Source organism: Ursus maritimus, unplaced genomic scaffold (assembly GCF_017311325.1).
Source record: "Ursus maritimus isolate PB19 unplaced genomic scaffold, ASM1731132v1 scaffold_2, whole genome shotgun sequence".
In the NCBI taxonomy this organism is placed as follows: domain Eukaryota; kingdom Metazoa; phylum Chordata; class Mammalia; order Carnivora; family Ursidae; genus Ursus; species Ursus maritimus.
This window is the reverse complement of record NW_024424452.1, coordinates 48,492,494-48,636,672: the sequence shown is the minus strand read 5'-3', so window position 1 is coordinate 48,636,672 and position 144,179 is coordinate 48,492,494. Positions and strand designations below refer to the sequence as shown.

Genomic DNA, 144,179 nt, shown 5'->3' with positions numbered 1-144,179 from the left:
AGTTTCCCAGCAGAGTGATGTGTCACTGGGATTAAAGGATGAAAGGAACTGAGGGCCAGGCAACGGGGTGCAACTGGAGGTGTTACGGGACACACCTGGGGACACTCGAGCTCTGGCTGGAAAGTTTCCATCCACAGCTCTTCAGACAGCTGACACCTGGGAGGCGAACATTGCCTACATCCTTGAGTCTACTGAAGGCCGAGGAGTAGTTTGAAAGGAAGAGATAAAACACCTTGATCTCATTCACCTCTACCTGCCTCTCCCTTTCTTTTTCAACAATAAGATCCATAGTGTATGCTGAGAAGGGGCTTGACAGAGAAATTTTTCTTTGAAGAGGGAAAAACCTGTGTGAGGCCGCTAGGTAAGAAATGGTGGGGTCCATCAGAGGGACTGAGAGCAGCTCAGTAAGAGGCAGGGGAGATGTGGCTAGAGAGGCAGGCAGAGGCAAAGCCTGCATAGCCTTCTGTCCAAGTAAGGAATTTGCCCCAAATCCTAAGAACAAAGGGGTCATGGTTAAGCAGGGACGTGATGTCACTCACATTTGTACTTTTGAAAGAGCTCTCTGACAGGAGAGATCACATCAGGAAGCCCTCGTCCAGCTGAGCATCATGGTCACCCCGGCTGGGGGGTGGTGAATGGAAAGATGTTGACAATTTCGGGAAATGTTTAGGACAGGGAATGCAAAGAACTTAAGGATTCTTAGAGCACTTATTGAATTCTTGCTGTATGCCAGGCAGGAACTATCTCATTTACTTCCCTCAACAGTCCTCCTGGATTGTTTCTATTATTATCATCTCCAGTTTTCAAGAAGAAACTGAGACATCAAGTGGAACCAATTGCCCAAGGCCACCCAACTTGTAAACGGCAGAGCTGAGACTCAGCCTGGGCCGAATCTTGATCATCGCACCATAGTATTTGGGTGTTTGGCTCGGGCAACAGGGAGAATGGTGGTGCCATTGACTGAGGTAGAAAACAGGAGGACTCATGAGTCTGGGTGGGAAGGAAGTTTGGAGTTCAGTTTACCACATGCTTGTGGAACATCCAAATGAAAATGAGCAGTAGGTGTTCTGGAGCTCAGGAAATAGGTTTGGTAGGGGGCAGGGCAAATAGATTCGAGAGTTATCAGCAAGAAAGCAGCAATCACACTTCATAGGCTTCCTCTGTGAGAATGATGCTGAGTTGGGGAGCAGATTGAATGTGTTCAAAGTGCAGAGGAAGTGGGAAGATGTCAGTCGTAATGAGCCCAGCTGGTCATGCCCACTAGCGACTCAAAGGGCATGATGTCAGGGCCCAGGGTTCTGAAACCTCAGCCCTCCCAGGCAGCCTTTTGATACCTGCATCATGCCTCTGCCACAGGAGCTGCTTTTTAAATACTGATTAACTCCTCCTTAAAAAAGTCACGTTTCCACGCTGCCTGCCAAAACGGTAACAGACAGATAATGTACTGTGTCATTAACACATCCCTGTCTATTTAAAAACCTCCAGAGAAGCAAGCAGATGAGCCTTGGAGTTAGCTCAGCGGTGGGGATTATTGCTTGGCTAATTATAAACAGCATTCTCAGAACTCCAGAAGACACTGAGGGGGGCACAGACCCTGTCTGCCCCAAGAAGCCAGGAGTAATTATTGAATTGTATCAACTCAACACTGAGGACACAGGAAGAGAAGAGAGGAAATGACACTTTGGCACAATTGTGGACCTAGAAGTAGAACCTCATCCGTGAGACAGTGTTCCAGCTAGCCCCCAGTGGTTCTCACCTCCTAGGATTGGTGCCCTTGTGTGGCTCCCTCCCTCAGGGAATCGGGGCTAGCCCTGCATGGCCAATAGAACACAACAGAAGGGTATGATTTTCAAAGCTAGATGATAAATAACAGTGTAGATTCCACTTCTCTTGGCTTGCTCACTCAGATACCATGTTGTAAGGACACTCGAGCGGCCCATGTAGTCTGGAATTGAGACCACCAGCCAACAGCCAGTCATGTAAGTTAGACACCTCCATGTTGAATAGCCCAGCCTCAGTCAAGCCTTCAGATGATGCAGCCCCAGCTGACACCTGAGTGGAAACTGACGTGACCTCAGAGCCACCCAGGGAAGTGGCTGCCAAGTTCCTGCCTGACAGTATCTGTTAGCAGTAATCAATGATTACTGTTGTCCCAAGCCACTGAGATTTGGTGTAATTTGTTACATGAACTAATACAGCAGATAAAAGACTGGGTTCAGGATAGGGAAAGGAAGGTTAGTAACTGAGCCCCTACTACTATACCTCAGACTACTTCACCTCAGGGACTCACATATATTATCTCATTTAATCCCCACAATACCTCTATGAGGTAGATGTCAGCTCCATTTTACAGATCAGAAAACCAAGGCACCAAATCTGCAAGACTGCAAAACCTGCCTAGTCCCACAGCTAGGGAACGCAGAGCCAAGGTTTGAACTGTGACCTGTCTGCTTCAAAAAGTTCCAGCTTTCTCTCACAATGTTCTACCTCCCTGGAAATAAGCAGCCTCAGACTCTGGTTCTAGCTCCGCCACTAAATAGCTCAGTAATTTGGGGAAATTGTTCATGCTCTCTAGGTTCATTTTCTTTCCTGTAAAGTAGGAAATTAGAGTCTTTAGCCCCTAAGGTTCCAGTTAGCACTAATATTCTTTGACCCTGTGGCCCCATCTCACTGTGTCTACCTTCCTTCTCGGGCAGGTTGTTCTCAAAGACTTCCCTTTGGCTCTAGTTGCTCTCCATCTCCTCATAAGGAATTGGCCTCAATTGTAGCAAGAGGGTCTTAGGTTAGCCTTAAGAAATCCTTGGAAGTTCTGGGAAACTTCAGTTACCAAGAGAACATAAGAAACTTTCTTCCCTAGAGGCTTTTCAAAATAATGTTAATACCTATCTGTCTAGGAGCTCTTAGGCTAGCTGAACAAATTAGAAAGAAATGAAGCTAAGTCTGAAAGAAACCAGGTGATGAGCTTTTGGTAATTTCTGTCTTGCACACACTAAGTATCTCAAGGAGAATTTGTGGAATGAATAAATGAATAATGGGCCTTTTCTTTTGTGTGAAGTGGAAATGAGCTGTGTGACCATGGTCAGGTTATTTAACCATGCTGAGCCTGAATTTCCTTATCTATAAATAGTAATTAGCCCAGAAGGATTATAATAATTATAAAACACAATAATGCTTATCAAGCCTTTAGCAGAAAGTCTAGAAGAGAGGATGTACCCACAAAAAGAAGAATCACTACATTGATTCAACAGAAGGACACTTCATCAGTATCCTTGATGGCTGGAATGCAGGTTCCTTCTGTTTCTATGAATGCTTCAAAAGCACTGGCATCTGTGGAAGGTGAATTTTGTAAGGAGAAGGCCATATGGTAGATTCAAAAATCCCTTCCACTGCCCTCCAGCTGCTTAATATTTGCCTTGGCAGCACCTCCCCACTGGGGCTCTCCAGTTTCAACCTTCACTGCTGCCACGTCCACCACCAGAATCTACCTGCGGCCCCACCAACCAGCGCATTGCAATACCATCACTCCTAGCCCAAGGCCGGAAAAATTATCTGCTTTTTCCAGCCCTATTAGGAAACTGACTTCTGACTGGTGGCCCCTTTACGACTTTCCCTTCACAGAAGGACTTACAGACCCCCAACTGTATAGTGTAGCAGCCACCTGCATACCTCTCCCAGGGAACCTCAAGAAGATACTGCTCAGCCCCCACCTTCCTGCCTGTCTCCAGATCAAACCCCCTATACCACCCACTCAGAAAGCTGATTCCTGTGGCTCCATCCATACAAAGAATTTTCCAAGACTATTAGATCCAGTATGGGTCTCTAGAAGGCAGACCCATAAGTAGCACTAATTCCATTCTATCAGAGGATGTCATAAAGGTTTTCTTATCACTCATCCAGCACAGGAAAGTGAGTGTGGGGGAAGGAAAGGGCCCTGGAATTACTGTTATCAAGTGCATGTCATCCAAAAAGAGATCTGTCAGGCTTCAGCAGGGGCTGTTGATGAGCTAATTCAGTTAAAACCTCTCATTTTAGTAGGGGGAGGAGACCATAATTATATCTTGAAGCCCATAAGTAAAGGGTCATAATACTTAAATAAGTGAGGAGGGCTCCAGAACATTCAATAACAAAATCAGGTTAGGACCAGAGAGAAAATATGATCATTGAGTCAGAGATGACCCTTGGTTTTCATTAGTCCTCACTAAGGTTGTTGGTGGAGATGGTTTGTTTTCCATTCATTTCATCGGGGCTCTAAAGAGTATGCTATTTCTTTCAATATCCCCCTCCATCGAAAAATACCATGGACCTCACCTAAGTTCATAACACCAATGACAACAAGAAGACTCGCTTTCATTAGAAATCTCTTAGGGATGAGGAAACCAACTCAGAGCTGACATGAGCATGTATGGATTAAGTCAACCCTTTCAAATCTGTAATGCCTTTCATCATTTACAGAGTTTTGTCTTGTGCTCTCATTTAATTTGCCCTGACAGCAGCACTTAGTCCTGTGTTCCAGGTATAGAAAATAAACTTGGAGATACTTAGTTCAACTTCACTGAGGATCTACTCCCTATTAGGCCGTATGTCAGGTGTGGGTAGAGAGGGTCACACAGATGGCTTGCCCGTGGTCATACATCTAGCAAGAGGCAGGGCTAGGACCGCAGACTTGGTCTTGCACCTCTTGATCTGGGTCTGACTGTGATATTGAAGCCAGGCCAACAGAATCAGCCACTCTGACTGGGGGAAAGACATACGGTGTGTGTCCCATAACTAGGTACACATTTGTCTTCCTGTAACTCATATCCTCTATTTTGAAAGATCCATCTTAAACCATTTAAGTGGAATTAATTTTAAAATAAGAGATTCTCTCTCCCTCCCTCACCCTCTCTCTCTCTTTCTCTTAAGAAGGATGAGAAGCCTGGAAAGATGAATGGAAATGTTCTGAAAGTAAATGAAAAAGTCCCATCATGTGAGCATCAGGATTTTGCAGTGTTCTGCATAACAAAGCTATCTGCCTTCCCTTGTAAATGGTTTTTGATGCCTGGAATTTTCTGGTCCAGGGACCAATATTTCTCTAAAAAGAATAATTCAATACAACAGAAGCTATGTCTTGTCACCAGGCCTTTTGTTACATATATATGGAATTATCTCATAGGAGATACGGTTTGTCTTACTTATTATTTGTCTCACTTATTATACCACAAATTCCTCAAGGCAGCAGCTGTGCCTAGCAAACATGTGGAGCCAATCAATGTTCGTTCAACTTAGGTGATCTCTATAAGACATCTGTGTATTTTAGGACTTCAATTATAGAACACACTCGGGAAATGAGGTTTTCTACATGTAAGAGAATTTTCCAAGTAAATACTCTTAACTATAAAGAACACACTGATGGTTACCAGGGGCGGGGGGAGGGGGATGGGTTAAACAGGTGATGGGGATTAAGGAGGGCACTTGCAATGAGCACCGGGTGTTGTATGGAAGTGATCAATCACTAAATTCTATACCTGATACTAATATTGCACTGTATGTTAACTAGCTGGAATTTAAATAAAAACTTGGAGGGGGGAAAAAAAGGAAATACTCCTTTATACACCAAAACTTTGCACAGGAAATTTTTCCTTAATGTCCTCAGGTGGAATTACCATCCCTTCCTCTCTGCTCCTACTCATTTTATTTTTACCCTATTATTACATTCGATTACAGTGATGGGTTTACACTGGAGACACCGCAAACCCAGATCTAACTTATATGCTGACAAGGATGCCCCTTCTGTGTAAGGTCTCCTGCTCTAAACTGTGAGTGCCCCATGTCTTTGTGTCTGCTCCCTTATCATGAGGCCCGGCGTAGAGTACATGAGGGCAAAGAGTATGGAAGGAAGGAAGGAATAAATGAAGCAAGAACTAACTAAACTGCTAAAAGCATAAACAAACCTATAAAAACAGGGGGATGTTTAAATACACCTCTCTCAAAAATTGATAGAACAAGCAGGCAGAAATCAGTAAGGATATAGAAACTTTGAACAACATGTTTAACAAACCGAACCTAATTGACATATTTAGAACACTGCACCCAGCAACCACAAATTACACATTCTTTTCAGGCACACTCAGAACACTTAGAAAAATTAACCATATGCTGAGCCATAAAGCAAGTCTCAACACATTTCAAAGGATAGAAATCAAACCGAGTATCTTTAACCATAATGCAATAAAGCCAGACATCAATAACAGAAAGATTACAGGAAGTCTCCATATGTTTAGAAAGAAAGAACTATACCATCTAAATAACCAATGAAGAAATCACAATAAAAATCAGAATATAGTTTAAATAACAGTAAAAAAAAAATACTGCATATCAACACTTCTGGGATTCAACGAAACCACTGGTGTATTAGAAAAGATACCATACCAGGGATGCCTGGATGGCTCAGTAGGTTGAATGTTGGACTCTTGGTTTTGGCTCAGGTCATGATCTCATGGTTGTGAGATCGAGCCCCATGTCAAGTTCTGCACTAGCGGGGAGTCTGCTTGAAGATTCTCTCCCTCTACCCCTCCCCCCACTTGTGCCCCCCTCAAATTAATAAGTAAATCTTTATTTTAAAAAAGATACCATACCATATAATCATACCATAGAGTTGGCAACTTTCCCCCTCAAAAGGCCTCTCCGAGTCCAATCTCCTGAGCCACACCCCAGGCCTGCTGAATGGACTCCACCACTCTCCAGGGCTACATACACCATCTCCTGTCTTAACGGAGCCCTACACTCAGATGTGGAGCCCTCTCAAGCAACTTGCAGAGAAAACATGCATGGGAGATGCTATTTCCCAGTCCTTACAAGTCAAAAAATAAGTTTACCTTCACGTTTGACTATTAGTTTGTCGAGATACAGGAAGTTAGGTTTAAAATTCTTTTCCCCTCAGAACATTGAGGACATGTCTCCATAGACTACCAACATCCCAGGTCGCTGATGAGAAGGAGATGACAGGCTATTTCTTGTTTCCTTGTGGACCTTCTGTTTTTGTTTGCTTCTCTCCTCTTCGGAAGCTTTTAGGAGCTCCTTCAGTTTTAAGTTTCATGATAACAAGTCCAGGTTTGAGTCACTTTACATTGATGGCATTGGGAATGTGGCAGGCTCTTTCAATATGGAGGCATTACTCTTTGACTCCAGAAATTTGCGTCTATTATTTCTTCGACAATTTTCTCTCCTTGATTTTATCTGCTTTCTTTTTGTGGGACTCCTAGGAATCAGATGTTGAGCTTCCTGTATTGATTGATCTGCCTTTCAGTTCACTTAATTTCTCTAACAATTCCCATTTTTTGTTTTTAGGTGTGTGTTTGCCTGAGTTGAGGGAATATGTGCCTCGATGCTAGGCATTCAGTGTAGGGAGTAAGGGAGAGGCTGACTTTCTGTATGTAGCTGCAGTTACTTCCTCCCCTCACAGACCCACATAGCACGCCCCCCTCTGTTACGCCTGATGTCCTTCCAGTGCCTGTGGGCATCTAAGATTTCCCCTTCCTTGGAGCCCCTCCTTTCCTCTCTTTCACCTGGTACCCCTTTTCCACCTATTATCCATCTTCCAGGAAGTGCTGAAATCCCTCTCTTTATTGCAGAGAGATAATAACTTTTTTGTGATTTAATATTATTTTCAGGGGTCTTGGGGGAGAGGAGATAAAGTTTTGTATTCAGTCTCCTATCTTTACTTGGAAGCTCAGCTTCTATTCCCTTACCAGTTTGCCTACTATAGGGCAGTAAACAAACACCTACCACATGTTTTTTCCTTCCGTCTCTAACTTGAGTGCCTAGCACATGTGGCTAAACATCATTCCTTTAAGGTTTGCTGAATTGAATAGGATCGCCCCGTGCATATTATGCATGCTCAGGCACCCTCAGATAATTGCCAAGTCCTTCAGGAAACTTACAAAAATATGCCTATAATAACCTGAGTTTCCAAACTAAAGTCAGGATGAAATTTCTGACAGATTCCAGTGTGCTGATAAGGGCCACATAAGTGAATATTTTAAATCTGGATGATCCTAGAAATCTAGCACTTTGGCTTAACTGCTACTCCCCTGACTCTCCAGCACCTAATACAGTATGCTCTACTTACAAGAAACCTTGTTAAAGTAGCTTTTTTGGATGATACATGAAGTTAGAAGAAACGTCATTTGTGTCAATCCCGAGAATATCAGGCATTTTCCAAGTTGAAAGCAAGAATTTCTTCTTCTCTCAAAGTGAGTAACTGCTGAGTATTGTCCCAAAGGTTACTGCTTTTATTTTATTTGAGTTGATAAAACCTCAAGATTTTGATCAATGAATTGGGAGGTTTTCCGTCTTATCAATGATTTAGAAGCTGGCTGATAGCTGATGAAAGAGTTTAATTCACAGAGGATTGATTTTCTAAGTATTTACCAGGAAGCAGCCATTCGACTCCCAGAAAGAATTATAGCTCATTTTTCTCCCTTTGTCTAAGCTGGCCAGTAACCTGGAAGAACCAGTCCAGATTGAAAGGTCAGGCTGGCTGTGTGTACTCAATTCTGTGTGAAGAGAAAAGGTAAATCTTTGAAAGTCCTGAGATAATAGAGTCCCAGTGAAAATACAAGTAAAGTCATACGGGTCAGAATCTGAATCTCCTGGCTGCCAGTGTCTCTCCTGTATAGATGTTTCGTGGTACAGCAGAAAAAGCAAGAGCTTTGGAGTTGCACAGATTCACCCAGTTCTGCCACCAACTCTTTGAACCTGGGGAAGTGTCTTGACCTCTCTGAGCTTCACTTTCCTTACTTATAAGGCTCTTGGAGGAAATTAAATAAGAGAGTGAATGTTAAAGAATATATCCAGTGCCCCGTACATAGTAGTTGCTCAATAAATGCTAATTCCACCTTTCCCTTTATGTCCATGGAACCTCACTGTGAAGCCACTCCCGTCGATAGACTATATTCTCACAGATCAGCCCTCTCCTCAGGAGATCAAAACTGGTAACTCTTTGTGTAGATGTGACACTGCTTCTCCATTTCCAGGCACTCCTCCCATGACTTCCTCAAGTCCTTCTCCATTTTCTCCTTCTTTCTTTCCCTTTTCCTCACCAAGTCCCATGTCATGTGATAAGAAAGGAAATGGAATGCAGTCACAGTGCGGCATCAGAAGTGGGGAGTACAAAGGAAAGGGAGAGAAGAGAACGAACACATGGCCACCTGTCTCTTGACAGTTTCTTTTTCTCTCATTCAAGGCACTCTTGTCTCTGCCTTCTATTCCATCTGCCATGATAGGCTGGTGGTTTCCAAATCTGTCTCCATCTCAGACAACTCTTCTCTAGAACGCATAACTAACAGCCACTCAATGTCTCCACTTTTGTATCCATACACACTTTGTGCTCAATACTTTTAAACTGAACCCATCATTCCCCCATCTGCCTGCTTTGCCCACAGCCCACTTTACCTCCAGGACAGCCCATTTCAGGTAGTGGCACTGCTGTCCACCCAACTGACCAAACCAGAAGCCTCAAGAGAGAGACATGCTTGACATTTCTTCTCCATCCACTCCTGCTGGCACTGATCACCAAACTCTCCCTAGTTTGTCTCCTCCAGACTCCTATCATTCCCATGTTAAGTCTCCTGTATCTGCTCTCCAAATCTCACTTTCCCCTCATGATTTCTGTCTCTTTGTATTTTTGATCTTGTACTAAGATATTTCTTTCACTTGAACTTTTAGGTCATTAATATTGTTTTCAACAGTGATCATCCCTTCCTTAATTTTTAAATTCAAAAATTATAACTATCGTTTGTTTTGGTTCTCTTTTTTTCCCCGATTCCAGGAGGTCTTTCTTTTTTTTAATGTTATACGATTCTCCTTAAGTGCTTGTATTACTTTTAAATTAAGATCGATATCTATCTCCTCTACCAGTTTTATTCCAAAGGAGTTACCTCTCTGAATGTTCTACTCACTATTGCTCTGTGGCTGTTGCAAATCCTTGGGCTCCTTGCATTTTCCTTTGTGAGTTCTCAGCTTGTTCTTAGAACCCAGGTCATTGCCTATCAAGGATGGCAATGAATTTGGAAGCACTGGAAAGCACAGCAGCCCCTGACCCAGGTGACGAGTTGTCTCTCACCTGTTGAAACCTTTGGAGAAAGGTCTCTGCAATTCATCTCCTCAGCAATAAAGACCACATCTCTCAGGGATGGAAGAGCCCAGTCCTTGCTGCAGTTCTTCCTCAGCTCCTTAGAAGCAGGTATGCCAGCAGGTGCTCTTAGAACCACACCAGGCTGGCACTGATTTTCTATGGGCAGTGGATCTCCATAGATTAAGCTCCCTGTAATAACTCTACTTTTTGCCCTGTGGCTTTTCCTCTATCTCCCAACGTACTCCTGATGTGCCCAGAAATCTGAACGTTATTCCCAGAACACCACACCTCCAGCTGGTAGTTGGACTGGAGCTAAGACAGAAAGGCAGTAGGAGAATTGCTCCAGCCACCAACTTCCCAGAATTCCTTCTAATCATCTCCACTCCACTGTCATGGTTCTAGACCAAGAACCATCATCTCTTGCCTGAACTACTGCCTCCTAAATGTTACCACTCCTGCCTTGCCACAATCTATTCTCCCCGCTGCACCCAGACAGCTCTTTAACAAATAAACAAAAATCTGTTCATCTTATTCTCCCATCTAAAATCTTTCAATGACTTCCCAGGGTTCTTGGGATAGACACACACCTTTGACCTAACCTACCAGGCTCTGAATAATCTAGCCTTCTTTGAAGCCCATCTAGTCAGAGGCAAGGGAAGCAGCTGTATGGAGGGGTCCCTTTCCTAGAAAAAGGAATAATGGCTCCAGAATCAGAATATCTGGGTTTTGGTCCTATTTCCTCCATTAGCCAACAGAGTGTCATTGACCAAACCACTTCATCTCTCCAGTCTTCTGCTTCTTCATCTGAAAAACAGTGGTGAAGTCTACCCTGCCTACTTCACCAGGTTTTGTAAGCCTCTAATAAGAAAATATTTGCCAGGGTGCCTGGGTGGCTCAGTCAGTTAAGTGTCTGCCTCACAATTTTGGCTCGGGTCATGATCTCATGGGTCATAAGATCGAGCCCTGTGTCGGCTCCATGCTCAGCCAGGAGTTTGCTTGAGATTTTCTCCTTCTCTCTCTGCCCCTCCCCATGCTCATGCTCATGCTTGCTCGCTTGCTCTCTCTCTCAAATAAATAAATCTTAAAAAAAAAAAAAAAGAAAATGTTTGCCAATATATGTTTTGTAAATTACAAGGCAGTATAGAAATTGAGTTCCCATAATAGATTATGTGATTTTAGGGAAGCTATAACTTAAAACCTGACTTCTATCAGCTTGTCACTGGTGCCTCTAAGGGCCACCATGAGAGCTGCTCCCTTGGACTGACAGTATATGACTCCAGTAAACCACTATCAAAATGCACATGTTTCAGGAGAAGGAAGGGAAAAGGATAAACCATGGAGTTATTAGCAGTAACTGCTATGGAGTATACTCATGGAATTATTGCTCAGATTGGCCAAGTCTGTGAAGCTAGGAGACAGGAGAGGTAAGGTTTTATGAGTGAGAGAAGGGATAAAAAGGTTCCTTGTGACACCCAGGTAAAGGAAGATCCAGGTAAACACAGGATTGGCATTCCCCAGGTGAGAGCAGTGGCAGCAAGAAGGCCAGCACCCTTCATCCCGGAGCAGTGATTGTCTTCCTCTTAATTTTATTTTGAGAAGTGTTTCTTCCTTTCATATTATCTTTCGCCCCATAAGACAAAATATTTAACGTATGAAAGACAAAAATGAGGGAAAAAATTGCAATTCCTAGCTTCCCCTCAACCAAGAATGCTGTGTAAAATTTTACTCCCATATTTCATTTAATCTAAGACATCATCAATTGTAAGACATCATAATTTTATGTAATACTATGAAAGAAAAATTGTTTCCAGTTTAAACTATGACATGACATCGAATATAAGATTTATGCCAATTTCAGAGATGATATATGTGAAAAAAATGTACATCTTAAAATCATGAAGTATAACACCTATACATTGATTGGGTCAATATGTCTCAGCTGCTGCCATGGTCTGACATAATACCATCCATGCGCTAGAGTGGGGATTACAATGTGAAATTTTCCATACAGTCAGAGGAGAGAACAGTTAGTTGCTTCCAAAGACTTTTGATCATGATTATGGTGATGGTAATTTTAAGCTTCGGTTTCTCCTGAAGTAAAATGGAGCAAATGTACAAATCCTACATACAAATACAAAGGATTTTATAAAGTATACAAATGATTTTATTCCAAGCCATAAGAAACAAATTTAGTTCTAACCAGTATTTCCAAAATTGAGGCTCACAGCTCTCCTGTAGACCCAAATTGCCTTCCTAGGGTCCCTGAGAGCAATAAGCATCCCAGATCCAATATGAAATCCTGCAGAGGACCCACTCCCTTGAGACCTCCTCATCAGTCCACCAGTCACCCTGATGTAGGAACTCCCTCATTCCAAGGGACGCCATGTACTGTAGGGACATCTAGTTCATCTGGTCTTTGTTAAATAATGACCAGGAGTCCAGCACCAGGTAATATTATTGGAGGTGAAAAGGAAGTTGACCAGTCCCTGCCCTACTCTTCATGGAAATCCCAAAATAGAGAATAGGTTCTTAGCATATAGTGAGCTCAGGTATTCTCTGGAAAAAGCCAACAGGATCCCCAAAGTCAACATGGATAGTTGAAAGGTGCATCATTACTTAAGTGAGTTCACCTGCAATCCGGGCTCTGGCCTTGGCCCTCCCAGGGCCAGAAACATGGCTTGCCAGTACAGACAGAACAGACTCACTGTATAAAATCAGAATGTAAGTTCACTCACTTATAAGAGTAATTATAACAGCTCCATGGACTGGAATACGTCGGTCCCCATGACGAATGGGAGAGACCTATGTGAGAAACCACACCACAGTTGGAGCTATTATTGAGCCTGGAAGTAGAAAAAGGTGTTAGATGGATCGAATGTGCAATGGCAATAGGTTAAGGTCGCCTCTGAGGCACCTACTTCCATAGCAGGGTCTTACCTTATGGAAATTCTATAAAACCAGTGGCCACGACTTTTTCTTACATCTCCACATTAGACACAGCCTTGCTTAATGGGATCAGAATAAGCAAAATTCTATGGCTAAGGTATCTCCTCCTGTATGCTGCTTGGATGGGCACTGTTCAAAGATTTGCCTTTCATTATTATTCTTAGGCGGCCCACCCCCCTTCTTTCTTTAGATATGGTCCTTATTTCCATTAGGTCTTACTCTGGCCTGAGAGGAATTCTATCTCTCCAACTCATATCCATTTCACCATTCATTCAACAATCAATCACTAATTGAGCAACTACTATATGCCAGGGCTCAAGGCACTACGGTAGGCACTAGAGGCAGGAGAATGAGCAAGTGCAACAAGTGTTACAATGGAGGAAGCACAGAATGGTGCTGGAGGCACACAAGAGAACCTGGAACAGACTCTGGGATGGCGAGCTGCATGAGAAAGTTGATTAGAGGGTCACTTAGAGAAGGCTGAAGGATCTGTAAGGAAGTGACAATGGTATAACTGGGCAGAGAGAGAAGCTGAGCTTCAGGTGATCCTACAGGGAGCTCTGAAATTGAGAAGACCCTTCAGAGTGCTCCTGTATCTAAATAAACACCTCTTCACCCAACTTTACATTCTGGCGCCCTGACCCAGCACCTCAGGATTCAGTCCCAAGTGCAGTCTTCCAGCTCCTACTGGTACACGTCAGACAGACCCCACAGCAACTTCAGTGTAGAGTCAGTCCCTCTCCTCTTTAGTGGGCCCAGTATACCCTCTGTGAGGTTGTGCTGGGATTTGGCCCTTGTGATTGGTCTGGTTGCCAAGAGAGGAGCTGGAGGTAGATTCTGAGAGACACAAGCATCATCTTGGAAGACACCTGCCTCAATGGAAGCTTCCACGTGATCATCAGCATCCACCCAACAGGGGAGCGGGCCACTTCTGTGGCTCCAGGGGAATCTGTAAGCCGAAGATTCCCAACTGCATCTACCCAAATTTCCCCTTCTTGAGTCTCAGGGACCACTCTCTTCTCTATTAGGGCCCTGACTCTGGCACTACAGACCCGCCAGGGCTAGAATTCATCTTTCTCTGAAGATCTGTTCCTCCTCCAACTGAATCCTGAGCCTGATTCTCCATTCTTCCTGGCCCTTCTACAGAGATTAGGATTGTCTTAAATGCTGCCAAGGAGGCCTCTGGCTCTCACATTTTGCCTAGAATTGGTGATTAATCCCACTCTGAGCCTGCCATCATCTCTCTTCAATGAAACAATGGCATTCAGTGACTGACACCAGTTCCACAGTTCTCCTAGTTACTATTGCCCTCAAACCTCTCTGGTGCCCAAGATACTACATGAGCCAATGCAGCCCCTTCCATGAGTATCCTATCCTAGGCTTGACAACTGCACTGCTGCACACATCTGGGGCCCTCCTTCCTCCTCCTGCCATCAGTGTTGAGGTCCTCGTTGCCAGATGACTGGTTAGTGGGAGCTCCAAGATGGCATTTTAGTATCTTCTTTGAGGACTATGCCTGACACCAACTGTCTTAGCTTGGATTTCAGGGAAACAGACTAAGATGGACAGGTGTGTACAGAAAATTGAGTGGAGAGTTCTCGAAGGAGATACAGGTGTGAGAAAATGAGGAAGGCAGGGTTGGGAGAGGGAGAAGCTGGCCAGAGGTGAGGCTGGACTCAGGAGCCGAGACAGCCTTGCAGAGCAGGCCCGAACTGAGGCAAGGGAGCTAAGCTCCTGAATTCCCAAACCAGCTGGTCATTGGCTGTGTGCTGCCCCTGGGAAGGGGCACGACCTTGGGGAGGTGGTTCCCTGTGGCTCAAAGCAGATCTCAGTGACAGCTGCAGCAGTTTTTGCCATGCCCAGCATCTGGGGGTGAGTGTACTGACTCCAAAAAGGGGATCGGGGTAGAGCCCTACAGTGTCCACCTCCAGGGATATGGGACCCAGTCAAGAGAAGGAATGAAGGGAAGGGGGAGAAGGGAAGGAAAGTATCTCAGGCAGAAGGAGGAACATGTCCTAGATAGGGACAGCAAGTGGAAGGATGTTGGTTGAGATCTGGATGCAAAGTGCTGGCAGATGAGGCTGAAGGGGAAGGTAGGAGGAGGGGGAGGGGGATGCTGTTTATGCAGGACATGCTCATTCCACTGTTTAACCTTTCAGAGGGCATTCCTGTTTCTCCTGTTTCTCTTGTTTCTAAATTTTTGTAGCACTAAGTCACTTTGTCCCCAAGTATTGACACAGAGCCCCTTCAATTTAGGCTTATGGATAAAAACAAGAAAAGTTCAACACCTGGCAGTATAAATGGAATGCCTGGGACGGGTAGAATGCCCCAAGACACACCATGTAACACACTCTACCTGCTCTATGCTGTGTTCTTTGGGAAAGACTGCAATTATTTACCTGACTTAGTGCATCCAGAGCCAGAAAACTGAGGAGGGAATTTGCTCTGGCTTCCCTGGGACCACATAGGTCCCAAATGAGCATGCTCTATGAGGACAGACAAGGGCTGCAAAGCAAGAGAGAGTGATATGAAAGAAGGAGCTGGACAGGAAAATAGGCAGAGTCAAGGCCTGGTTCTGTGGGGCTCTGGGAAAATCCCTACATCTCTAAGGGCTCTAAAGAGTGGGAATAGATACAGTTCTATGAGTCCAACGATCCTTTGATTGTGTATTTCTGGCAAATATTTTACGGCACACTTAATGAAAGCAAGACATCATCCTTTGATGACCAAAACAGTCCCTGGTCTTCATTTCTTTTGGGTGAGGTTTGTGATAGACCAGGTGGCCTGTAGGGACTGTTAAGGGGTTTTCCCCTCTAAATAAAGGGATCAGTGAACCAGAGAAGCATGTAATTCTCCAGTCTAAGGTTCCTTTCTGGACAGCACACTGACTTTCCACTGTGGCATCTCATCCCTCAAAAAGAGTTAAATTCCCACACCTATCCTCACCTTCATATCTCACCTAGCAATCAGCGAGCAAATGGCCCTTTCTGATTCCACCTGACTTCTCCCTGGTACATTCTTCTCTACATTCTCCTCCCTGTGTCCCTGCCTTGTAGTGTATATGTTACCTGATTCACAAAAAATACCATTCTCAGCCCACGCAAACATGTGGCAGGGCTTTGTTTGAGCACTAGATAGAAAGGCAAATGCTACATCACAGATTTAACTTTGTAAAGCAAAGGTCAATCTAGTATTTATAAAAAAAGAAGAAGAAGAAATCTATTAATTCCCTGTCCTCAAATAGAGCAAATCTATGCCTTAAACAGTTTGGTTCTCAATAGTTGTTACTTTAAGATTGGCTTACTACACCAGGCGCACACATTATCGGACTACACATATTATTTATTTTACCAACGTATTTCATTAATGAGTTCAACTAACAATACACAAAAACATAACTTATCTACCTAGCAGGTGTGCACCTGCCCCAACTAGTCATTACCAATAGTAAATTTGCTTTACGAGAAGCCAATCACCTCTCAGATAATTTTGGACAATCAGCAGCAGCAGCAGATGGCATATCTATTGGTCAAGCCACCCAAGGGGCTCCCATGTAGAAGATGCTCCCTATGGTGTTTGTAAGCATCCTTCCACCCAACAACGAGCACATGAGGGACATCTGCTCTGTGCCCTGGCTGTGCGTGAGCAGGAGATGCAGTGAGAGGCTTGGCTTCTGGAATCTCTAAATCCAATTCCTGTCCCACTGCTATCTCCTGGGAGCTGCCTGAGCTCTGGCAAGGCTCTCCGCCCCTTTAAGTTTTAGTCTCCTTGCCTGAAGCATAGTACTGCCATGAGGACTGACCACAACAGTGAAGTGAATGTGCTGGGAAAAACTGAAAATCATCCTCGGGGGGGGGGTCGCTATTGCTGTTTTTGTGGTTGTTAGACATAAGACAACTTCTGCTTCTCCAGTTTTCTATTCTCAATTATGTCACAAGTTTTTCCATGAAAGACTAGAGACTCTCTTATTCATCTGATATCTTCAGTGCCTGGTCCATCTCTGACATTCCATAACTGTTGGGTGAATGAGTCTGTTCATTATTAGTGATTATTTGTTTTATTTCTAATTATTAAATAGGTTTTAAGTAAAAAAATTATAATTCATACAAATGATAATTATTAACAGATGGGCCATCGTTTGACATAAAGACAAATGAGATATTATATTGTACATACACGCATGCATCAATAAATACACACCAAGTCGGTGCTAAGTGCTAAGCCCTGTCCTTGGTGCTGAAGACAAGAACAAGACACATAGGTTCTTGTCCTAACAGCAGGGGCCTTATAGAAGGGGAAGACAAAGAGTAAATACACAGATATCAAGATAACTGGAAACAGTTGTCATGGAGGAAAGGTACAGTTACTTTAGAATGACTTCTCACAGGAGATGATATTCAATCTGGGATTGGAATTTTAAAAGAGAGCTTGGCCCCTGAAGTTCTAGAATCCATTTTCTAGACAGAAGGAACAGGTGCAAATGGCCTCAGGCAGAAGTGTGTTGTTAAGTTCAAGATACAAACAATAACCTTGTGTGGCTGGAGTGAAATGAAGGAGAGAAAGAATGATATGCGATGGTGTCAGAATCTGTACCATTTTGAGCTATCGGAAGGATTGAGAATATTAATTTAAGTGGCGTGAGAAATGAACAAAGACTTATAAGAAGGGAAGACATGATCCATGTCACATTTTTAGAGTTTCAGTCTGGCTAATATACAGAGAAGGATTTGTAGGAGAGATGAAGCTGTTTCAACAAAACACAATCTTAGTTTGGGTTCCCCCAGAAGCAATAGCTTGGTAGGACTGTGGGAAAGTGATACAGAGAAGGGAAGGCAAGCAACAAAGGGCTCATTATTAACCATTACCATGTGAGTAGCTGAAGCTTTATCTGTCTGAGAATCTCAGGAAATGCTTTAAAACACACCTCAGAATAGTCACACCTAAAATTGAGGTTGCTTTTATGGGGCAGTGGGTATTAACTCCCCAGCACTTCCAGCCTACAGCAGGTGGGCAGAGTGGCCTTTCAGGACTGGAGGAGGACAGCCCTCAGGCACTGGGATACCAAGTCTGAGGGAGAAGAGTGGATATCAACATTATCTGCTATACCAGGTCAAGTGTAACGATGGCTTGAAATAGGAGACAGTGCTGCAGATGGCAGGGAGTGGATCGATTTGAACTTGAGCTGACATAGCTTGCTGGCTGTGTGGGGAGTGATAGGGAGAGAGAAGTCAAGGATGGCTCTCGGAGTGGGAACCTAATAAGCAATTGGGTGGATACTGGAGCCACCTTATGAAATGGGAATGACGGGGGAAACCTCAGCTTTGAGGGCAAAGAATCAAGAAACTTGTTTTGAGATGCTTATTCAAAATCAAAATGGAACTGCCAAGTAGACAGTTAGAAACAGAGGTTGAGTTTCTGGAAAATGTCCCTGCACTCTGCCTCCCACCCCCACTGCAATAAGAGTAACATGCTTTATACCAACTTATACCCATTCTCTAGGTCGGTCTCCTAGAAAGATGTCATCTGAATTAATGATTCTGCCACCTTGGAAGTATTTGCAAAACACCTACCAGTGAAAATAGGCTGGCTGCAGAAACTTGAGATCCAGTACTTACTGGACAGCTATCACGTGCCAGGTCTCATATTCCACTGTGTCACATATGTTATTGCATTTAAGCTTCCCGTAACCCAGGATATAGGTTTTATTGTTGCCATTTTAGAGCTGGGAAAACTGACTCAGAGAGGTGAGTTGACTTATCCAATATCACACAGCTAAGGAGAGGGGAAGCACTGGGCTCCCAGGCTCTGGGTCCATGCTCATTCCCCCGGCACCATGTTGCCTGGCTCAAGACTCAAAAGCTAATCTGGCACTCCAGCCTGGGTCCCAGAGTTTGGCTGCTGAAGGATTTCAGCACCGCTTTTTAGTCTTTTGCTAGAGACCCCACCTAGAAGAAACCAAAAAGGAAGATACCAGATGATCACTTCCCAGGCTATGTCTGAGGAACAGTGATGACCAAATAAAGTCGTCAACCTGAAGAAAGACTACATAGTATATTCTTTTCTTGGAGAATCACAATGCACATTGGAATGTTAACAATGTGGATAACACTGTCATCTAACAAAACAAAACCCATCTATTTTTGTTTAATGTGGCATTTCCTAAATCTGCTCTGCCATTGTACTGATTTTATGACTGCCCATTAACATCTCCAGAATTAGTGTTCTGAGGAACAAATGTGAAAATCCCACGTGTGAATAAGTCAGGATACCTTAGTTTTCGTCCGGTCTCAAGTCAGTTCACCCCTCCCCACTCCACCCGTACCCCCATTGCTCTGTGACCTTGAATATTGTGCCCACACTCTCTGAAACTCAGCCTCCCCATTCTGACGATGGCATTCACAATTCCTCCATTTGACATTTGCTGAGCTGTGCCAGGCCATGTAATAGGACTGGCAAGTCAGCAGTGAATGAATGGGCTCTTGACCACTTGGCTCCTGGTGTTCACCTCAGAGAAGGAGGCCACCTGTTGCCCCGAGAGAATCTCCAGAGTTTTCTCTTTTATAAGAATGAACTCAAGACTTTTAACAAAGCAGATGAGAAAAGTGATCATTTTTCCACAATGAGTCCTAAGGCTGGCTGAGAAGTAGCCCTCAGAGCAGGGCTATTTACATAATTCGTCTGCCAGTGCAAAATAAAAACGCAGGGACCCTTATTCAAAAAGCAGGGGGGAGTGCAACTAAAGGTACTAGAATATAAAGCTTTCTCCTTTAAAAATATTGTATTACCTATAAACATTATAGGCAGAATAGTGATATGTGAATAACATAAATTTATAAATTACAAAATTAATATTTTGGCATCATAATTTTACATAACACATTAAAAAATACTTTATTATTTATTAATAAATATAAATTAAATATAAGTATAATAAATATAAATTAATAAACAATCTTAATGTAATACCTTGGTTGAGATTTTTCTGGCTTGCTTTACTAGAAATTCATTTATTAGGTTATCAAAATTTATACTTTTAGCAACTTCATTTTTGCTTTAGGTAGGACTATTCTGAATAGTATCTCTTGGCAAATGCAAGATTGCAAATAACTTTTGGTAATTTTTTATCTTGAGAAGGATCTTTCTGATGATGTAACTGTTACTGGAACTATTAAGAGTATTTTACAAGCTGTGACAACACTGGGATGCATTTCTGATAAATAATTTCAAAATAGAAATGTTAGTCCATCTAGAGCTGATAATTCTTGCAAAATAATTTTTCTAAAAAGATTTAACTTTTCATATAATTCAGTTTTGTGTAAGTCTGAATTTAACTTTAAATACAAATTTATACAATGGTATTTTAATGTTTCCTATGACATTTCTTGTAACTTATGGAAGATGTACAACAAACCAAAAGTGGCATCATAGTTTGTATATCATTCAAAATGTCTGCACATGCATTATATGGCTGGATCTCAATTACAAGGGAAAAATAATTTATCAAATGTCTTTTTCATTAATTGGTTCATCCAAAGCATCATATGAACATATGGTTCTAGGGGTGCCTGGGTGGCTCAGTCAGTTAAGCATCTGCCTTCGGCTCAGGTCGTGATCCTGGGGTCCTGGGACTGAGCCCTGGGATGTCTCAGTGGGGAGCCTGCTTCTCCCTCTACCCCTCCCCCATTCCCGCGCTCTCTCTCTCTCTCTCTCAGATAAATAAAATCTTTTTTTAAAAAAAGAAAATATGGTTCTTTTCCATTGAATGTGATGATCTTTAAATTTAATTTCTATTTCAAAGCCTGTGGATGTCTACTTTGCAATGCTGCAACAGCTTTCAAACCCAGAGGTTTTAAAGTCTTTGAAGAATTGTAATAGCTCTCTTGTACGCTTTATTGCAATGCCCATATGGACGCTTTTATTCTGTAATAATTTGCTCACAAAGTTTACTGCCTGTGCCTGCAGTTCCTTACCAGGCGCGCAGAGTTAATATCTGCGCAGAGGCCACCAGGACAGGCTCCCACTGCAGACTCCAGCACTGGCCAACGGGGAGCTCCTCCTGTCTCCCACAGTCACACACCACCACTGTGGCTGCAACAATCATCACCGCCCGTCTGGCCTCAGTGCCCTGGACTGCCCCAGGCATGCACAGGAGATGGTCAGGCCAACTGTTCAGCATGTGTGTTGCCCACTGCCTGCCATGTTTGGACGCTTGGCTTACACTTGCATGTATGCTGCTTGGCATATCGTCTCTGCTCACATATGTGCTCCTTTGTACCATCAGACTTTCTTACAAAACACAGGTTCAGTGATAAAATCATTACAAATTCCAAGACGGTAACAGCAGAGCATCACCAAGAGCCTGGCTCCTTCTGAGTGTAGACAGTGCAGGTCTCACACCCATATGGCCAGCCCCTCCCCCAACCTGAGAAAGACAGCAGCATTAACATTATTCTTCGAGTTTTCCAGAAACCCTCTGACATCCTTCAGTGTCAGTTTTGCAGCCCTACCATGTGAGTCCACCTTGAAGAACTCCATCGAGATAAAGAGCTTGGCCTGGGGCTCTTCCATCAGACCCTTCTCTTATGGACATCAAATCAAGGTCTGTGCCCTGCTCGATTCTTTATGACCAAAGCTTAGCCTACCTTCCTTTGACTTCCCAATTAATCTCCTACTCAATAAAACCCTGTCTTTACTTTCAAAAACCTTCACTGATTAAGTCCCTCTGATCCTAGGATTTCATCTCTCCTGCAGGTTTTGCCCACTTGGCTTTGCTGGGTTCCAACTTGGTTTTTCCAATGGCAGTAAGATTGGGTTTAAAAATAAAGCAAAGGAATCATAATTGTGATAAGAATTAGCCCAGGAGCAGTGACTAATGGAGGTGACTATGAATTAAGTGACTAAGCGTCAGTGGGCCAAGTAGCTATTATGAGATACATCTCAGCAGAGGTAAAGAGCAACATGCCCTGCTTCTCCGGCCCTTTTCCCACACTGGCTCTCTCTGCTCTCCATTTCTCTTGAAATTATGAATTTTAAATAAGAAAAGCCATCATCTTTCTCCTTACTGAGACAGCCCCTTGGAATGCACTATGAAATGATGGGAACCAACATTCGTAAGCACCCACTATATACCAAACACAGTGCCAGACACTTGTAAAATCTTACTTACTCTTCATGACAGTCCTATAAATTGTCTGACTTCCCTCCTAGAAAGGCAGAAGCCAGAGCATTCAGAAAGCCTGGCTCACATTGCCCTAGTGGCTTGGCTAATTGCGTCCAAGGAAACCTGCTGGGTTTTGGGCCTATTCTGTAAGGGTATCTGGCCTGAACCAAAGTGACAGGCTGATTGATATAAGGTAGCCAAATCCCACTAGGCTAACCAAGAAAAGACAGATATCTAGCCAAGAGAGTGAGTGGCCCAGGGGACCCTCTTCATGAGAACATTTGAAGAGGATGCCAACAAGTCAACGTCTGGAGGGTTCCCTAAGCTGGAGTTTGAGGCTGGATTCATGTGCCCACAGCTACTGATTTGGGCAGGCTGGCACTAGTCAAGGGAGCCATGACAGAGCATTCAACTCATAATGGTTAAGCAGGTTGCCCAAGGTCATACCAAGAGAGCTTAAATTCCAACCTGGAAGCTTCCACCATTAACTGGATATGATTTTGAAGCAAAGGGGTTTTTTTGCTAGCTTCCCCCACCCTCGTTCAGCTGAACTATAGGAGAACATAATCCTCCACCTCCATCTTGGCAAAGTGCTTCATACAACCAAACTAACCCAGGAGGCCTGGGATCCCTGATACCCTGAGTTAAGGAACAATTCAAGTTCAAGTTACCCAATTTGCAAACCGAATAAATAAAAATAGGCCACATTTATTTCTCTGGATGCCAACAGCGTCTTGTCAGCCTGGCTCTTGCAAATCAGTTTTGAGACTGCTGTCTCTGCTATGGACTTAAACTCTATTTTCCAACAAATGTTATTCTGAAACAAAACTAAGCAGTGATTCTTTTGTCTAGGCCATGTTTATTTTTCTCTAGGAACAATGACTACTATTAATTTAATGTGGAGAGGCCCTTGAGGAAAGTAGGAACTAGGAACAAACAAGATTTACCACGAATGAAAAATAAATCAGTTAATATTTCAAAAAACATTACGCTATTCCATATTTAATGGAGGACATTCCATATGCCAGGAAGTGATTGAGGGAAGTAGTTGATGAAGGAGAAAGACAAGTAAATGGAAGTCACAGCGAGACTGGTACAGAATTAAAGAATGACATGGTGGTTGGGGGGTGGGGGGAACACCTCTTCCAGCTCCTGTTGTTTCTGTCCATGTGTGGCTGTGACACTCCTGCCATCCCCCACCTCTCATTGCTCTTCTCCAGGAGGCCAGCTCTCATCCATGCTGCCTGTGGCTGACTGGACAGATCTGCCTAGTTGAGGAGTTTAATTGGTTCTCACACCAAGCTAAGTCTTCCAACTTAGCCTTTATCACTAATAAAGATGATGTTTAGCTCTTATCTGCTCACTCTTTTGTCTTCTATCTCACCATGTTCAGAATGTAGGTGGGGAAGAGAGGTGCTTCTCACGGGGTCCATGCTGCCTGTGGCTGAATGGATAGGTCTGTTCAGTTGAGGGGTTTAATTGGCTCTCACACCAAGCTAAGTCCTTCAACTTAGGCTTTATCACTAATAAAGATGATGTTTCAGCTCTCATCTGCTGACTCTCTTGTCTTATATCTCTCCATTCTGTTCAGAACGCAGGAGGGGAAGGGAAGTGCTCATCATGGAGCCTTCTCAGAGACCCCAGCACCATCAGTCCCTTTACCAAGACATTCTGGGAATGGGCATTCAACCTGCTTCCTCCTGGGGACATCATTCAAACCACACTCCTTCTTTTCATTTACAGGTTCATTCTGAGGAGCAGCACCCATCTCTGACCATGTGCTCTTCCCATCCACCATTCTAGTTCCCATCCCAAAGAGAGGTCTTGTGGTTACCTCAACTTACTTCGCCTTGTTTCAGTGAACTCATGCCAGATCCACAGGCACACTGTTTCGACTTCATGGTATGCTCTGGGATCTTGCCAAGTGCCAGTATCAAGTCTTGGGAACCTAACTTTTCCCTTTAGGAAAGAGAAGGAAGCCCACGGTTGTGTGGCCTCCTCATTCTCCATGATTCTTCAGAGTTCAGGGCAGCATTTCTATGGTCACATCAGCAATTTCTTGCAGCTCCCTTGGAAGTAATTCACATGGGTTTGAACTCATTTAAAGCTGCTTTGTACTATCACTTCGACCTGTCTTGATTTCAATTCCTTGACCTAGTCTTAGATTTCAATTCCTCTTAATCATGTTTGTTCTACCCTTTGCAGTTTTAAGGTCATCCTGCTTGATAGAGAAGACAGAAGCAAAACCAACTGCTTTCTCCATCATCTCTTTACACCATCCTATTGGCTCCAAGCCCTGGCCTAGCATTTAAGCCCTTGTTTTCAGTTTCTTGCTTCAGAGGTAGCTTCAATTTTGTTGTTGTTGTTGTTGTTGTTGTTGTTGTTGTTGTTTGTTGTTTTTGGTCCAGAACAACTTCTGCAAGCTGCATCTCATCCTGGGCTTTACCTACTCTGATATGGTTTTTGTATATTCATACTTCTGTTGTGTTTCCCGAGTTGTTTGGCAATTGTTCTTTTACGTAAGGCTTTTATATATCTGAACTCATGCAGGACCCCTCTGTGGGGTCGCTTTGCCCCCAAGTCTCCCCCAGGCTATACGTGCACTTTTGCTTCTTCATCAAGTTTCTGTATCTGAGATATTCTGCGATCTTTCTTTGTTAAAATGCTAGAATTTCCTTACTGATTCTCTGTGTCCTGCATATCACTAGATCTGTACAAGAGATCTTAGTTATTGTCCGTGTCAAACACCCCTATTTCTCCCTCCTTACAATAGCTATACACTTCCACTATCCTTCCTTCAGGGTCAGGACCCTTGTTCTCTACACTTAACAATTAATAGTCTGGTATTTTGCTCCTTATCCCTGAATTTTTAAAGCCACTTTGGTCAGGTGAACAATTCTCTTGCAAAACACATTCTTCCTCACCCTCCAAGCATCTTTGGCTGCTGAGTAAGTGGCAAGCAGGTGGGATGCTTAGGGCATGCACAATGGGTCTACCATGTGGACAACCCTTGCAAAATCTCCTCACCTCTCCAAAGACCTCAGGTTCATTGTCTGTATCATGCATAGCTACCTACTTCCTACTTCTTGTCATTTTGTGACAATTAAATCAGGAGAAATCTATAGCCATCTATACAAATGCTCCCATGCGTCCATCTGTCTTTCTCTGCCATTAGCCCCAAGCAGCAGGCCTGTCAGTTCTTGCTTCATCCTACTTCACAGATTTCTAAACCACACTCTTCTCTCTGACACTGTATCTACACAGCTAGAATCTCATACAGGTCTGGGCTTCTAGGCCTGCTTTGTCCTTACACTGAGGAAGAAGGAGACAAGCAGGAATAAGGGGCTGCCCCAGGGCCTGGATTTCTTCTCAGTGTTCCAAAGTCTGATGTCAACTGCTCTTACAGGAAGTCCCAGTGACCCTCCTCGTGGGAGAAAAGGGAAAGCCAGTCTTTCCTAGATGAACACCATCTAGGGAGACATGGGCTCTTCAGAGAGGAGGCACCTGACCTGATGCCAAAAGTCTCAGGTAGTATTCTCCACTCATACCCTAAAAAATACTATAATGATGTAGGGAGATTCCAAAGGCAAACACATCAGCTGCAGAGATGTCTGGGAGGATACAGAGTTTGCTCCTGGCTATAGTGTAAGAGAGAGACGTACCTTCCACTCTTCACATTTTTGTACTATTTGAATTCTAACTATGTTTCAGGGCAAGCACGTGTAGATCAGTGTTCTGCTATGACTGGCTGTGACCCTTGGCGGGGAGGTCCTTCCCAACCCAGTGCAGTGGTGGCTGGGATTAGGATGTCAGCTCATAAACTCTCCTGTGATAACTGAACTGATATTTCTGCAAAACCATTCGCTGAACACTTAGGTACTGTGCTTAGGGCCTTACGTATGATCTCAGCCACCCTTCATGACAACTGTGAGAAGTCACTAGTGGCACTCCAGGTTTACAGATGAAGACGCCTAGACTCGGTAAGGTTAAGTGTCAGCGTGTGGCAAGACAGGTCTGAACACAGATGTCTCCACTCCCAGAACTGATTCCGTTAGCCACTTCTCTATGCTATGCTGCCTCCTTCCCAGCCTGAGTCCTTACCCTCTACATACACATACACACACACACACACACACACCATCACCAGCCCTCCACCTCAAAGTGATTTTTGAGACTGCTTGCAGGTGACCAGGGAGTGGCTCAAACGCTGTAGACACTCTTTCATGGGCAGAGAACCAGCTGCCTCCTGCCCTGACTTATGTCTCTAGAACGTGAGAAGAGTTTGGTGAAGGTCTAACCAAAGGACTGTCTTTCAAGAGACTGGTTCCTGGACCTCCCTGCTACTCATCTGAGGACGGTCCTGGGGTTGAAGCCCTGTCTTGGTGTGGCCCCTTCTCAAGCTTCTTACCCTGTTTGGCTGCTTCCCAAACACATGCTGTGTGACTTTTCAGAGGTCACCTCCTCTGAACCAGCATTCCATCAGTTGTAAAATGAGAAGTGTCATACCGAGTGATCACTAAGAACTTTCCAGGACTCCACGACTCCTCTTTTCTAAACTTGAGCCTCCATTCAGAGGAAGTACGAGTGCTACCTGAGCACCGGATACTTTGGTGTCCTCTTCAGTAGCCACCTTGCAGGGCATCTGCCCATGTCACAACCCCTCTCTGAGAAGCAGGCCTGCAGCCATGTGGTACAATACAACACCTCTCCCAACGCCAGGTCCCTGCAGACTGACCCCTGGAAGCATTTCTTTAGTTCCTAACTCTCTCGGTGTCCAGTTAAACCACTTCCCTTTATAAGAACCTGCAGGTGTTTACCCTTTAAGAGTCTAAAAAACTAGCACAGTGGCTGTCTTTGTGGGCAAGGACCAAGGCTTGTACTACTTTAGTATCAGGGAGGCAGGACATCAAACTGGTCAAGGGAGAGGTCTCTGGAGTCAGCAAGACTTGCATTCACATCCCAGTACTGCCTCTTCCTAGCTGAATGGCCTCAAATACATTATTCAAAATCTCTGAGCTTCAGCTTCCTCATCAGTAAATTGGGCATAACATTCCTATTCCACAGAGTTGTGAAAATTAAATGAGAATATGCATGTAATTAATTAATTTAAGTGCTCAGAGCCTGGCATGCACATTTGCATATATACACAAACACTCTATAAACTGATAGCTATTATTCCTCACAGTGCCTTGCTGGGAGGAGAGCACAGTAGGTGTATAATTCTTGCTTCTTTGATCCATTGCTGTGCTTCAGGCTCCAGACCCAACAGAAAGAGCATGGTGAATGCCCCTCACCAATGACATTACTCTAGTGAGATTAGGCCAACATTGATGGATCTGGAATGGGAAGGTGGGGCTGGTGGAAAGGAAACAGGGAGGCTCTCACTAGTCATAGACACCTCTTAGTCCAAGGACAGACAGTGAGAAATCCTAAAATGGTCATCCCTTCAATCCCCCACCAAAAAGCAGAAATGATCAGTTCAGCAAGTTGACCAACAGGAGGCCCAACAGACACACTATTATACAAGTGAAACAGTGAGTAATCTCAGCATGTCCATCTTTTCCATTACTGGAGGCCTCAGGATCTCAGCTAGGCCAGCATTTCCCAGCATCATGGTCATTAGACAGAACTTGGGGATAAAAAGGGTACAATTAATTTGCATCAATTGAAAGGTCAGCTCAGTGAAACCCCATGTGCTGTCCTCTGCTCACACACACATCACATCAGGGGCCCACGTTTTGTTATTTTCCTCTAGCCTATGAGACAAGTCTTGGCCTTAAATCCAGTAAGAGTGAGGAATGGCTCTGCAGAGAAATATATTGTTTGAATCCAGCTGTTGAAATGTGGCAGTTTATGAATAGTTGATTTGCTCTAGAGAATACAGTGAAAATGACCAGGATGAAAGCCCAGGGCCCACCAGCTGTATGGAGTTCACCTTCCCTCTTCCAAGCTGTAAATGACTGTATTAGCCTATTTGAGCTGCTGTAACAAAACGCCACGAAACACCACAAACTGGGTGTTTATTTGTCACATGCGGTAGTCCCGATCATCTCTGACCATCACCTTCAAAGTCCTTCCTATTTCCTGAAGAGTAGCCCATGTTCCCCAATGACTGGCTCTACGGTCCTGTCCCACATGATCTAAGAAGGCTGACAATCTGCCTTCATGTTGTCACATTTCTTCTTTCCCTTTAGTTCAAACTGGCAGTGTCTTTGCTGGCATAATCCCAGCTCTATTCCTGGCTTCTGTTGAAATGGCTGATTAAGTCCATGAGTCACACCCATGATTTGTTTATCAAATGGTTGTTCAGCCACACTGCTCTCTTCACAAACTTTCTCACTTTCTGCAATATGGATAGGCTGAGAATTTTCCAAATCTCCAAATGTTGGTTCCCTTTTGCTGAAAAGTTCCTTCTTTAATTCACCTCTTTCCTTTCCCCTTTCACTCTCAGCATTCAGGAGGAACAAACCTACTTCCTGAGCACTTTGCATAGGAACCTCCTCAGTTAAATACCCAATTTCGTTGCTCCCCAGTTCTACCTTCCACAAAACACTAGAACATCATCTAGCCACTTCATAACAAGGATTGCTTTTCCTCTCATTTCCAGCAACATGTTCCTCTTTTCTGAAAGCTCACCAGAATCACCTTTAACATTTCTACAGCACACCTCTGGGGTGCCTGGGTGGCTCAGCTGGTTAGTGTCTGACTTTGGCTCAGGCCCTGATCTCAGGGTCCTGGGATCAAGCCTCACATCAGGCTCCACGCTCAGTGTGGAGTCTGCTTCTCCCTCTCTCTTTGCCTCTCCCTCTGCTTGTGTGCATTCTCTCTCTCTCTCTCTCTCAAACCAAAAAATAAAATCATTAAAAAAAACACATTTCTATAGCATGCCTCAAAAGTCTTCCAGCCTCTACCTGCTACCCATTCCAGAGCTGGTTCCACGTGTTTTGATGTTTGTTATAATAGCACCCCTCTTTTTGGTACCAAAATCTGTACTACTCAGCTAGGGTTGCTGTAACAAAATACCACAGACCAGGTGGTTTAAAGAGCAGACATTTACTTCTCATAGTTCTGGATACTGGAGGTCCAAGATCAAGATGCAGGCCATTTCAGTTCCTGATGAAAGCCCTCCTCCTGGCTTGTAGATGACCACCTTCTTGCTGTGTCCTCACATGGTGGAATGATATCTCCTACTCTCTTCCTCTTCTTATAAAGCTATTAATTCCATCATGAGGGCCCCATCCTTATGACCTTGTCTGATCTTAATTACCTCTCACAGGCCCCATCTCCCAATACCATCACATTGGGGGTTAGGGCTTCAGCATATGAATTTAGGGCTGGGGGACACAATTTAGTCTATAGCAATAATTTAACAGCTATTTTTCACTAAATCTTCATCTGGTCCTAGGACCCTCTCCCCTATATTATTTGACACCCATGAATATTCTTAAGGAAAAGCAAGAATAGCTGTGCCTCCCATTCTCCCCCATCCCTCTTTCTTTAATTCCTAAATTTTGGGTCAAATGATAACCACTAGCATTTGCTGAGGATTTACCAGGTGCCAGACACTGTTATAAATAACTTACAGGTATCATTTGTCCTCATAACAACCCTATGAGCTACGTATTATTAATAACTACATTTGACATGAGGAAACTGAGGCACGGAAAGTTAAGTGTCTTCAGCTAACTTCAGATTCTGCACTCTTAACCATTGCACCATATGTCTCTGAGCCTGTTAGATGCTGCCACAATTCTGTGCCTTTGTCCATGTTGTTCTCTCTGTCTAAACTTCTCTTCTTGCTCCTGTTGCCCATTTAGCAAGCTACTCCTGCACTACTGTGAGTGTAGTTCGTGTGTCTGTCCCTCCCCAACCTGGCCAGACTAAAGATCCATAGCCACAGGCCTAGGCAGTCTTCATCTTTGTAACTCCAAAACCAAGCACCTGGGGTTTAGCACCTTATTGTCATTCAAAAACTTGTTGAAATTAAATTTAAAGAGCAATATTTAGTAATAAACTGTTTGAATTCAGCAAACTTAGTAAACTGCTTGAGTTCAAGATCTGACCCTCATAGTGAAATAGCTGGCACCTAATTTTTCTGCTGTGAATTTGCCAAGGATGAAATAGGATCCTGGGTCCTATCAACTCCTGGGCAATATCTGTTCCTCCCCTTTGCCACCACTTTCCTCAGCTCTTGACTGAAGAACTGCAAGGTGCTCCTCCTGGGTCTCTGGCCTCATGTCTTACCCATTCCAGTTCATGCCCCTCAGCACCACCAGAATGGTCTGCATAAACAGATCCAATCATTTCATTTCCTACCATCCCTTCAACACCCCCATCTCCCCTTCTACTTCCACACACTCAAACCACCATACTCTGCTGTGAGGAGGTGCAGTCCACTCATGCAGGCTGCAGTGATGCATTCTGAAATATTTAAATTATGTCACATTTCAACATTGAATGCAGGGTTGAGGGAAGATGGTGAAGTCATCTTGTGGGCTCAGAGTGGAGAAATTTTAAACTCATTGGTTTTCCATGCTGATCAAGTTCTATTCAGCTGGAAACAAACAAATCAATCGCATCATTTTTCACTTAATTAGCCTTGAAGCTGCTGGCCTGGGCATTCTTCCTGCCAAGCCAGCATAGGCCATGCCTGCTTCATTCCCCTCCCCATTAGTCAGCAGAAGGTGTCACCCCTCTACAGTTAGCTCCCAGTCCTGCAGCCACTTCCCCACGACTCCTGTAGCTCTTTGCTCACATCTATACTGGGAAGGGTCTCTCAGTCTGCTTCATGGACTAGGTATCTGTCTCTCCACCAGGGTCTAAATTCTGAAGGGGCAAGGACAATGCTCACTCATGATATATCTCCAGGACCTGGAATAGAGCTGGTGCCCAATTAATTTTGAAGCAAAATTCCCAAGGGCCATGCTTAAGAATTAAATTTAAACATCTCGTTCCACTAGAAGAACTTGATAAGGGTCTTGCTGGTCAACAGTACAAGGTACTTTCTCTAGCTTTTCTCTTTAAGTAGATACACACACTCTCTGTCTCTAGCTACCCGAAGTTAAAGCCACACCTGGCATCTGACTGGTATCTTCTCCTCAATCCATGTGGAAAAACTCCTCCTTGGGTTGTTAAAAAATTAGTAACCAGCCTTAGGTCTTTCCAGTCTTAGGGGCAGTCAGAGAGTTAGAGGACAATTATAATAGGTGTCATGCAGAACATGAGTACTCTTTTTATGGGTGAGAGGTTTTTGGATGGTCCTAAGAAGAATGCAACCCAGAGCTCCTCCTTGATCCTAGTCTGCACATGAACCAATGATTGCCAACAATTAGTCTATTTGTGCTCCTAATCTAAGGCCAAGCCTCCATTTATATAGTAGATCCTATTCCCTGTCACTTACGGAAGGACATCACTCTAGCAACTTTCCTTATTCTCTCCTGTATCATTACATTTTTTTCTTTACTGGATCATTTTCATCATTATACAAAGCACTGTAATATTTCCAATATTTAAAGAAGAAAATCCTCCCTTGACCCTATGTCTCCTTCCAGCCATATTGTCATCACAAAGCAAGACTTGTAAGAGTTGTCTATACTCATGGTCTCTACTTCCTTTCATCCTCTTATTTTCGACCCATTCTGATTGAGCTAATACCCAATATTACATCAAAACTGCGCTAATCAAAACCACTAAAGACCTCCATGTTGTCAAAAGCAATGCCACTTCTCAGTGTTAGCTGACAAGACCCACCAGCAGCACTCAATATAGTTGATTACTCCCTCCTTCCTGAAACTTTTCTCACTTCACTTTTGGGATACCAATCTCTTGGCTTTCCTCCTCCATCACTAGTCACTTTTTCTTAGTGACCTCTCAGCCTCATTTGCTACTCCTCTTTACTTCGTACTCGTGCATGTTGCAGAGCCTCAAGGATCTGCCCTTAGACTCCTTGTCTGCCTTATCTACATGCATTCCCCAAATGATCCCATCCCGCCCCATGGTTTTAAATACGATGTAGTACTAATTTATGTATCTCTTGCTCTATATCTTCCTTAAGTTTCAGACTCATCTAAGCAGCAGACTACTAGACAATCTCCCCTTGAGTATCCAAATAGAGCATCCCAAACCTCATATGACTACTGGTAACTGACTTAAGCCTATTTGGTCACACATAACACTCTGTTTCTCTTTGGAAAAAAAAAATTACCGATCAGCATGAAATGATAGGAAATTCAACAAATATTGATAAAGTAACTGGTTTTTCATGTGGAAGAAAATCAAATTAGAATCACTATAGGAGAAAATAAGCATGATATCTTCATGATATTGAGATAAGAAAACATTTCTTAAACAACACATAAAATCATGGATCATAAAAGCAAAAAAAAATCTAACTAAAATATAGTTTAGAATATCTATACAACAAAAGTTACCCACCAGCAAGAAGCTGAGTTGGAGAATAACAAATGCAAGCATAAGTTAGAGGAGGTCTTTCAGAATGGCGATGTTTAAGATGAGAGTGGAAGGACCACGTGAAGAGCAGGAGAGAGACTGTTCTAAGCAAAAGGAAGACCATGCATAAAGCCCCACAGGCAGGAAGAGCTTGGTAGTTAGGAACTAAAAAAGACCAGTGTGACTAGAGGTATAGGCAAAGGAGGAGAGTCATGAATAATAAAGTTGAAAAGACAACAAGGAAAATCCCGGGGGGCCTTGTTGAGCCACAGTGAGAAGCATGGACTGACTTGAGGTGTGACAGGGAGCTGCTGAAAGGCTATGAGCAAGGAGCCCCAGGAGCTGATCACATACAAGTACACCCAGTGCACATTGTGACTGAAGGCTGGCTGACAAGGAGCTCTGAAGACCTGCCCACTCCCACAACCAGACCAAAACATAAGGACACGTTCTCTGTCATCACAGATCTCACAGAAGAAAGAGAAGGTCTCCACAAATGATGCCTCTCCCAGATATATACATACGAAAGTGAGCTTAGTCTGGAGTGTCTGAAAATTCAGGTCACAGAGGTGGGAGGCCAGGGCTTAAGAGGTAAGGGTTCAGAGTGGGAAGGCCTTAGTGGGTGGTAAGGAGCTGGCCTAGACTGTTAGGAATCCAGAATATGAAAATTTAACTGACTTCTGTTAAGATTATTGAGGGGATTTGGTATTTGGGTAAATAAATTTAGATGGGAAAGCTGAGCTCAGGACTCTTGCTCTGAGCTAAACCTTCTAGGTGCTTAAATGGTCCTGTTTCCAGGCAACCCCTGTCCACTGTCTAAGAAAAGCAAAAGCAAATCATCTCCACAGTAAGTTTCCCATGTTGGCCTATAGAACTACAAACTAAGACCAAGCAATGAGCTCACATTTTCATTTTTTTTTTTTAAGATTTTTTATTTATTTGTTTGACAGAGAGAGAGAGCACAGACAGGGGGAGCAGCAGGCAGTGGGAGAAGGAGAAGCAGGCTCAGCGCTGAGCAAGGAGCCCGATTGGGACTCAATCCCAGGACCCTGGGATCATGACCTGAGCCGAAAGCAGACACTTAACTGACTGAGCCACCCAAGCACCCAAAGCTCACATTTTTAAAAGCATTAAGTACAGGAGAAGCCACTATGAGTGAGAATCAGTACTGAAACAAGAATTATTAGATTTAGATACCCAGAACCCCAAAGATATGAGAATGTATTTAAGTTATATTCTAATGTTATGTTAAAAAAATAAAAGATACAATTACAAAGATGAGCATTCAATAAGAAACTATTACAAAATAAGAAAGAACTTTAGGGGCAAAAGCAAATGGAACCATTTAAAAATTTTTAAAAATACATAAAGGGGCACCTGGGTGGCTCAGTCAGTTAAGTATCCGACCCTTGATTTCAGCTCAGGTCAGGATCTCAAGGTCGTCGGATCAAGCCCCACATCGGGCTCCCTGCTCAGCAGGGAGCCTGTTTCTCCCTCTCCCTGTGCTGCTCCCTCTGCTTGTGCTCTCTCTCTGTCAAATAGATAAAATATTTTTTTTAAATACATAAAATCAGAATCCCAAAAGACTGTGAAAACAGCAGTTTAGATGCAATTTGGGAGAGAATTAGTGAAGTGGAAGATATCCAGAGAAATGTCAGAATATAGCAAAGATAAATGAAGAGGAAGAAAATATGAAAGAGGGCCTCAGAGGCATTGCAAATAAAATGAGAAGTCTAACGTGTGTGCAATTGGAATCCCGGGAGGAAAGAATGGAGGAGAGGCAATATTTAAGATGATGATGGCTCCACAAATTTGATAGAGCTAATGACAAGTACTGATCCCAAAATTCAGGAAGTAAAACATTCCAGATATGATAAATCAAGGGAAATCCACATCTAGCATAGTAGTAAAACTGTATAACATAAAAGAGAAAAAAGCAGCCTAACATGGACAGATTACTTACAAGGAAGTGGTCATTAGAAAGACAGCTGACTTCTCCATGGCAACAACAGAAATGAGAAACAGTGAAGTTACAACTTAAAGAGGTTGAGAGGAAATAGCTGACAATTTAAAGTATGTACCCAGGGGCACCTGGGTGGCTTGGTCAATTAAGTGTCCAACTCTTGGTTTTGGCTCAGGTCGTGAGATCTAGCTCTGTGTAAGGCATGGAGCCTGCTTAAGATTCTCTCCCTCTCCCTCTGCCCCTCACCACCCTCCCGCTCATGCTTTCTATCTTAAAAAAAAAAAAAAAAAAAAGCATGCACCCAGCAAAATTATCTTTAAAAAAAAGGGAATAAAAGAATAACATTTACAGAGAAACAAAAACTGGGAGAGTCTACTACTAAGAAACTAAAGGACATTCTTCAAAAAAAAAAAAAAAGGAAGGAAGGAAGACTTAAGATGCAAAAAAGAATGGAGAGCAAAGAAAACAGTAAACATAAACAAATTAAAACAAATACTGTCTGAGTAAAATAATAATGTCTAATTTGTGAGATTAAAAAGGTTAGAACTAAAAAAATGAACAATAATTATGTATATATATAATATATATAAGGCAAAGGTTAGAAATAAAGGGTTATGAAATCCTTAGAGTATTTGGAAACTGGGGTCAAGATTTTCTTTAATTTGTTTTAATGATGTGAGAGGGGCAAGACTGCAAGAGGGGAGACATAGGAAGAGGTGGTTGCAGAGGCCCAGGAGGGAAATAAGGGTTTCCTGGACTACGATGTGATGGTGAAGATGAAAGGAAAGAGTTTCAAGATTTATTTTTAAGAGAAAAGGAATGGGAGGACCCAAGGATAACTTGTAGGTTTTGCACTGAGTCACTGGGTAGAAGGTGGTGCTGAGTGAGATGCAGAACCTGGGGTCAGTAGGGTGTGTGAGGGAGAGGAAGTCAAGTGTCCCCCTCAGACATAGTTAAAGAAGTCTATGAGATGATCAAGAAAGTAGGTAATGGGAAATTCTATAGTTTTAAGTAGAATTCTGAGCTGGGGGGGTCAATTGGGTCATCATCAGCATAGAAATGACTTTTTATTTATTTTTTGAGAAAGAGAATGAGAGAGTATGTGAGCAGGGGAGGGGGCAGAGGGAGAGGGAGAGAGAGAGAATCTTAAGCAGGCTCCACACTCAGTGGAGCCCGACACAGGACTCAATCTCACAACCATGAGATCATGACCTGAGCCAAAATCAATAGTCGGATGCTTAACTAACTGAGCCTCCCAGGTGCCCCAGATGTCTTTCTAAATTTATGGAACTGGATAAAATTATTTGGGGAAAGAATCTAGAGAAAGATTGGGAAATGATCCAAGGAAAGTCTTAAGGTTCGCTGGCCTCTGGAGGTCAGGTAGCGCAGAAAGAGCCAGCAAAAAGGCAGGTGGGGAACAAGTGCAGGAAGAGGAAAAGGGGAGAGAGTGGATGACGGTGCCTGTTTTCTCAGTATGGCATGAGGCTCCATGATCACCTGGGGGGAGGAGAAAGAAGCTACAAGGAGCTAGGGGGGAAAGGTTCACTTTCTTCTATATCACAGCCCTCCACTTATCTCCTTTGTGGTTGCTATAACAATCTCTAAGAATTGTGTTTATTTTGCCATTTACTCCCTTATTATCTGCCTCCTCTACTAAAACAGAAGCTCCAGTAGGGCAGGAACCAGAAATGCCTTGTCCAGTCAGGCCCAGTGTCTAGCAGAGCGCCCATCACACAGTACATCCGGCAAAAACATTAGCTGAGAGCCACGTGAATAAACAAATTTGTGTATCCATGCTCAGTGATTGCTGGAGAATAAAACATGGCGACATGGGGGTTGTTGTTCTGCTGAGTCCTTAACCAGAGCTGCTCTGTGACCAGGAGGAACAGCTGGGATCCTGCTTGGGATGCCAAGAAGCAGACAGTGACACAGATAGTGACACGGACAGTGACAGGGGCAGCCCAAGCAGGACAACTGCTTTGACTGAAACCAAATTACCCTCCCCAGGAGCCAGAGAGGGGATTTATACCCCTGTCTCCACCTGGCTCCGCACGGCAGCCTCTGCCTGCCCTGGGTGGGGAAGGAAGAGAAGCCACTAATTGCATCAGGGCCCTTTAATCCAGTCACAATCTAATCAGGCTTGGGGCTGTCAGCAACAATGCAGCTTTCACAAGACACTTTGATCTCCTGAGCTGTCCTTGCCAGAGCTGCCCACATCAATCTCTCTGAAGCCAGAAGCTACCAGACTCGTGTACCCATTAGACCAGGGACTGGAAAGGAGGCCAGCATTCCAGACACACCAGACCAGATGGGAACAGTCCCCAGATGATGAAATTGGGCGCAGGCCCCTTAGAGGAAGCGACTGATGAGAGGAGCAAGCATCTCTCTTCTGCCTCCAGGAAATAACTATTTTGCTTTATTTCTAATTATTAACACTGATGGCTCTGTACACTAGAAATGACAAAATGTTTCCCAATAAAAAGGCAGAAACAACTCTAAGGAGAGTGTCTTCCTTTCTTTAAAGTTAAGCAGGACAAGTATAGTAAATCACCTCCCCAGGTTTCAATCTACCCTCTCTCTAAACTATCCTTCAAAAAATAAACTTGTCTACCCAACAAATTTTGTTTGAGCATCCAATCTGTGGACCATTGAAGGACAAGATGAATAAGACCTGGAAGCCAACATGGAGCAGATCATTCAGTGTAATATGGGCAACAATAGGCATTTGAACTTTGGGCACCCAGGCCGTTCAGAGGGTCATGCGACTCTCCTGTCCAAAAGCTTACAAGCACATCCATGTCTTCCCTAACTGTAGCAATCAAGATTTTCTTCACCAATATCCCTGTTCTCTTCTTTCCACGCCCACAGTGGCATTGTCCTTCCCTGCCCTCCCCATGACCATATGACTTTCTAGGATCAATAAAATGTGAGTGGAAGTAACATGTTACTTTTGAGTGGAAGCCTTTAAGCACTGATGTGCAAATTTCCATGTCCCTTTCCTCTTACAAATGACAAGACTGTAAATGGTGGGAGCTCCATCATCATCATGAGCCAGAGTGAGGACGACAGGGAGCAGGTTCCCTGCTGACCTGAGATGGATTTGTAGCATGCGTTAAAATGAAGCTTTGTTGATTCAAAGTCTCTGCAATTTTAATCTGTTTGTCCCTGCAGCAGAGTGCAGTCCATCCAAACTCTTTGGGTTGGCATCAAAGGCCTCCCCGTGTATCAGAGCACCTACCCTTACCCTTCTAGGCTTTCCTTTCACAATACTTAACATGAATCCTACACACCAGCCACACTGCTCTATTTATCACGCTCCAAACATATCCAGCAGCATCTGACAAGCAGACCATTTCTCATGCTCATCCCCTTGCCTGAAATGCCATCTTCCCATCTCAATCCTACCAGCTTATAAAATCCACGTAGCAACTCCCTCTTCAAGAGGCCCTCCTGGATGACCTAAGTTAGAAATGAGTCCTCCTGGGGATTCCAATAAACCCTTCAGTGTCCCATTCATGGGTATTTATCTTAGGGAGTTTTGTAAAATGTTTGGTCATTTGTTGACCGGTTCCTGCTAGACTATGAACTTCTTGAAAACAGGGCTTTGGGTCTCACTGATCTTTAGGACCCACACTCCATGTAACCCGCACTTTGAGTGACTTCCACATCATTTGCATAGGCTGGAACACTCCCTAAACTGGTGTTTGTGCATCTATATAGAAAACATGGTGAGCTCTTTCAGTCACATTGAAAATCTAAGCCACCACTAAATTCAGCCTGCCAGTCTTTATCTCAAATTTCTATTTTCTGGCCCACTGTCTCAACCTTCACTTTTGCCTCCATCCTCAACACTAGTTGTTGCTTTCTTTCAAAGAGACCATTTTTCATCAAGACACTAAGCTGTTATCATTTAATGAGTTATGACTTCTGGATGGGTTGAGGTGCAGGCACAGAGCGGTGAGAAAGCCTCCCTCACCGGCTGAGTAACTCCCTCTGCACCCAGCCTCACAGACTCTGCCTCGGCAGCACCACAGATCGCCACACCCCATGGACCTCCAGGTTGCTCCAGAATTGCTGGAACTGTAAGTGATAAATACTGTAATTCCCACCTTGCAGGGTTCTTGTGAGGATCAGAGACTAGTCTGGGCAATGCCTGGTACACAACAGGTAATCAAGTGACAAGTGACAGCCATTGTTGTTACAAGGTAGCCTCCATCGGGCCATACGTGGACACACAAGTGCCCTAACCTAGTCGCCATGGTGGGATCTAAGGGATGATCAGTAAGGCCTCTGCCTTCTCACTATGCCCCTCTAGCCCTGGCACTCGCTCTCACTCGCTCGCTCTCTCTCCTCTCTCTCACACACGCACACACACACACACACACACTCACATGCTAGTTGCCCCCACTCCCCGTATAGCGTCTGAAATTCCAACACTAGAAATTCTATACTTTATGTTTGGAAATATTATATTTGTCCAAGAAAGGCCCCAAGGAAATGAAAAAAACTTTATATGACAAGGTAAGCCTTCATCGCCTAATATCTAATAGAAGATTTGTAGCCAGAAGCAAACCTAGGAAATGGGGCATAGGATTAGGCCCACTATCCCTTTGAGAGGATAATGGGGAGACCCAGAAATATGCAAAGAGAATCAATTAGCCTTTAGACCTCAAAGAGGATGGTTGACCTTAGAAGTCCTTTAGGTCAACCTTCCATCATGTATATGAGGACGCTGTGTCCCAGGGATGTGAAAGAACTTGTCCACAGTCCCAGATCCATTAACAAGAATGTGGATTCCCTGTTCAAGACTTCCTGACCCCATTTATTGCTCTTCCTATACCATGCATCTCCTGGAGACTGAGATGGAAGGCCCCAAAGGCCATTTTTCTGGGGCCCACCCTGCACCACCATCCCTATCTCCTTCTCTCCCTGCCCTGGATGTTCTCATCCTACAAAAGTTCACATGCCCACAGCAATCTCCTTTCCTATATTATCATCATTGACAGAAAATTCTAGTAATTCAAAAAGGAAAGAAAGTTGGTGGAGAGTGGAGAAGAATGAAAAAGGGGCATCCCGCATGTACAAAGCCCTGGCAGGCCCCAAGGAAATATACAGCGGCTCTCACTTTCTGATTTGAGCTATTAGCAGGAATTCCAGAAATTCAGCTGCTAACAGCAGCAGAGGAAGTCTTGTCTGCTCAGCCTCCCACATCTGCTCCCAGGCTCCAGAAGGGGGAGACGAGCCCAGCCCAGGAGGCCTCCGAGCAGATGGTAGCTCTGCACCCTGCGGATGACTTCACCGGGGTAATTACGACTGATGAGGGTGTTGGGAAGCCTCCTTGCTGAGGATAATTAGTCAGGATAAATAAACTGTGCCCTGTTCAGAAGCCTGGGAGAGCATAAAATATTAATAGTAGTACCTACTGGTTACGGAGCACCTACTAAGCACAGGTACTTTACAAACCTTTTTTTGGTTAATCCTACCTACAACCCCATGAAGTGTAGGTTCTGTGACCCCCATTTTACATGAGGAAAAAAAACAAAAGCCTAGAAAATACTAAAGCAACATGCCCGGGATCACACAAGCAGTAGATAACAGCTTCAAGGTTCAAACCTTAGTCTGACCAAAGGGGGAGCCCATGGGTTTTCTGGGGTGCCAAACACATACCATGCTGCCATGGTGGTCTAACAACGTCTCTTTAACCAACACAAATCTAGTCGTTGTTCTGTGACAGACACTAAAATGGCCCTGAGCATCCAAAGACAAATAAGACACCATCCCTCTCCCAGGGGCTCACAGTCTAGAGGAAATATAAGAACAAAGACATTAAGAGTAATTGTACCAAGTGGGAGATTCCTTCACAGAGGTGGGTAGTTCTTTTCAATGTCCTCAAGATTCTAAAGCACCACAGAATGTTGATTAAATGTTGATAAATAATCAAATGTTTTTGAGACAAAGGAAGAAAGTCATAATAAACGCAGGAAAGAAAAAAGAGAAAAGGGAATTCTATATCTATGTGTGAGCACAGGAATCCCCAAACTAAGCTTAGAGGATATAAGAGGGCACTAGTCACAGCCACTCAGGTCCTGGGAGAATTGGCTACAATAACCAGGGGTTCCTGCCATAGCTCAAAAACATTTATGGCATATAAAACATAACTCAGGTCAGATATCTGCCTCCCTTATTTGACAAAAGACCCTACGGCTTAACTCATGTCTTCCTACCATTAGCCTCAAAAAGTCCTTAAGTCTCCCCATTGCAATAATCTTTCCCCTGAAAAGTAGGAAGCAGAACAAATTCATACTCTTGCCAGCTCCTAGAAAGATCTGCAAAGGTTGAATGGTCATCTTCCAGGATGGGACAGGTGGCTTCCTGCACTGAACAAGTCCAAGGATTAAGTAATCTATAAGGTTCCGTTACACTCTGAGGGTCCTGTGCTATGTAAGGTGATCCCAGGCAAAGAAAAAGATGACAAAAACCCAATCAAGGCTTTGCAGTTATTGGAAGATGACAAAGGACCGAAAAAGAAAAGGTCAAGAATGTAATAAGCCAATTGCACCTGTGAATCTATTTACTGAGGACCCATCATTTACCAGTCAGCAGTTTTTAGGAGCAGTGACCAGTAGAGACCAGAAATAGTCACCATTAAGGCACGTGCATTTTAATGGAAGGAGATAGACAATTAGCACATAACCAAACAAAAAAAAAATGCAATAAAGTAATTTCAGGCACCACTAAATCCCAAGAAGAAAATAAAATAGAATAATATAGAGGCATTGAGAAGCTGCCTAACCAGAAAGCTCAGGAATCCATTCTCTAAAAGGTGACATTTGAGTTGGGTTATGACCGCTGAGAAAGAGGTAGCTCAGAAAAGATTTGCAGGGAGAATATGGCACAGGACAGAGGTAAATTAGTATGTTTAAAACCAATGCTGCTGGGGCACCTGAGTGGCTCAGTTGGTTAAGCATCTGCCTTCAGCTCAGGTCATGACCTCAGGGTTCCTGGTTTGAGCCCCGCATCAGTCTCCCTGCTCAGTGGGGAGTGTGCTTCTCACTCTCACTCTGCCTCTCCCCCTGCTTGCGCTCTCTCTCTCTAAAAAAAAACAAAAACAAAAACTACTGCTGACCTAGGAAACAAGGGGGGAATGTGGAGAGACAGTTAGGTGGGAGTTGAATAATAAATGGTCTTACAGGTCAAGATAGAGTTTTATTTTATTCCCATTACAATGGAATGCTAGAAGTGTTTAAGCAGGAGAGCGACATGATGTGACTTATGCTATAGAAAGATAATTCTGGCTGTTTTGTGCAGTTTGGACCTCAAGAGCAGAGCCAGGAGGAAAAATTAAAATATTATAAAGGGGACTTAGTACGTTAAAAAATAATCCTCAATAATAGGGGCGCCTGGGTAGCGCAGTCGTTAAAGCGTCTGCCTTCGGCTCAGGGCGTGATCCTGGCGTGCCGGGATCGAGTCCCACATCAGGCTCCTCTGCTGTGAGCCTGCTTCTTCCTCTACCACTCCCCCTGCTGTGTTCCCTCTCTCGCTGGCTGTCTCTCTCTGTCAAATAAATAAATAAAATCTTTAAAAAAAAAATAATCCTCAATAATAAAGCAAAGTTTATCCCATAAACATAAAGAGAGTCCAACATTAAGAAACCTATGATTATATCATATCACCAGTTATACATGACAAAAGGTGTGAAAAGGGCATTTGATAAAATTTGAATGCATTCTAAATAAACATTCTAAGATGTGATACTAGATGTGTTGTTCCTCAATATGATAAAAAGATCCTATTTCCAACTGACATAATTGTTGTGTATAAAATGTTAGAAGCCCTAAACAAAGAGGCCCACCATTTTCATTAGTTTATTATTTTGTTCATAAACTTCTAGACAATTCGATAAGACATGAAACAAATAAAAAGCATCCATTTGAAAAGAAGAAATTCATCATTATTGATAGACAGTGTATTTATTCTCCTGCTGAGAATCTATGCCTTGACAGAAGTCTATGTTCCAGGTGCTTCTGATATTTGACCTCTCTGACTCCAGCATATTAGGCGTGACATCTTTCTTCACATAGGTAAAGATAAGTAACCTTCCTCACTATGAAGCAGGGAAACTGAGATTTGAGCTTAAGTCTGTAATTACAAGGTCTGTATTCTTACACTTTGTTGCCAAAACATAAAAAGATAAAGCCAGAAGCTGCCAGAACTTTCTCTTTCCTGTGGTTCCCAGAGCTGTGAAAATTTCAGCTCACCTGCAGAATCAAGGTAGGGGCTAGAGCTCACCAGCAACTCAGAAGTCTTAGTGCCAGAGGAAGATGATATAGCTGGCAGTTACTTCCTTCCCTGCATCCCATGGGGCATTCCAACTGGGAAGAGGCCCCAGAACTTCAGCTGCTAAGTATAAATAATGCTGAGGAACTTCATTTAAGTGTGAGTCTCGGCCTTTCCAGGAAATATTTAAATTTTAAAGGAAGAACATTTTTTACCCAGATGAATCTATAATTGGTTGAACTGTGTGAACAATATTTTAACCGGGGAGGGAGGGGGACGGAGGCAGGTATCAGGGGTCTTTGTAGTTTCTACTGCCTCCTCCACGTGGCTGCCAAAGTCACTTCCCTCCTACACTGGAAGAGGGAATACCTTGACCCCCAACTTCGGAAGTGTGCCAACCCTGCCCAGAAGTCACATGTTCAAGGTGACTTGAAGAAAGAGCCCAGGTCCTTGAGCCTTGACTGTACAACCTGATTGGTCTCTTCACACCCCATAGAGATTCAACCCAACACTTAGGGATGCTAAGAGTTGTCTTAAACCAAGGTCCTGCCAGGACCACAGAACTTTCTCTTTCTATTTCTGATGACATCAGAGTAAAGTATATCTCTTCATATTTTCAAATGAAAACCTCAATTTAAGGAAGTGAGTCCTAGTGAATGGACTGACAGCTCTACATTTTTCTCATTTCTCATGAAATGCCAGTGTCAGGGGCAATGGGCATTCTACCAACTGCCTCATATCTGCTTGAATCCAAAATTGGCAAGCCCAAACTGGCCTCTTCCCAGTTGCCAGTCAGTTTGAAGCTTTTCAATTTCTTTTGGATGTTTTCTTTTTTCCCCACCCTGAACAACACAATACCCACCTGCAGGCAGCTGCTTGGCCCTTCTCCCATTTCAGCCCTCCAGCATGTAGCAGGTGTGAAGCTTGGATATGGTAAAAAGGAGATGGAAGGAACAGATAGGGCATGTGGAGGGGGAGGGGAAAAGAGGAGAAAGGGAGAGGAGGAGTATCTGGAGAAGGGCCAAGAGGGCACCAACAGAAGACTCTGAATCCACAGTGTGGTGGTGGCACGTGGTATCAGCTGTGTCTTAGAAGCACAGGTCGTAGAAGTTTCTTGCCGTAGCCTAAAAAAGCACCTGTTGCTGTACCATGAGGGCCAAGCTGTTGCCAGTTGTCTCAATTCATATTCCAACCAAGCAGCTGAGCACTGCAGAATGTGGTACTTTACGGTCCTGGAATCTAAGGAAATCTGGCCTCCAGGAGGGCTCCCATTTCCTCCTGAACAAATCTTGCTGGGCACCCTGGAAGGAAGGCCCGGGGTGCCTGAGCAGCTCCTGTCCACCCCATCCAGTACCTTGGACAGCTCCCTGCCACCATGCGGCCCATTCCTTTCAGATTTCCAACAAAGCTAGGCAGTTTGCTTCTCTTTGAGTCCAGTCACATAAACAATAAAGACAGACAGACTTTAAAAAATAATTTGGGGCCACCTAATCCACAGGCAGTGTTGGTTATTCTGCAGAACAAGTCTCTTTAAACATGGCTCCCACGTCCCCCTCGAGTTGCCCCGTTTATCATTTATGACAAGATATTTATTAGCGGCACAGCAGTAAACAGTGACTGAACATCTGAAAACAGAGCTATAAAATCCTGTATATCACAACTCTGTGCAGGCAGCCAGCAGCACTGGGACGACCCTTCCCTCCCTGGCTCCAGAAACCACAGCAGACCTCCATCTGTACTGGAGTCCTTTACCCTGCTCAGGTGCTGAGTGGTATGATGTGGATGGCTCTTTCCTAGGTGGATTGACTTTGTCTCCTCCTCACTTTGTTTGCAGAGTCCCTACTCTGCATCAGATGCTGCACTCAGGGTCAGGACCTGAAAATGGCCCCAGCTTTCTAGGAGCTAATCAATCATAAGCAAGAGGCAGAAAGCCAATACCACAGTTGTATCCTTTGCTCTCAGAGGGAGCCAGCCCCTGCTTCTTTCTGTTTCCCATCAACCACCATGTCCCCTTCATCAGCACAGGCAACTGGGCCCACCACTGCAGCTGCTTCTAGTCTTCCAAGTTGCTCCAGGCTTGGTATGGCAGTGTCGCTCATGTCCCATGCCTCCTGCACCCCAGCCCCCCCACGCTGCAGGACCCACTGAGTCTCGCTGAGCCACTCTGTATACACACTGGCTGGCCCACAGGCTTCTTCTACAGGCAGGCAGGGAGGGAAGGTATGCCGCTGGCTCACACCACAACCACCTATATCATGGGCTCTGGCTTCCCCAGTAGCTGCCCACAGGGGCAGGTAACACCACCTGAGAATACAAAGGAATTAAGGTCTCATGGAGGAACGTTGATTGATAGCAGGATAACAGGAAGGAGACATTGGATCAATTCTTCTCCTTTCCTCCTCCCAACAGACTACTACCAGATTCAGTATTTCTTTTTTATTATATTTTTAAAGATTGATTGATCTATTTATCTATCTATCTATCTATCTATCTATCTATCTATCTATTTATGAGAGATGGGGAGGGCCGGGGGACAAGCAGACTCCTCTTTCAGCACAGAGCCTGACACAGGGCTCAATCCCAGGACTCTGAGATCATGACCTGAGCCAAAATCAAGAGTCAGATCCTCAACCAACTGTGCCACCCAGGCGCCCCAGACTTAGTATTTCTTTTTTTTTTTCTTAAAGATTTTATTTATTTATTTGACAGTGATAGAGACAGCCAGCGAGAGAGGGAACACAAGCAGGGGGAGTGGGAGAGAAAGAAGCAGGCTCCCAGCGGAGGAGCCTGATGTGGGGCTCGATCCCAGAGCACCGGGATCACGCCCTGAGCTGAAGGCAGACGCTTAACGACTGCGCCACCCAGGCGCCCCCAGACTTAGTATTTCTGTACAACCCCTCCAGGGGTCTCCCATTTGATGGATCAATAGTGATGCTTCTTGGTTAAACTGTAGCCAGTTTGGTAACACTCCTCCTCCTGTTTGCCTTCCCTTCCTCCTTGTATCATTTCACTTTCCCCTCACTCTAACTTCCCTGGGGTTGCATTCCTGTGCCCCTGTGAGCGTTAGCTCATAAGTTTTGCCTCGGGCTCTGTTTCCTAGGGAACTCAGGCCAAAATCCTTCTCAATCATAAATGACCAAAAATAACTTCCTGACAACCTCCTCGCTGCCCTGCTCAGCCTGTCTCCACAAAGCCTGCTTCAGACTTTGTCTCAGAGTCAGCTCCCTGCTACAGGGTAGAAAGGAAACCAGGAACTTTTCAAATGGAGTCACAATGGAAGGTGAAGAAAGTTTACTCTTTGATAAATAGAATAAGAGCCTTTATCAGCCTGGTAGGCCAGGCTCCTCATGTCCCGAACTAGGAAAGCTAGCTTATGACTTACACACAAATTATCTTAAGTTCTCAGGGAGGATGATGGTACGTATCGGGGGAGAAGGCAGGGAAGCTATAAGGTTTCCTTCAATTTAGAGCACCGTGAGAAGCCACTTCCCAGCTGGCCTCTGATGGAGAAGCACTTGCATTAGTGGGTCCTTGTGACACGCTTGGCCCTTTACTGAAGATACAACAGTAAGATTGTTCCTGATTTTTAGGAGCTTACATTTCAGTAGAGTGCATCAGACTTCAAAATTAGCTATCCTTTGCATACAACCCCAAAACCTTATCAAAACTGATTCAGATCCATAGTCTTTCAAGCTCCTCTTGTGATAAATGGCATGCTTTTGCAATACAACAGTCCAAGATATAAGGTGAAGAGCTTGTCCACAAAATGGCCCATTGACTGAGGTAAGGTAAAGGCCATATTTGCAATGTGAACCTATTTTTAAAACATGTATTCTGTGCTTACTATATATCAGCCCTCTAGAGGCTAAAAACTACCATGATAAATAAGACAGAGATCCTGACTTCAAAAAGTTTAAGTCTGGGGGCACCTGGGTGGCTCAGTCAGTTAAGCATCTGCCTTCGGCTCAGGTCATGATCCCAGGGTCCTGGGATCGAGCCCCACATTGGCCTCCCTGGTCTGCAGGGAGTCTGCTTCCTCTCACTCTCCCCCTCCCCCTGCTCATGCACTCACTTTCTCTCGCTCACTCTCTCTCTCAAATAAATAAACTTTTTTTTTAATTTAAAGATTTTATTTAAGTCTGTTCCAGGGCACCAACACATTCAGTTTTAGTATGATATGTTATCATAATGGAAATGCATATTGGGAGCAAAAAGGAGGCTCTCTGGTCTAATCAGGAATGTTGAGCTAAGTCTTGAGGGATATATAAAAGGCAGTCTGATAAGAGGTGGTGCAGGACAAAGGAATGGTATATGAAAAGGCTTGGAAGAATTAAACCATTCCGGGGTCTCCTACCAAACATTGCTCCCCATGTTCCCCATTCAGGAGCCCCTTGCTGCGGCTGCCAGTGCTGTTACTACCCTACCACCAGTCACACCCTACGATGACTCATCTGCCAAATCTATTAGGGACACCACTTACCTCTGGCCATTTCTCCCAAAGCCTTCATGAGTATTTACTCTACTTGTACATGGAATAGTGGACAGGTTAGGCAGATAACGTAAGTGGCCTCCCACATTCCCATCTGCAACACTGGCTCCTCTGGGCAGTGACTGCCAGCCTCAGGGGGGAAGGGGATAAGGCAAGATACTGCAGCCTGTGACATATAAAAAAAATCTGAGAGAGCTTACTGGGAAGGACATGAGGGAACTGCTGGGAAGATAGAAAAGTTCTATATCACGATAAGGATGGGGGTTACAGGGGCATATCGATCTGTCAAAATTGAACTGGTAAAATTTATGCCTTTTGATGTATATAAATGTTATAACTGTAAAAGGATAATAAAATGGAGTGTAAGTTGAGGAGCAGGTAGAGGGATAGATGAAACAAGGGTGGCAAAGTGTTGATAATTTTTGACACTAGATGATGGGCACATATACTATTTTGTTTACTGTGTATATGTCAAGACTATATTCTCTGTCATGTGTGGCTATTGACATCTGTTCTGTTGGCTTAGTGCCTAGCTAGTGATTTGAGAGAGATGTCCTTAAACATCTGGAGGCAAAAAAGTAAAGTAAAAAAAAATTGTCTGCAGGGCATCTGGGTGGCTCAGTCAGTTAAACGTTCAACTCTTGATTTTGGCTCAGGTCATGATCTCAGAGTCATGAGACTGAGCCCCACATTGAGGTCCGTGCTCAGTGTGGAGTCTGCTTGAGATTCTCTCCCTCTCCCTCTGCCCCCCCAACTCATGTGTGTGTGCACACGTGCGCTCTCTCTCTCAAATGAATGAATGAATGAATGAATGAATGAATGAATGAATATTTTTTTTAATTATCCTGATTTTTACATATTGGCTGTGTGTTACTCCTTCTGTACTTAGCCAGGCATTTACAACTCTGCCTTAGCCTTCTCTTCCTATAGGATGGAACCTAAAGGTTACCCAGAGGTGAAAGCTTAGAGTCTTCTCAGGTCTTTTCTGAGCATGTGTCTAACCCTGGGCATGCGTGTGGCCTTCTAGGTACCCTGGCAGTCAGGAACTTTTCAAAGCCCTTATTCTGTATCTCCTTTCCCAGCCTTTTCCTTTCTGGGATTTCCTATCTCTCCCTGCCTGCCCTCACTGGCATCTCTTGCAGTAGGTAGCTATAGCTAGTATATTTGCCTTTCAGTGCTTTCAACAAACACCACCCAGGGAAGCTGCTTCAGCCCTGAGAAAGCTTGAAAGCAGGAGAAACAAAAGCAAGCCATTCAGCCTATCTTCAGGAAGCCACCAGACAGGTCAAAACACACACCACAACCCTTTGAAAATAAGGTCTGCAGGGGCAACTGGGTGGCAGAGTTGGTTGAGCATCCAAATCTTGGCTTCAGCTCAGGTCATGATCTCAGGGTCATGAGACTGAGTCCCGAGTCAGGCTCTGCACTAAGCAGGTATCCTGCTTGAGATTCTCTCTCCCTCTCCCTCAGCCCCTCCTGTTCATGCTCTCTCTCGCTCTCTCTCAAATAAATACATATAGAAAGGAAAGGAAAGGAAAGGAAAGGAAAGGAAAGGAAAGGAAAGGAAAGGAAAGGAAAGAAAAGAAAAGAAAAGAAAAGAAAAGAAAAGAAAAGAAAAGAAAAGAAAAGAAGTTAGTCTGCACTGCTCCCTCTAGTACCAGCAGCCCAGCTGAGAAGTGGGGGTTGGGAAGTGGTTAACTTAACATAGAGCAGTGGTCTCTTCCTGAAATTCAGTAGCTTCTTTCTTCATTAAGTACTCCCCTAGTCATTATAAGTTTTTTATTAGGGTTCCAGAGTTCTGAAAAAGTTGATTCTGACAGTTTCTGCCTGCTTAATCATTGCTTTAGTCAAGAAACAGTGTTTGAGTTCCCCATTCTGTCATTTTTGATGATGTCACTCCTGTTTATTCTGTAGGTGTTTCCGTTTTTCTATAATAAAAGGTTTTTTTGTAAAACCTTCAGGTAACTGATGAATTATAACCACTTCCCCTCATCCAAGCTTTCAAAACTCAGTAGTTTAAATGAATCCTGACTTCCTCTTTTTTGGTTTGAGCAATTTTAACTCAGTGCCCCACTGTGATTATTTGGGGTTAAAGAACCCTAGAACCACCAGTCATCAGTGTCCCCCCCAAGTCTCCAGGCACCTCATGCTGTCCTCTGGGTGGCCCAGGACACCCTAGGTGAGCCAGCTCTGTCAGCTCGTCTTCAGCTCCAGACCACCCGAAGTGACCAGGCATTATACAGAGCCCACAGACCAGGACAGATGGCTGGGGCTGGTTTTCTTCCCTCCCAACACCCCAGATTCAGCCCTCCTCTGCCCTTCTGTCTTTCTTCTCTTGTGAGAAGAAGCACACAAGAGGAAAATGAGGAAACTGTCCTACAGTAGCACATCTGCAAGCCCAAGGACTATTCATGGCTAAACAGTGTATAGTTTTTTGTTATTTTGTTTGGGTTTCAATCAGTGTGGATGTTACTCACTCCCACTTCTCAGAATCCCCACCAGACCCTTGGCAGATAGGCACCGAAGGAATCAGGCATTTCTCCTCTTGAACACATTCAGAAGGAACCTTTTCTAACAGCCACAAACAGTGCTAAGCAGCTGAGTACTTTTGAATTCATTCTCTTTCTTTCTTTTTTTTTAAATTTCCTTTTTCATTGAACCATTATAGGGGCTGTTTCTGGCCACCTAGAGGGAACTCTGGAACAAACAGCTCTCCATGTGCTTGCTTTTCCGAAGCCAGATGCATGCAGCACCTGGCAGCTGCGTGAATTGGGGAAAACAGCTTCTCGTCACACCTCTCTGCACTCCGCAGCCCAGGGAATCATGAGGGATTTTAGAAATGGTGGCACGGAGCTTGGCTTGGCCACTTCTTCCTTTTCATGGAACTATGAGGAATGTGAAATGCTGCCATCCTTTTCCTTCTGTACAGCTTCTTGGTTTCATCTCAGAACAAGATGGAAGTACGTTCCTTTTCACTTGTTAATTAACATATAACTCTATGTATCATGCGACTGTGTGCTCAAAAGAAACTTCAATGCCACCCCATTGCCAGCAAATTCAATCCAACATCTTTTCAGGTCTCAAACAAGCTGAACCTGACCTATTTTTCTGATTCCGTTTCACGTTGCCTAGGGTGTTGTGATGCAGACAAAATCAAACATCGTCCATTTTCTGAAGTTGCCTTTACTATCCCTCCTGAGCAGTTCTGCTCGTGCCAGCCCCTCTGCCTCAGGTACCCTCAAGTACTCACTGTGCCTACTGAGCATCTAGCCATTCTTCTGGAGGTGGCGCTAACCCCAACCAGGCCAAAGCTCACCTCCACCTGACCTCCATAGCACTTTGGGGTAGGGGGTGGGGGTGCTCGCTTACTGACCTCCACATCCCGTTTCACAGTGCAGTGACTAAGCAGTCTATCTGGATCTTTCACTGTGTTAAAAGTTCCTACCAGTTAGGGAAGGCAGTAGGGCCCCTTTCATTACCGACATCACCTTGCATGTCCTAGACACTCAAAACTGTTCTCGCAAATGAATAAATGTTCAGCAAAAAGAAAATGAAAGAGCACGTCCGTTGTCTCTCTTGGGCATCAAGCAGCACCCTCCCCAGGTAAAACTACACGAATATCTGCCTCCTTGCAGTAATGTATTTAGTGCCTGAGAAGCTGCTGACTTTAGTTCCCCATCCAGGTCCTGACCAGCCAGTGTAGTGCTCACGGAATTGACTGATCAATGCCTAAGGGACTAGAAAAACTCCTTTCCAGATGCACTGCCTCCTCTCTTGCTAATTATCTTCAGTGTCTCCTGAACAAATTGCTCCCTAATCAGTAACTTCATCCTCTGCAGAGAGGGAGCCTGGGTCTAACTTAAGATGTCTGAAAACCAGCTCTGTCCTTTCCCACCTCCACCAAGGACAGGGGAGCAGTCAATAGCCCCAAGAACGGGGCCTCGGCACTACGTGGGCTGGGCACACAGAAAGGAAGGCTACAAGAGCCCACAGGGAGCTCTGAGACTATCCAGCCCGATGCTCTCTTTTTAGGCACAAGGAAAATGAAGGCGGAGACTAGGGGTGGAGGGGCCCTTCCCCAGGGCCACGTGGCTCCATAGGGGTGGAAATGGGACCAACCAGCACCCTGGAGTCCTGATTCCTGGGACTGCTCTTGCCAATCACTATACCAGCATTCTCCCAAATCCGTGTGGCACACAAATCACCCAGCACTTTTGTTAAGAAGAAAGAATCATCAAAACTTTGTTACCACCAAGTTATGGATGATAAAGAATGCAGGCTGAAAAGTGACGGAGGTTTCATGCTTAGGCGACTGGAAAAGAAGAGGGCTTTAAACACAGAACAGGAAACCACAGGCTGACTCTGAATTGCGGAGGGGAGCAGAGAGGAGCTCAGTGTTGGACACGCTGGCAGTTGCCAACCAAGCCCCAAGCTGAACACTGCAGCAACACAAAAGGGCAGCAAAATGTTTTATGATCTAATTGTTAAAAACTAGACGAGGGAATGCCACGCCAGTGTTTCGGAGCAAAGCACTCCTGACATTTGGAGGAGAAGAAACGAGCATGCTTACTGAATGATTAGCAAAGGCTTCTTGGAGGAGGAGGCAACGCTTGAGAGAGACTTTGGAGGAAGAGCATGTTGCAGGGGTGCGGCGGGAGTGAGGAGCTGGAGGAGTGGGCATCTGAGATAAGCCATCACCAACTAGCAGTCAGGGAGACTTGAGAAAAATGCTAGAGTGCTTCTCTTCTAATTGTCTCATCCCTCCCCTCCTCATGGTACTGCTTACACAGCCCCACACATTGGCTTTCCCCCACCCGTGGCACCCAGTGCCTGCTCTCAACAATGCCCCACTTGCACCTGTCCTGCCCTGGACAATACCTGTATTCCAACCTTCTTAGTCCTTCTTCCACATAAACCAGACCCACTCCACTTCTGATCACCACCTGGCCTTTCCAAATGGCTGGCTGATAAAACTAACACCAATGTGTCAATGGTAGAGAGTAACTCAATATTCCAATAATAACTAGTTAACAGTTACTGAGGGCTTCCTATGCGCCAGGGCCTGTGCCAAACAAAGGACATACAGGATCTAATTTAGAACTCACAATTTAGGGGGCGACTGGATGGCTCGGTCAGTTAAGTGTCCAACTCTTGATTTACACTCAGGTCAAGATCTCAGGGTCATGAGACCAAGCCCCACATCAGGCTCCGTGCTGGCCGTGGAGCCTGCTTGGGATTCTTTGTCTCTCCCTCTGCCTCTCCTGCCTCCCTCTCTAAAAACAAAGAAAGAGGGCTGCCTAAGTGGCTCATTCAGTTAAGCATCTGCTTTTGGCTCAGGTCATGATCTCAGGGTCCTAGGATTGAACCCCATATTGGGATCCCTGCTCAGGAGGGAGTCTGCTTCTCCCTCTCCCTCTGCTGCTCCCCCTGCTTGTGCTCTCTCTCAAATAAATAAAATCTTGAAGAAAAAAAGAAAGAACTCACAATTTAGCACTTATAATAAATATTATTATTATTGCTGTTAAACAGAAGAATAAGTCAGGTGTGGTAGCCCAAAGAACGCCCCAAAGATGCCCACATCCCAATCCCCAGCACATATGAATCTGCTACCTTGCCTGACAGAAAGGGCTTTGCAGATGTAACTAGGTATCTTGGGATGGGGTGATTATCCTGGATTTGTTGAGTGGGCTCAGGGTAATCACAAGTGTCCTAACAAGAATGAGGTAGAAACATCCAAGTCAGGGAGGAGATGTGATGGTAGAAATAGGGACAGGGATAGTACACCTTGAACATGGAGGAAGAGGCCGTGAGCCAAGGAATGCAGGCAGCCCTAGACGCTGAAAAGGCAAAGAATTTGATTCTCTTCGAACACCAGAAGGATCGAAGAAGCCCCACGGACACCCTGATTTGGCCCCATCAGACCCATTTCAGACTTCTGACCTCCAGACTATAATGATAATAAATTTGCATACTTTTAAGCTACTAGGTGTGTACGACTTTGTTACAGCAGCAACAGAAAACTGATACACTAGAGTTTACACAACATTTGCACTTGAACAGAAATCTTTACTATCTTAGTGGCATTTCTTCCAACAGAGGAAATTTTTGTCAAATCTGTCAGGCCAGTAGGGGAGATGTGTGTGTCTGGTATCTGTCTTGTGGGTGTGAGCGGGAGGGTGTTGTAAGGAGGGGCTGTTGGAGTACTTGGCTATTCATCGAAATGGCAGCAGTCTGTTCTGCTGGAGAGAATTCCCCAGAGTGGCTAACACGGCACCCAGGATGCGATTCTGACCCCAGCACCTAAGGAGACCAGGCCAGAATGTCCCACGCAGAGACCTCACCCCTCACGGGGCTTTCTGGTCCTCTCACTGCCTTTCTACGGGAACCGGCCACTGCTGTCTTTGTTCTCCCAGAGCCTCTGTCAACCTGCCTAATTAGGATGGTGCAGGGATCAGAAACAGGAAGCATAAAAGGAAAATTGCCAAGCAGCTGGCTGCTCATTAGAGAAGGGCTGTGCCTATCACTCCCCATTAATGAATGAAAGGTGGGACTTGGTGTCAAACCTCAGCCCTAACAGTGCCTGGCTGCTTTCATTGGCCATGGGAAGCTCTGGGCAGAAGATGCTGGAACACTGCAAAAGCACTTTATTATACAAGATTCGCTTTGCATCCAACAAAGCAAAGTTGCTCTGCTGGCGGGTAGCTGTGGGGGGAGGGGGGACAGGTACCTGAGCATTTTGCTTTTTGGAAAATATAATCAGTTACTGGGAAAAAGAAGTAAAATCTACCATATGACATGATGAGAGGTAAGTGACTCTTTACCTCTGTGGTTTCCCTTCAAACCCATATCCCAGTCCAATCATGAGAAAAACATCAGACAAATCTCGATTGAGGGACAGTCTACAAAGTATCTAACCAGGTCTCAAAATTGCTGTATGTACCGGCCGCTACAGCCACTGCCGTGAGAAAGCTCTGGCTCACAGCTAGAGGTCCCTCTGCACCCAAGGCCTCCAAAAACTGTGGTCTCAGGATCCAGGTAGGCAGTTCTCCTAACTTCAGAAATAACCAAAGAAAATGAGCACCTAGACATGACCTTGGAGACATGACCTTGAGGAGGTCGTTCCCTTTAGAGTGCCATCTCCCATCTGTAAAATGAGGCAGTCAGCTTAGGTCAGTGCTTGTCAATCTCTAACTGCAGATGAGTCACCTGAGGACCTTGTTCAAGGCAGATTCTGATTCAGGATATCGGGTGGGGGGGGCTGCGTCTTTGTTTCTACCAAGTTCCTAGACGAGGCCAATGTTACTGGGCCACTGGCCACATTTTGAGAAGCAAGGGTCTGGGTCCCCCATAGTTCTCAAAGGGACAATTTTGCCTCATAGGGGACATTTGGTCATCACAACTGGAAGGTGGGTACTGCTGGCATCAGGTGGGGAGAGGCCAGGGATCCTACAACGCACAGAATAGCCCCCACAACCAGGAATTGTCTGCCCGACGTGTCAGTAGTGCTGATGTCGAGACACCCTGGTCTAGATCAGCGTGGTCCAGATCAAGCTTCATGTGCGCAAGTCCGCCCTATGACACGGAGGACTTGTCAAAACAGAGAGCTGGGCCCTCCCCAGGGTTTCGGATTCGGCAAGCCGGGAGTGGGACCTGAGACTCTGCCTCTAGAACAAGTTCCCAGGTGGTGTCGACGCTGCTGGTCTCAGGAGGCACCTTGAGAACCACTGGCCCGAGCTCCTTGCAGCAACGCCAGGCCTTGCTTCTCTCCGGCCTCACACGGGAGGCAGCGACCCCTTATCTACAACGCCCCAACACCATCAGAACGTGATTACCAGGTAGGAATGGGCACAGTGCCCCGAGACAGCGTTAGCTCCCAAGGGAAGGCCAACTCCATCTTGAAGACTATTTCTGATGTATCCGGCCTCATGTCTAGGTAGGTCCACTTTTGAAAGAAACTCAGGACAGTCCTTCTCCTCAGGCTACAAACCAAGTATTGGAGGCCTGTCTACCCCCAATTTTACTGCTCCCTCCAGTTTTGTTCCCCACAAGTGGACCATTAAATGTCAGAAACGTGCGCAGGGATTCGGCTAATCAGCAGAGTTGGCTGACCCTCGTTTACAGTCTGTGACTGAGAATGACACAAATCCTTCGGAGGGCCATGGTGGGGACCAGCATCTGAGGCAACACGTTACCGATACCTACTACGTGCCAGCACCACTGTCAGCATTGGTGCCACAGCCATGAACAAAACAGACAAAATTCCTGCCGGGCTGGCCCAATGGAGGCCCTCAAAAGTTTTCTGTTGAATTTACCCAAGGAAAATAAATGGGGGCACTAAGAGATCCACCAAACTCGGCCTCCAATCCACTCAAAGTAAAGCTCCAACAGGAGAGGCAGCTAACGCAGAGAAAATGGAGCCCAGCGAGGCCTTCTCTGGGATGATTTATTTTTAGTTCCATATGGTACAGGGCTATGGCTCTCTGAGCTTTAAATATTCAGGGTTCTGTGATGACTATTTCATTACCCCAAAGCAGTACATTGTAAGAGACAAGTGGCTCGGTGTGACCGAGGCAGGAGGTGAGGCTGGCTGGGGTGGGAAGCCTGGTCCTGCTGGGACCTGTCGAGAGCTCCTGGAGGGCAGGGCTGAGTCTGGCTCCTCCGGGCAATCACATGGAGCAGGACCCACTTTGTGCTAGGCACTGCTGGGTTCTGGGAACACAGGGTACTCTGGGAACGGGTGCTGAGTGACCAGCTCTGCAGCAGACTCCCAGAACTGCCCCAGGACCACCGATAGCCAGAGTCCTTTCTGGATGAAGTCTTCTAGAATATGGCTGTGAGCTTCTGGCCGGTCACCACAGCAGACTGGTCCGCAGTCTCTGCAGGCCCAACATCATGGGTTCAGTTCATGGGGCCAGCAGCCCTAAGCCAACCCTGGCCCTTGTCTGCCTTGGTCCTCCATCACCACTCCCCTTCCAGAGCTTCACCAGGCCCCACCACACTGCTCTTCCATTACCTCTTTCTCCCAAGGTAAGACTTCTCCCACGTTCCGGGCCTTTCTAGCCACATCTTTTGATGCTTACTCAGCCTGCGTCTTTCTCTCTGTCCCCTCCCTGCTGTCTTTAGCTAACTAGGTGGGATCCGCTATCCCCAGGGCTGCAGTCAGTGGATGCAGGTTACCAGCGCAGCCCCTCCTTGCGACACTGACGCAGTAAACACAGAGAGCACTAAACCATAGATCTTCTGGAGATGATTTCTGAACCCAAGGAAACAACAAATGTGAAAATTTGCAGCACCATGTAAGAAACGTAGGAGGAATAAAGGCAGGAGAGGGGTGGGCGGCTGGAGAAGCATATGGGGGGGGGGGCTGGAGATGCAGGATATGGGGGAGGGGAGATGCGAGTCTGCCCCAACTCTGCCACTGAACTCACTTCCGCTCCTAGACCCTGAAGCCATATTCTGTGGGTTTGGGCTGAAGCAGTCAGAGGAAGAGGAGAAGCAGGGAGGCAGGTGCTCTCTGCCAGGAACTGCAGCCCACATCCAGGGAGCGACCTCATCTGAGAGCTCACAGGGTCCAAACCAAACCCAACTAAGACAGCTGGCCCTCTGAGTGCTCCCCCCCGCCCCCAGCCCTGGAGGCCTGCCGGAGTGCCACGGGCAGCTGAAGCTGGTCTCGGCCTCACAGCTGTCAGTGGCTGGAAATATCAGCCCTCCTGGGTCAGAGTGGTATCTTTGCAGCCATCCTCACGTTGCCACACTAGGGAAACGGGGACATATTTGAGAGAGAAGCAGGGCCTCTCCTACACCCAGCAAAGTTTTTGACTCCCCAAGTGCTCTTTTTCTGTTTCTTCCACAAGACTTCCCACTAAGGCCGCCTCTCATTTCTTTCCCGTTGGCGGTGGGAAGGGCTGGCTGGCTGCAGGGCCCCCTGCCTGTCTCTTTTCAGCGAGGCAGCTTAGCCTCAGCTGGGGCTCCAGCTAATGGGCTCCCCTGGCTCTTTCCCCAGCCCGAGCTGAAAGGCTGGGAGGTGTCCCTAGTGCCCTTTCTGCTGCCTCCCTCCCCCTAACTCTGGCCACCCTCCTCCACCCCGGCACCGGCACCGCGTCACTCCTCCCCAAACCGGATTTCTGTGACTTGCTCATTGTGTGAGCTTAGTTTAGCTACCAGATCTTTGGGCCTTCATCCCCTCGTCAGTAACTCACGCCAGTCACACCTGCCTCAGGGCTGGTCAGGGATGCTCAGAGACAGAAATGGCATGTCCCCAGCCACTCACGGATTCCTTCCACCTTCACATCTCATTCAGGAGGGACATAGTAGGGATAGAGTAGGGCCCCCACTCTTGGTCATAAATTCAGTCCATATTCTCCAACTCAGCTCTTCCAATAAATCTGATTTAAAACAAAACTATTTCATCTTCATTAGTTCTGAACTCAGGAGGGGCATTATTTACTTGCCCCCTAATGCATATCTTGTTGGACCTTCACAGCACCTCTGTGAGATAGGAAGGTATTAGTGTCCTCCCCCTTTCTCAGATGAGTACACTGAGGCTTAGGGATGGCGTGTCCTGAGTCAGGTCTCACAGTTAACCAGTGGCAGAGCTGGGAGTCACACCTGAACCAGCTAGCTCTGAGCCCTAGGCCGTTTCCATTTTGCCACCAACATGTGTGGGTAACATGCGGTCATCACACGCGTCCGGGGAGAACACAGTGGAGGACAGGCTCGGCAGGTCTGCTCTGGTGCTGGCTGGGGCACAGTTGTCAAAGGCACTGGGTCTGAGACACACAAATCCAGACTTCACTGGCCCTGGAGGCAGAGGCGTGGACAGCAACCCCAACCAAGGGGCAACACTTCGCTTTTTGAGGCAATTTCACATGCAGTCTCCTTCCATTCATTCAGTCACTCGGGAAATACGTACTGAGCATGGCCATGTGCCAGACAATCTTCCCAACTCAGAGGACATAGCAGGAAACCAGACGAAGGCCCTGCGCACAAAACTTCATGCGAGGGAAGACAAAGACCCAACGAATTATCCACACAGAAGGAAAGGTAGGCAGATGGAGTGAGACCTGTACATAGAGACCATCTCAGTTTAAAAATGAGACCAGGGCTGGAGACAGGCTGAGCGGTCAAGGACAGCTGCTCAGAGCACCATCTCCAGCAAAGACCCAAACGATGTCAGGAAATGTGACCCTCGGGGAAGAACATTCCAGGCAGCAGGGAACTGCCAATGCAAAGTCCCCAAGAAGGAAGCAATGCAGGGATCTAGTAGGAGCAAGTAAGACATTATGGCTGAAAACCAGCAAGGAGGGTGGCAGGAGGTGAGATCTTACAGCTGGGGGGCAGCGGGATGAGCCATGGGATATTCAGCCTTGTTGAGCACAGAACACATTTGAGTTTTATTCTTAAGTGTGTTGAGAACTGGAGGATTATGGAACAAGTGAGTGGCTTGGTTTGACTTATACTCTTTTTTAAAATATTTTATTTATTTATTTGAGAGAGAACGAGAGAGCAGGGGCAGGGCAGAGGGAGAGAGGGAAGCAGACTCCCCGCTGAGCAGGGAGCCCAATGTGGGGCTTGATCCTAGGACCCCGGGATCATGACCTGAGCCGAAGGCAGCCACTTAACTAACTGAGCCACCCAGGCGCCCCTTCACTTATATTCTTAAAACATGGTGATGGCTGCTATGGAGGGACAGGCTGTAAAGGGCAAGAATGGGAGCAGGAGCCCAGTCCAGTTACGAAGCCAGCTTGAGTGTGCCATGTGTACGGTGCCGGGTCCTGAGAGCTGAGCCCGCTCTGGAAGCGGCTCCCCCAACCCTGGCCAGGGACCTCTGCTTTGGAGACCCTAGAATCACCCCGACTGTCCAGCTGGAGGCCCCGCACCAGCCACAGAACCGCCCTTGGCTCCTCAGCCCTCCCTGTCAAGATGGCAGGCCAGATGCAGCATCTAACACTTGCTGTGTATTTTTCCGATGACATTTCCCCAGTAGTGAAAACACAGCATGCCACTTTAATGCAAGATGGGGGAACAAAGGCACAACTCCAGGGGAGGCACTTCAAATCCCTCCCATTCGGAGCCAGGCCTTATGTCCCACGGAGAAGCTGATGACGCTTCATTTCAATACATGTTCTTAAGCACCTGCCTGCCAGGTGCTTGCTGAGGTGCCAAGCAGCACATTGCAGGGGTTGGGCTCTTAGTGTGGTGCTGGGAAAGGGGCTGCAGAGCCCCAGGAGAAAGGGCAAGGATGAATCTAGATGGAAGGAAAGGGACCAGGAAAACGTCTTCGGTTCAGTGGCATTGGGTAGGGAGGGGACAACCGGGCAGGACCATGTGTGAACAGAGGCACGAGATGTGAACACACGTGCACAGAGAAGCCCGTGCCTGGGGGTCTAGTGTGACCTGAGCATCAACAGCTGCGACAGAAACAACTCGTAATTGCTGAGCGATGCGCCAGGCAGGGTCTGACTAAGAACTCGAGGCATTCATTCGCTCACAGAGTCCTCGTAGCAGGACATCCTGCTGTGAAGGAGGCAGGATGAGCAAGCAGAGGCTCAGAGAGTTGAAGGGAGTCGACCCAGACCACACGGCTCGTAAGAGGAGAAATGCAGATTTTTTTTAATAAATGTTTTTACTGAAATAGAACACACACAGAAAAGATTACAGACCCTAAGTGTGTATATAGCTGGATGCATTCTCCCCAAGAGGACACACGTAGTAACCACAACCCAGGTCAAGAAACAGAAGCTTACCAGTCTGAACTCCCCTCCTGCTCTCCCCTAACCCTTCCTCTCCCCCTTCCCCAAAGCTAAGCCCTTCAATCTATCCTGACTTCTGACTCCATAGATTTGTTTTCAGAGTTGAGATTTGCACCCAGGTCTGTGCAAACCCAGAGACCAGGATTTTAATGGGCATGACAATAGGTGGGCAGACTTCCCCGTCTGGTTGGGTCTGCATACCGTTGCTGGCATTGTTTTCCCAGCCACCTCTCCATCTGTGCAGTGCTCCTTACAGGCTCCTTGGTGGCCAGTGACAGACAGGTGACCCCTCTAAAGAGAAACTGACGTGCGAGCCGCCTGCGACCTGTCTAGAATAAGCCCCTTCCTGTGCTCAGGGACATGGCTATGTGCTAGACTGCAGGTCAGTGAGGTTTCCACCACTTCCCATCTTCAGGAACATGGGATCTAATGACAAGTATGTCCTTTCGGAGAGAGTAAATCAATAGCCCCGAGCGGTGTCCTTCCCCCTCTCCCTCTAAAATAGATTTAACCATCTTCTCAAAGCCAAGGGTTTTAATTTGTGAGATGTAAAGATGTCTATAGTCATGGCAAAATAAAATACAAAAATTCCAAGGATAATAAGACTCATCCCCTACTCCCCCACCTTACCTCCCCCAGGTCTGTGTTCTGGTACAAAGCCAAAAAAAGGAGGGGGGGTAAGCATGAACTTTGCTGAGAACATGATTAGCCTGGGTTCTTCTGAAGTCCTGAGTAACACAAGCCCTAACCCACCTGTTGCTCCCTTCACCCCCAGGCACATCTCAGCCAAACCCTCTACACACAGTTCCCTGGGCCTGGCCTTTGCGGACCACTCTCCTCTCGACAAACCTTATTTTTCCTGTGTCCTGTCACTCAGGACAAGATCAAGTCCTGACTTTCCTGGGCAGCACCCATCAGGTCCTGCTCCCCTCACCCGACTCCGTACCGTGTGATGGAAACAGTCTGAGGAGTAACACCCCGTCCCCTATAGACTGCTGGGAATCCAAGGAGGGGTACCCAAAGGGGCCTGGCGCTCAGCCACGGAGCCACTTAAAAGAAAGGCGATGTAGTTGGAGAAGTCAGAGATGACAGCCTTCACAAGGCAGAGATGAATGCTCACGTCCCAGAGAGGGATGCTACTTGGGGACGCAAGACCAGGCCCGGAGGTGGAGAGAATGGTCACTGGCTGGGGAGGTGAGCAGGGGCCTAGAGCAGGATTAGCTTAGTGGGAGGCAGGGCCCTTGGAAGGACATGGGGGGGGAAGGGGGGGAAGCCAGAACTGAGTCTCTGAGACAGCATGACACAGAGGAGGCGGGAGGGAGCGTGGTGTAGAGTTTAAGCTTTGCCGTCAGAAAAGCACAGGTCAAATTCCAGCATCTCTATGCGCTGCTGACTTGATATCATTTCCTTAACATTTCCTAAACCTCAATCCCTTTCACGGGAAATGAGTAATATAATCCACTTCACAGAAATCAAGTGAGATTTGAAACTAACGAATTTCAGCGACAGACATACAGTAGGGGCTGGCTGGATAAATGGCTGATGAATGAGAGGATTGGGAGAATGCTCAGTCACGCCCCCTGGTGGAGCCTTGAAGCCTAGCACATCGGAGAATGAAAGGAGCATTTAGGAGATGGTGTAACTTACAGGGTGTGCTGTGGCCAACACACACACATGCATACTCACACATGCACACTCACACACATACACACTCACACACATACACTCTCATACACCCACACATACGCACGCACACTCATACATACACACACACTCTCATACACACACATACTCACATAGACCCTCTCACACACTCTCCTACACTCACACATACACACATGCACTCTCACACATACACATATACACACACAATGTACATTCACACCTACACAGTCACACTCTCACGCACACTCTCACACTCTCTCTTTCACACACACAAACACACAGAAGCTACCCCTCTGCCAGATCCTCCTCGATGCTACAGCGGCAAACAGAGGCAACCGTATACTAGCCGCTTCTCCTGGTGCTCGCACGCACAAAATGCAGCCAAGAGAAGTCTCCAGATCTGAGTGTGTCCAGAAGCCACGTTACAGAACGTCTGTTAGTAAACTGGAGGTTGTTACTGCTGACTGAGTGATCCTTGCCAGAATAAGTAAATCTCTAACACAAAGCTGATCAGAACCGACTCAGAGGAAATGCTCTTCTAACACAGCCTTTCCTTTGGTGCGTACTCCCACCCCAGCAGGTCCCTATCCACATGCACACGCGTGCACACACTCACACCACAATATCTGCATGGAAATCTCACTTTAAGTGAAGTTTTAAAAACACTGGTTGTGATCGAATTGATAGACAGATGGTTTTTAAAAGAGGCTCTGGGGGCGCCTGGATGGCGCAGTCGTTAAGCGTCTGCCTTCGGCTCAGGGCGTGATCCCGGCGTTCTGGGATCGAGCCCCACATCAGGCTCCTCCGCTGGGAGCCTGCTTCTTCCTTTACCACTCCCCCTGCTTGTGTTCCCTCTCTCGCTGGCTGTCTCTATCTCTGTCAAATAAATAAATAAAATCTTAAAAAATAATAAATAAATAAATAAATAAATAAGGCTCTGGTGGCAGAAGGACTAGCAGTCTCACTGGAATGTTCTCTGCTGTGGCAATAAGGTAAGCATGGTGACCCCTCTCCAGGCTATCCTCCTCTCCCTTCTTCCCAGGGGCCTTGCACAGGGACCTGAAACCTCCCATTGGCTGGAGAAGGAGTCTCTCTCCCTCAAGAGCGAGCAGGGATGGGAGAGTCCCCACAGCCAGTCGGCCCTTGTCACAACGGTCCTGAAAAGTGACTGTGGCTTTTCTTGTTGGGAGTTTGTTTCAGGGACTAGGGCAGCATCACCGTGTACCCATACAGCCTGGCTGCACCCCATCCCCTCTTCCTCAAGAGCCCTGCCTGGGGAAGGAAAGGCAGGCCCCTCCCCGGCTCCTGACACAGGCGCTCCTGCTGTGGGAGACACGCTGCCTCCTGAATGCCAGGCTAGATCCTTCCAGGGAGCATCAGTGCCTGAAGCTAATCCCAGCATGTCAATGACACGGCTCTTCTCTCCGCTCTGAGGTTGGTCGGAACCAGCCTGGCATGCAGCAACTGGCTATGGGTCTCCTCTTTTGGAAGAGTTTACATTCTACTCAACTCAGTAAATGCCCACAATGGACCCAACCTGCCCTGAAGGAATATTAGGGAAATGCATATGAACTATTATTTTAATGCTTCATAAATGTATGGCATTAATGAATTTTCAAAGCATTAACCTTTATTACTTAAATATGACACAACCCTGTGAAGCAGCAAGGACCAATCCTGTCACCCAAAAATAAAGAAACTGGGGCTTAGGAAGTAGTTAATCCAGGGTCATGCAACTAGTCACTCGCCAAGGCAGGCCTACGAGGTGTCTAGCAGGAAAAGTTAATGGGAATGCTAAGACATGTTCACACAGAACAACCACATAAGGGGTTGGATGAGACAGAGGTAGTGATGCCGGTACTGGAGGTTTCCCTCTTACTGACCAATCTGGGTTCCGCTGGGAAGGCATCAACAGTTTCTCCGTCTTGCAACCCCCTACATCCAGGAACCGGAATCATCCCTCTTTGTGGATGCTCCATTCTGCTCCATATGAGTGCTGTGTCTATATGTGAATGGCCACTGGCCGTGTGTGAGGTCCCTGAGGGCAGGGAGGGCTTGGCGCAGCACACAGTAAATGGTCAGTATTTTTTTAACTGACTGTCCTCCAGCTGTTCTGAAGGTTAAAGCAGGACTTGACCATGCTGTGGCTCACTGCTGCCATCTAGTGGCCAGTTCTACAAAACAGCACACAGATGGAGCTGTTTCCCCACCATCCCGCCAATCTGCCAGCAGGGCCACCCCGCAGCTACAGTCCACCCTTCTGGTCAGGAACAACTCACACACAGATTTTCACCACACTCTTTAAAAATATATGTGTATCTTGGGCGCCTGGGTGGCTCAGTCAGTGAGGCATCTGCTTCTGCTCGGGTCGTGATCCTGGGGTCCTGGGATCAAGTCTGGCGCCCTGCTCAGTGGGGACCCTGCTTCTCCCTCTGCCCCCGTTCCCCTCCACCACCTCCGCTCATGCTTGCTCTCTCAAAAATAAATAAATAAAATCTTTAGAAAAAATAAAAATATATGTGTATCACATGCTAGCACAGTGTCCGGCTCCAAAAGAAAAGTCAAATAAGGAAATCAGACAACTAAGAGGCATTGCTTATGTGGACGAATATGTGCTAGAGCACATTAAAATACAGGAAAAGCACACTTCGCAATTCCTGATTTTAAAGAGCCTACAGTTTAATCTGAAGTCATAACACCGCAGCGCCAACATCCCGGTACACTTCACATACTTAGAGCAGTGGAAGTTTGAAAATTCCAGGTGACGTTTGACCCAGTAGACAAAGCAAAAACTTTCTGGAGCAAAAAATTTGAGAAAACAAATGGCATACTTTTATATATATATTTTTTTCACCATGATGATTCAGATAACCAGAGAGCCCTCTTCCTACAAAATACTTAGAAATTCTAGATAAAATATTAAAAAGCCCTGCTTAATGCAGAAGGGAGCGAACAAGAAAATGAAGACATTTTACAGGAGCCAAGAATAGGAATTGAAACATAAGGATAAGACACTGTAGAAAATCAACGGGCAGACTTGTAACATGATGAAGTAGTTTTTTCTGAAAGCTAAAAATAAAGTCAATGAAATTAAAAACTCGATGGTTACGTTTTGGATGGCAGACTAAACATGGCTGAAGAGATAATAAGGAAACTGGAAATAGATCTGAGAAACGTTGCAAAAATGTAGCCTTGAGAAGCTAAAAACGTGAAAAATAAAAAGTAAAAGACTCAGAGGAGAGAATAAAGGGTCCTACATCCATGCAACTATATCTCTAAAGGGAGAGAACAGAGAAAGGTGAGTAGACAACAGGAGAAAAGGTAGCAGCTATGATTTTCTAGACTAGAGGAAACACAGAGATTTTGCTAACTAGAAAGCACAAGTAGGATCATTAAAAATAAATCCACACCTCAACACTTCATGACAAGCTGCTGCAGAACATCAAAGACAAAGAGAGCTCTCTCTAAAAAAAAAAAAAAAAAAAAAAACCAGGAGAAAGTAGAAAAATATGTTCAAAATGTTGAGAGAAAATAGACAGCTAAATTGCCACTCAGAAGTGAAGGTAAGGGCCGCCTGGCTGGCTCAGTCAGTAGAGCATGCAATTCTTGATCTTGGGGTTGTAAGTTCAAGCCCCAAATTGGGTGTAGAGATTATCTAAAAATAAAATCTTTAAAAAAAATTTTTTTAAGTGAAGGTGAAATAAAGACATTTTCCAACAAAGCATATATCACTAACATCCTCTGTGGGGGAATCACTTAAAAGATGTACTTAAGGAAAAAAATCAAATCCAGAACAAAAAATAATGCAAAATGACATAGGAAGTAAAGGCATTTTAGCAAAATTCTGGGTAAATTTAAACAAACACTCTGACGGCATACAGCAATAATGATTTTTGAAAAACAATAATGATAACTAAGAAGGGATATAAAGGAGCAAGGTGGAACTAGCATGCCTAGCAACATAAACACGTAAGATGGGCGGTGTGATCAGAGTTAAGGCTTTCTAAAGCTCTTACATCGGGAGGAAGTGAGGGATTTTGTCAAGTCAAGCATGCTAATGCTTGCACATTAATTTTAAAAGATAATCACAAAAGAAAAATAGAGTGTGCAATTTCCAAACCTGTAGGGATAATAAAATTGAACATAGAAATCTCAAGAACTTCTGGTTAAACACAATAGGTTTAACCACAGTTCTGTCTCTGCTTCCTCCTGAAAACACCCTAAAGATAATATTGACAAAAATAAGTGAGTTCCACAAGATGAAACCCAGAATGCAAAAATCATGTGTATTTCTATAGGCTAGCAACAACACTGGAATTTGGAATTTAAAAAGAAAATACTATTTACAATAGCATCAATAGGAAATTCATAAAAACAAATCTGATAAAAGATGTACAAGACCAATAAACTGAAAACTACAAAACGTTGTTGAGACAAATCAAAGAAGATGAAAAACAATGGAGAGACAGACTTTGTTCAGGGGTGAAAAGACACAACATTGTTAAGATGTCAATTGTACCCAGATTAATATATGGATTCAACACCCTCCCAATTATATGGGGCGCCTGTGTGGCTCAGTCGTTAAGTGTCTGCCTTCGGCTCAGGGCGTGATCCCAGAGTCCTGGGATCCAGCCCCGCACTGGGCTCCCTCCTGGGAGCCTGCTTCTTCCTCTCCCACTCCCCCTGCTTGTGTTCCCTCTCTCGCAGGCTGTCAAATAAATAAATCAAATCTTTAAAAAAAAAAAAAAAAAAAACCACCCTCCCAATTATAGCCTCAGCAGAGCATTTTGTAGAAACTGACAAACTGATTCTAAAATGTACATAGAAATGCAAAGGACCTATAATAGCCATAACTATTTTGAAAAAGAAGAACAAAGTTAGAGGGCAAACACTACCTGATTTCAAGACTTGTTATAAAGCTGCAGTAATCAAGACAGTGTGGACGCCAAAATAGACAAAAAGATCAGTGTAACAGATTCCAGAAAGAGACCCACAAATACAAACAGCTGATTTTTTAGAAAAGTACAAAACCAATTCAAAGACGAGAGTCTTTTCAACAATGGTGCTGGAACAAATGGATATCACACGAAAATAAGGAACTTCCATCTACAGCTCACACCATAAACAAAAATTAACAGAAAATGGATCACAGACCGCCCTGGCCAGAGGTAAAGAAATGAACACTGTCTTCATGCTTGTGGCTGGGTCACCGACGTTGCCCCAAAGCCACGGTGTCTGAGTGGCGGCCACAGGCTTTGACTCCATGAACCCACTTCACTGTTTTCATCTGCTCTACTCTCCTTTCTGGCTGTGTACAGACACCTTATTTTCCTCGCCAACACTTGGCCTGAGTCAAAGTTGATCATTTCTAAATACCGCTTTGGCCTCGTTACACTTTGCACTGAAAATAAATAACACACTTTATGTTTATTATAGTTTTTACTGTTTCTAATTCAGCTTATATCTATTCTCTCCCATCATGTACTAAACCATTCAGCGGAGAAGGGCAGAGATTACACTCTCATTTCCCAGATGGAGAGCCTGGCAGGACGAGTGATAGGACCTGCCAACATCACGGGCAAGTTCAGACCAGAGCGAGGCCACCTGACTCCGTGCCCGTCCTGCACCGCCCGCCCTGTGCCAGAGATGGGGCCTGGCCTGCTTAAGACACATAAGGTAAGGGAACGCTTTTGTCCACCTTAGTCACCAGTGACTTGGAAGATTTGGACCTCACCCAGGGGTTCTTAGTCTGAGAATTAAGGACGGAAAGACAGAAGGGCAAAATTCAGGCAGTCTATGAATTTAAAACTTATTTATTTTCACTAGCCTCTGAAATTTTTGCATTTCCTTACATTATGAATGTAGACAACAAACCACAGGAGTATTAGCTGTACTTATACTTGTTTATCAGCAGTAGAAATCAGTCATTTTCATAATATGGTTGTTATAGAATGTCGAAGTATCATTTAGGTTTAGTAATTCTACATAATCAGAGGTAGTTCTGGAAGTAGAACCAAGGTAGTTCTTAGACGCGACTCAGGATCTTGTTATTTGATGGATTAATAAAGAAGCACATGTGTTACCATATCATGCATTTGTTTCTATATTTTGGTAACTGCGTTTCAATATAATTCATTTCCTGGGGCATCTGGGTGGCTCGACTCTTGATTTTGGCTTGGGTCATGATCTTAGGGTCCTGGGGTGGGGCCCCGTGTCAGGCTCCATGCTCAGCACGGGGACTGCATGAGATTCTCTCTCTCCCTCTGCCCCTTCCCTATTCATGCACGTGCCCTCTCTCGCAAATAAATAAATGAAATGAAAATCTTTTTAAAAACTATATATATAGAGGCACCTGGGTGGCTTAGTCTGTTACCCGTCTGCCTTCGGCTCAGGTCATGAGCCCAGGTCTGGGGATGGAGTCCTGCATCTGGCTCCTTTCTCAGTGGGCAGTCTGCTTCTCCCTCTCCCTCTGCCCCTCCCCCACTCACTTGTGCCTGCACGCTCTCTCATATAAATATCTTTAAAATTAAATAAAGGAAAAAATTATATATATATATGTGTGTGTGTGTGTGTGTGTGTGTGTGTGTGTATAATTCTTTTCCTTCAGTGTTTTGGAGTGTTATTTCATGTAGGTAAAAACATTATCCTGAGAGGGGGTCCTTAGAAGGCACACTGCTAGAGGGGCCTAGGAACAAAAAGAAACTAAAAACCCTAATTGAGAAAAGAGAGGTGCTTTCATCAGCCTGAGTACATCCCAAGGGAGGGGGACACCGTACTGAAGGGCGTGCCAGGCACAACACAGGCTGTCCCACTGCAGATGTCCAGGGCCCCCTCGGCTTGTCCGCCCAACAGACTTCAGCTACAGAACCAGAGGACATGGTATCCGACCCCTTCATTTTGATGCCAGGACTGTCCGATACTCACTCTTTTCAGGTCTTAAAAAGCACACCATTAAGTTTTCAGATCCATTTTACATTACTAGATAATACCCACCCAGATCTCTCTCCTTACTCCATCCCTCTCTTCATCACAGAGGCATCAGAGTTGAGGAGACACCCAGAAAGGGGTGAGCTTCAGCCTGGGAGGCTCATAGCCCTGGGGCATGTCTCTACAGCAAAAGAGCCTATTTTGGTTTTGCTAAAACCTCCTCTGTCAACAGATGAGGCTACCCTGGGGGGCAGGGCTTTAGCAACAGCTGCAGAGAATTCTAGTTTAGGGATTTTCCCCACACCAGCCAGCCTCTCCCAGATTCCCTGAGCTCCAGAGAAGAAACTGCCTTCCCAGAACTCAGTGTTATCCAAGCAGCCCAATTCTGAAGACCACAAAAACAGCTACCACTCACGGGCACTTACCACCACGCACTGTCCTGCCACTCTGCCTACACACTTGCATTCAATACTCTGGGCCAAGCACGGGGCTTTGCTCCTAGGTTACCACCTGCCCAAGACCACCCAGCTATTATGTGAAGGAGCCAACACTTGAAGCTAGGTTTGCTGACTCCAGAGTAATTCACCCCAACAGGCTGTCTCTCCTTGTAGCAGAAGCTAGACGACACGGAAATCATTAAACACAGGTGGAACCCCTTTCACAAAATTCAACTGACACCAACTCACTAAACTTAATCTTTTGAAAAGGCGCTCAATTTTCCCCCCTCATTCCACTGCCTTCTGCTGACCAAGTGAGTATGACTTAGGTCCTTCTTCCTGCCAAAAAGAATCAATCCAAGAGCGGAGATCCATCCAAACTTTTGCCAGCAAAGCTTGCCCCTGAGAAGCTCCAACACAAAACCCAGGAGAAGGAAATTCTCTTTTTTTAAAGCCCTAATCGAGTGCACTGCAAACCTAGTGCCCAGGTGGGAGGATCTTGACCCAGTCACTTTGCCTCTGGGCCCTGGTTTCCTTACCTGTAAAATGAAGGGCTTGGATTCCTGGTTTCCAAGAAAACTCAGAATTCTCAAGGGAGAGGCTGCATGATTTTCAAGATGCCCTCTTGCCAACTTTAACCACATTTCTGCTTTCTCTAGTGAGACTTCAGATAAGATGTTGGGAAGGGCACCATGACTAAAACGTGCCTGCAGATGACTACCTTGCCCACCCCTGAGGTCATCCTGAGGAACTCTCCCAGGGCAGCCATACTAGTTTCTCGCATCTCCTGGGGTAGGGGTCAGGGTCTTGCAACCTGAGGGCAGTGGCTGGCCTTGAATGAGCTTAAGGTAGACTCAAACCTTCTTTCCAGTCCCCACACAGGCAGAGAGGAGGAGCCGTACCTCACAGATGACATTTCTGGGAGAAATGGGCCCCCAAGTGCAATGAACACCACGGATCTGAACGGTCTGTATGATGAGATACACAAGGCCCCTGGTTTCCAGACCTGCCTGTGCATCTGATTCACCTGGACAGTTTTTTATAAAAGATCTTCTCCCCAGACCTACAGAATCAGAATTCCCAAGAACGGATCACACTGATCTTTTCAACAAACTCACACTGACTGTGATGACCGCCTAGGACCACCACTTCCAATAGGTTACAGCAATAGAGAAACCAAGAGGGTCCTTTTTGATGGGCTCTAATGAAGCCTCTCATAAAGACCCTCCAGGAAGAACAAAAGAAGAATCACATCAGCAGTCAGAAGTCTTGGAGTACTCTGACAACTTTCCTAAAACCACAGAAGCCACGCGAAGGACATTAGCCCAGCCACGCCGGCCACCTCCTGCGGCGACCCAAATCCCACCACTAGATGGCAGACACGCACCAGACAGCCTTACCTGGCAGGGCGCCTCCTCCCCAGCAGCTCTGGGTTAAATCCGTCCCCTCGGCGGTGAAACCAGAGCAGGACCGCATTCCTTACATACCTTGCAGTGGGGCCGAAGCAAAGTGTAGGTGTAGGGAAAGCTGGAAACGTCCGAAGGGAGTACCGCCATGAAAGTCGAGAATCTCATGAACTGAAAAGAAAGTACACAGCACTGATAAAGTGGAATCTTGAAACACGTGCAGCTGTTATTATCTTACATGACAGAATCCCAGACTTTTCCACATAAAATCCACGGAGACACGTGAGATTTGAAAGCAGAGGCCACGCTGGCTTTCCCTGGCCACAGGCGGTCAACACTGCACTGAGCCCCAGGCCATTGTCATTCTGCAACACATCCGAGGAAGCACCATCTGGCCCAAACAAACCCACAGTATCAAAAGGGAATGAACGCTGAGCAGGAACGGGACTGTAGGACAGTGAGTTTGTGTCAGGCAGTTTCATGTTCTCCAGCCCCTCACCTCCACTCATTTAATTGAGAATCGGTGTCTGGGTTTAGTCCTAATTCAAGTGGATTCATTTGGCTATGTTATTCTAGGTTCCCAGTGGATTGAAAAAATACCTTGAGTATATAGAAAAGCATAGCCCAAGATTTAGCAAGTGAGTTAACTTCATTCTAACAAGTGATCTGTTGAAACTCAGCTTCAAAAATAGAAACTTTAAAAAAAAAAAAAAAACAGCAACAAGAACAAAACGGGGCACCTGGGTGGCTCAGTCAGTTAAGCATCGGACTCTTTTTGGCACAGGTCATTGATCTCAGGAATGTGAGATCGAGCCCCATGTTGGGCTCCACACTCAGCCAGGACTCCCTCTCCCACCCACCCCCCGCCCCTCCCACCATGCCCGCGCACTCTCTAATAATTTTTTTTAAGCAAAAAATTCTAAACATCTTCCACCACCAGATGATGATAGAAATGCTAATTTTCCCACCCCACCCCCCAGGTCCCCTTCTCCACCCCTCCCCCTTCCAGGGAACCTTTAAGCAGGTTTGAACAGGTTTATTTTCATCTGAATGAAGGGAGGGTTTGACTAAAGCAGCACAGAGTCAAACGGGTGTCTCTAAGCTGTGGAGCCCAGGGTTGGATGGGAGCCGGTTGTGACAGAGGGCGGGGACACAAAGCAAACCGGCTAAGGGCCTCACTGGCCTGTCCCTCCACTTAAAAGGGAGCAGAACTGCAATCTGAGGAACGAGCTGAGTTCCAAGCAAAGCACCCAGCTCCAGAGGTGACCCACCAAAGACTGAGTGGGTGGAGAGCAAGACATAGGGGAAACACAGCTACACCGGCTTGTACCACTACCTGTGCAAGACACTTGCTCCGTGACTGATCATGTCTTCAGGGCCTGAAGAGGACAGTCATGCCTGACAATAATACCAGCTCTTGTAGAGGCACCTAGGTGTTATTCAAAAACACAGCCGGCTTCTGAGGGTGGATCCTCTTAAAGTTCCCTTGGATCTGCTACATTCCTTGATGGGTTTGCGCGTAACCGTGAAACTTGCGTCTGGGAACAGCAGAATGGCTCTACATTGTTAACCTTAAAAATAAAATTGCCAGTTATTCTACCGGCAAAAGATGGAGTTATTTAGGAATACCAAAGACCTGCAACCTGGGAAAAAACAACTCCGCAAAAGCAGAGACACTACGGCAAAACAGGCGAGAGAGGTCGGCTTTTATAGAGGAAAGGGGAAGTCGGGAAGCCTGTTACCAACAAGCCCATTGGAGTAAACTGGGAGTGGGGAGTATAGTGGTCTCTCATTGGCTGAGCTGTGTAGGTCTCTCATTGGCTGAGCTGTGCGGGTCTCTCATTGGCTGGACTGTTGCTGGCGGGAGAGGAGGGAAGTCTTTTTCCTCCATTCGGGATAGTCAAGTACTCTCCCTCTCTCCCTGTTGGATTTGCAGTTGACACGGAGTGGTTCGTGGGTAGGGTGCGAGAACACCTGGCCGGACCTCCTAACTCCATTTTAGCGAGGTTTCCCTTTATTAATTTTCACAGAACGTGCATGAGGGTGATTGGCTGTCTGGAAGGCAGTGGTGAAGGCATGGAAGCCGAGAACGCGCAGGGGGACTGGCGGCTAAGAAGAGCACAAAAGCCAGTTATTCTACAGTCTTTGGTGGTGGGTGACCTAGGTCTTTTAAAAACATGGAGGTAGGGGCACCTGGGTGGCTCAGTCGTTAAGCACCTGCATTCCGCTCAGGGCGTGATCCCAGAGTTTTGGGATCGAGCCCCACATCAGGCTCCTCTGCTATGAGCCTGCTTCTTCCTCTCCCACTCCCCCTGCCTGCGTTCCCTCTCTTGCTGGCTGTCTTTCTCTGTCAAATAAATAAATAAAATCTTTAAATAAATAAAAACATGGAGGTAATAGGGGGCACCTGTGTGGCTCAGTCAGTAGAGCGTCTGACTCTGGGTTTTGGCTCAGGTCATGACCTTGGGTCCTGGGATGGAGCCCAGAGTCAGGCTTTGTGCTCAGCAGCGAGCAGCGAGTCTGCTGGAGATTCTCTCCCCGTCCCTCCCCTGGCACACATGCACGCTTTCTCTCAAATAAATTAAGATCTTTTTAAAAAAATGTATTAACATCTGCATTGTTACGTATCAATATATACAGAGTAATCACACACTAACACATGCACCTGTGAGTTCTCTTGAAGTTGCTCACATTTCATAAACTTCCTCCACCCACCCACATAAAGTTTTCTTCATTTAGAAGGTTGCTTGGAGATTCAACATGGCAGTTTAGGGAAGGGGTGGTGAATGGCCCAGAACAGGCAGTGAGGGAGGAGCTGGGCAATACGGAGCCAGAACGGAGCCAGAACATCCCACAGATCAGAAGCTTCCCAGAAACCTTGGCCCTGGGTTTTGGGGACAGAGACAGGGACAGAGGAGAAATGCACAAGTGCACTCTCACCAGCATTCCAGGACAGCTGAGGTCTGGGGTCCAGCCCCGCACCGCGAGGCTCAGCGACAGCAGGCTGCGTGCATTCAGCCTCCTACTCACATCCACTGAGCCGCTGAGCCCTCGCGCCCGCTGGCCTCCGTCACTGCTCCTCCTGCCCAAACACCACAAAGGAGACAACAATTGGCTCTTTTTTTGTCCAGTCTTTATTTACAGCAAAGTACATAGTATGTGGTCATTTTTGTAACTACTAACAGTAAAGGCAGGGTGGCAGAAAGAAAAGGAGGAAGAGCAAGCATCAGAAAGAACGAAAGAAAAAAAGCCTACGTCTTTATTTAGCTACTCACCCTGTTCTGAGGCAGGACCAGCGAGGCACCACCTCTAAGCGCAGCGAGGAAGCTGATCTGAACACCAGCCACCTGGCTGAAGGAGGGCAGCACGGGGCCCAGAGACAAAAGATCTAAGGGAACTCAGCTCCAGACTGACCCCAGTGCTTTTCCCAACCTGTTCTCTGCCTTGTTGTACCTGACGCCAAGTCTGTTTCCCCCACTCCGCCCTGAGACAGGGTGAAAGGAAGTTAGGAAAGTCCAGCGGGTCCTCCCCAGAGGCAGAGCCCTGCAATCCAGAACCTGCCCTCGCCTGCCGAACCCAGCCCAGGTCCTTGGTGCTGGAATCATTGACAGGCAGGTGCAAGACTCCAGAGCAGAAGAAAATACTGCCCTGCCAGAGGCTGCTACTTCCCTCCGCTGGCCTTAGGTGCTAGCACAGTCAAAGCTGCTAAATCCACGAAGTTGAACAAGGACAGCAAAGGAGGTAATACACAAACCGACTGGGCTCCAGTCCCTCCTGCTTCCCAACTGCTCTGAGGAGCACACGCACCTTCAGCCTGACCCAGTGGCCTCATGAGAGACTGGCAGTCCGCCCTGGGCACGGAGACAAGTGTCCAGTGACAAGCCCAGGAAAGGCAGGACGGCGGCATCCACATGACCACTGGGCAGCCAAGACCAGAGCGGGCTATTGGAAGCATGATGGGCTCTTAAGGATGAACTGGAGACCTTCCCCTGCCACCCGCCCCTGGCCTGTTCTTCCGCGATTCCCTTGACTAATCCCTGCTTCTCCGAGGGCCTACACTATCCACTCCAAACCAAAGCCTCAAACACCTGCGAGCTCCTCCTAGACTCCAGTCTCTCTGTCCCTCCTGGCCTCAGGCTGCCCAAGAAAAAGAAACCTGGGTCAGCACGCACAAGTTCCATTAGCACAAAGGAGTGTGAGGTCAGGCCTTCCCACGACATAAAGCTTGGATGCTTGTTCCCTGAACACTTAGTCTATGGTTAATACCTGGGCAGGGGGAGGAAGAAGCAAGCACCACTGGGCAGCTCTGAAGCCACAGGACTCCCATGCACACAGACCAACATTACCCCACCCTGCTTGTCGGTACCTCCCCCCTGGACCGCAGAGAGGACCCAGAGGACTCGGGTCATGGTTTCTGGCCTAATGATCCTACCGCTGACTCTCCAGTGGAATCAGAGATCTAATGACTCTCAAAATATCAGGTCCGGAATTTGTCATATAGAAAGCTCAAGTTCAGATAGTTGGCTAAATGCTGAGGGGGCCACACAGGGGCAGAGCTTCTCATCCCTTCCTTGACCCAGACACGGTGCGCCACGGAACCAAGGGAGTTGTCAGCATTGCCCAGTGAGCACGGCCCAGTGCCCCAAGCCAAACCACCAAGGATTGGTGATGTTTTTTTTCCAGGAGGCCAAGCAGCCCTAGAGCCATTTTCCACCTAGGACTGGGCTACTCAGAGACACTGGAGGCTTGGTCCCAACACCACAGGTAGATGAGGAAGCAGCTAAGAACGTCAAGGCTCAGAGATGAGAAGACTCCATCTTCCAAGGCAGTGGGACAGACAGCCAAGGCACTAAATGGTTTGGCACCTGGGAGCTTCAAGTAAAGTTGAATGTGCTACCCACCGAAAGGCCAAGGCTCCCCCAAACAGGCGTGGGCTGCCCCTGAGCACAGAGAGGCCCCATCAAGGCCAGAGGCCTTGGGTCCTCAGGATCCTAACCCAGGCCTGCCACCCACCCTTCATCTCAGAACCGTGCAAGGCATGACGAGAAAGAGAATACTGATTCTGAAGCATTCTAGAACGTATTAATCCCGGTGAGTACCGGCCTCAGACGTAGGCACCTCGGGAGCCTTCCCTTGCTCCAACTTTAGGGAGCTCCCTCCAGAGCCTGCAGCTGTCTCCTGAATGTCTCAGGGGTGGCAAAGCTCTGCCGGGGAGGAGGTCTGAGTTTTTGAAACAGCCAAACAGAGTGAGAGTCACATTGAGTCCAGAAAGGGGGAATCAAAACTGGATGGTGGTGAGTCTGAGGGACGACTGGGTGTGACTAGAGAGATGTGGTGTCAGATGTACCTGAATGGCTCCAGCGGGCTGGGAAGGCAATGGGGGGAGAAGGTTCCCCAAAAACGTTTCGGACGGTGGCAGCTGCGATGGGAAGGCTGCAGGCGCCGTCTGCTGAGCACTGAGATGGTCAGAGAAAAGAAGGCTCCGGCTCATCTGCAGTTAATAGTGGAGGCTTTAGGACTCTCACATCATCTCTTCTGGATCTCACTTGGTCTCCCCCGCCCATGTCCTCCACCCCTCCACCAAGAATCTTCAGGGATCTGTACTTCTCCCAAAGAGGAGGGAGCCCTCAGGAGAGGTGGAAGTCTCTCCCCCGTGACCATGGCCGTCTGCTTGGCTAGCATGCTGTTAGCGAGCATTCCTGCTGCAAGGTGTGTGCTGTCCTCACCCTGTCGCCAGGCCCTGCACCTCAGTGAGCAGAAACTACCACTCACTCCCCATGCCACAATGCGAAAGGCCATCGGCTGTCCTTCTGCCAGCAGAAGTCCTCCACCAAAGCCCAAACTCAAGAGGCCACCGTGGGCGCTGGAGGAGCCAGCGTTCCCTCAGACACCACACCAGGTACCGTTCTACTCTCTCCTTCCCCATCTTACAGGAAGGGAGCCCATCAAATCCCTGTCAGGGAAGGAGAGAGAGGCAGCTCTGGCTTTTGGAGAGACTGAAAAGCAGGTGGGTCAGGAAGGAGTGGCTGAGCTACCCGGGCAGCCAGAGGTGGGGCACTGGGCAAGAAGAAAACACAGAAGACTTGTTCTCCTCATTGGGCCTCTTCCCTGAGTTTGATTTTTGAGCTGAGGTCTTGCCTAATTTCAACTCAAAAAAGAAAAAAAAAAAAAAGAAAGAAAGAAAAAAGAAAAAGAAGAAGAAGAAAAGGAAAAAAAAGAAAAGAGTATCTTTTGTCGACACATCATTAAGCTCCAGCTCCAAGAAGATGGCATCTGGCAGGGGAGGGGCAATCCAAGGCTCCCAACTCCACTGTCCTCGAGCTGCACAGGCCCGGGAGCCATGAGCTGGGAGCCTCCCTTTTCTACTGCCCGCCCCCCCCCCCCCCCAACGTCTGAGCCTGCCACCCCCTGGAATACAGCGGCCATGGCCCCTCGGTGAGACTCCGGCTCGAGTCCCGAACACTCAAGTACAGGCCCTCCTACACAATACTTACAGCAAACAGCTTTACAGTATTTGTACATTTACACAAAAATAGATCCTTTTATATATATATGTATTTATAACTGGTTACACGTTGGATTCATAATTAGGCATCACCAGTAGTAGTTGGCACAGTTTGTCATTTAAGCTCAGGGTCAAATTCGGTTTCGTTTCGCCGCTCCAAAGCACAAAAAACAAACAAAAAAGGAAAAACAAAGGCAGGTCATCTCCATGGTGTTTTCTTAAATACAGCAAAGTCCTGGGAAAGCACATATACGGACGAACTGTGCCTCCTGCTTCCTCCTCCTGTCTCTTGAAGACAGGGGCTGGGCCTGAAGGAGACAGGGGTCAATGGGGCCGGCTGCTAGACTCCGACGACTGCCTCTTGCGTGAAGGGATGTAGCCGTTGAGATAGCCATTGGTCTGCCGTTTGGAGAGCCCTCCGTTCAGGATGTCCTGAATGTGCTGCACAATGAGGTTGATGGCCACTGTGGGGCAGAGAGCGGCCATGTTAGGGACAGTGCAAGGAGGAGACAAGCCTTCTACCAGGGAACCCACCAGCTCCCCGTCCCAAGTAGACTGATCCCCGCAGAAGGCTCTTTCCTCCAAAGGAAAGGTAAGATGGGACTCTCTGTTCTTAGCGTTAGAAATAAATGATACATCCCAAGCAGTGACTGATGTTAACATCACCAGATATGGAATAGACAGAGCGCTCTCCCAGACGCTGCAGACAAACACACAACACAACATCTCTCCAGGTTGTATCAACTGAATCCGATCACGAGGAAACAAAGATGAACCCAAACGGAGGGCCATTTACAAAATAACGGGCCTGTACTCCTCGAATCTATCTTCACGTCTCTGCATGGGATGGCTGTTCCATGGCTATGAATGAAAATGCCCTTCTCTTCAAGAAATAACACAGTGAGGGGCGCCTGGGTGGCTCAGTCGGCTGGGCATCCGACTCGGTTTCAGCTCAGGTCATGATCCCAGGGTCATGAGATGGAGCCCCGCGTCGCATTCCACACTCAGTGGGGAGTCTGCCCGAAATTCTCTCTCTCCCTCTCCCTCTGCCCCTCCCCCTTGCTCTCTCTCTAAAATAAATAAATCTTTAAAAAAAAAAAAGAAAAAGAAAGAAATACATAGTGAAATATTCATCACTATGACGGGCTCCCAAATAGCTCAGCAAAAAAATTAACTGCTTAAATGGAGGAAAGTTGAAATTAATTAAAAAGAGAACGAGAAGGTAGGGACTTCTCACAGATCATGTCCCAGCCTGCCTCAGTCCAGAGGTACCCCTACTTCTCAGACAAGCCGAAACCAATCAATCGATCAATAAATGCAACCGGCTCTTTCGGAATGGCTACCTTGATGGCAGGTCATTCTAAATTAAGAAGAAAATGTGCTTTTGCTAAAAGGTGGCCTCGGATGCAAGGCCTCTTAGTGTCATTGCTAGGAGTGACAGCAGAGGACCGTCTCCAGCCCTCTGCTTTCTGCTACAGAAGCATGAGTTCCTGTTTGTCACCATGCCCAGACACACACATGCACAGGGGCCTGTTCCCAAGCCCAAACGTGTAGGCAGAAATCCCCTTCTGCCTCCCAATAGCAGACCAGTGGGTCAGCCACGTCCACGGAGCCTTGTTTGCTCACCGCGTCATGTCCCAAAGTGTGACTGACATAGGGTAGAAGCTATGCTCCACAGGATGACTCCCCAGCAGGACTCACCTAGATTATCTGCACCTCTAGGAATGATCACGTCAGCGTATTTCTTTGTCTGTGGAGAAAGATATTCACAACACATTAAAGAGGAATCCCAGACAAAGTGACCCCAAGCCTCTCTTGAGGGTCTATGAGAAAAGGGTCAGCCTTCCTACCAGTGACCCCAGCGCGTGGCAGCTTGAGGCTGCAAACATAGTATTTTTTATCCCCTTTATCTAAATTACAATAAATCACCTCTCTTGATTTCTCATTATTAATATTTTAATAGTGTTTAAGCTTATGACATGCACACAGAACATGGTCTCTGAAACCGAACTCATCACTGCCTCCTCCCTACTAAGAAAAATATGAATTAGAAAAGACCCAAATTGAAAAGGAAAGTGGTTCACCTTGGACTTCTACACACAGTCTGAAAGGGGACACCACTGATCCTATCGCAAGGGTAAACCCAAGAAAAATAACCCCCCTGATGACCATTTTCATTGGCTCTGTTATCACACTTAAAAAAAAAAAAAAAAAAAGTAAAGCCACAATTAGATATAGTCCCCTTTTTGTTTTCTTCTTTTACTGGGATTTTGTAGACCACTTTACAAATAACTGTGTTCTGGTGTATGACCCAAGTTTAGGATAAGATCACAAAAAAATGCCTTCAGCACATGGGCATCTTCTGTACTGAAACCGTTCACGTGCAACTGTGTCAGGCCCAAACCCAACCTGAACTAGGCAGACAATTCATCAGATCCGAGCTCCTGGCTTACACAGGAATGACCTGATCTTCCCTGAGCAGAGTGGCTGGACGGTGGGAACAAGCAGAAACCACCCAGAAAATATGCAGAATTTTAAGCTCCGTTACAACTAAGTAAAACAGCAGAAAATTGGCAGGTAACTCTAATTTATGTCCAATAGTAAGTTTACCTTGCGCTAGTATTAAGGTAAAAAGAGCAGGAGAAGTCCTCAGACAGATAGGTGAATGGACAGAATTTCCTAGCTTCTCCACTCCCTCTGCTCTCTGCCCAGAAACCTAATCCTGTGACCCAGTCCTCTCCAGGGGAATGAACAGGGCATCAGCATTACTCAGGCTGACTCAGAAAGTCCACCTGTCCCCAGTCTAAAACAAAAGTCTAGTCTGGTTTGACGCAAAATCTACTAACCGACTTGAAGGAACAGATAGTTTGAGATCATACTTTTCCAGGAGAAAGAAAGAAGTTCATTACTAGGAGAAACAGAGAAATTCCCACACTCGGCCTCACTCTACACCTCTTCTCAATGCCCTCAGATCCCAGTCTCCCAAAAGAGATCACCCAAGATCAGGCTAAGTCCCAACGTCTCCCCACTCTCTCTTACAGCTTAATTATAAATCGTTACGGAGTTAGACCATGGTGAGGCCAACCTGGTAAAGACACACAACACAGGTGCGGGCATCTCCTGAGGTAAACACTTCCTCTCAAACGACATCATCTCTTACATCTTCCTCTACCACTACCCCTCCACCCACACCACTCCACATCTCTTGTCCCTGGTGGCCCTCCCTCAACACTCACCTGTCCGTCCCCATGAAGCCAAGAGTGTTTCCTGTGCCGAGGGCTGATTCACTAAACGCTGAAAATTCCCCATATCCCCAACCTTCCTTCTCTGTAAGCCACCTCCCCAGAGAGTTCCCAGCTGCCACAGGAGGAATGATGAGCCTGTGCCAGGGCAGACGTATGGAAGCTTATTCCAGCATGGCAGGACACTTCCCACAGGGGAGCTAATACAGGGGCCAAAGACAAGCTTGGGGGGGGGGGAGTGTGTCTCTCAATGCAGTGGCAGAAGAGATTCAGAAGGAAATAACCTGTTGCTGAGCCCTCCCTGCACCAATAACTGCAACCATCACAGACCTTCTGAAGATCCCAATGGCCGAGTCTATGCTTAGATATGGCGTACCCTCACACCTTGAGCCCACCAAGCAAGGAGTGCAGAGCTGGTTGGAGTCAGACAGCCGGACCCTGAAGGACCATTCTGACAAAGATGGCGGCCTACATCTCCCAGAAAACACAAAGCCTCAAAGGCTGCCCTTTCTTGGGACTGGAGGACAGAGGATCATTCAGAGAGGAATGAAATTTGGGCTGGGGGCTCCATCAACTTACATACCTTTCTGTGTGCAATTCAGTTTTAAATTCTAAATTCAACAAAAAACAAACCAAGAACACAACTCACTGGCAAGCAGAATTCCTCAAAGGCAGGCTTGACGAACGTAATGTACTGAGATAAAATCTGCTCAAGGTCCCTCCCTCTTTCGCTGATGTCCCTTAATACTATAAGAAAAGGAAAAACAAGAATCAAGAAAATGGTGCATGAGCCAACACATGTCCACCCTTCGTGAGGCAGACCAGGCTCACATGGACTCCACAATTACTCTGGATGATTCACAAGCCGGATTCCTGAGAGACTTGACCAAGAGCAGGTCAGCAGCAGCTTCAAGAAAAACAAGTTACATTTTTATTGCTATAGTCAAATTTGGCCATGACATAAGGATCTCTGAAGCAAAAGGCTGTCCAGCCTCAGCCAGCAGTCTTCTGGTTGCAAGCAGCATTTGACCCAAATAAAATTTCAGTGTGAACAACATAAAAAGCAGGACAGTCCTGCGGAGCTCGTAACAGGGAGCAGATGGGGCCCAGAGAGGCGGTGGGGCTCCCTTGTTCACCTGGATGCCGTCCCCTTGCACTTACTTACCTGTGAGCAGGGCACTGACCTACCGCTGACGTGCCACCTTATCATGCCTGGCTCCCGCCACATGCCAGCCCCTAGAGGGGTGGAGGGCAGGCAGGCGGTCCAGCTGTGATCAGCCATTCCTGCTAACCTCAAGCACGGAGGCTTGCAAATAGAAAACCACTCAGTGAAACATGACAACACCATGGTTTTGGAAATGGTGGGCTGGAGGTATAAAGCCACCCGGGTGGATCCTCGCTCACCATCTTCTACCTTCTTCATCTGGGACAGGATCATTCAGGGGCTTTCATCCATCCAACACCTTTATTATTGTAATAGAGTCTTTCGTCAAAAACCAGAAAAGGGCCTGACCATCCAAGGGACTGGAATCCTGGCTCTGCCACTCTGCACTAACCGCCCTGAGCCTCAGTTTCCCCCCCAAACTCGGTAGTGAGAGTCTGGAAGGAGAGTCTCTCCATCAAAACAGCCTCTCCCTACAGGTGTAGCTGCAAATCTCAGTGCCACAGCTGCGCCATCTTCCACCCCGATCCAGAGGGGACCCTGACCATCAGCAATCATTTGTGAAGGCTCCTTGGCTCCTCTTGACCATTTCTCAGGTTACAGACTCCGAAGAGGATGAACCTCACTGCAAACCAACTAGGGAATACTTGTGAGTGCATTTCTGGACAGCCATGTCTCTAGAAAATTCCGTGCGTCCACGCATACATGCACGCACGCAGGGAGGCAGGCAGGCAGGCAGGGGCATGAAAGAGGGAGGCTGTCAGGGTTAGGATTCAGGCTGGTGCGGAATCTGGACGATTAGATGACTAGAGGACCACATTCCAGAGGGTCAGGTGACACTGCTAGACCTCCTGACCCTTTTACCAGCCCCCCCATTTAAAAGGAGATTTCTCCGCAGGAACCCTGGTCACTGGTGGCTGGTGGTTCGTGTGTCAGGACTTGCCTCACAGCCCCTCCCGGCCCCCAAGGCTAGAGGAGGTGCCTCCCCCAGCCAGGAAATGGTGTTCTCCGGCATTCGGACATGGGTGGGGGGAGGGGCAGTGCCGGCGGCTCTGCCAGGGAGACGGGGCCACGGAGGAGGCCGAGCAGCCGCCACGTGCCTCACCCCCACAGGCCTCCGGAGCCCTGGCATGCCCGCTAACGGGCTCCCCTCGGCCAAAACATACAGCCAGTGTAGCCTCCAATTCTTCACGTCCCCAGATAAAGTACAAAGAAAAAAGGAAGCCAGGGCAAAGGGTATCAGAGCTGGGGGAAAAAACAAACACACGCCCGGCACTTGTACTTAGAAGCCCTGATGTGTTTGTTGCACAAGACGTGCTTTTCACACAAGTGCGGCCGGCGTGAGCAGCGTGAGCGCCGTGTCCTTCCCCTGGCACGCACACACGCACACACGGGCTCTCACCCAGCTTTCCCGCTGCCCTCGGCCCCTGCCTGCGACTCCCTTGTCACCTGCAGCCCTGACAGCGCCCCCTGCTCCGCCACCGCGTGATGTATGCGCCAGGGGACAGCGCGGGGAGCAGGACAGTCACACTGAGGCCACTCTAGGGCCCAAGCTACCCCTCGGTCCGCCATCTGGAGCAAGGCAGGCAACACGGACCGGGTTGCAATCCTGACCCCACTCTTACCTCTGTGACCTTAGACAGGTGACTTGACCTCTGTGAGTCTCATTTTCCTTAACTGTAAAATAGAGACACGATACACAGAGACTTCCTCATGAAGTCGTTACTCCAAAGACAGGGGGATGTACAGAAAACCCTTCTGCACTGTGGCTGGTACATAGTATGCGTTCAATAAACCTAAGTTTTGGCCACAGACTATGACAGTAACAGAATCTGGGAAGCTTCCCTGACAGAGCAGGCCCCTGGGAGGGCAGCGTCTGTGAACTCAGGGGAGCTCGGGGAGCAGGGCAGACCCAGCTGAGAGCAGGGGGTCCCGCAGAGCAGGGGAAAGGTGGGAGTGGGGGGTGCAGTGCGGGAGGGACAGCAGGGCACAGACACGTGGGAAGACATAGTGGAGAGGGAGAAACAGAGAAGACAGGGAGCCATCCTCCAGTTTCTACCCTGGAAAAGGAAACAGGAAATGGGTGAGAATGTTGCCCAGACATTGGGAATGTGCAAAATCAAAAGGCATCACCCACCTCTGCTCCCCGAGAGCCTTCTACTGAGTTATCACCTCGAACAGCCCGAGACCCCTCCTCGAGCCAAGGACAACACAAGGCCAGCCAGTTCACCGCACCGAAGTGCCCTGCTCCTCAGGCGAAGTCAGGAAACAGGGCCAAGCCAAGGCCTGAGTCAGAACAAGGTCTTGGCACAAACCGGACACTCCAGGGACTCAAAGCCGGCTCCCTGATCATCACTCTGACCCGGCACACTTGCTTGGAAAGGAAAGGCCCTTTCTGAAGGGGGCAGAAAGGGCAGGAAACTACCCATCTGCCCACCTTCCCTATTTGGCTCTCACCCCCGCCCTTCCAAAGCCACCAGAGCTCCTCTGGTCAGCCAAAGCCAAGAACAAGATTTAGAAGGACCCAGAATAAATATAATTCCTCAATGGTTCAGTCAATTCACTTTAAAAATTCGTCGAGGAAATATGTTCTCTAGTAACAGAACAGATTGATTATCTCAAGGTCCACGGCGGCCCAGAAGCTATGGGAACTGGACACAGAGAATTAGAGCAGGAGAGAGAGTAGGCGTCAGCCTCCTTGGTCCACTGTCTCAGTTCTTCCCTGTCCCCAAATTCAAAGGTGGGTTAGAGTAAATAGCACACATGGAGGGAAGGTGAAAGCTGGAAGAAGCCAATACCCCTGAAGTATGAGGGGTTCCCGTGATGGAGTAAGTGTTTCTCCAAGGCTGCATGGCTCAAAGGCAAATCCCCCGTTGCACAGTCAACTCTGACCGCAAGGGTCACAGGCCCAGGAAGTGTGACACGCAGAGGGTAAAACCATGGCCCTAACTCAAGTCTCCAGGAATGTTCTGAGGCCCAGCAGCTGCTCCTGACTAACCCACCCTCCCACCCCACAAAGCACATGCCAGGCATATTTTCTGTCCTACATGGACAGAGAATGAACTTGTAGAAGCAGCGTGTGGAAAGGCCCCACAAGTCCCCCAGGAAAGTGACTCGCCAGCAGGTGACACGAGACAGAGGCCTGAGAGGGAAAGCCGCAGCCTCCCTGGGAGCATCAGGGATGCGACCGGAGAAACGCCACAGAAAGCCACCATCACCTCCTGTCTCCCACCCGTTGCGCTCAACGATCCCAGTACACGAGAGCAAGAGAGAATTATCTGTGCCATCGGCGCCATGATGATCTGTCTGAATTAGAGGCCAAGATCGTCTGACTGCCAAGGACTCTGAATTCTGTATTTCTCCAAGTTGGTTCTAGTTTCCTGTGCCATGGCTCGCCCGCCCTCCTCCCTCAAGCAGAACTGCACCCCCCGGACTTCAGGACCACCTGCTGACCGAAGGATGGGATCAGGCCCGAGACCAACTCCTGAGGACACGATGACCACTCAGAGGTTCTGACCAGTCCTGATGGAAAATTCAGGAAAACGGAACGTCTACCATCTCGGGCAAAGCAGACTCCTGACCTAAACACACTGTTACCAGCTAATGCACTGCTTGCTAGGCATTTAACCTGCATTACCGTTCATCTCACAACCCAGGGGTACTGATCAATACATAATCAACCAACACGAGTATCCCTACGTATGAGGTACAAAGAGGTTACAACATAACCTGCCCGAGGTCACACATCTAAATGGGGAAATCAGGATTTAAGTTCAGTTCATCTGACTCCAATTTCTCCCCCCCACATTGGGGCATCACGCTGCCTCGCCTCATTTGACAGACTCATGGGGACACTGAGATCGACCAAGGCAGGACCTGGGTTTGGGGACCAAGGCGATACAACCAGGTCCTGGGGCAGATGCGTGAGGGACTATCGACTCAGGCCTTGATTATCTATTAAAAAAGACCATGCAACTCTTTTCTGGCCAAAGTCATGACCCTAAAAACAGGCCTGTCTCCTTCACCTGACTGGTAAAGAAACCCAAGCCTGGGAAGTCACATGAGCCCCAAGAGCCACCAAAGTCACAAAGCTAGCCCGTGGCAGTGGGATGAGAATATGGGCCTCCCACTCTCCTTTCTTCCACCGCAGAGCTCTACCCCTCCCCCACCCCACCTGGGAGTGGAAGTGTAGGAACAACTCACTAATAGAGTGTAGACACTACTCCTTGGGAGGACAAAACCCAGGGACTGACTTCTCTATATTCCGCTCGTTCCATTTATAGTTCTTGCAAAGACAGGACTTAAGTGGATAAAGCACGAATTTGTTTCATGAACCGAGAAGAGAAAATGTCACAGGCTTTGCAGTCAGGAGGCTCTGGGCTGGAACGTATAAAATTCTAATCTGCTCGTGATTTGCTCTGGGACTGGGAGCCACCCTTGTCACTCCCAGGGTCTCGTTCCTCTTCCACGAGACAGGGATTCGAAGCCTTGCTCCCTTTCCTCACCTTCCATTGCTGTCTTCCTCACCCCCACCCCCACCCCCACGGCCCCCACGGGGGGCTGTCATTTTCCAACTCTGCTGGTACCGTCTCATCCCTGCCACCTCCTACAGCAGCCCTACCTGCAGTCTTCACTCCCACTCCCTCCATCAGAGTCATCTCCCAACAGAGAGCTGAGGCCCTTTCGCGTGCCCTGCTCAAAACCCCTTGGTAGCTCTCCCTCATCAACCAGAGGCCAAATTGGAAGCCACAGTCCCCGTAATCCGCCTCAAGCAATTTCCAGCATCTCTCTGGACAGCCCTCTAGGAACTCCAGCTTCCTGCTTCCCGGAACAGGCCCTGCGTGTCTGTATTTGCACTGTGTAATTTCTTGGGTTGTCAGCATCATCACCCTACCACATCCCCCATGAAGCCTCCTGATGCCCTAGTGGAAGCAAGGGCTCCACTCAATGTCCTACAGGGCTGAATTCATGGGCTCCACTCCCCACCAAAGGGCAGCTGTCCCTCAGGACACCAGGTGTGGGGACCTTCACAGGCACGCCCTCCGTAAGGCCTGCAGAGGCAAAGACCAAGCGACTTTGCTCCGCAGCTGCCTGGAGAGAGTGACCAAACCTCCATAGAGCTTTCTGGAAAATAAAGGGCTAGAAGCAGGCTGGTGGGGACAAGCTGCCCAGCGCTGCGGGCACTAGGGATTCCTGCCCCCAGACATCCTAGTTAGCTCTGTCTTGATTACGATGCCTGTGGGAAAACCATAAAGAACTGGGCATTTAATCAAAGTTTTCCAGCAAAACCACAACATAAACTTCTGATTTCATCTCCGTGACCTCACAAGCCTTTCGTTATCCAAAACAGTGACTAATCCCTTCTCAGATGTCACCAAATGTTTGAGCAGCAGGACATCCTGGGACTGAACTGACTCAGCTGGACTGGGCCACCAACGGGGCCACTGGAGGCTTCTAGAACACACCTCTGCGGGAGAGCCGGGTGTCCGCATCTGTGTCCACGAAAAGCTTCATCTGGAAGAGGTCTCGCACCTCCTGGGAGTAGAAGGCCAGGATCCCTTCGAAGAGCACCACATCCGCGGGGTACACAGTGACCGTCTCCTCCTTCCTGCAAAGCACACAGCAGATGACGGGCCGGACCAGGCAGGGTGAGCAAAGGGAGGAGGACAGCGGTGTCTGATTCTGGGGTCCCCTCCCCGTAGACCGATAGCAGGACCAAAAGGGGGAAGCTAACGCAGCCTTGCAGGGCCCTTGGACCACCACTGAAGACCGACCAAACGGCCACCACGACCGGGGCAAAGGTCTCCTCTGGCTAGCTCTTCTTTTTTTTTTTTTTTTTTTTAAAGATTTTATTTATTTATTTGACAGAGATAGAGACAGCCAGCGAGAGAGGGAACACAAGCAGGGAGAGTGGGAGAGGAAGAAGCAGGCTCATAGCAGAGGAGCCTGATGTGGGCCTCGATCCCATAACGCCGGGATCACGCCCTGAGCCGAAGGCAGACGCTTAACCGCTGTGCCACCCAGGTGCCCCTCTGGCTAGCTCTTCTGAGCTCTCCCTATAAAGCAGAAATAGAAGGCAGTTGTCCCTCTCCTTGGAGTAACAAAACGTGCTGTTGAACGCACAACAGAGACAGACAGAAGCAGATGTGATTTCTTCTTTTCTCTGGAGGCGTCTCCAGGAATGCTCTCAGGCTCGGCATTTATGGAAGCTAACATTGAACTTTCACAAACAGAAACTCACAGTCTTCTCCCAACAGCCCCACCCCTCCCCTGTCCAGAGGCAACTGAAGGAGGCAGGAAGGGACCAGAGAGAAGGAGGCAGAAAAAAGGAAGTTGCGCAGAAGAGGAGAGAGGAGAGGAAGCATCTAAGGGGAAGGAAAGCCTCCGGAGCTCCGTCTGGCCTGGCTCCACCTCCAGCAGCACGGCGGCTGTGGGTCCGGGGCTGCAGATGCTCCTCCTCCTCCCCCTCCTCCTCCTCAGTGAGGCAGGGGTGCGCTATACCTCTCCATCTAGCCCACAGTGTCTCCATCTGCTTCTGTCCTAACCATCACCTACTGCCCCTTGCTCGAAAGTCATTGAAAGGAAAGTAGTAGTTACCAGTGCAAAGTTTACTACTCATGCGGACATTGAGGAATAAAACCAAATAAAACAAAATTTTTTATGGTTCCTTAAGACAATGGGTTTTTCTGTACAAACATAGGGAAGTCAGCAGCTGCCCACGCAAGAGGATGCCCTGAACTTCCCTCCTGTAAACACTCTTTGATTCCTTATTAGCTCAGACCCTTGGGTTCCTGTCTAAGTTCTAAGGCAGGCACTACTGAAGCGACTACCAAAGTGGCAGAATAATGAGCCATAAGAGACAACAGAAGAGGACCGGGTGAGTAAGATTAGGAGACTCTAGAACAGTGATGTGACATGGATGCACACAGAATCATCTGGGGCGCTTTAAAAAAAAATATGTACGGGGGCGCCTGGGTGGCACAGCGGTTAAGCGTCTGCCTTCGGCTCAGGGCGTGATCCTGGCGTTCTGGGATCGAGCCCCACATCAGGCTCCTCTGCTATGAGCCTGCTTCTTCTTCTCCCACTCCCCCTGCTTGTGTTCCCTCTCTCGCTGGCTGTCTCTCTGTCAAATAAATAAATAAATAAAATCTTTAAAAAAAAAAAAATATGTACGGCCGCGGGTGCCTGGGTGGCTCAGTCGGTTAAGAGACAGACTCTTGGTTTCGGCTCAGGTTGTGTTGTCAAGGTCGTGAGACTGAGGGGCGCCTGGGTGGCTCAGTCGTTAAGGGTCTGCCTTCGGCTCAGGGCGTGATCCCGGCATTCTGGGATCGAGCCCCACATCAGGCTCTTCCGCTGGGAGCCTGCTTCTTCCTCTCCCACTCCCCCTGCTTGTGTTCCCTCTCTTGCTGGCTGTCTCTCTCTCTGTCAAATGAATAAATAAAATCTTAAAAAAAAAAAAAAGAAAGAAAGAAAGAAAATAATTGTTTAAAAAAAAAAAAAAGTCGTGAGACCGAGACTCTGTGCTGAGCGTGGAGTCTGCTTAAGATTCTCTCTCCCTGGGGCACCTAGGTGGCTCAGTCGTTAAGCATCTGCCTTCGGCTCAGGGCATGATCCCAGAATCCTGGGGTCAAGCCCCGCATCGGGTTCCTCCACTAGGAGCCTGCTTCTTCCTCTCCCACACCCCCTGCTTGTGTTCCCTCTCTCGCTGGCTGTCTCTCTGTCAAATAAATAAATAAAATCTTCAAAAAAAAAAAAAAAAAAGATTCTCTCTCCCTTTCCCTCTGCGCGCCCCCCCCTTGCACGTGCACACACACACGTGCTCTCCCTCTCTCTCTCAAATAAATAGAATCTTTAAAAAAATGTATGCCTGGGCCCTACCCTGCGGGGCTCTGATTTCATTCATCTGGGGTAGAGCCAGAGTGCTGGTGTTTTATAAAACCACCCCAAGTGTTTCTAACAAGTGGCCAGGGGTGAGGAGCACCAGTCTGGAGGAATGTCAGCTACCAGAAAACAGGGCGCCTGCCCACCGTGGTTTAGGACAAAGAACTTAACCAGACAGAGTTCAGAAGGGAAATGGGTAGAAGAAAGGACCAGTGAGTGAGTAAAATTACAAGCCACCGTGGGCAACTGCCCTGCACGAAGGAGGGTGCAAAGTCTTGGCTGGGACGCCCAGGGCTCCGTCTGGAAAACATACTACCAGAGTCACCGTGACCGTGCGAGGTGTACGTGTGCTGGTCAGGACACCTAGTGGAGAAGCATGAACAGGGAACAGGTGGTTTTCTAACTCAACAAACATGCCTCATCAATCCCGGGAAAGCAGGGTGAACGTAAGTGTGTGCTGGTGTTGGTACCCCAAGAACCTGGACTCGAGCCCTTCCCAAGGGAGCAGGTCCATCTCGGGAGGAGCACCCTTCAAAACAGCCCAGAGCTAACAACACGTCTACTGAGGAACCACCAGCCCAGAACACACGAGGAGCCATGCTTGGTGCAATATTCTGTGCAGACGTTCAGAGTCTGGCTGGGAAGTCCACATGAGATACCGAGACTATGAGAGCATCTGAGATACCCTAAATCCAAGCCTCTCGTTTGGCTTATGAGGAAGGGCAAGGTCAGAGCAGGGTATTTACAGCAAACAAGAGTCTCCTCTTAGTCCAACATCTGTTTGTACACCCCCATGAAAAGGCGCGTGGATGGTCGGGAGCAGTAAACTCTGAACAGCTGGGTCCCTAACAAGTGGCCCTTGAGAGTGGAGGGACTGCTGTGGTCAAAAGTGGTCAGGAGAAGTTTCACAAAGAGATGGGCTGTGGGCCACCGAAAAATAGGGTTATAAAATATGTGGTCTGAAAGGAATCAGGAGGAAGAAAAAGTGAATCACATCTAGATGGGGAATTCTGCTGCGGTTTCTTTTGTTAATCCGTGAACCCCTCCTGCTGCACAGGCTACACCCCCCCCCTTTCTATCTGGTCAGGTCCTGCCTCCTGCCAACCACCGCCTGACCTCGGGCCCTTAGGAGTCTCTCACCTGGGCTACTACTCCAAGGGCTTCATAAATAACACTGTGGATCCTCTCTTCCTGCCACCAGAATGATCTGCTCCCACATAACAGCCGTCTGGGACTCCTTACTGCCAACATGTTGGCGCTCTAGCCGTCTCCTCTCTGGGGCCTGCCTCCTAGCCACTCTTCCGCACACTCACCCCCATCCTGCCACTCCTAACCAGATGCAATTCCCCACCAAGCTCATCCCTGAAATGCTTCCCGACCCGTTTACCTTGAAAATCCCCTTCTCCAACGACTTCTTATGCTTTCCAATATACAGCTTAAATATCGCCCCCTCTATACAACCTGCTCTAAATACTCCAGCCCTCCCTCCCTCCTTCACATTTCACCATGGGCCCTTACCTTAGTTATCAAGCTGCATTTTAATTCCGCAGCAGGGCTCCGCCCTGGACCTGAGAGCTGGCGGGCTCCCTGTGGGTCTCTTGTGGACAGGACATCACCCCCACTCCCTGCTAAGGCAAGAAACTACAATTCCCAGAATCCTTTTCCCTCTGGGTCCCAGGGTGCTTTGCCAATGGGAAATGTAGAAGATGAAACAAAACCCACATAATTTTTAGGGGACCTTAACAGCCACACAAGGCAACTTTTGCAGACACTCCACAAGTCTCCCCCCGCCCTTGGAGGCTGGGGCACAGATCTGGCAGCTTCTTAGACTTGCCACGGACCCTGGCTTCTTCTCCAATGCCTCAGACTACAGCCTCCCAGATCTTAGCTCTCCCAGCAGCCCCCTCTACACTCTTATTAGCTCCAATTCCTATACTAAACCTCTTTTTGCCTGCACGGTCTGTGGTGGTTTGATGCTGGAGGTGCATCTTGTTCTTTGAGTTTTCGGCACAGTAGCATCTGGTCCATAGTAGGACACGCTTCAGAAGATACCGGTGAGGGATGAAGGGGAGGCGCTAAGCACCCTGGCTTTCCAGCACAATGTGTTCACTCCCTTCCTCCTCCAACCAATCTTTGCCACACCTCAAGTTCTGGGAAAGGCACAGAACATGTGAGGAATCCCGCACTGATGGCGGGCTGAGATATGAACTAAAGGACACACAGGGAGATAAAGATGGGCTTCTAATTATAGAGACATTTGGTAGTGAAAGATGCATGAAATCTAATTTCCCATTAAAAAAAAAGAATTCCACTCGAGAGAATGAAAGAAAGGAACCAAGAAGGAAGGATGAAAAGCAGGTGGGAGAAACTTTCAAAACAGCACAGTGCTGAAAACAACACTTACTGACCAATTACTAGCCCAGAATAAGGAGCAACTACGCGTGCTTTAAATGCCATTCAGAAGTTTAGAGTCCGCCTGGGAAGTCCCCAAGGAGACAGAGTGAGCACAGAGTCCTGGGAGGCTCGAGGGAGCTTGGGAGCCTGGCCAGCAGGTGCGAGTCCTCTTGTAGCCTCATGCAACCACTCAGAGGGAAAGAAGATGAGCCCCGCCTCTAGACCTAATCAGGAGCATGAACACAGATCAGCAGAAAGGACTAACTGAGAAACTCTCCTGAGAGTTGAGCATCTGGTCTCCGGTGACCTCAGTGCTCTCACACAAGGTCCAACCAGGAGAGAAGAAAGAACAGTTTTCTTTGTTCTTCCTGTGTCCTCTGCCTGGCCCCTTTATATCTTATTCCAGGAACAAAGCTCGGGGCTGTGAATCAGGACAAGTGTATAGTCCCTCACCTCCGCCCAAATTCATGAACCTGTCCTTAGAGAGTTAGCAAAATGTGATGAGCGTACTGTTCCAGGAAGCGCCAGGTAAACTCCCCAACCCGTGCACACCCACAGCGCACGCTGCTGCCGGTCACAGACAGGCGGCCACGGGCAGGGGGTAGGGGAGAACGCAGCCTGCAGCCTGAGAAACGGGAATCCTCTGAGAGCGGCGAGGAGCAACGCCCAGCCCCGAACAGCTCACTTACCGGGAATGGGAAACAAAGTCATACACGGGAATCTGCACTGTCTTCCCTTCAGTGATTTCTTTGAGTGTCTTGAAGATGAGTTCATTGTCAAAGGCATCTGCAGGAAATCAGACGGTTAAAACGTTGCCGAATTTTAAAATGATTTCTCCTATAATTACCCACATCTATTTCCTGGACGTATACCACACCCTAGAGGAATATATACACCCCACCGAAAAAAGCCAGATCTCTACCCAAAGCAGAAGGCAAATGTCCTGGATCTCAAAACAGAATGTATGAATGCGTTCTGAGAAACTCACTTCTTTTTTCTACCTTTCCATCCCACCCTTGGCCTCTGCCATCTCTCTCCTCCAAGTTCAGCTGCTATCCTGAGAACTCGCACACGTTAACCTGGAAAGCATACGCGTGACTAGGGGAGCATAAGGGGCACCAAGTTTTGATTCCAACAGTTGTAAGAACCAAAACCAGTGACGCCTGGATGGCTCAGTCGGTTAAACTTCGGCCTTCGGCTCGGGTTATGAGATCCCAGAGTCCTGGGATCGAGTCCCACATCGGGTTCCCTGCTCAGCGGGGAGCCTGCTTCTCCAGCTCTGCCTGCTGCTCCCCATGCTTATGCTCTCTCTCTGACAAATAAATAAAATCTTAAAAAAAAAAAAAAAAGAACCAAAACCAGCTAAAGGGCAATGTGCTCATCTGGTACTGTCAAGGCAAAAGTCACGCAGTCATCCTGGACTCTCCATGGTCCTTTCTGCTAATCAGTGAGTTTCATACCCTGCCATGTGCACACATGTGTGGGATGGGGGAGTCGGAGGGGGCCCTGGCTGCTTTAGATCAGAGGCAGAACAGGATGTGTTCGTGCTATCCTGTGTCTGGCCAATCTCACGTAACAGGCTCACATAGAGTCGCTCTGGTTCAGATGCAGATGCGATCCGTTATTTACTAAGCCATGCAACTATGCATGCGTTTCCAAAATTCCTTCTTTAGGCCCCACCATAACCCCGCAAGGTATTTATTCATCCCCCATTTTATCAATGGAAACAGATTCCAAGAGGTCAAACAACTTCCTCAGTGAATGAGAGGGCGAGCACATACACCCACACACCCACACACCCACACCCTCAACTCCTGACTCACCCGGGTGATCGAAATTGAACTGGCCCTTCAGGGCTTTGGCCTTCTGCTCCGAAGTGAGGACGCGGTAGAAGCTATCCTGGCTCAGGATGACCACCTGCTTCTGGCGACAGTCCACCTCATTCTGTCCCAGGAGCTGCACAATCTTAGCACAGACGGAAGACTGCAGGAGAGAAGAGAAGGCGGGGGATTAAAGGCTACAGAGTAGCTCACGGATGCACACGCCCCACGCAAGGGGCTTCTGGAAAAAGAATCCAAAGGCTACCATCTTGCATGATGGATTAGAAGGCTAAAGGAGAAAGACAGTTGGCTGAGAGGGGGTCCCAGAGTCTCTTCCTCCCCTTCCTAAACACAGCTTACTACTCGCAGGTATCTGCAGGGGCCTCAGCGGGGAGGAGGGCGGTAATTCCTACCTCCTCATCCATGAAGTCTTTTCTAAAGCCACGATTACAAAGGAGCACGAATTTATTTATCCCTGCTTGTGCCCTGGTATAGATAACACACAAAACTGCAGAAAGTGGAAAAGAAGGCACAGTGATGACTTGCGGATGGCTTAAAGGGCCTCTGGGTCATAAGTGCCTAGAGCACATGCGGAATCAAAAACCATGGCCAGAGAACCCGGCCAGTTAGCAGTAAGGCCAAGGTCAGGGCTTTGGTCCTACTTCCCTGGGTTACTTTTGCTCTAGTGCCTGGCCATGGACTAGTTCGCACTCACACTCACAGTAAGCCTGAGGGCTGCTTCACACACACACACTCCACCCCTTATGGAGTGCAGTGACATGGGACACAAAAGGCGACCAACACCAAAACCAAAGTGGGGTATCCCTGCCGCGAATGGGACAGCCGGCTCCAGATCAACTCAAACCTACACGCTTTGTGTCATGTTGCTGGCAATACACATATCTACCTATGATGTTGTGAAAATAAATGCTTAATTTAGTCCTCCTTGCACTTCAGGCACAGTTCTCAAAACCCTTGTATTTCCTATTTTGAGTGGAGGGGCACACCCGTCTTTGTTATGTTAAGGAGGAGGCTTCTGGAAAGAACCTAAGGGGGTAGTTGCCAGGGGGACCAACCTTGTGATTGGGTTAGAACTTTCAGTCCTACCACCCTGACCTCCAGGAAGGGGAGGGCAGAGGGCAGGAGCTGGAGGCTGAATCAGGGGTCAACAATGATAGAACCAGAAATGCGTGTGTCATGAAGCGTCCATACAAACCCAAGAGGATGAGGTTTGGTGAGCTTTCTGGTTGGTGAACGCCTGGAAGTGTGGGGAGAGTGGCCTGCTCAGAGAGCACTGAAACTCCACTCCTCTTCACACCTGGCCCTACACAACTTCTCTTCCACCTGGCCAGTCCTGACTTAAATCCTTTTATAATCAACTGGTAACCTTTTAAGTAAAATGCCTGCGTTCTGTGAGCTGCTCTGGCAAATTAATCAAACCCAAGGAAGGGGCAGTTGGAACCTTCAATCTATGGCCAGTCAGCCAGTAGCACAGGTGACAACAGGGACTTTCAACTGACACCTGAGGTCAGGGCAGAGGGGGTGGGGGGGCGGTCTCGCGGGACTGAGCCCGACCTGTGGGAACTGATGCTATCTTCAGGTAGTGTCAGAATTATTGGGGGGGATTCCCAGATACCCTGCTCATGTCCGGAATTGCTTGTTGATGTGGGGAAGACCCTCCCCGCCCCACACGCTGGAATTGGAATTGGGGTACAGAACCTAAAATCTACCTCTTTTTCTCTGCCATAATACATACTCTTCATCAAAAGAAAAACATAAAAAACAAGTGCACTCAAAAGAATGAGATACTGAAGGACCGTATTTACCAACTTGTATCTTTCTTCCATTTTGTACAGATTAATTTAAAAATAAGAATGTCTACATTACAAAAACCCTACAAGCCATAGCTGAACCTCCTTATGGAGCTGGCTGACCTAATTACAAGAGACGATAAAAGTGGCATAGATAGAGATTTCTTGGGCTCAGTCTTGGGAGCTTGCTTCACAATAGAAGTTACTTTACCAAATGGTTTTAACAAGGAAAAACCAGGACACTTTATAAAGTTACATTTCTCAGAAGCTCTGTATTTGCTTTGTCGAAGCATAAGGAAAACTGGACATTCCTGTTGCCCTAGTCAATCCACACGAAAGTATTTTGCACAATATTTCCTATTGCACCAATTGTGACACACAACCAAATAAGGATCTTTGGACGAACAGTATTTTGACTCGATTGTTAATTATCTGAAAACTACTGGGACACCTGGATGGCTCAGTGGGTGAAGTGTCGGCCTCCGGCTTAGGTCATGATCCCAGGGTCCTGGGATGGAGCCCCATGTCGGGATCCCTGCTCAGCAGTCTGCCTGCTTCTCCCTCTCCCTCCGCCTGCCACTCCCCCTGCTTGTGTTTGCGGGCACGCGCGTTCTCTCGCTCTCCTGTGTGTGTCAAATAAATAAATCTTAAAAAAAAAAAAAAAAAGAAAACTATTTTACTTTTCTGACATTTTCACATATTAACAGAAAAGCATTTAAAACAGGATTTTTGGCACAGCAGCTATTCCAGGAAAAAAAAAAAATCACAGAAAGGTAAAACTTGCACATGACTTAAGCTGGATTCAAAAATGAAAATACCACAGTAGAATCAAAGCCTCTATACAATTATAAACTATACATTTTTAAACAGGTGCCAGCCCATCATTTCCTTTTCCTAACTTCCATCTGGTTCTTATATCCTAAGGCTACTCAGGGTCCAAGTCTACACCTGTAGCTTTTATTAGCAGACAGAATTACTTCTAGAAGTCCAAACAACAAAAATGAACAGAGGGCTTCATGGGACCAGATGTACTTATCTACTTGATTATTCAAATCGTGGTATTTTTTACTTCTAGCTAAAATCCATTAATTTTTTTAAAATATGAATAGCAATCTCACTACTACCAAAAAACGTGTATATAAAGAAGTTACATTACCTAATTTTGCAGGTAAACCATCATTTCTCTTAATCCAGGTACAAACTAGGACAAATGGATATAATGGCCAATAAAATCAGGTTAATGATCACATCCAGAAAGCCAGCGTTCATCACCATTTCTCATCAAGGATATATCTGGCTCTCTTGCTGGCCCACAGTGGTATCCCTCGGCTCCATGTCTTCATGGGCCTGTTTGGTGATCTTACTTTCTACAAACACACCATCACCTGTAACTGATTTAGTAAGTCAGGCCCTAGGCCACGTGTTCCATGACAACCGCCCTTGGTTGTCACAAGTGCTGTCCTTCCCAGATGTGGAAACCACGTGACATGACTTGCCTACAACCCTGCTTCCTTTAGGCCTCAACCTAAAGGGTAGTCAGAAGTCCCAAGGCAGGAGTCCTTTAACATAAACACCACTGTGTGAACAAGCAAACAACATCTGTCTCCAGGTTAGTCTAGATTTTTCTACTATTTTCGTCCTCCTGGAACTTGTCAAGAATGGCCTCTAAAAAAAATCTAGACAGCTGCTGAACCAGGGGCAAGAGGTACACAGGGGTTCATTATACTATTCCTCCACTTGAGGACAGGTTTGAATTTTCACACAATCGGGAGGAAAGAGCCCTACAGAGACTCTACCTTGCCTTGTTTGAAGTCTGCTTCTTAGGTCTCTTTCATTTTAATTTGCCTTCCCCCTAATCTTGCCCTCTTCAACAGGATGAAATGGAACTCCAAGGTGTCTCGTTATCTCAAGAAGGGAAATAATGACTAGGGTTGGAAAAGGCAGGCAGTCGGGAGCTTACCTACCGACACTAAGAGTGGGCAAGGGGCCAATCAGTGGGGTGGCCTAAGGGTTACAACGATTATGTCACAGGAAGACAAATACTGTAGGATTCCACTTAAAGGAGGTATCTAGAATAGTCAAATTCACAGAATCAAAGTAGAATAGAGGCTGCCAGGGCCTGGGGGAGGGGAGGAAGCGGGGAGTTTTTCAATGGAAATACCTTCACTTTTACATGATGAAGAAGTTCTGGAGATCAGCATCTAACATATGACTATACTTAATACTACAGAAATGTTCACCTAAGTATGGCTAAGGTGGTACACGTTACCCAATGTGTGTATCACCACAATTCAAGCAAGCATTATTATTAGAACAAGACCAAAATGGGCATTTTCTTCCTAGTTAGTACTAGGCTCAGTATTTTTAAATGATCTCACTTAGGACAACCCTATGTGATAGAAATGATTATCATACCCACTCCACTGACGTGAAGACCGAGGTGAAGACAGGTTACATGACTTGCACAGGGCACAGGAGGGAGAGCCAGGACTCAAGCCAACTGGTCTAACCCTAGAGCTCACCCCCCTTACTGGCTGCACCGACCCGGCAAATAGCTTTTGCCCACTGGAGCTGAGCTTAGTTTCAGTGACATCTCCATTCTCAGTGCAACGTATCCACAGTATATTCTGTTCCTGACATTTCTAGCACATTTTTCTAAAGGTGGGGAGGTGGAAAATAAGCCAGCCAGGACTGTGGGTTGCTGTCTGAATTTGGAGTGAAAGCCAGGTCGATATGAGGTTATCTTTAGAATAAAGTGGGAGATACAGATAGAGATAGAGAGAGAGATAAACACACAGAAACACACACACACACACACACACACACACACACACGTATGCAATAATCAGTGGAGGGGATCTGAGATTTCTTCACTTGTATGGCATTTGAAGATACCATCTCCTTTAATTCCATTACAACAAGATGTGACTATTTTATCTCTTTTTTATCTAATGAGGAACCTGAAGCTTGGAGTCCATCAGTTGAATGCCTTGTTCAAGGTCCCAGAGCTGAATCTCAAACCACAGCTCTTCTAACTTCCAATGCCCGATTCTTTTCACTAGTCCAGAACCGAAGCCCTGATATTCTCCATGAACAGACTCTACTTCCAGAGATCAGTGATGGGGGAAAGGAGACACGGAGGGAACTGGTTAGGAATATAACTCGGTTTTTTGTCCCGCTGCATCATGAGAGTCAACATAATGGTAAATGTCAAAGAATTTCAGAGAACTAAAGGCAGGGGAGTGACAGGCGTATTGAAAAGAAGCTGAAAGGACACACAGACACACAGACACACACACACACAACTGTTCGAGATGTCTGGAACCTAAACTGGAGTCTCTTCAAAAGACTCTAGCTGTTAGGAGCCGGTCACTGGGAGCCCAAAGGCTCCGTAGTTCTGAGAACATGCACGCATTCGACTCGACGATCCGGCCAGTCCCCCAGATGTGCTGAACAATGTGCCAGCCTCGTTTCTCAAAGAGACACACTTCCTATCCGGAAAGCCCCAGGAGCAAGCAGTCAACAGACCCTCCAGCTGGCCCTGCAGCTGAGTGGCCACAGGCTCCTGTCCTGCCATAGGAAGTATGATTTCTCTAAAGCGATTCTCATGGAGGAGGTGGCTCCGACGGCCCGGACACCATCTAACCGTGCTATTGCTGGTGTGTGTCTGTTCCACACGCACCATCGAATCCTTCAGGTCCTCTGTCCAGTTCCAATACTGCTGACAGAATAAAACTAACAAACAGGGCAATGGAGCTCTGGGTAACTTCTTTGTTAAGAGCCCTCCACCCTCCACACGTAGCTGCTGAGAAGCTGGACGGAGGCCAGCCGGAGAGCCCAGGAGGCCTTCAGGCTGGGTGGGTCCCTAGAGCAATGGGCTGGCATTTCGTAAACGCGTCCTTAGAGAAGAACGGACGAAGGGACGTGCTACCCAACATTTAGGAATCCCATCGAGGTGCTTGCCCCACTCTCGGTAAGCTGCCTCAGGATCTGGCGGAGGGCTGCTGGGATGGGGAAGAGCCTAGCAACCATCCAACCCAGGGCTGAAAAGAGCCAGCTCCAGGTGAAGGGTGTTCTTCATCACGGCCTCCTGGTCCTTAGGAATGCGTTGTGGATGTCCTTTAACACCTGCCCTGAACCTGCCACCGCCATTAGCTAATTAGCTCAAGAAGGCCAGGTGCCTCTTCAAGCAGGGGGACCCCATCCAGCTCCTTCACTCTGGGACTGTTTGCAAGTTACCCCAAACACTGCGGACAGCAGCTTTCGCTGTCACTCACATTGCGTAAGAAACATTACCACTAACTGACACGGTGTCCAGCACGCCCCCCAGACATGACATCACTCCTCTGGGGGCAGGGGTTGCCCCCACCCAGCTCTGAAGCTCTAATTTACAGGCATGAGAAAACTAAAGCACCAGTAATTTGCCCTGGGTAAGGTAAAACAAAGCTCGAACATGCCAACGGGATTCCCAACAGAACTGACCGCGTGGCAGCCACAGGGAGGCAGTATTCAGGGCGCTCTGGTAATGTCTGTAAGGACATCCATCTTGGGGGCCTGGGTGCCCCAGAACCCATGCACTGCAAGTGGGTTCTCCTGGCCAAAATACAATTACCGCCACCCCTTCCCCCCCCACACACACAAATACCTAAGTCAGAAATTCACTAAATTGTTATGTAATCTAAGAGTCTTAGGTACCAAAAAGCAGCCACAGGTCAATGCAATAACCTACAAGCCCCCTGGACCAGAGAGACCAACTGTGACTCAGCGTTTGCTCCCTGAGCCTCGCAGGACTGCGCACCTGCAGGGCTCGCTCAAGTGTATGCCATGATTACCACAGAAAATGTATGAATTCATCCAGAAGACTTCTTTATCCTTCAGACCTGGTTTTTTTGTTTGTTTGTTTAAGATTTTACTTATTCATTAGAGAGAGAGAGAGTGTGTATGTGTGTGAGAGAGAGAGAGCACAGAGGGAGAGGGAGAAGCAGACTCCCTGCTGAGCAGAACGCAGGGTTCTGGCAGATCCCAGGATGCTGAGATCACGACCTGAGCCGTAGGCCAAAGGCAGACGTTTAACGGACTGAGCCACCCAGGCAACCCCCGACCTGGTATTTGTAAAAGCATAGCTTGCCCTTCTCATTCTTAAGATGAGCCTCCATTCCATCCAAAAGGACTCAGGCACGGACAGCTAGCTGCGCACCCCACTCTCAGTCCCCAGAATTTTAGCTGGGCACCTGGCCCTGCTTCCCAGCCTCCCTTGCGGCTCCTGGTGACTGTGCTAAGTTCTAACCAATTTGATAAGGAGTGTAGAGTGGCAGCTTCCTGGAATCTCCTTAAACCATCAGGGTCCCTGTTGCCTCTCCTTCCTGTTGGGTGGAATGCAGACTAGAGAGCTGGAGCACAAGTAGCCACTTTGCAGCCCTGATATCATGGGACTAAAGGTAGTGGAGCAGCTAAATTAAGGGAGTCCCAGACTCCAATGATCACAGAACTGAGAGAGGAAGCACAGTGAGATAACTCATCTTGTTTAAACCCTGTCACTTGTGGTTTTCTGTCCTCTCCAACCGAAATGACCTTAATACCGAGGTCAGCCCTCACATACCCAGGATACCCCAGTGCAAACCTTCTCTTGAAAGCTGGGGTAATTCTCATGTCCTGGGCCATGACGCTGCCTTACTCATCATAGAAGCCATGAATAGCTCATCAGCCAAGTCATTTCCATGGGAGTTTTAAAAGGCGGGGTGAGGAGGACCACTTGCCCGACCAAGGTCCCCAGACCACGGGCACCTCTCTGCCACTTGCCAGCATCTATGTAGCGAGCCTGAGGTATCAGAGCAGAATTCAACATCCTCCCCGCCTTTCAGCACTTGCTTACGCCAACAGGCTAAGCTCCACAGAGGAAACAGTACCTAGGAAGGGGAAACCCAGAATATAAACAGTACCAGATAAAAAACTCCCCACAACAGAAGCTCTCGGTTTTAATTCCCGATCCATACGCTGGGGCTGCGAAGGTAGTTTAGTCTAGAAAAACCCGGGTATTCAACTGCATGACAGAAAAATCCTGGTTGATCAAGAGTCACCAACATAAACGTGCTCCCAGGACTTTTCGGTGAACTGTCCATAGCAGTAAGCTCCATTCCTAGGAAAGACATTTTGAGAACTCACTGCTGGGTTCGGAAAATTTACATGTTTGGCTCTGCTCTCGGAAGTCGTGAGCGCTTACTGAAAAACCCTATCAAGGGGCACTTATCAACTTAAACTGCTTTAGAGTCAACTGGGGATTAATGAACAACAGTTAACACTTAAGAGCTACACAGAAGGGGCGACTGCGTGGCTCAGTCCATTAACCGTCTGCCTTCGGCTCAGGTCATGATCCCACGGTCCGGGGATCCAGCCCCACGTGGGGCTCCCGGCTCAGCACGGAGCCTGCTTCTCGCTCTCCTGCCCTCCCGCCCCTGCTCATGTGCTCTCTCGCAAATAAATAAAATCTTTTTAAAAAATTAAACTAAAAAAAACCAAAGAGCTACACAGAACACGCCAAATGCCAGCACCTATTCGCACGACCTTGCAGACACTCCCTTATTTAATCCTCAAACCAGCCCTGAGAAGGTGGGTGTTCGCATCATCCCCACTTAGGCAGCAGGAAATGGGCACAGGAGGCAGATCACACAGCTAGCCCAGGATCAAGGGCAGCGGAGCTGCTCCTGGAACGCGGGCAGGCTGGCCCCAGAACGCACGCGCTTCGGCACTACACACACTGCTGAGCCTTGCCACACGAGAGGGAGACCTGTTCCCTCCCCGAGGGCCCCAACAACCCTGCACGCACAGGTACAGTGCCAGCAATGAATACACAGGAGCTGCCGGGAGCAGAACGCTGTCCGCAAGACTCTGCAATTTACTCTCTGCAGGTTTCGCAAAGCACAGGCTTCCTTCGAAGTTAATTTTTTTTTCTTTTTTTTTTTTAAGATTTATTTATTTATTTGAGAGAGAGACAGAGAGACAGACAGAGAGAGTGAGCATGAGCAGGGGGAGAGGGAGAGAGAGAGAGAATCCTGAAGCAGACTCCCCAGTAAACATGGAGCCTGATGTGGGGCTCGATCCCAGGACCCTGAGATCATGACCTGAGCTGAAGTCAGGAGTCAGCTGCTTATCTGACTGAGCCACTCAAGCGCCCCCGATGTTAATTTTTCTGATACACATTTTCCTAGGAGGCGGGCAAGACACATCACTTCTGATTCCCTACAATTCGTTCTCCGGGGAGAAAATGGTATTTAAGTACACGTTAAAGGAGGCTGGACGGATGCTCTGGGAAACAGGTGAGCCCCTGCAGGTGCGTTCGAGCAGAAATGAGCAAAAACGCTTTAAGACCTCGCCGCCTTGAAACAGATGCACACACACGGGCATGTTACGAACTGGCGAAACCCTTCGAGAAAGCAGCACAGAGGAAGGATCCTAACATTCCTGCCCTCTGACCAGCTATCAGACTTACAGTGGGATCAGTGACGGTTACAGGAAGATGATGTGTAAATGCGTAAGCGGGAAACAATACAGACTGGTGTGCGCGCCAGGACTGTCACCACGTAACATGCGGCTGAATGCCACGGGGCAAATCTGGAAGGCAAACCAGTCAAAACTGAAAACTGCAGTATTTCTTCCACATCATCTCAAAGGAAAAAAAAAAAAAAAGGCGGGAGGGGGAGGGGGAGGGGTGTGTCCCTGCTCCCCCTGTAAAGCCAAGTGTTCATTTCATCCACAGCCTGGTAAACAGCTGCCACAGAACAAAAGCCAAACATCAGGCAAGACAGGACTGTGCTTGTCCCCAAGCAGCAACGAGGCCTCACAACTGGGTTAAAATGATTCAGTACAAAACAGTGATTGATTCCAGGCTCCCCTCGCTGATTCTGAGCCTGCATACGGAAATTTGTGGGTATGTCTTTGTATCCCCCACAGGATAAGCACAAAAGGCACCCCCCCACACACACATACACACACACTTAAAACCATCTAGGCTCATTGCAAGCTTTGATGACTTTGCTGCTTACGAAGCCCCCTTGGAAAGGTGGGAGCAGAGAGGAAGTCTGCTGAAGGGTCAGTTCTTACCGCCTCGTGGTTGCAAGTGAGGCTGGATCTACTTCCTTCCCCCTTTTCTTTATTTGAGGGTTAGGAAACTGGTTGAGAGGGTAAGACCCAGCAAACCAAGGCCCTTGTCCCAGGAAAAGGTGAGGATGTCTTTGGAAGAGGCATACCCAAGCCCGCCCACCTGCTGTAGCCTGGCTTACTGAGTGAGAATAATATGTCTAGCACAGAAATTAGGGCCCAGGACTCAAGTTCTTCTGAGAGAGAGACACAAAAAGAAAGCTGACACTCTCCCCCTTGTTTAAAAAAAAAAAAAAAAAAAAAACATGAATGGGATAAAGGAGGGCACAGTGTGCCAGTTGGGTCCTCTCCTCAATCTTTCCAAATTGAAGGCCACACATGGGTAAACGTTTAATGAAGACTTAACAGCACAAGGGTGCTTTGTTGTATCCACTATAGCTGAGTTAACTCTTCCTTCCCAGCAATCCTCCTCCACACTGTGGAAAACCAGAAGTCAAACTATCTGGTTATCAAAAGATTCTTTTTTTAAAAATTTCCTCTTTAGGTCTCCTCCAGCACCCAGGCCTAAATACAGAGCAGCAGGGAAAGGAAACTGAAAACACTGTGCCAACAACCCACTTCCCTTCCCTTTTGAAAGTCTCTTTTAAAGTGTCTTTGAAAACTCAACGTCATATTTATTCTTCATAGCTTTGAAGAAAAGGGGTTCAAATCCTCTATGAGCAGACTTCATTCTCGTGAGGTGCCCCTTCCAGGTGTTGATGGATTCATCGTTTATCAACCACCTCCTAGGCCCCCAAAACAACTCTGGAATCAAAAAATAGATCAAAGAACTCCCAAGGTGACACAGACCATGTGACTCCAGAAAGGATGGTGCGTTGACCACACTGAAAGTCGTCCTCAATTATTAGGGCCCATGTACTGCTGGAAACTAAGAGGAGTTAAAGCAAATATCCTCTCAAAAGAATGATTTTCTTTCCTTAATTTGTGGAACTGAAGCTACTATCAGTAAATACAGGCCCAACTTCTGTTTTACAACCACACAAGTATGTCCCACTGATCTGACAAAGGCACAAAGGCAATTCCACAGAGGGAGGGGAGCCTTTTCAAGAAATGGCACTGGAGTAACGGGACGTCCACAGGCAAAACTATGAGCCTTGACCTGAACTTCACACTTTATGTAAGAATTAGCTCAAAATGGACCATGGACTGGGGTGCCTGGGTGGCTCAGTCAGTTTAGCGTCTGACTTCAGCTCAAGGCATGATCTCAGGATCCTGGGATCGAGCCCCCTGTCGGGCTCCCCACTCAGTGGAGAGTCTGCTTATCCCCCTGCCCCTCCTCCCTGTGCTCCCTCTCTCTCTCTCTAATAAATAAAGAAAATCTTTAAAGAAAATCTATCAAATTTATTAAGGAAAAAAACAGGAGAGAGTCTTCAAGATCTAGTGCTTGGCAACATTTTCTTAAGCTTGACACCAAAAGCATTACCCATAAAAGGGGAAACTGATAAAATGAATTTCCTCAAAAATAAAATGTGCTCTGTGAAATATTCTCTTAGAATGAACAAATGAGCTACAGATGGGGGGAAAAATACTTGTAACACGCATGTCCAACAAAGGATTAGTATCTAGAATACATAAAGAATTCTCAAAACTCAACAGTAAAAAAACAAATAATCACAATTAGATTACGGGCAAAAGACATGAAGAGACATTTCACCCAAGAGGATACACAGCTGGCAAATAAGCACATGGGGATACGTTCAACATCGTCAGCCATTAGGCAAATGTAAATTAACATCAAGACGACATGTCACTACATACCTATCAGAATAGCCAAAAGAAAAAATAGTGACAACACCAAATGCTGGTGACAATGGGGAGAAAAGATCATTCATACAGTACTGGTAGAAATGTCAACAGTTCATCTACTCAGGAGAACAATTTGGCACTTTCTTTCTTTTTTTATTTTTTAAAGTAATCTCTACAGCTAACGTGGGGCTTGAACTCATGACCCTGAGTTCAAGAGTCGAATACTCTACCAACGGAGCCAGTCAGGTGCCCCCAACAATTTGGCACTTTCTTAAAAAACTGAACACGCAATTACCGTATGACCCTGCCAGTTGTACTCCTGGGCATTTATCCCAAAGAAACGAAAACATGCTCACCCTGAAACACGTATACGAATGTTCACAGAAGCTTTATTCCATAATAGCCATATTGGAGACCACTCAGATGTTCTTCAAGGGGTAAAAGGTTAAGCGAATTGTGGTGCGACCATACCATGGAACACTATGTAGCAGTGAAAAGGAAGAAACGACCACCTGTATAAATTTCCAGGTAATTTTGCTGAAGAAAACGAAGGCAATCCCAAAAGGGTAAATACTGTAGGATTCCTTTTATGTAACACTCTAGAAAAGACAACTATGGAAACGGAGAGCAGGTTAGTGGTTGGCAGGGATTAGGGACAAGGGGGAATGGTAGTGCAGAGAAGGCAGGGGGCAGCAAACAGAGGGCAGCCTGAGGGAGGGACCCTGCAGTGAGGAGAACGTTCTGTATCTTCACTGTATCAGTATCAATCCCCTGGTTGTGTTTTGTAAGCCACTACCATTGGGGAAACTAAGGAAAAGGTACATGGGACCCCTCTGTATTACTTTTTACAACTGTGTGTGAATTGACCACGATCTCAAAAAAAAAAAAAAGATCAATGACCATTCATCTTCTACAATTTGTCTTTTATAATACCAGAAATTCAAGCTCTCCCCTCTCAAAATTCTTTTTTCCTCACATGTGGGACAGACATGAATGGGGGGGAGGGACACAAAAGAACACACTGTTGTGGGCTGAACCGTGGCCCCCAAAAACATACGACTATGTCCCAACCTTCAGAAACTCAGAATGTGACCTTATTTGGAATAAAGGTCTTTGCAGATAGAAGGTTAAGCATCTCAAGATCATCCCGGATTAGGATGGGTACTAAACCCAACGACAAGTGTCTATAAAAAACAGAAAAGGAGAAAATGCAGAGACACACAGGGAATGCCGTGTGAAGACAGGGGTAGGGACCAGAACCTATAAGCCAAGAAGCTCCAACAGCAGCCAGGAGAGAAGCATAGACCAGATTTGCGTTCAGAGCCTCCAGAAGAAACCATCACTGCCAAACTAGATTTTGGGCTCTGGCCTCCAGGACTGCAGGAGAGTAAAAACTGTTTTGTATATTAAGCCAGTACGCGTGTGGCAATTGGTTACTGCAGCCCTAGGAAATGAATGCACCTGCCATGTTTTAGTGGGCTCAAATTCTCTCTTTTTTTAATCACAGAGGCTGCGAGCACTTTCTTCAACTTCTATTTTTATATACTCCTGGACACAATTTTTTTTTCTTCTTTCAGAGGATACATGCCATAAGGACGTACCATTTCACTTTATAATCTTTTCCTGCAGAATTTTTCCTGGTGTTTCTGTTTGCTCTACCAGTGAACTATCGCTAGCTGGCATTATCAAGTTTCTACTTCCTCAAATATCCTGGTTAATCATTATCATGCATTCCCAACAGATCCAACCCATTTTTGAAGACTTCGACTATACTTTAAAGTGAAACTGCACAGCCTTGAACTTAATCTACGGTTTGCCTGGTGACCAAGAAGTTGCTTCTAGGTCTGGCAATGTGCTTTACGGCCTTTATAATGAGAACCAGGCACGCTTCGGTGGCTCAGTTGGTTAAGGGTCTGCTTTGGGCTCAGGTCGTTCAGGTTGTGATCCCAGGGTCCTGGGATCCAGTCTCGCATCGTGCTCCTTGCTCAGCGGGGAGTCTGCTTCTCCTTCTCCCTGCCACTCCCCCTGCTTGTGCTCTGACAAATAAGAATCTTTTTTTAAAAATTTTTCTTAAAATGAGAAGCAATTACTAGGCTGCAGATACGTAAAAATACTATTCAAGTGAGCTTTTGTGTTTTGATAGAAATGCCCAATAAACTTCTGAGCAAGACAGATTAAAAACAAAACAAGATAGACAAAAGCTACCCACTTACCAAAGTTCTAAAAGGCAAAAAATGGGTCCTCTGGAATCAGGCTGGGCACACAGGACCTGGCTTGGTTCCTGACACTGCTACAACCACACCAGGCAACAAAACCTCTCCGACTGTTACAACTGTTACCAGCTGTGAAGCCTGATATCCCCTCCACCAACGGGTGCTAAGTGTTAACGGGATGACACACAGCCGACCGTGGTTAACACAACAGACATGTTCAATAAAAATTATTCTCTTCCCTAAGACCCGTCAAATTTTCATTGCTATAAATATTTCTTGTTAACAGTCTATTGAGATGCTTTTCTTTCGTAATTCAGTTGAAGCCTTTGTGATTCATGCCCCTACATTTGCCTTTCTTCCTACCTACCAAAACTAAGAAACACCATTCTCTAGTGCAGAATTCTGTTAATTTGTCAGGGCTTTACTGTTCCCGTCTTGCTGATCTAAAACCTGAGCTGAAATTCTGGTTGATTTTTTTTTTTTTTTTTTTTTTTTTTTCTTTTTTTTGCAGTTCTCACCCCAGTTTTTGCACTTACTTTTACTTTCGAGGTTGTCAGCTGTTCCAGAGGTAGGATCACCAGCCAGGTAACAAAATTTCAAAGGTAAAAAATAGCACCGAGTAGGCCTCTTCCCACCCTGTGTCCCCAGCACCTTTCTGACAACCTCTGGGCAGCCACTGTTTTCCATTCTGTACCCATCCGTTCAGAGGTGGTCACTGCAGCTCAAAACCTGCATGTATGTGAACTTTCCAAGCAGGAACACCTTCATTCACTCCCATATCTGAGACCATCCCATGGTGCATTTAGGAACACCTGCTCTGTATAAGCCTCACAGTATTCACAGGAAGGAACCGCAGCTCATCTTCCACTGATGGACATTTAAACGGTGCTCAGCTTTTTCTAAAACAAGCTTTATGGGGGCACCTGGGTGGCTCAATTGGCGAAATGTCTGTCTTTGGCTCAGGTCATGATCCTGGGGTCCTGGGATTGAGCCCCACGTGGCGCTCCCTACTCAGTGGGGAGTCTGCTTCTCCCTTTCCCTCTGTCCCTCCCTCCTGCTTGTGCTAGCTCTCTCGAGCACACGGTCTCTCTCTAATAAATAAAATCCTTAAAAAATAAAAATAAAAACAAGCTTTATATAAGTAGGACAAGTTTCCAGTATTGGATTTGCTAAGGCCAACAATCTGCATTTTTTTAAACTTCCATATATAAGCCCAGACAGCCCCCCATCAATGATTCACATCTACCAACCTCCTCATACCCTTTAAGAATATCTAACTTCATGCTAGCAATCTAATTTATTGCTCTAAGTGAGAATAAACATCTTTTCTATGCCTAAAAGCCTTCAGTTTTTCTTTTTCTTTCTTTTTTTTTTTAAAGATTTTATTTATTTGACAGAGAGAGAGAGCCAGCGAGAGAGGGAACAGAAGCAGGGGGAGTGGGAGAGGAAGAAGCAGGCTCCCAGTGGAGGAGCCCGATGTGGGGCTTGATCCCATAACGCCAGGATCATGCCCTGAGCCGAAGGCAAACACTTAACGACGGAGCCACCCAGGCGCCCCAATTTTTCTTTTTCTGAAACCATGCTGTTGATGCCCTATCCTCATTTCTCTGCTCAGTTATGGGTCTCTTATACCTGATTCTAAAAAGCTCTTTATATACTAAAAAAACTGGCCGTTTCGCATTGTAACACAAATATTTTTTCCAGTTTACGGTCTTTTTACTTTGAAGTGGTGTTTCCTGTAGAAAAATCTTAACTTATGTAAATTGATATTTTCTAATGTTTCTTTATCCTGTTGTAGTTAGAAAGGACTTCCCTACATAGAAATGTATACTAAATTCCCCTACGATGTCTTCTCTTCCATGACCCTCACACCCTTTCTTTGCCTTCAACTCCCGAGATCCTGCCTGGATTGAAGGAGGACCACGAGACGGCAGGAGGGCTGCAGGCCAGTGGCCCTCTGCACCAGAAGCTTCCAGCCAGACGGCCAGGGACACGGATGGCAAGCAACTGAACGGAAATGAGATGCAGCGCTGTGGGCTGTTAAGAAACTTCCTGTGCACATACAAACAGTTACAGAAAAACCTGCAGCTGTGTCCCTCTGGAATTCCTCCGGAAAGAGGCAGGCTCTGCTTTCAACCCTCAGGCCCACAGCTGCACAGAGGCTAAGGGATCTGGCCGGCGGCCCCACGTGAAGAGCGGGAATCCGCAGCAAGTGTGGAGTACGTCACAGACGAAGGCCACACGTAAAGTTACTTACTTTACAAGGTGTATTTCTCCCACCCCGTGCAGGATATTCTGTTCAGAGTATGAAATCCTGTTTCTCCCCACCACGGCAAATAGCTAAAACAAGCACACGCCCCCACCAAAACAAAACAAAACAACAAAACACCAAACTAAAGACTCATGGGGAGTTTCAGTCCAAACGAGCCTTCCATAAATGAAACACAAAACTGAAGACAGGAAAGTAAGAAGCACATTACATACCAAGTGTCTGTAATCTTACCTTGATGATCTCCTTCTTCCCCCCCTCCCCATCTCCCTTGAAATGGCTCCTGCACATTTCCAGGAAACAGCACTCAGTTCTCTTGGGAAAGCGTCCTCTAGTGTGCCGTCTCTCTCCAGGATGGAACGAGAAGCTTGGATCTCTTCTTCCCACATCATTTAAACAGAGACTGGCTCAATAACCCCTGTGAGTAGCAGCTAAGCATCTTCTTTCATATATTAAAATTAACTTTAAAATCGTACTAGGAAAACTGGATATTCATGTTGGAAAAAAATGGGGCTGCCACCCCACCTGTCACAATATACAAAAATTAACTCTAAATGGATCAAAGGCCAAAATTAAGAGCTGACACTATGAAACTCCTAGAAGAAAACACGGGAGGAAAGTGTCATGGCATTGGATTTGGTGATGATTTTTTGGATATGATGCCAAAAACAGAGGCAACAAAAGAAAAAATAAGATGCACTTCATCAAAAATTAAAAGCTTTTATGCATCAAAGGATACTATCAACTGAGTAAAAAAACAACCTAAGGAATAGGAGAAAATCTTTGCAAATCTCATATCCAATAAGGGATTGGTATCCACAATATATAAAGAATTCCTATGAGTCAATAACAACAACAAACCAATTAAAAAATTCACAAAAGACTTGAACAGACACTTTACCCAAGAACATATACGGACAGGCAATAAGTACATGAAAAGATGTTCAACGTCACTAATCATTAGGGATACAAATCAAAACGAGATGATATGCCTTTTCGCATCCATTTAGGATGGCTACTATCAGAATTAAAAAAAAAAAAAGGAAACAATAAAGGTTAGTGAGGACGAACCAAGATGTCCTCCAGGGTCTGGGTCAGAGGACTGAAATATAGCACCTAAAGCCATGACAGGGAAGGAGGGGGAGGAGGGAAAGACCTTACCATAACACTTTTTTCTCAGTTCCAGAAATCAATTCCTCAATAATGAACACTTAATTAAAACAAATCAATAGCCTGTATTACTAGTTACCAACTTCAGGCCATGCTCCTAAGGGGTACTTACTTCCTGGTATGGGAACAACACAAGCATAGACTTTAATCTCCCAGACCGAACGTCCTCTTCCAGGAAGATATAAAAGATCGCCCCTTGCAAGGACCTTTGCTCCTAGTCTTCCTTTGCTTCATCTCCCTGCTCCCCTTCCAGCCAACCACTCCCTTCCAGCCACATGCCAAGTATCTGGGGAAGAAACAGTGATGGAGAACTAGAGTTCTGCCAAGCACGTGGAAGCATTAAGCTTGGTCTCACCTTCATAGAACCAAGAATCCTGGCATGACTTCTGTCACTGCTGATGGGAGCCGCGTCTGATTATGAGTATTCTACACTTATTACAGCTGGGGTTCTCCCAGTTAACCATGCCCCTTCCTTCTCCAAGTGTTCTCACGGGCTCCCTGGCGACGATCACCAGTGTGCTCATTTCAGATCACTTTTACGAAGCTCTCATGGTAGACACTTTGTTTGAAGAGCTTCCTACTGAAATGGAATGCACAGCCAGTGGCTCGCTTTTTTATGTGGGAGAGGTTTAAAGAGACAATATGATACAAGCCTATCTTTCCACACGAAAAAAAAGTAAGGAGTATATAAACGGGGCTGAGTAAGAAAGAACGCCAAGCCCCCTTCTCTGCAAAACAAGCAAGAGCGGGTACATATGGGTGGCTCAGCCAGTTACACATCTGCCTTCGGCTGGGGTCCAGGGTTCGAGTTCCGAATCCGGCTCCTTGCTCAGCGGGGAGCCTGCTTCCCCCTCTGCCTGCCACTCCCCCTGCTTGTACACTCTCTCTCTCTCTGGCAAATAAATAAAATCTTAAAAAAAAAAAAAAAAAAAGCAAGAGCAGAAAATGGAGAACTGTCATATCTCACCAGTGTTTTCTCCAGTGGCTCTCACTGCCGCACTCACCATGACTGCTGGGGGAGGCTCACCGCCTTGCCACCCTGGCAACACACCGCGTCTGGGACCCAGTGATCACGGGAAACCACTCACAGTGCTGCCAACGCCAGGCACCAAGAATTCTGCCCACCAGGCAAGAGTATGAAAAATGTTCAGCCTTCTAACTAATACTTCAACTTTCAAGAATCGATCTTAAGGAAATAATTAAAGAGGAACCCAATGTCCAACACTGCAAAACACTTGATGACAAGCTACACAGTCAAACAAGGAGGGGGTGGGATTTGTTAAATAGGTCTTGGCACACACAATGCTGCTGAGTCACATTTGCATAGAATATTTCAGAATATGGGGGTGCCTGGGTGGCTCAGCCGGTTAAGCATCTGACTTCGGCTTGGGTCATGATCTCAGGGTCCTGGGATCAAGCCCCAGGTCGGGCTCTGTGCTCTCGGGAGTCGGCTTGGGATTCTCTCGGGAGGGAGTCTGCTTGGGATTCTCTCTCTCCCTCTACCCCACCCCCACCCCATTGGCACACTCACTTTCTCTCAAATAAATAAATCTTTCTTAAAAAAAAAAGAATATTTGGTAATATGGGGAAATGCTCAGGAGATGTGAAGTTTAAAAAATTATGATACAAAACTATTTTTTTCTCAAGTTTTATCCAAAAACAAACTAAGTTTCATGGATGTATATACATTAAAGTTCCGAAAGAAATAGAACAGTTTCAACAAAGATTAGATCTGGGTGTAGGAAGAAGTCACTTTTTTCTTCTTTATACTATTCTAATTATTTGTTTATGCACCAAATGACATGGCTCAGGCAGCAAGAGGGCCAACCCAAAACTCCACACACGAGACGCTGATACTCATGCAAATCATAAAGACATTTGTGTCTGAAACGTTATTTTAAAAAATCAGGCTGTTTACAGTGCTTAAAAATGACTGCTAAGAGGAAAAGCCGTGCTCTCTGGGGAGGTTTACCATCCATTATCATTAGGATACATGGCGCTTGGGTGGAGATGGGGAAATGTCTGTGGTTTCCTCCTCTCATTTGGCACCCCGAGTATGACCACTGCAAAAGCCAAAGAATGCACAAAAACAGGTGGCAGATCCAGAACCGTGATATGTGGGGCCACTTACCTGGTAACTGGAAAAACCAACGCAGGAACTATTAAAAAATAAATGACATTTTTGTGTTATAAACACGTAACACATGCAAGGTGACTGCTGTGTTTGACAAATACATAATGTAACTGACATATATCCTAAATGCTATCTTTTTTTTAAAGATTTATTTATTTATTTGAGAGAGAGAGAGAGCACTCACATGAGCACTAGCAGGGGGAGGGGCAGACAGACAAGCAGACTCCCCACTGAGCAGGGAGCCTGATGTGGGGCTCGATCCCAGGACCCTGAGATCAAGACCTGAGCCAAAGTCAGATGCTTAACCTACTGAGCCACCCAGGTGCCCCTCATATGTGCTTTCTACGGACATTTGAGAACCTAATCTTTATCGATGACGAAACCAGTTTGCAATCCAGCAGTTAGGATGACGGGATGACTTCTATGCCTCCACGACTAATATTCTTCATTTCTAGAACATCCTGTTTGAGGTTACTCAGGCTCAGCCCTATCAAGGTCAATTCCAAAACTAATTTAGGTTTAGCTTGGGTGGCTCAGTCGGCTGTAAGTGTTCGACTCCTGATTTCAGCCCAGGTCTTGATCCTAGGGTCATGAGTTCAAGCCCTATGTTACGCTCCACGTTGGGTGTGATGCCTACTTAAAAACAAAACCAATGACAACAAAAAAAAAACCAAAAAACTAATTTCAAATATGCTTTTTTAGCATCTGGTTCCAGCGACAACTCCCCAGGGAGGGCCCTGGCTTAAAAAGAAAGGTTTCCTTGTTTACAAAATACCCTACAAGTAGCCCCCAACTTACACACTGCCACCCGAAAGTTCACTGGCTGTGCAAGGCAGGAACACATTTTCCGTGCAAACGAGTAAGGATTAGGTTCCCAGCATAGCTTGTGATGTCAACTTGATCCATACTGCTGACAAAATACTGACAATCTATCCACAAAATTTAAGAAAACAATGCCGCTGCGATGGTCAAATTTGAGGAAAAAAGAAAGTCTGTACAAGTGAGTAAATGCTAGTGCTTGAGGATACAAAAGACCTCTATTTCTGAAGCTTTTTTCTTCAATGTGGCTTGTTCAACACACAACCGGCCCACCTCCCTCTAGACTGCTCTACTCCATGCCTGTCTGGCCCGCGACTTTTCTGTGTGTCCCCCAGAGGGACACCCTCAAGTGCATCACACCTCTTAGGGTCAACATACAAAGCAGACCTCTAGCACAGCCGGTGCCAGCCACAGGAAAAGGCAGTGCCCTCTGAATGGACATCCTGGAGCTGTGCACGTCTTCTCTTGGAGCCCAGAGGCTTGCATGGAATGTTCCAGATCTGGCTGCCGCAGCTGAGAACCAGACGGTAAGAAAAAAAAATCATCTCTAAATAGCTGAATGCCTATCAGGGTTCCCAATTTAAATAAAGCTTTGTGGTTTTTTTCTACCCAGGGAGATCCTCAATTATAGGTTATTTATGCTTTATTTTTACCCGCAAATCTAACAAGCTGCTCTTCCAGATTTCAAGTGAAAGGGAAGGTAACAATTGTTGAGTGTCTCCGTATGATACTATTTTATTCTCATTGAAGGTTTAAGTGTCTTGTCAAGGCCACTCAGCAATGACATTAAGACCTGTGAGCTGAACCGAGACCCCACCTACTGGTGGGGAAGTAGGCGGAGGCAGCATCGCTGCCAGCAGCCGGCAGCCAGCAACCACCTGACTGTACGATTAAGGCAGTTAAAAAAAAAAAAAAAAAAAGGCCGACCGAAGTCTCAGACTGTAGCTGCTCCATTCACTAAACTGCTCCTTATGGAAACAAGGGTGCTTGGAATCCTTTTCAATCATTTCTCTGGACAACTAAGTCTTCGAAGGTGTCAGGACTTGGAAGGAGGCTTATCTGAAACACTTGGCCTTGAGGTTCCGGGCTCCTGCGGGTTTTACTCCAAAGGACCTCGGAGCAGTGGAGCTGTGGCCAGAGAACAGCCTGGGGACATTTTCCATCCCCGCCCGGGCTGCCTTAGCAAGGGCACGAGTGTCCGGGATGCAGCAGGAAGACACACTCAGGTGCAGGGCTTAGCTTCCTGGACTTTTCTCTCGGAGACCACTCGGAAGGAAGCGAAGATGGAGAATAAGTCACTGTACGTGAGCACAGAGACCTCTGGGAGCACAGAGCAGAGAACTCTCATGTTTTATTGAAGTATTTAGTGAGGATCTCTACCAAGGCTGCTGGGAGGGCTCAGAACTTTCCTTCCAATGGGCAATGACCTCCAAGTGGGAGTCATTACAGAATAAAAATGATGGGGACCTCCAGCCCAGCTCCCTCTATTCCCCACGGGCCACCCGATAATTATCAGTTTACCGAAAATGTAACATAATTTACTGACATTATAAAAGTGGTATCATGAAATTGGTATTATTTCCCTGCAGGCAAGATAGCATGATGAAGAGAAATTAGGCTGGTGTTCCAAAGATCTGTGTTTGCATCCAGATGTGGTTGGGTGACCTTGAGCCAAGTGGTTAACCTCCTTTGGCCTAAGTTTCTCCTAAGATGGCCAGGTAGGGGACACCTAGCTTACAGGCACCTCCTAAGTGGTCAATGAATCACAGCTAATCCCATTATTGCTTGTTGACGACATGCATTGTTTTGGGGATGCGTCTTTCACTTTCAATCCAGTTGACCCTGTTAACAGGGTGCTACTGAGCTCTGAAACGCAGGGGAAGGTTCAGAGATGGGACCCAGAGGACAGATGACACTTGCCTGAACGTTCGGACACACGTAACAAGGAGAGCAAATAAGAGGCGGCAGTAGAGGGCAGCTGAGGTTGGCCAATTCAGACAGCAGCTAAGGATGGAGGCCAAGAGTCTCCAACAAAGGAGGAAGGTGACAGCTATGAGCCTCTCCCTAGAATCCCACAAACTCAGGAGTAGCCACTGGTGTCAAGCTCCACTCTCCAATCAGCAGCAGCCTCCTCACAGGGAAGGATAGTACCCATTCCAACACCTGTCCCAGGAGGTTCAAAGTGCACGTGAAGAACAGGTCTTGGGGCACCTGCATGGCTCAGTCAGTCAAGCATCCGACTCTTGATCTCAGCTCAGGTCTTGATCTCAGGGTCATGAGTTCAAGTCCCATGTTGGGTTCCATGCTGGGCATGGAGGCTACTTAAAAAAAAAGGGAGAGAAGAAGAAGGCTGCTTCATATAGACCTCATTATAGTCCTTCATTCCCTGTGTCAGAACTCAGTGAGCTATCTTATCTCGTTCATTCCTCAAAATGTATGGTTAGTAAACAGGTTGTAGCAACAAAAAGCAACCTGAGGAGAAGTTATCCAGCAGAGGCCAATCCAGAAAACAGGATTCATGGTTTACTCAGCCCCTTTCAACACTCACTTTGCTAACAGAACAATCCCTGAAGGCCTCAGACAGATGAGTCCAGAATCCAGCACCAGCTCCCACAGTCCTCTTTGTTGCTTTGAACACAGCTGGAATGCCCAGAACACCTTCCCAAAGGTAAAGAAAGGCACAGGTGCAAAGTCTCAGAAACTCTCCCTCCCGCCAGTGGTCCTCTCCTGGGCTGAGGGAGGAGCACCAGGCAGGGAGTCAGCCCAGGAGCCACCTGCACACTCGCAGAGTCGGTGATGAAACCGGGACTACTGACTCAGCAGATCCCGCGGCAGGCCCAGACACTTCTGCTGCAAAGCCTGATATAACCTCCTTGAACTTGGCCGGTCTCCCCAGGGACAAGTTCCCAGGCCTCTCACAGCAGCTGGCTGCTTGTTTGCTCATCTGTCTGCAAAACTGAGCCTCGTGGGCAACGCTGGCAAGGGGGCAGACAGGGAACCACAGTCACTCACTGCGTGACACCCAGGGCAGTGCCAACAGACCAATGACACAAGCACGAGGTGCAGGAGGCAGGCAAGAAGAACCCACACATCAATCCCTGGTTCCACCCCTCACTGGCTGAGCCACCTTGAGCCGATTGCTTAACCTCTCTGAGCCTCCACTCCCTCCCCTGAAACAGAAGATCAATGCCTCACACCTCGGACAGAAGTAAATGGGCATCTTTTTTTTCTTTTTAGATTTACTTATTTATTTATTTATTTGACAGGGAGAAAGAGAGAACACAAGCAGGCAGAGCGGCAGGCAGAGGGACAGGGAGAAGCAGGCTCCCTGCTGAGCAGAGAGCCTAACTCGGGGCTCCATCCCAAAACCCTGAGATCATGACCTGAACCGTAATCAAGAGTCTGACACTTAACCGACTAGGCCACCCAGGGGCCCCCAACACCAACCCTTTAATATGTGAGGCCACCACTGACAGCCTAAGGCAGAAGCCGAGACTACGTAGAAAGGACAAAGAGCTGGGGTAGGAGGGTGGGTACGTGGAATGACAGTCAGATGGCAGCCAGAGCAGCGGGTAAAGGACATATGAAGGACACCATTCACGCACCGCGGCCTGGCACCCAGGCCTGTCCGGCGGGGCTGGCGCTGCTGGTCCTGCCTTTCACCGCTGCTGTGGACCGGCCGGGAGCACACACTGCTCATCCCTCCTGCTCCAGCTCGAGCATCACCTCAGTCGTCTGCCGTCGTCCCCGGCGTCTCAGCCCTGCGATTCTGTCCCCCTCTGGGCGCTCCCAGCATACCCTCTGCTGCGTGTCACACCAAGTACGCAGCTGCGTGGTCACCGCTTCTATCCATTCCCTGTCCTCATCTCTGGATGAGGGATCCAACAGGCAATCCGGGTTTGCCGAAAGCACTAGGGACTCGGAGCGACACCCCGGGCCGCAGCTTGCCTACGGAAGGCGCCTCACTGGCTTCTAGCCCCCGGGACTCGGGGAGAACAGGGTTCAAGCACCAAGTCCTAGTTACATGGGCCTAAGACAGACACTTTCATTTCCACACCTTAGTTTTACCACGTATTAAAGGAAGGAAGAGGAATAAAGGCCATCATCTGCTTCACGTGACTGTGGTTGACCTCAGGATCACAAAAGAAAGCAGGTGTGAGAAGGCTAGTGACTGCTAGGTGCTCTCTCAGAGTCCAAACGCTTTCTCAAGCCCCAAAAAGGTTCTGTCTGCAGAGAACGAAGCCACAGCACAGCTTGGACTAGTTCTGAGTCTCATCCGCATCAACACGTGACCAAACGTGAAAAAGAAAGCCCCAGAGCCTCAGATATCCTCAGATACATCCTTAATTCTCGGGCTCTAATACTGGTCCCCGATGACAGGTGCAGCTGCTGAAGGAGTGACATTTGACTCTCAAAGTGTTTTCCAATTAATATATCTATTAAAGCCTTCCAGCTCCCACTGGATGAGCCCAAAGCTGGAGCCGGGAAGGCCAACAGTTAAATCACCACCTGGCGGACCAAACACAAGCAAGCTGACACGTGTCACAACTCCTCGTCTGCTCACTGAAGTCATTCCAAGTCTCTTTTCCTAAGAGACACCCCTCTGGCCAGCTGCAAGATAAATAAATATACAGAAGAATGTCAACTAAGAAATTAAGACCAAGAAACATGGGTGGAGTGGTTAAAAAGAGAAGATTTTTTTTTAAGCCTTTAAAGCTCATTGCAAGTTACTTACAGGAAAAAAAAAATACAAAAAACAAACAAAACTGACTTAATACCTCAAATGTCAGGTATTAGGGATACAAGAGTCACTTAATGTTTGCTGAATAAATCAATGCGTTAACCGTAAAGTTGCCTACTACTTCAGGGGACCCCAATCAGCTTAGTAGAAGCCAGGTTTCAAAGATGCAGGACCTGCTATGGCGCATACTAGCCGCGTGGGCACAGTAAGACACTTCTGAAGCCTTAGTTTTATCACCTACTACAGGTGGGGATGGTTATACAATTTATATAACCTGTAACATATTGTTTAGAACATATAATAGGCAGTATCTTCTGCACCAGAAGACACACACCACTTTGCCAAGGGAGAGTGCTTTATGAGTCAAGAACATTTTCATATTTATTTCCACATTTTTTATTCTCTCAACACCTTGGTGCCACAGACACCTGCCGTTGACAGAGAGGATCAGAAACTGTGGAGGTCGGGGCGCCTGGGTGGCACAGCGGTTAAGCGTCTGCCTTCGGCTCAGGGCGTGATCCTGGCGTTATGGGATCGAGTCCCACATCAGGCTCTTCCGCTATGAGCCTGCTTCTTCCTCTCCCACTCCCCCTGCTTGTGTTCCCTCTCTCGCTGGCTGTCTCTCTCTCTGTCAAATAAATAAAATCTTTAAAAAAAAAAAAAAAAAAGAAACTGTGGAGGTCGCTGGCTTGCACCAGGCACACCCAAGGGCTGGGCGGGAGCAGAGTCATCATATTCTGACTGCTCTCCTCGGCGACTCTCACCTGTGTCCCGGGCTGGCTAGCGCGAGGAAACCGAGTTCCAGGTCTTCCCTGCCCAGGGCAGCTCGGGGATGCTGCACAGACTCGCCGTCCTCACCTCTGCACCCACCAGCTGTCCTGGAACCTTCATGCTCGACCTTACATGTGGCCCCTGCTTCTGCACACCACAGTGTCACCACAGTGACTCCTGGCACGCCACCCAGAGCAAGGTTCAAAAAGTACATATTCTGGGGTGCCTGGGTGGCTCAGTCGGTTAAGCGTCTGCCTTTGGCTCAGGTCATGATCCCAGGGTCCTGGGATTGAGCCCCGCATTGGGCTCTCTGCTCAGCAGGGAATCTGCTTCTCCTTCTCCCTCTGCCTTTCCCCCCACCCCCGCTGTGCTCTCTGGCTCTTTCTCTCTGTCAAATAAATAAAATCTTTAAAAAGAAGAAAGAAAGTAAGTACACATTCTACTGCCCTACGTGAGTGTGACAGCAACAGAATGTTCAGGTGACAGAGGCTATGTGGGTCCCTGTTAGGACAGAAGAAGCTGGCGATGGAAAATGCAGGAACTGGGAAGGGTCTGAATATGTATGCAAAAACGGTTTCACTTCCTACCACGGTGGATTCTGTGCCTGTTAAGATGTGTTAACGGTGAGCCGTTCTGAAACAAGATGGCAAGGATGTAGGATCTGTTGCTATATATAAGCGCCTTATTTTGGGACATCTTTGCTGCAAAATAAATGGAGACTTAGACAGTGGCTGGAAACAGGCATTAAATGAGGATGAATTCAGGAAGCCTGACTCATTGCAACGAACCATCCCATACTCAGGTCTGTTACTTCTAGAAAGAAGTCCTGAAGAGAGCTAGCTGGACCCTGCCAATTACAATCTATGTCATTCCAGAGATAAAGAATGTCTTTTTCAGGATGCCTGGGTGGCTCAGTCCGTTAAGCCCATCTTCAGCTCAGATCATGATCCCAGGGTCCTGGGATCAAGCCCCACATGGGGCTCCTTGCTCAGCGGAGAGCCTACTTCTCCCTCTGCCTATTACTCCCCCTGTTTGTGCACTCTCTCTCTAACAAGTAAATAAATAAAATCTAAAAACAAAACAACAACAAAAAAAACCATGTCCTTTCCATGTATTTATTTTACAACTGTCCACCCAACCACGACAGAACAGTTCAAAACAAAGAAAAAAACATAGGCTGCAAACATTCTGCACTATTTACTGCTCAAGGCTGAAAAAATGGGAATCCTCATCTCGCCCAGTGAGATACTTCACAGATTCTGTTCCTTCTCTTTTCAGTGTCCATGTGTTCAAGGTATTTAGCAAATTATTAGAAACACACCACAGGCCCAAAATGGCGTCACTTGGGCCAGACCAGGTCACCAAACCACAGCTTATGGCCTGGCCTAACCTAACTGCGGTTTCCACTTTCCCCAGAAACGAAGTCTTAACCTGTCAGTGATTTTCTGATGAGCACCAATGAGGGAATGTGTCTTGTGGGCCCTCTCCACCCCCCAAAGGAAGCTGTGGTCATCCACCTAGTAAGACCCCCAGCCCTTCCCCGATGGGAAGGTGACCTTGCCTGGAACAATCTTTTCTCTTGCTAATAACTTCCTTGCCCTCACCCCTTCCTATAAAAAAAACCTTCTATTCTGTACAATTCCTCCAAACCCCCCTCGACTCGCTGGACGGGATGCTGCCCGATTCGTGAATCATGTAACAAAGCCAATGAGATCTTCGAATTCACTTAGTTGAACTAATTCTTGTTCTTTAACACATCTTCAGAAGAGAATTTATTTAACTTTTCAAACCCAGTTAAAATCTTCTCAATCATGTGCTCTGAAAGTAGGGTGTAACAAATGTTGGGGATCTACAGGAAAAACAGAAGCACAGAGAAGTTTGAATACTGGAGTAAAGAAAGGTATTATCTATGGACTAGAAAAGACATGGTGTAGTAAAGGCTAGTAGGGAGCTGCTTCAGAGTGAAAGGCAGAACAAAAAGCAACATAAATATAGGAAAAGACAGATTTTTTTTTAATCCAAACAGATTCAAAAATTACATTAAAAAAAAAAAGACTGGGGTGCCTGGCTGGCTCAGTCAGTGAAGTATGCGACTGCTGATCTTGGGGTTGTAGGTTTGAGCCCCACACTGGGTGTAGAGATTACTTAAAAATAAAATCTTTTTTTTTTAAGAGCGCAGGTGCACATGCTCGAGCAAGGGCGGGTGGGTCAGAGGGAGAGGGAGAGAGAATCTTAAGCAGGCTTCATGCCCAGGCAGGACCAAAATAAAATCTTTTAAAAAGCAAAAGACCAAGGGGTGTCTGGGTGGCTCAGTCAGCTAAGCATCTGACTCTTCATTTCGCTTCCGGTCACGTCAGCGTCCCGAGATCCAGCCCCACCACGAGCTCCATGCTGGGCGATGAGCCTGCTTGGGAATTCTCTCTCTCCATCTCCCTCTGCCACTCCCCCTGCACTCTCACTCTTTCTCAAAATAATAATAAAATAAAATAAAGCAAAACAAGACAAAATAAAACGCAATACTGAGTTAGCAATGAACTCTAAGAGAGGGAGTTAGGGCCTGGGGGCAGGGATACAGTTCACTGAAAAGGCCACAGGCACACTGCTACGGAGCTACATTCCACGGGTACAGTGCTGCACTGGTACGCTGCGAAGTGGCACACAGGTGACACCTGCACCAGGCACACCTGCACGCAGGTACACAGCTGCACTGGTCAGGCTAGTAACGGAGACTCACGGGTCCTAGAGAGACAGCACAGCTCACGTTCCCACGGCATGCATGCCATCACCTGAATGAACTGAACGACATCCCAGGACCTGACATCCCTTTTTGCAGGCCCGGCTCAGAGCCACGCCCAGGCTTTCTGTGGCACACTGGCACGGGGACTCTCAAGCCTCCAAGGCGCTCCGAGGTCCCTGGGCAAAACCACTCCAGAATCCGCTGCCTCACTGCTTCCTATGTCTCCGTCAGGGCCAAAGGGAAGGCAGACGTGAAAGCGGAGCTCACGTTCGCGCTTCCCAGAGAGCACGGAATTCTGACGGCACGCGCGGCTCCGCTGAGCTGGCTGGAGGCGGCTCAGGACCCCAGACGCTACAACTGTGAGGGAAGAAACGTTACAAGAGGAAATCTTTACCTTCCAGTGAACTCGACACAAGTGCTCTCACAAGCAGACATTCCAAAAGCCCTGCGTAGCCAGAGCCTTGAGCTTGCGTGCCCATGAAGAGCTCCCAAGATCACTCATTTGTCCCGAGTTGTGAAATACTCCAGAAGGGACACACAGTTAGGGTGTGGAGAGGAAAATGAAGAGGTTCCGTGACATCACTAGTACCTAAACCTGGTAAACACCGGGCGACCGTTCTGGGGCATGGAGAGCGCTCAGGTTCTCCGCCATTCCTACCATTTCTGGGTCCCGCTCATCGACTCTCTTACCTGTTAAGCCAGTCAATCTCCCTGAGTCATGCTGCTGTGAATCACACTTACTTTATCCAGAAGATGACAGAGTTGCAGAAGCTTATGACTTGCTAGTAGCTATTCAGCAAAACGCAGCCAAGGCTGGATGACGAGTATGGAGCTGAGGCACCGCACCAAGAACAGAGAAGAAAAACTACCTCGAACAAGGAAAGTCTCTGCCAACTCCCTCCAAGGGATGGGTTTTCCTGTCGAAAAGTAGCTTTTCCAGTTTTTACAGATATTCCAGATTCCCTCACTACCAGGACCCTGTACAACTGGCCACTAACTCCCAACACAAAAACTTTAGAGCCAAAGAGAGGAAAAAGAACTGTTTGACACAGAAGTTCATTTCATTTTCCTGTCAATGTTGGATCTCGTAGTTCTGCTTAAAACTATACTTAGAACCCAAGCACTGGCTTTCTCCTCTCACTTCTGCACCACCTACCCCACCACCCTGCCCTGCCCCCTTCCCCCGAAATCTCAGAGGCCAGAAAGTCCCAGAACCAAGTTCACTCGAGGATCACCACGACATTAGTGCCATTAGCATGGCTCCAGAAGAGAAACTCTGCCTTGTCATGGGTTCCCCCCCACTCCTTCCCGGATCCAGAACGCAAGGCTTTGCCTCCAGTTGTGCTTCTCAGAGCAGGACACTTGACCTCCTCCATCGGGTTCACCGGTAAACACAAAACCACAACTCCACCTTTTTCCTCATCTCCTGCCCCTCCCCCCACCCTGGTAACCTGTACCAAGTAAATCAATATGGACATTCCAACAAGGAGAATCTGCCTAGTCCTTCTGTTGAGGGCACTTTTAAGACTCTGCTCTTCCCCGTTATCATCTTACTTACTTTTCATAACCACATTAATCTGCCTTTTCCCACACTCGGCTTATTTTGTTCCACGTCTACCGAGGCAGTCCCATCTCTGTGCCTTCCTGTCACCCACCGTGGAGCTAAGGCTTTCTATCCACAGATGACATCAGCCTAAGGATAAGAATGTGAAGGGCAGCCAGTTCAGAAAGCTGACGCAGACCTAAGGATCTTCCACTGCTTCTCCAAACTCCCAGTCTATCTTAACTGTCACATTTCTTCTGGAAGCTTAACTTCTACCAGTTCGTCGTAAGATTCTAGGATGGTTATACAGACGATTGAGTTGAAACTGAACATCGGAGGAGAAAAACGAGCGCATCACAAAATGACCTAAAGAGACAGCAACCACATGGCCAACTTTAACTTCACTCCTAATTAAAGGCAAATCGACAATTCCCCATTCTGGTTTTCTTCAACTCAGAGCCACAGTTCAAATGTTCGATAAGGTCCAGGCACTCCACACATGATTCCATGACTCAGCTGTGAACAATATTTATGTGATCGTTATGTAAAACGCTACATGTCGCTCTAACCGGACTTGATATAATCACAGAAGAAGAGACGTGTGGGGAAGGGGAAAGTTGTCACTTAAAACCTCACCATCTACAATACAAAGTCAATAATGAATGCCTGGTATTGAGAGGCAGAAATCAGAATAACGCCGTGTGAATGTGATATGGAGACAAATAAAAGGAGAAAAGAACAGAAGAGCTGAAAGTGGTGGTCTCTGGAAAGTGGGAAAATGGGATGGGGTGAGGAGGAGAGCCAACTGGTTTACAGCCTCACACGGGTGGCGGGGGAGTTAGCGGTCCTGACTGTTGTCAACATCTTCATAAGCACTAACACGAATTGGCTGTTTCCCATTTACCAAACAGCATTTCAATTGCTTTCTTTCTTTTATTTCATATAATCCTTCCAACCTTTGAGAGGCAGGCACTATTCTGCACCCATCTTACAGATGAGGAAAATGAGGCACACAGCAAGTCACTTGCCCAAGATCACTGCACTAGGAAGTGGCTGAGCTGAGGCAATACTATCTTTTTATACCATATACTTTATTTTTAAAGATTTTATTTATTTATTTGAAAGAGAGAGATGGAGCACGAGCAGGAGGGGGGCAGTGGGAGAGGGAGAAGCAGGCTCTCCACTGATCAGGGAGAGAGCCCAGTGCGGGGCTCAATCCCAGGACCCTGAGATCATGCACTGAGCAGAAGGCAGACGCTTCACCAACTGAGGCACCCAGGTGTCCCACCATATACTTTTTTAAATGTCTACCAAAGTAGTAATATACAGGTTAAATTTTTTTTTTTTTAAGAGACAGGGAGGGACAGAGAGAATCTCAAGCAGGCTCCGTGCTTACTGCAGAGCCCGAGGTGGGGCTTGATCTCACAACCCTGAGATCATGACCTGAGCCAAATCCAAGTCAGATGCCTCACCGACTGAACCACCCAGGCGCCCCCCCCAGGTTAAATCCTTCATCATGTCCTGGCACACAAGCACCAGCATGATAGAAGGCTCGGATGCGGACAAAGCACGTGTAACAGTGCTGTCACACCAGAATGTGATTATTTAATTCAAACTGGTGCCCCCCATCGCAGGCTGAGCCCATATATCCCCCCAGTTAGTGAGAACTCCTGTGTCCTAATGAAGAAAGTCCAAGCTGCCCTCTCCAGAGTTTTAGTCATACCCTCCTCATTTGGCTGGTTCTAGAAAAAAAGATTTCTCACCTTTAAATCAAGCCAGTTTCCAGGATTCTTGCAGCCTGAAACTGACAGTATGTTAATGCTCATATCAAAGACGGCTCTTTGCTGTCCTCACAGTTCTGAGACGGGCACTGCCCCAGCAAAATGTGCACACTTGACAAAATTCTGCACCCAAGTTTCAAGAGACTGACGGCGCTTCTGAAGCCCATCCATGGACCCCACGCTAAGCTGAGAGCCCCTGCCCTACAGGACAACCCTGTGCTCCCACTGGAGAGGAAGAAAAGGAAAGACAAGACTTCACCACCTTCCAAATACTGCTATAAAATATTACGAAAGAAGTTTTAAGCGGTCTTTTTTCTCATCAGCCCAATTACAGGAACCTAGAAAAGATCACAGTCAGTAACCAGGATGCTCAGAACTCCCAATAAGGTATATGCACAGAATTCAGTGACACTGACTCACAGGGATGACATCTACCAGTAGAAATCAACAGCAAGACATGGCAACAGCCATCTGCAAGAGCATCCGTCTCTCCAGGATCCCGCGGATGAGGCTAAAATGTTTCCCGAATCTCAAGAAGACTGACATTTAGGTAACATAAATTGACCTCAGATCCTGTTAATTGTTGCAGAGTTAACATAATGTCACACCTTCTAGGGACGGGGTCCACAGGGAGTCATGGAGGAAAAAAATATGTTTCCCAAGAGGGGCAACATTTATGTAAAAAAGACTACCTGTGGATAAGCGTATGTTTGTAATGGAAAAGAGCTTTTTTTGGCTGGGGAAAACCACCAGATTGCATGAGGATCCGTGATGCAAGGTTACGCGCAGACTCCGTAGAGCAGAGTGGACTCCAGCGAGGCGGCTACGGCCTGGATTCCAGTCCCACCACTTAGTGCTGCCTGCACGGGACAGTTACTTCACTTCTCCGGGCTGCAATCTCCCCATCTAGAAACTGGGGACAATCCTGGTAATTTAGCCCTCGGGCCTCTTGAGCAATTAAAGGAGCTAGAATGTGTTAAACACTTAGAATGGCACGTAGCACAGAGCCCGTGCTCAGGAAGTGAGCTGTTAAAGTAGACGGATTTTGGGGCGCCTGGGTGGCGCAGTCGTTAAAGCGTCTGCCTTCGGCTCAGGGCATGATCCTGGCGATCCGGGATCGAGTCCCACATCAGGCTCTTCCGCTGTGAGCCTGCTTCTTCCTCTCCCACTCCCCCTGCTGTGTTCCCTCTCTCGCTGGCTGTCTCTCTGTCCGGCGGCTAGGCTACGGCCTGGATTCCAGTCCCACCACTTAGTGCTGCCGGGACAGTTACTTCACTTCTCCGGGCTGCAATCTCCCCATCTAGAAACTGGGGACAATCCTGGTAATTTAGCCCTCGGGCCTCTTGAGCAATTAAAGGAGCTAGAATGTGTTAAACACTTAGAATGGCACGTAGCACAGAGCCCGTGCTCAGGAAGTGAGCTGTTAGAAGTAGACGGATTTTGAAAGGAAACAGATAATCAACACACATATAAATATAAATTTCAGATGGCATTAAATTAGGAAAGTAAAATAAGGCAGTGGAATGCAGAGGTTCTCCACTAGTATTGTGCCAATGTTTTGCAAGAGCATTTATCACTTTTGGTTGAGAAATACCATTGGCAAAACATGATAAAAGTTATTTCTAATAAATTAAAAATCTGCGCCACCCCTCAAATTACCTCAGCTCAAACCTGAAACTCAAACATCTGCCTAAGAGCCCAATAGCTACGGTTTTGCTGTAAGTGCAGGGTTCGCTTAAAGCGGAGTTCTCCACCATGAAATATAAGAACTCCTCACATGAACTAGTAGTTTTTAATCTCAACAGGTCAAAGTCTTCCGCACCAGTCCTGTGTTCAAAGCAACGGTGCAGTCCGTCTGCCACCCCTCCGCCCACGCCTACCCCCCCTGGCCCTTCGCACACCTACACACTCGCGGGGCCCAACTCACAAGATAGGCCAAGGCAGAGGGCAGACCATTCCCAACACAAACAAGTGTGTCTCCTGCAAGAACACTTCTCACCCACGCTAGCCTAACCTCCAACTCTGCGGAGAGCAGCCACCGTGACGATTAGGAGCATTATCGACCAAGAACTAGATGTGAGATTAACTTTTCAGATCTCAAATTCAGATGAAAACCCTGAGATGAACAAAATAAAAGCAAAAACAAAAACAAAAAAAACACCACCACCAACAAAAAATAAGCCAGATGATCTCTATACGTGACCCCATCCCACGCTCATAACAAAAACAAAACAAAACAAACAAAAAAACACATCCTTACGCTCCCTCAAGTATTTCTGAGCACCTATGGTATTCTAAGCCCGGTGGGTAGAGAGATCAAAGATGCTGCTCTTGGGGCCCCTGGGTGGCTCAGTCGGTTAAGCGTCTGCCTTGGGCTCAGGTCATGATCCCAGGGTCCTGGGTTTGAGCCCCATGTCGGGCTCCCTGCTCAACAGGGAGGTCTGCTTCTCCTGCTCCCCTTGCTCATGCTCTCTCTCTTGCTCACTCTCTTTCAAATAAATAAATAAAATCTTTTTTAGAAAAAGATTTAAAAAAAAGAAAGACACTGCTCTTAAAACTCACAGTCTCCTGGAAAGACAAACAGTAGACAGCAACACTCAGGGCTGCAGAGAGGAAAACACAGGATAGAACTCCCGTTCAGATTGCAGGGGACTGAGAGACACTTCCTCGGGCTTTGAAGTGACCAGACAAAGAGGAGGGGACAGTGTGTCAAGCAGAAGCAGCAACATGTCCAGAGGTACGGAGGTGAGTGCTCTGAGATCTGGGAACAGGAAAGAGTTGACAATGAGTTTTGGGAAAGGACAGGATGGTATGGGGAGGGCAGCAGGAAGGAAGGCTGGAAAGACCAAGCTAGAAGGCTGGGGGTTGGGGAGGGCAGGCAGTGCTGACAACAAGACCGAAGGTGACGGAGAACCACCCAAAGAATTCTAGGGGAGTGACAGGCTTGATCACAGCTGCATTTTTTCGGAAGATCGCTCTGCTCCAACAGCAATGTGGAGAATGTTTTGAAAAAGGTTCAGACTGGCAGCTGGGAAATTGGCCACTGGAGAGTTATCCAGGCAAGACATGATGGATGCAGAGAATTGAGGTTCATTTCAGGAGAAAGCAGAAGAACTGACTGGACCCGGGGGCCCGGATGGGTGAGGGAGGATGCAGGAGCACTGGCTGGAGCCGGTTCCTGTGTCGTGCCTTTGTGCAGACAGACAACACACACGGTGCAGGTCTGTGTGTGGTACCAGATGGAGTGACACATGACTGCTGAATGGATGGGAAAGGAGCCCAGGAAAGAGCCCAGGACAGGAAATCACGTGGGAGTCATCGACGGATGGAGGATCCAGGGAAGAAATGGGAGAAAACCGCTGACCTGAGCAAGGGTCCTGAGGCATGACGCAGTCACAGGTGGACAAGAACCCAGAGAGATGGCTGAGGAAGAATAGGGAGAGAGGCAGAAAGCCAGCCAAGAGTGGGGAAGTGAAGAAAGTTCCTTGGAGGAAATGGTCATTGTCAAATGTTACAGAAAAGTGAGACCCTTACCAACAGCTTTCACAGGACATGGGGACTAGGGGACTACTGGTGACTTTGCTAAGAAAAGCTTTACCACAGCCATTAACACGGTCCCACTCCTCTTGACCTCTGACAGAGCTTACTGACTGCATGACTTGTGTGGCCCCATCACGCCTTCAATAAGCAGAACGAAAGTCCTTTCTGTGCAGCCCTTTCTATACAAAGACGGACAGGCTGCGATCCAGGATCCTGGAATCCAGCAGTCACTGATCTGCCAGCTGACCACAATATAAGAGGATGAACACTACCAGAGAGCGAGGGGAGGCCATTTACTTGGTTTTGGGAGACATTTATTAAAATCCGCCACGTGGTCAGGTACTATGCTGGGCCCTGGGTTAGCAGAGATGAGTCAGACCCGGACACGTAAGCGCCACGAGGTCACGGGCTTTATCTACTGCACTGTCGTATTCCCAGCACCTAACAGAGTGCCTGGCCCTTCGTAAGAAATCAGTGAGCATTTTACTGGATGAGCAAAATGAACGGAGGACATGACCTGTTCTTTCAGGGACAGACAAGGGGAAAAGCTTTATTTTTTTTTTAAAGATTTATTTATTTGGGGGCGCCTGGGTGGCTCCGTTGGTTAACTGTCTGCCTTCAGCTCAGGTCTTGATCCCAGGACCCTGGGATTGAGCCCCGTATCAGGCTCCTTGCTCAGCAGGGAACTTGCTTCTCCCTCTCCCTCTACCTGCTGTTCCCCCTTGCTTGTGCACTCTATCAAATGAATAAATAAAACCTTTAAAAAAAGAAAAAGATTTGTTTGTTCTAGAGGAGAGAGAGAGACAGAGAGAGAGAGAGAGAGAGAGAGAGCAAGCAGGGGCAGAGGGAGAGAATCCTCAAGCAGACTCCCTGCTGAGTGCAGAGCCCCACCCAGGGCTCGATCTCAGGACCCTGGGATCATGACCGAGCCGAAGGCAGACACCTAACGACTGAGCCACCCAGTCGTCCCCATGATCACTGAATTTATTATAATGTATCTTCTATACAAGACCAAGTTCCTAGAGTCACACAAGTCTTGGTGACCCCACAGCCACAAAACAGGCCCTTTTCTCTGCTAGGTCATCAATCCGCGGACGGAAGGGGCAGTGAGGGCAATGACGACAACGGGCTACCTGTGGTGCTGGTCACACTCTATTCCTTGACGTGGCGAGTACTTCCACAGGTGTGTTCACGTTGAGATAGTTCCCTGAACCACACTTAAAATCAGTACACTTCCCATAGGTTCCATTTTTAATTAGGAGGGTTTTTAAAAAGGAGTGTTAGTGAGCCGCTCTTTCTTCCCCTCACCACCCATTAGAAAACAAGTCCATTTAACTCTTTTCAAGAAAAGGTCCAACTTGACAAGCGTGGAAGAGGACTGCTAAGGCCTGCAGCAAGCCGGTAAGGAGAGAAGAGACGCCTTCCGCCCACAGAAGGGAGCGGCCAGGACCGGACCAGCGGCGGGCGCCTTATCAGCAAAGAAGGGCCACTGCCTCAAGCAAGTTAACAGCACGTCAACACGTGGAAACCAAACTGTCCGAACAGGTTCCCATCGCTATCAGTGACCCCACACCTGGACACATCAAGCTCAGTGTCCAGGACGCTGCGCTGGTTAGAAGTGAACAGACAGCAAGACGGCCCCACACCGCCCAGAGCACAAACCATGGTCTCACCTGCTGCAGAAATATCACAATGGAGAAACTTCGCACGCCTTTTCTCATTGCGTCCTCCCAGCAACTCTCCTCCCAGACACTATCTGCTTTTCCCAGATGTAGAAACAAGTTCAGGAGAAACAGATTAGAAGTGCTCGAGCTGGGATGTGGACACAAGTGTGGCTGACTCCAAAGCCCATGTTTGTTCCACCCCATCAAGCTGTCTGGATTTTTGGCAAGAAGGCATTTTCCAGAAGAGACCTCAGGAAGCCTTGATTCTATCACATACAGACCTTAAACCCCACCAAGACTGCAAAAGGAGCCTCGTGGCAGGCCTGGTTTAGCTCTGCTTAGAGGACACGTCCACAACACGAGCTTTCGCACGTCAAGCATGACCTCTCCTGATCACGGCTTCCAGAAACCCAATGGCCCATCCAGCGTGCACTCAGGCCTGCATCCTTCATCGTGAGCCAAGCACAGCACTAATGCATTTCCTTCCAGGGGAATATTCACTGCCTCTCTTGTTCAAATACTCTGTGTTCAATACCATGTGTCAAATACTATTCTGTCCTGTCTGTTTTCAAATATTTACTCTACCAAAGAAGCGGAGAAAAATAAAGCCACTAACTCGTCAAAACAGCATGTTTTGCCTCAGGAGAAAAAATCAATAGGTCCAGGAGATATGCCTCACCCTAAACAGCAAGGCTCTTGGCCAATCTCCTCACCAAGCTCAACACATGGAGAAAGTTCTCTTAGACAACCAATATGCCACAGAGAAGAAACACACCCTCAGAAGCCCCCACAGAGACAAAGGGCAGTCATGCCACAGCTGCTTCGATAAATGTCCACTGGTTCCAGGGCACCCGTTGGTGGAGATGCAGATGCCAACCCGTGAGCCACATAGATGGGACAGGCTACCCCTGGCCCCCTGGGTATACGCCCCGGGTTCTGAGTTCTATTCCTGCTCAGAACTACTTCTCACCAATCCTGTCATAAATTGACTTGGATAGTAAAGACGGTAAGGACTCCAGTTTACTGTGGTTGCATTTCTTTTGTCAAAAAAAGAAAATGTTTTAAATGGCAGCATCTCAGATCTTAACGCTGCTGTTTTACAGCAGAAACTGAAGTTTATAATACATGTAATTATGTATCATCTGTGTTGAGGAAAGGAAGAACATTAATAATCCCAATGGGACAACAGCTTTGGAAAGTGTCTTTGTCATGTCAAATCTCTACAACTCAACAAGGATATATCCAATTCCCTATAAGCCACACTCAACTTCAGAAGCTAAAAAGCAACCATGCCCCCCACTCGTAGCTCTGCTTAGCACTTTCCCAGCTCCAATCCAAGCTATAGAAGGCCTAGTATGCAGACTAAGGCAAGCTGCCCCAAAGCAGAGATAGCTTTTCTCCAAAGATGATGGATCTGTCTTCCCCTAAGATAGGGAAAATGACCATTTTGGCTTAAAAGATCTACTCTTCTAGGGGCACCTGGGTGGCTCAGTAGGTTAAGCAACTGCCTTCAGCTCAGGCTATGATCCCAGGGCCCTGGGATCGATCTGGGGGGGGGGGGGGTGTCTCTGCTCAGCAGGGAGCCTGCTTCTCTCTCTCCTCTCCGCTCCTGCTCTCTCTTGCTATCTGTTTCTCTCTCTCGAATAAATAAAACCATAAAAAAAAAAGATCTACTCTTCAAGCATTTCTTGAGTTAAAGATCCAATTCATATTAATAAACATCTAATCAAACAAAATAGGTAACAACCGTAATAAGAATTTGGTAAGATGTGAAGGTTGCCCTCCAGGTGATTTCATGTTTTTACAAGAGTACCATTCAACAGGCCCCTGAGCCATTTAGCATGGACACGAACACTGAGCTCTGGGATTGACAAAGTGCCAGTAAGCCTATCCAGGTAAAGGGACCCCAAGAAGTACAAACATGAACAGCCAAGGGACAACTATCTGCATCTATCTCCCGGCAACAGCCAAAGCAACCAGGTTTAAATGCTGAAAACTAATATTAGAAGAGATAATCGAGCAAAGAAGGAACACATTCTTCAACCATTTATTCAACAAGTATTGAGTGCCTACTGTGTGCAATTTTATTTTTTTTAAGATTTTATTTACTTACTTATTTGATTGAGAGATAACCGAGCAAAGAAGGAACACATTCTTCAACCATTTATTCAACAAGTATTGAGTGCCTACTGTGTGCAATTTTATTTTTTTTAAGATTTTATTTACTTACTTATTTGATTGAGAGAGGGACAGCACATCAGAGAGAGAGCAAGAGAGGGAGGGAGAGAGAATCTGAAGCAGACTCCACATGGAATGCAGAGTCCGACACGGGGCTTGATCCCACGACTGTGAGATCAGGACCTGAGCCCAAACCAAGAGTCAGGCACTCCACCGCCTGAGCTACCCAGACGCCCCTGCAATTTTTTAAACAATGTGACTATGAGGAGGTGAGAGAGCCAACCATATCGGTATCTGAGGGAAGTGCTCTCCTGGCAGAAGGAACAGCCAGTGCAAAACCATCTTGAGGACCTTGTGATCTTTGCAAGGACTTTGGCTTCTCTGTTGGGAGTCAAGTGGGAAACTACTGCAGGGTTTTAAGCAGAGAAGGGAAATTACTATGCAACTTTCACTTGAACAGGATCACTCTGGCCGCTGTGAGGAGAGCAGAATATACAAGGACAGAGGCAGGATCTCCTGCAATGACCCAACTCTGGGATGTTGGTGGCCTGGACCAAGGTGGGGGGGAAGCAGTGGAGGTGAACAGGGACAGACAGCAGATGTGCTGTAATGGGAGAACCAACAAGCCCTCTTAATGGACTGGAAACCACTGGAAGAGAGTAAAGAATGACTCCAAAGTTGAGGTCTGAGCAACCAGAAGGATGAAGCCGTCAGCAGCTGAGCTGGGGAAGGGTGCACGCTGAACACATGTGAGGGGAAGATGAGGAGTTAAATACTGGCCATACTGAGATTCCTGTTGAGATCCCAAGAGAAAATGGCAAGGAGTTTGAGAAAGAGGTCCTTCCCATTTGGCTATTCAACAAATACCTATTGAGAACCTACCTAGACTTTTCAGCCCACGTGACAGCTTCAGGGAACAGCAAGGAAAAACAGTCTCTGCTGGTGCGACTCAGTCGAGAAAGGCAGACAGGCTCAACCAGCAAGGGCAACACAGGGTGGGGGAAATCCTATGACTGAGGCCTGTCAGGATGTTCACACACAGAAGAGGGACACCCAAGCAATGCCCGGGAGGACTTCCCAAGAGAGGCCATGAGAGGACACATACAGAAAGATGAGCAGGGGTTATCCAGGTAAGGAAAAGGTAGGTAGGTAGAGGGAGGGATGCCAGGAAAAGCAGCAACATCTATGAGAAGACGACACAGGGTCCAGGATCTACAAGAAACCCAGTTAATATCCAGTTGAAGTGAACATTGGCACGCGGCAGGGGATAACCACCTTTTAGGACCCCACCAAAAGACCACAAACGCCAAACACATTATGCAGGTGCAGACGGGAGAAGTACTTGGTATGCATGACCAATGGCCATAGAAAACAACTATAGAACACTTGAGGCTAGCTACAGAACTGAGAAATGCGAAGGGATGGCAGAAGCCTATCTTGGAGATGAATATACAGACAGCTAGTAAGTAACTGGCAAAGCTAGGCTGGAACCCATGTTCCCTAAATTAGTGGCCATAGGAAGGGGCAATGTGAAATACTAGTGGCGATGCTACAAAGTGAATGGCTAATGACGTAACAAAATCCTTTTACAAATCTGAAGGTCTCCAGCTTTCTGCTTTTGACAAAATTACAGGAGGTGGGTGGCAAGCTGACTGACTCATCAAAATATACTGGGTTCTTACATGTATCTTCAAAGGTAAAAACTGAGAGACCTTGATATAACAAAAGCCCTTCCATTCCCATCTTCTTGTATCAACAGGGCTTCTCGAAGTTTCTATCTATACAAGAGCAAAATCTTATCTAGCATTAAGTAGTAATAATCCATCAATACATGACATACTCGGGTGGGGGAGCTCCATCTATCTCACCAAGTTGCTTTCCAACCAAAGTCTACCTTTTATGTTTAAGAATTTCTCAAAATGTTTATCTGCTTGTTCTGATTAACTTATGGCAATAACCATAGTAATATAATCTGAAAGAAATTAACAATGAAGAGACTTACAACAGGAAATAAAATCATTCCAATGTACACATGCATTTTTGTTGCGTAAGGATGACGGAATGATCAATGAAAGATTTTCAAGCATAAAAATAGATGAGATTAAGTTAATATTCTGTGGGGGAAGTGGAACTGAGGTGTGATTTCACAGAGGAAAAAAATGAAGCTTTCTGGCTCAAATAAGAGCTCATTCATGTGTTTTTTAATGGCTAACAGTAGGCCAAATTATTACAGTATTCAGAGCCCACTAGATACACTTAAAAGAATGTAACAATGACTATTTCAGAGTGTCAATATTTATGTCAGAAATATATCCTTTGCAACTCTTCAATCAGGGTGAAAAACACTTACGGCAAAAGCATGCAAGGGGATAAAGAATACTCCAAAACTTGTGTTAGCTGTTAGAGGATGCAAACATGTTTTGAAGACCAGAGTCCAAACCACAAGTCAGGATTCTTAGCATCCCATTCTACTCCAGGCTCTCTCTCCAGAGCCTGAGACTTACCAACCTAGGTAGCCCTCACCCTCCACTATGGGGAAGGAGCCCATGCAAGAGACATCTGCAGAACCCGGGGCTTCCTAGAGGACCGGCCAACTGCGGATGTGTGTTGGGATATGACAGAATGGCCCTTCAGCTAAGGGGAAAAGAAAGGCCAAAATTTCACACAAGATAGCACACTTATGGACTGACTAAAGCAACAAAGACGCACAACCCTACTTTACCTGCACACACCAAACTCTTAGGGCTCTACAGTCTTACAGAAGTCCTCTAATGCTTCCACAAGTCACACAAAGGGCATGGGGCAGAACCTTCTATCGCTACTCCTGTGAAAAGGAACAGCCTACCACAAATGAGGTGGGGAACCACCCGGGGCAGAAATAAAACTGCTGGCCACCTGCTCCACAGGGTACTCAAGGTTACTATGTAGGGGAGGTCAAGGTTACCATAGGAAGTATGGGAGGTTCAGAGACACTCTTGATACTTTTCCTGCAGTTTCAGAGCTTGTAACCATATGGAAATAACCGCTTTTCCCCTATACTATGGAAAGACCGTTTATTACAGCCAGGTAACAGAGCAAACAGATTTTTTTAGAATTACCACTTTCTCCCATCATCCTTCAAAATTCTCAAAGCATACATGATCCACTTTAGAACCAAAGACCCCATATCCCATCAACTTACTGCTCAGGAGAGGCCTCAAGGTTCAATGCTTTCTAGGATTCTTTAGACTTTTCAGGTTGTATATTAAGCAGTCTACTGATGGTAATTTTATGATTGTAAATACTTGGGCTTTCTCTGTGTGAACTTTCACGTGCAATTAACTTCTGCATGCATGTGACCTAAACACAGATTAGTGTTTTTTGTCAACACGTCACACCTGTTACACCTTTTATTTTGTCTTTTAGAAACTCCTGTCTTTGGGGTGCCTGGGTGGCTCAGTAAGTTAGGCATCTGCCTTTGGCTCAGGTCATGGGTCCCGGGATCGAGCCCCGCAACTGACTCCCTGCTCAGGGGAGAGTCTGCTTCTCCTTCTGCCTCTGCCCCCTCCGCCTGCTCCCGCTCTCAAATAAATAAAATCTTTAAAGAAAATAAGTAAATAAAGTTTTGACTTTCTGGTTTTATGTAGAAGTGAAGGAAAACAAATACATTTATTAAAGTTAGATGATCAAATTATCTGTTAGAGATCTGAAAATGTTTCCACTGTTGAGCAACCCTGTTGCCAAAAACTATGTATGCACCTATCAAACATGTCAACACAAACTTGTAAAGACTTGTAAAATATTCCAAATAAGGACTTTCAGTGGAGTTTGAATCCACTAGTGAAAAACCTTTAAACGGAGCACAGCTGACGGACGAAGGTGATAATTTTCTAGCTGGTTGTGGGGCATGGGACTATCGTGATTTGGAAAGTACCGAAAATGGGGAGTTTCTTGTTCCTGGATCTTTTAAGGAGATAAGTTTCTCAAAGACGATGATCTTTAAATCGGGATTCAAAGGACAAAACTCAGAACCAGACCTTCAGCCTTGTAGTCACCAAGACTAATATCACCCAGATCATGCAAGATCCATGAATCACCATGTACGAAACAAGATTTTAAAAATAAAACACTCTTTAGTCACAAACAAAAAATATTTTCGTAACAATCAAAAGGTTTTATCCCCTTAAAGAAACTCCCATTTTAAGTGTTTCATTTTTCTCAGTTTTATCATTTCTATTTTTGTTTTAGTTATAAAGATTATACTTATATAATTCATATATAAGTATCCATGATCTATTATGATAAAGAGATCAAATGCTTTAGTAAGTTGGCTTAATGATAAAAATGGTCTGATGGAAAAAAAAATGGTTTGATGGACAAAGCATGCACGTAGAGCATGCCCTCCAAGCTTTCTCGCTGGTTTCAAACACTGAGACGCACTTCCAGAAGACCTCAGAGATCTTGAATCGTCCAACAGGACAGGACCATCCCAGAGCCCACTCACAAGAAAGGTCAGGCCCTCAAGAGTGAAACTCCCCAATACAATCTGTCCTCAGCCCAGAACGTCATAAAAGCAAGACTCAACAAAGAAATGAGGACATCAGGCAGCAAATCTCGGCAAATGCTAGCGCGAGCTGGAGTCAGGTGACCACAGAGGGTGAGCATCAGAAGCCACACTTCAAAGACAGGCAAGCGAGGAATGAAAGAGAAGGCAGCTGACCACAGGCCCAGCTGGGGGACGACATCAGCAGAAGAGGAACAGACTGGGCGCCTCAGGACGCACTGCTGCTTCTTCCCTCTACCAGGCATGGTGCTAGGCGCTGGCACCACGAACGGGAGAATTTCCCACAGCGCCAACAGTATTCCCGGGGCAGGGGGAAAGCCAGGCGGGCCGGGCAGCCGGTGTGGCTGCAACAGAGAGAAGAAGCAAGCGGTCAGCAGGGCCAGCTCACGTTGGGCCTTGATGGCCATGGCAGCAGTCTGGGGTGGTAGAGAGCACACAGCACCAGCTCTGAGAAAAACAGCAGGACCACACCAGTCCCAAGGTTCTGGGAGCACCTAACAGAAGGAGGGTGTGGAATGAACAAGGCTGGCCAGATGGGGGACGGCTGCTGAGGTCTCAGGAACAGGGTGATGGAGCCAAGGAGACGCAGGCCCACAGCACATTCCAGAGCGCTCCCAAAGCAGATGCTGAGTCACGGCCAAGCTGAGCTGAGGTGACAGCCCACACCTCTGAGGGGATTGCAGTTTTCCTCTCCTGGTCTGTATTAGTCATACACAGGCAGACCAACCTCCCCCAAAATACCTCAGAGTACTGGTTGCTGCTTGTGAAGACAGCTCAGAACAGACACAGATTTAGGAAAGGAAAAATCTGGATCCCAATCCAAGTTGTATCACTTACCAGCCACGTGACGTCAGGCAAGTCAAAAATCCCAACCTCATCTTCCACTGTTACCAATCAACGGGGAACACACCTGCCTGACTTCAAAGGGAAGAGATATGCCAACCTTTAAAGATACACTAGCTTGGGGGCACCAGGGGGCTCAGTCAGTGGAGCTCGCAACTCCTGATCTCAGGGTTGCAGGTTCGAGCCCAATGCTGGGTGTAGAGATTACTTAAAAAAAATTTAAAAAGAAAGATCTTTAAAAATGAATAAACAAACAAACAAACAAACAAACTGGCTTGGTGGTGAAAGTGGCTTAAGCAAGTTTTAACTGTAAATACTAACAGAGACTTTCTCTCAGGTATCCTCATAACCTGACTTCTCCTCAAAAGCACTTAATACGGGGACATCTGGGTGGCTCAGTCGGTGAAGCGTCTGCCTCCAGCTTAGCTCATGAGCCTGGGATCCTGGGATCAGTAGCCAAGTCGGGCTCCCTACTCAGCAGGGAACCTGCTTCTCCCTCTGCCCCCTCCCCCGCCCCGTCCTCCCTCTCTCTCATGCTCTCTCTCAAATAAACAAAATCTCTTAAAGAAGACAAAACGAAACAGAACACTTCATACAGTATTCAGCACAATGACATTCATTCAACAAGAACCTACTCAGTACATATTAAATAAACGCTAGGCTCTGAATAAGCAACACCAATGTATTAGGGTTTGGGCGGGCTTTTTATATTTGGGTCCCTGCAACATGAATAACAGCATTAAAAAGGGTTTCCGCTATGGCTTCAATTCCTCATTCAAATAGCCTTATGAATGAAATAATAAAAGAGTAATTACAAATTTTGGTCTGCCTAACTCAATTCGACGAACACCAAACACCAATGCTGTATCAAACACCGAAAAGGGCAGGAAGGCCCCACTACCAGATACGTGAGATGCTCTTACAGAACTTCTATTACGTGGGGGAACCACACTACGAGGCAAAATGTGGTAAAATTATGGAAGCATTCGAGACAAGAACTTCTGACTAAGCAAATGAATAACAGAGCTCCCTGGAGGAAGTATGTGCAGAACTAAAGGCTCAAAAGGATTATAGGTCATTCCCGAGAAGGCCCAGGGCAAAAGTGTAAATGAAAGCAGTTCCAGATATGTCTCTGTGCATTGGGGGGGGGGTGCGATAAACAGACTGGGGCCACATTTGGGGGTCAAGGGGATGGGCGCTGTGCTGAAATATTTGACCAGCAGTCTGGGTGATAGAGATGGCCCGAGGTTTCCAGAAAGGAGAGTGACATAATCAGAACCACAGCCAGGGAAGCCTAGTCTGATGGAGGTGGGAAGAAGCAGATTGAGAAGCTATTTTAATCGGCCGAGGGAGAAGTCACAGCAAGAAGGAAGAGGGAATGGCACCCACTGTCATGGACACAGATGCAGTCAGAGAAGTGTGCTTTTTCTCTCTTCCACTGGGACTTCCTGCTCCTGTCCTTTCAGAGGAAACACGAGAACCTGGTTTTGAACATAGATCATAACGACTTTCTCAACCCACTACAATTTTCAGCTGAGTTTTTAACAATGGCTTGCCATGGCAGCCTGGCAAAGTTGACTTGCAAGTTCTAATTCATCTTCACTTCTAAAACAAACTAAAAACTGTGATCTACGGAGCTGCAATCACTATTTTTGCCTTGTACAACCAAAATAATTTAGTCTGAAGAGACAATACTTGGACTTGGGGAAGCCACAACACTGAGACAAATTAGAGCCCTCAAAAGCAGCTGAACAGGGAGTTGTTTTTTCTTATAGAAGAGGGATGGGGGAGGGAGGAACAATTTAGATCTACAGGGCTGGGCCCAGGGTACAAAGCAATCTGCATTTCCACTTCCCTTTGGATCAAGTAGTTCTGCAACCATTCCACAGCCATTTCCAAGCAGCCCCTTTCCAAGGTGAAGGTTGTAAACTAAGCCCATCTTAGCCTTACTTTTCCTTAGTCAATTTTTCCTTAACAACGCAACAGCAGGGAATGAACTGCAGAGAACTGGCTCGGCCGCTAAACATATGACCTGGATACATTATTTTTCTCATCTCTAAGTGATGAGACTAAGTGTTGGACTCCAGAGACTCTGAGGTTCCTTCTAGCTCTAAAATTGTCACTTTTGATGATGTTCTGAGACCCTCTGGCTTCTTCCAAATTCTTTTAACAGGCGCACAATAAACACCCAGGGAGCAGAGGATCGATCTTGCTTCCAGATCCTCTTGCACTACTATGCTCAGACTTCCAAAGGCCTGTTGATACTGATGATCCTCTAAAAGGAAAAAAAAAACTTTGAATCTTTGAATTCCTTGCAGGAAAGGCACTAAGGACTGGAATAAGAGAACTAAGATAAAACTGCAGCACATAGACTACAATATGGAATTACAAGAAGTCCTATGCTCCTTTGGACTTTTTTTAATTAAAAAAAAAAAAAGACTAAAATAATCTTAAACAGTGACGTAGTATTTATCAGTGCCCAAACTGTACAACATGCTTTATGAGGTTGCTTTTTTTCTCTTCCAGCTGACTTCTTGCTCTCTCTAGACCTGTCCTTTTGGAGAAAATACAAAAACCTGGTTTTGAAGACAGACCCTTTCTTGAGTTTCTATCATCTTCCTCCTTGATGAGAACCCCAGGGACAGAGGTCACTACTCGCATCATGGCTCACCACTAGCTCCCATCTGACACATTACAGACGTTAACACTTAAGACTTACACTGAGAATCAACTGAGACCAGATGATGACTGAGGGCCACGAAAATAAGGAGAATGGACTTATTTCTCCTTTTAGGGTCTCAGTTTAGACTTCATCATTTAGACGATTGCCAAGGACATTGTTTCTAAATGCCACACTCATCTGCCAGTTTAAGTCGCCCTCCCCCCAGGAGGACTGGACCTCAGGTAAATATTTGGGACCAACTATGTGTCAGATAATCCTGCTAGGAGCGCTGGGAATACAGCCACGAACAACAAAAATGTCCCATGCAACAGGCATATGCTATGGAAAGATGGGGGCAAAGATAACCCTAAAAGAACAGGGAAAGCTTCCTGAAAGAGCTGGCATCGTGGTTTTGCCTTTAATGACTAGTAACAGCACAAGCAGAGAACACCAGAGAATTTGGAGGAAAACAAAAAATGCTTTCAGCCCGGGGCAAATGCCACATCAGCTTCTGGGACCTAAAGCGGCCGGACTCGAGCCCCGCGGGCTAGAGAGACGAGATTAACTTGACCGATCCAGAAGTTTCGGAGCGCCAGCTGCCGGGTTTGGGCCCCACGCGCTAAGGTAGCCCAGACCTGGACGGGAAACGTGAAGCCAAAATGGAGGAGGGGCTCCGGAGGAGTCGGCTCGGGCGCGAGAACCTCGTGGCTCGCTCCTCATGGCGCCAAGCAGCCTTCCTGCTCGGTCTCCCGGGCCCTGGGAGGCAGCATCCCACGTCGTCAGACGCGGCGCGCACAGCCCCAGCTCGCAGGCTCCCCCGGAGGAAGGAGTGCGTGCTCCCACCGCAATCCGAGCTTGCTAAACGCCCAAGGAAACAAGCACCCACATCTTCAACGCAGTAAGGGGAGCGAAGAAAGAAACATCTGGGAGGGCTCCACCCTTCCCCACCTGCAGAAAAAGCCGGGGGTAAAGCTGAAAGAGCATTTCCCTAGTTTCTCCTGGCCCTGCTGATACAACAAAGAAAGGCACGTAGGGGAGTTGAACACCCAGAGAATGACCCCTTTCCGTGGACCCAAGACGCGAGACACCGAGGAGCATGGAGCCAGCACAACTTTCTCATGCAAGCCGGCCACGTTTCCTCTTATAACCAGAAAAAAAAAAAAAACAGAAGCCCCTACTATTAGCATTCCGTTGATGTCACCGCACCTAGTTGGCGCTCAGGATTTTCCCCAGAAACCCCTGCAATCCCCAGCCCAAGACGGGCTCCGGTCCGCGGGACGCCGCCTCGCGCGTTCTCGCAGTCCTCCAGGTCCGGCTTCCCGGCTTGCCCCGCCCTGAGTACCCGGGACCTCCAGGAGGGGCTGGGGGGAGGGGGCGCATCGGGGGTTCGCCGGCGACCCTGCCGAAAGCCCTCTCCCCCACCGTCGGACCCGCAAAACAATAAGCATCCGCTTTCCCTGCCAGTCCCGCACAAGGAGCCGGGCCACGAGTCACCGCAGCAGAGAAAAAGAGCGAGCGGGAGCGCGCCAGCCCTGCGCCCGGTGGTCGGCGTCCCCCTGGGACCTCGATGACCGGAATCCCCGCCCGCCCGCCCGCCTGGCCCGCAGTCGGCGCGGGGAAGACTGGGCGCTGGAGCGCGGCCAGGAGCGGAGGCGCGCGGGCCACGCGGTGGCTGCAGCAACTGACATGGCCCGCGGCCGCGCCACATGCGCCGCCGCCCGGCCCGGGCCCGGGAGCGCGGCGCCGCGACCCCGCCGTACCTTGCCGCTGGCCGTGCCCCCGCTGACGCCGATCAGGAAGGGCTCGCCGCCGTTGGGCTGCTGGTGGTTCTGCAGGGTCTGCTCGCTGTCCCCGGCCATGGCTGGCGCCGCCCCTCCTCCCGCTGCTGCCGACGGACGCACGCTCCCCGCCCGCGCCCGCGTCGGGCTCCCCCGCTCCCCGCAGCCGCCGCTGGGCGCTGCCCGGGTCCCTGCGAGCCACCCGGAGCTCGGCCGTGGGGCTGCCTTTCCCGGAGGCGCCGAAAGCCTGCCTCTGCCCGCAGCGGCCGGCTCGGTTTACAGCCCCGGCGGAGGTCAGCGTGATGCTGCTGCTCCAATCCGGGCGGGCAGCGCGCTGCTATTCGCCGAGGCGGAGGCGGCGAGGCGTCCGGCCCCAGCCTCCGCCCCTCCCGGGCCCCGCCGCCGCCGCCGCCCGAGGTCTCCCGGAGAGGTGTGAGCCCGGCCCTCCTCCCCCACCCGCCCGGTTAACCCTTTCCCCGGCGACCTCCGGCGCACCGAGGGAATGGAAACACGCGCTCGGCGCTTTAATTTGGTGTCCTACCCCCTCTTTCAAAGGAGATACAAAGCTTCCAGGGCAGAATGCCAACGCCCCAGGTTTGGGAAGCAATATTCGAACAAGCATGGAAGATTAAGACGAAGCGAAGAGTTAATGTCATTTGCCCATTATTCAGGCTAAAAACTTGTGTTTTCCCCAAATGAAAAATTTTCCCCCTCCCGTTTGCCAAAATATGTCAGACGCTGGCTTTAAATATTTCCTCACTTGGAAACACCATCCTCCTTAGTAGGCGACTCCCTAGAGTCCTTGTCCCTAGAGAAGGGTAATGGGGGGGGGGGGTATCTGAAGGGCGCACTCCCTCCAAAACGCAAGGCCCTTTCAAACCATAGTTTGACATCACAAATACTGAGGTTCCTGTGGAATTAGGATTTATGGAAACATTAAAATCGCAATTAATGCCATTTTGACCCATTAATACCTTTAAGTGAACTGGTTTTTCAGAGATGGGCAATTAGTCACTTGATTAGAAAGGCAGGATCCGCTGGTGACTCAGAGCAGCCCCCACCTCTGGAGGCAGATTTCTCCATTCACATGCAGTTCCACGAGCAAGTTACATAATCTCCCTGTGCCTCAGTGTTCTCATCTGTTACATGGGAATAATAATGGCAACTCCACCCTAGGATTGTTGTATTAAATGAATCGTTATATTTAAAGTTCTTAGAGTAGCTGCTGGCACAGTCTAGGCCCTGTGTAAGAGTTGGAAGAGGCCCCTACAAGGCTGGGACCCCAAAGGGAACTTTTTTGGGGGTGCGTGGGGGGAGGTAGGACTAGATCAGTAGCTTCCAGCCTCTGCCCCTGTGAATCTGGAACTGATGACCTGATGGGCTCCTACAGGCTAAAAGAGAACTTAAGTCAATAGCATTCTTTTCAAACTTAGTTACCTTAAATTCAGAATGATTTTGGGGGGAAAAATTGCTAAGAATATTAGAAAGCACCA

The 144,179-nt window shown here is 47.0% G+C and overlaps 1 protein-coding gene across 2 annotated transcripts; it reads right to left on the bottom strand.

Annotated features, from left to right (window-relative positions):
* Window positions 1-73,701: 73,701 nt before the first annotated feature.
* Window positions 73,702-142,808, bottom strand: UCK2 (uridine-cytidine kinase 2). 2 transcript variants are annotated; one of them, XM_040635997.1, is made up of 7 exons: window positions 142,669-142,808; window positions 93,593-93,752; window positions 92,459-92,555; window positions 86,960-87,102; window positions 80,982-81,079; window positions 78,792-78,840; window positions 73,702-77,554 (listed from the first exon to the last, which is right to left on the bottom strand). In XM_040635997.1, exons 1-7 carry the CDS (start codon window positions 142,765-142,767, stop codon window positions 77,415-77,417), a joined length of 786 nt encoding a protein of 261 aa, XP_040491931.1. In that variant the 5' UTR covers window positions 142,768-142,808; the 3' UTR covers window positions 73,702-77,414. The 2 variants fall into 2 exon arrangements, with proteins under 2 accessions (XP_040491931.1, XP_008683920.1); XM_008685698.2 differs by lacking the exon at window positions 142,669-142,808 and adding an exon at window positions 111,957-112,190.
* Between the last annotated feature and the right edge of the window lie 1,371 nt (window positions 142,809-144,179).

Coding starts and splice junctions, on each gene's coding strand:
- UCK2 (XM_040635997.1), bottom strand. CDS start 142,767: ATGGCCGGGGACAGCGAGCAGACCCTGCAGAACCACCAGCAGCCCAAC. Junction 93,753..142,668: donor GGGGCACGGCCAGCGGCAAG/GTACGGCGGGGT, acceptor TCTCTCCTGCAG/TCTTCCGTCTGTGCTAAGAT. Junction 81,080..86,959: donor CACCCGGCTCTCCCGCAGAG/GTGTGTTCTAGA, acceptor CTTTTCTTATAG/TATTAAGGGACATCAGCGAA.